The sequence below is a fragment of the Podarcis gaigeae genome (assembly GCF_964106915.1).
Source record: "Podarcis gaigeae genome assembly, chromosome: 3".
NCBI classification, from domain to species: Eukaryota; Metazoa; Chordata; class Lepidosauria; order Squamata; family Lacertidae; genus Podarcis; species Podarcis gaigeae.
In genome coordinates, this window is record NC_139680.1 from 43,555,613 (window position 1) to 43,699,791 (window position 144,179).

Below are 144,179 nucleotides of genomic sequence, written 5' to 3' on the forward strand. Positions count from 1 at the left end.
GTTTGCCTGAACCCTGCCTCTGGTTGCTGTTTTCATCTTGCAACCTCTTCCCTCAAGTCATTTTTCTTCCACTCAGGCTCTGACACACATCTCAAAGTGTAGGGAAAGGCTATCCTTCCTGATTGCAGTTGAACACAGACTGAGGCATCAAATCCTAAAACATCCTAAACATGTCAATGTTTTCCTGTTATCTGTGAGCTGAACTAGTGCAAACTTGATATGATGTCTATTGCATGAATACAATTCATGTGCATTAAAAAAAGAAAATGTAGGAAATAGCAACTACAGGGAGACCAGAACAGCCTTGGGATAATGGGTACTGGAGAGTGTTCCTGTCTTTCTTAAGCTGCTATTTGCAAGCTCCAATTGGCCCCAACAGAGGCTTCTGTTGAAATACCAACAGCAGCTTCAGAGAGGTGATGTTTATTTCTCTTCTGATACTGTGTTACATAGGACCAGATGTTAAAGTCGTTAGCAACCGACCCCAGCCAGCTACATGATTCTTAATCTACCTGACACAGGAATTAAATGAAGGTTTCCAGGAAAATTATAACAACATTTATCTACAAAGTAATTTACAAAATAAAATTTGAAAGTATCATTTGGTGGGGGGAGGAAAATTAAAGCAGAATAAAACTAAATGTAGCAGAACTAAAATGTGCCTTTTTAATTTAGTTTTTTTATGCTGCTTGCTGCAAAAAAATAACATTTAATTTTCTGAGAAGAAATATTCTTTACTTAAAATGAAATGAAACTCGGCTCTGCAAAAACAGTTTAATTAACTTAGGGCTGCATTATGCAACAAGAAGCATTTTCACAGAAAGACAGCAGATTTATCATCTGTAAACCTTTTGCCTCTAATTTATTTGTTACCTCATAGAGTTATAAACTACATTAACACTCATGCGTAGGGCTCAGCAATCTTTCAGAGCTCTTGAGCAGATGCACGACAAGAGATCCTTTTCATTATTATTATTATTATTATTATTTATTTCAACTCAAAGAATAATGACTCTGCAATATCATGTGGTGAATGAGCAATAATTTGATAAACACTGTCGTTCAATTAGATTAGAGCAATTAATCTGATTCCAATTTAGCTGAAACATTACCATACAGGAATCCCTAGAGCCCTGTGAATAATCTCTAAACACATTGACACACTCAGCAGACAGACATTATCTCCACTCTTACTGTTCTTCCATATGGTCTCCTCCCATGGTGATGGAGGGCACCCTGCTGTTTCAATCAAATAAATGTCAATTATCTGAGATGGATTTTTAGTTCACAAGCTGAGGCTTGCTATTCAGCCAGCACATTTCCTGTTTGTGATCCTTTTCTGAAATGATCTCTCTTTCTCTTTCTTGGAATTGTCTCCAAACTCTGCTGCATCATAGAAAGTTGCCTGGGTTAAAATTGCAGGTGCAGGAATCAATTTCTGGCTGAGCACGAAAGAGAAGTAGAATGCAGTGGGAGCAGGGAAATGGTGGCAGACTTCTATATGGATACGCCTCTTCTGGCCTCTTTATATAGGTATTATAGAAGACATGCAACAGGCTATGGACTTGCCAGTTGCATTGGCATGACAGCCCACCAGGGGCTTGATAAAACTTGCTTCTATTGTGTGCCTTGGATTGTACAGACAGGGAGGTTAACAAGTGCCTGGGAAGCCAAAATTTGTGACCGCTGGGCTATAAATTATGCAGCGTGGTGAATGGAATTTTACAAGCATGGCTTCCTCAGTTTACTTAGCAGAGGGGGCATCTTAAATGTGCTTGAAATACATTTGTGTAAACATGTATTTGTACATTTCAGAGCCAGGGAACCTGGGGCCCTCCCAGTATTGATTGACTACAAGAGGTGTGTGGAACTTCTGGTATTCCAGATGCTACTTACTATGACTCTTATCACCTCTGGTCATTAGCCGTGCTTGCTGGGGCTCATGGGAGTTGTAGTTTAGCAACATCTCGAGTTCAAAAGGTTCTCCACACCTCGATTCCCAATAACTTCCACCACCGCTGACCACTGGCCATGTTAGCAGGCCATATTAGCAGAGGCCGATAGGAATGGAGTCCAACAACATCTGGAGGTCAACAGGTTATTGATCCTTGGTGTATATGAGCTCTGAGAATTGCTATCCAATACTATACTTTACTTCCTCATTTTTTCTGTCTGCTAGCAGGCTATATTCATGCAGTGGCACACCAAGGAAGTAATAAGGAATCAGATACTGAATCTGTATTATATTGGTGTGCTATAAATCATGTGTCTGGATCTTAAGAAAGGTATTCCCATGGTGTGGTTTTGCACATTATCAGCTGTGACAATAATTATTGGTTTTTTATTTTTATTAAATAAACCATTGCTTTGAAATATATTTTACTGTTGTGCTGTGTTTTATTTAGTATTGTTGTAAAACTGCCCTGTGATTCAGACTGGGGGAAGGATGGGATATAAAACATTTAATAAATAAATCTGGATTATTTTTTACTGTGGGCCAGATCCGGTGCTCCTGTGTTGCCTTCTCTCCATTCTGATATGGTTGGTGCTCCTTGTGTGCAAGGCAGCTTTCCTGACTCAGCTTGCACTCCCCAAAGCTATTATTGATGGTTGATGGATATGCTGGAACAGTGTGGAATGGGAGGCTGTAGCAGGATGGGATAATAGGATTGGTAAGACTCCCTTGCACAAGCAGAGTTCATACACACATCTTTGGATCCATAATATTCACTACAGTTCATTTAAGGAAGTGTGGTATTTTATTCTCTTTATTTTCCTGATTTGGAAGATTACACACAGAAATTCTATTTGCCACAGCAAGCAAATTTGCATGCAGGAGTTATATGAGCCTTTCAGTGCAAGATGAGCTGCGAGATGAATAATGTGATGTATTTATTGTATTGAAGCTAAAAGTTTTAGTTACTTAGATCTACAGATTTCATAAACAAAAAAGTGCCACTTACCTAATGAATTTGGACACACTTCTCACTATTAATGGAATCACACAGCCTTTGCTCGAGGACATTGGGAACTACACATTCTTGTTGATGTTACTCAATAAAACAATTAATGCAATCAATTTGGTGTGATGTGTGTCTTGTCTTGTAAACCACTGGGTCGTTAACTTTAACAATGTCACTGTGCTCTCACTATCAAATTCAACTAAATTAATGTTCACGGAATAGGTATGAAGAATTCATTTTGCAGAGAGAAAATGTTTAATGCACTGATGACATTAAAGAAACAAGTCACCTAACCTTCAATTTGTTTGGAAGGGTTTTGGCAAGAACTGCATATCAGTAGAAGGCAAATAAGAAGAGCAGAATGCACACCTAATGGCAGGCAGAAATAGCTCTTGAAGAAAAATGGGTTCTAGCAAAAAAAGACTCCTCTTCTACACACTCTTGTAAAGTCTGCAGGGAGGGAGAGAGGGTGGGTGTTGCTGTAGGTCAAGGGTGGCTAGCTTTTGTTCCCCAATACATTGTTGGGCTTCAACTCTCAGCATCCCTGAATCCCATTTGTCATTCTGTTAGGAGTTGATGGGAGTTGGAACCCAGCATCCTCATAGCCACAGGGTAAACAAACCTGCTGTAGCAATCAGGCTTTGTATTGGCAGGTTTTGTGGCAGTTGCCTGTAGTTTCACAATACCAGAGATTTGGCCATGGGCTCCTGTGAGAATTCTAATGAGAGACATGAGTGGGACCTACAAAAATTCTATTTCTACCTTGCCTTAGTACAGTTGGGCAGGCAGAAGTGTAGCATACTCAGCCAACAGCTTTTGTGATGGAGTACTCTGGGCTATGGCCACTTGCTTTTAATGGGGTCTGGAAAGGATTTTTAAAAATCTGTTCCTGATTGCCTGTTGGCACATTTCTGACCTTTGCTTGGGTCTTCTATCTCCTAGGTGGCCTTTATTTTGGGCTATTTGGATAATTTACTTGCTATGGATATGGGAAAAACACCTGCTTAGATGTGTGCATGTGGGAGTATTGGAAAGTATAAGAGTAGAGATGGCCCCTGACTGGGAAAGTCATGGTGGTGAAGCTATGAATTCCCTCAAATAGGAAACCTGGAAAACCCCAAACTCTCTCCATGAGGAAAATGGTTAATTTATCATATGCAATTCCTGGGTGAGCTGAATTGCATTGGAGAAACATCTCATTTGGAGGTTCATACTGCCATGCTTCTCATCACTTAGCATCTTCACTTCGGTCTTGGAAATTGCTTTCTCCTTGAGTATCTTGCCCTTCTCTTCAGCCATATTCAAGTTTATCTATTGTTTCAATTAATTTCCCTGCTATGTGCTTGGGTCCACGTTGTTCAGTCTTCATACCTCAAGCTGTTTTAGTCTTTGTGGAAACATTGTGTGCATTGCAGCATTGCTCCAACTCCAGCTAGTTCCTCCCTCTCATTCCCTTGTCTCTTCTCCATGTTCGCTGTTTTCTTTTGGATAGTTAGGAACCTTAAAGGAACATGAAGCTGTGCTCTCTCTTGCATTTCTGCTTTTTGAACACTTTTGCAGTCAAGTTTGCTGACTAAGAATGCAAATACGTGCAAAAGAAAGATTTGATCTAAGCATAAATGCTCCTCTATCACACTGGCAATACTTTAAGTACGCACTGCTAACATTTTGCTAGCTTTTGTGAAATAATGGCACTGCGTAGTTGATTTCTGTGATACATTTCTTTGGTTCAGCAACCTTGTGCAGAATTCTCTTTTCACACTGTTATTTCCTTTGTCTCCCCAGTCTGATTAATCATTGGTTCAATGTATTTGTATTGACTGGGTCGAAGATTTAATAACTCTCCCATGTCAGAGCTATGTACAAGCCCTTCCCAAGGGCATTCACTGTACCATCTCTGCTCGCACTGTTTACCCACCCAGCTACATGGTTTAATATTAAAGGGCAGACGTAGCTTCCCTTTCCATCTCCTCCAGTGCACGAGAACTTGAAAAACATAGTAAACATTACAAAGAAACTTCTGGATAACTTGGTATACCGTTCAGAATTCTTTCTGACCTTGTTTAATAGATAGCTATGTACTCCAAACTTGCTCAGAAATCAAATTAAGTTTCAGGGGTCTTCTCTACACAACAAGTTTACCGCAAGTAAGTGCTAAGTTAAAAGTGTTATGTAGAGTCCAAATTGTGAAACAGAAACACCTGGGACTTGATGAATACTAAGGCTGAAAGAAAAAAAGGGGAGAAACTGCTCCTCCTAATTCTTCTCAAAACACTCCTTTCTGAAGTTTAACAGTGAAACTTTTCTGGATACACACATTTGGTAGGTACTCTCTCAATATTTAACACTAAGCATTAGCATTTGACACCCAAAGACTTCTTACAATAGGGAGCCAGCCAGACTGACTCTAGAATTTGGAAGTTTCTTGACATCCATCTCATTGTGAAAAGATCCACACAAAATTGTTCTGCAAAATTGTTAATGGCCCCATGTTTCATCTACACATCAGATGAAACTAACTCCCACTCTTCACATTGAAAAAAGGGGCTTCTGGAGGCAATAAGAATGTTGTGCAGTGCATTACAGTGGTGTTGCTTTCAGTGCTGTAAGCTGCAGTGAGGCTTGCTGACTTCATTTTTGCGGGGGGCGGGGGGCGGGGCGGGGCGGGCCTGAGGATATAATAAATGATTCCACTACTACCACCTTCACCACATCTCCTTGTCTAGGAAGTATTATCAGTTACTTGTTGCAGTCTTAAGTATTCAGCTTCTGACTCTCAGTGGCAGCCTTAATGTTCCATTATTAAAATTTTCTTTTGGAATTGTTGTAAAGTAATCTTTCTTTCTCGTATTCAAATATTTGCAGACAATTAGCATGCATCACAGAGATAGCTGGCTCTGCATAAGTAATAGCCACAATGTCGACTATGTCTTTCATGCACCCTGGTTTTTGTGTAAAAACATTGTAGCACTTAGAAGGCTATATTTATAATAAAACTAGTTATTCAAATGTTGGCTCTGTCTTTAGTGGAAGTGATGGACTCTTAGCTGAGGAAGTGTCTTGCCCCAGTGCAAAGCATTAAGGTAACAAGTGAGTTTTTCAGTAGGGCAAGGAGCCAGAAACTCATTAGACAACAACAATACATGTGCAGGTAGAAATGTGGCAGCAGGAATGTGGGAGCTATTCTGCATATTGTGTCCTGCTGGACAGAAGTTGTATGTGTTCAGTGCCGTAAGCTCTTGGCACTAAGGACACAAGTTTGTTTCGTTGAGTCAAGATAAACAGAGAGAGTCAGTGAAGTTGCTGGATGGGACATGAGAGTGCTTTCCCACTCTCAAGTCAGAGTGCTATTACAGAGATTGAGGGTCTTGGGAATGAGCGGACTTTGGTCTTTCAAAATTCAGTGGTGCTCTGTGCAGGGCCAAAATTCGGTGTACACTCCCACCTCTCACCTTCCATTCTGCTCAATTCACTAAGTCATAGTTGTGGCACCTTGTGGTTCCCCCTAGGCTTGGTGCTCAGTGCAGTGGAACCTGTTGTCTTGCCCAAATCCACCTCTTTCTTAGGAAACAAGGTCATCAGTCTGAGGAAGATGGAAATGATCCATTAGGAAAAGGGGACCCAGTGCAGAAGTTCCTTTCTACCCAGGCACCTATTGGGTACAACCCACAACCCTCCAACTCATTCTATTTTATAAGTGGTGGGCTGGGGGGGGATATCATCTCAGTTTTACAGGCCTAGCTGGTATATCAGTATGTAGCAAGAGCATAACAAAAGACCTGCTGCATCAGGACAAAGGGGCATACAGCTCAGTATCCTGTTCCCACAGTGGTCAAGCAGATACTCATCGGAAGCCTGCATGCAGGATCAGTGCAGCAATCTTCCTTGTGAATTAATTTCTTTAACCAAGATTATAATATTGTATACAATTATATACTAGTTACTGAAAAATTGAAACACATCACAGTAAATTGTTGTAATTTCACAGCCTTCTTTCCTGATACTAGGGGTAGGATCCCCTATTTTCCATTTCCTCTCTTTTCTTGCCATGGTTGACAGCTGCCATTGGCTTTCCTGACAAACTGTTGAAACAAAAAAATTGCTTTACATTTCCGTCTGTGAATTAATGTGGAGATCAGGTCAGCGTCTGCTTCAATATTTCTTACTGCCCAAGGGATAGGATAGTACTAATCAAATCTGGAAATATACCATCACCAGAAATCGAACATGGCATGTTGGTCTCATAATGCCACTGTCACATGAGTGCTTACAAATGTTACAAAGTTGCTTTGTGTACTGTAAAAATTGGCAGAGAAAATAATTATCCCAGTAAAAATGGCTTTTAAAAAGCAATGAGTAAATAAATACATATATTTATATGCAGTGGGGTTGCTGTTAGTCAATTAGATTTGGCAAGATGATGACATCACAGATGATAAATAAAGCTAAGGGGGCAATGCCCCTATTCCAAATAGCTTCAGTTGACTGCAGTGACATCATCACTTAACCAAATGTGATTAACCACACCATGGCCTCACTGTTTCCAGAACGAAAAAGGTCACTACAAATGGGACTGAAGCAATAGCTATGCAAATCTGTGACTAGCGGCAAATTGGCTCAAAAATTGTGAGTGTGTCTGTAGCTCTCAGGAAACTTTTAACTTCATCAAAAAGTCCCTTTTTGCACTAAAATTCAAATCCTGAATTCAGCACAGCAATCTTCTGTATTGTATTTTTATGTATCTTATTTAGCATTTTGCCTGCTTAAATGTGTAGAGGTTCTCAGTGCACCTGACCTCTAGCTGTAAGAAGCTCTTTAGCATGAAAGAGCTACTGGTCACAGGTTCACAGTTTTTCTCTGCCATGAACTTAACAGATGGCCTTAGGTGAGATACTCTCAGTCTCCCTCCCCACTGCCTTCCCCATTCTGGATAATGATACTGACCTGATGCAGCTTTTGCAAAGATTGTGGCAATAATTCATGTGAAGGACTTTGAACACTCTAAAATGCTATATAAATGTCAGATATTATTATGCTGAAAACCAAATGTGTTTTACACACACACACACACACACACACACACACACACACACACAAAACAACCTGTATCTTCTTTAGCATATGAAATCCTTTAAAAATTGTTTTCACTTAAAAAGTAAGTGGTATAAGTTTTGTAGCTATCATACAGAACCTATTAATGCAAGAAGTGCTGACAATAACAACAAAACAGGCATAAGCCAAGCTAGTTTACTTCTGATTAGAGGTAAGATTTTATTCCAGAAGTCTTCTAAAGCAGAAAAAGCTGGGGGGGAGGTTATATTTACCTAGGCTATAGTTGTGCAGGCCAACCCTACAAATGTCTACTCAAAGGTAAGAACCTCTGAATCCCACCAAGAGCTTTCGTCAAGCATTTATCCTGATTTACTTTCAAAGCTTATGTTGAGGTTAGATATGCTTGTTCTTTTTAAGGATTCATTCCAATTTGTTTGTAGATAAATTAATGAGTGTCATTCTTTATACACTTGCATGACATCCATACATAGCACCTTATGGTGAAGGGAGGGTAGGTGATAAAATAATAACAGTGCTTCCTGTCAATCATTAATTCACCTCAAACTTTCCAGTGCATTTCCTCATCACTTTCCTAACTGCAAAAAATGGATTTGTTGTGCCTGGGTGACAGAATGCTTTAATCCACTTTAATTGTGCAAACTGTACAACTGTACATTGTATGTACATTTTGCTTCATAATTTTCCTTCCTTCCTTCCTTCCTTCCTTCCTTCCTTCCTTCCTTCCTTCCTTCCAGCTAAGAATATGGGGCCCTCTTATAGACATGGATCATTGTGCAGTTGCTCCAAGTACACCATTATAATCCAGCCATAGAAATACAAAAAGGATTGTGGGACAAAGAAGATCGAAAATGCAATCATATGTTCCTCTTTCTTCATGGGGTAAGCTCTCAGCTTCCTACCTACTTTGAGCGTACCTTGAAATAACAAACAATTTGCTTTCCTAATGGCTATTTGTTTATTGCATTTGTTACTTTAAAAAAGAGGAAGCTAGATTTATAATTACAACACAAAAATACCTTTAAAAGCCCTTCTGATTTAGCTCACTGCAGTCAGTTTAAAGATAGGCATTTGAACAACTCTGGGGTATCTTTTTCCCTTTAGGAATTTCTACACAAGAGAAGAACAGAAGCCACATATTGAGGGAACAATCAGAGCCATTTGGGTGATTGCATTTCTAGATTTGACAGGCAATTTTGGACATGACCATAAACCTCTATATTTTATTAATCCATTCTCTGCAGGATGGGATTTCTTTTTCAGAAAACTGTGATTACAACTGCAGACCTACTTTTTCATATCTTTTTGTCTGTGGCACTTAATATGCTCACAGTAAGACACCATGTGCAGCCAATACACCCATGGGCTCAAATACATTGCTTCATTGAGCTGTAGCTTGGTTCATTCAATGGTTTTTCAATCTCTTGGTGAATTTGTTAAATAAAGCGTGCAATCTTTTCCTTATTTCCTGCTTTCCTCCCATCCCAATATAGCGATAATACAGACAGCTGCTAATACTTTAAATATGGAAGCTTTTCTTTTGAACAGTTATTACCGAGAAAGCCAGCCTCAAATGCCATTTAATTCTTCTGATTGCTTAACATGGCTCTGTAAAACAGGCCATCTTAGATGTTGTGATAGTTATAATTGAGCGTAAAATTCTCTGCAAGGATAATACAGTAGGTTACTGGGATTCGTGAGGAGTTAGCACAAGATAAAGGGGTCAATGAAGGGTGAGTGGAATTTGATAGGATGCCCAGTATAAATATCCAGATGAAACTACAGCTAGTTACTCAGTTCTTGATATCATGCCTTGACTGGTGGGGGTAGGAATCCCCCTCCATCAGGCTGTTCAAGGCTTTAAATAGTCATTCATAATAAGAATTGTGATAGAATGATATGATTTCACCACACAGAAGAAACAAATCTGACAGCTGAAAACAGGCAAGGTATTAATCTCAGAACACCACATAAGGCTTTCTTTTCTTCCCATTCTGCAGTAGGAACAAAACCAGCTTCTCTTGTTTTTATCCCAGCTCAAATGTCATTGCTCAGGGAAAGGGTGATGAAGGAAAAGGAGAGAGAGAGAGGATGAGATGTGACAGGAAAACAGAAAAAAATGGAGCCCGTTTGTCCCTCTCAGTCTGCCTGAGGCCTAACATAGTAGACGGCTTCACAGTGATTACATTCAGCCAAAAGAGCCCAACAGAGCAGCTTGCATACTGCATTTGATCATATATCATGTGGGCATAACTGAGTGGAAAATTTCACAAAGTACAGTCTCATCACTGAGCGAGGCAATTATTATGTTTTTTTGGTGTCGCATTTGGCCTTTGATATTTTCTGACATGAGGAGTAGAAAGGGACAACTCTATTGTCCATAGCAGAATGGGTCTCTGCTCCAGTTTCTTTGAAGAAACCACCTTTTGGCACGTGACACATGGAGTCAGGTTTCATTCTCTTGGAGAACTCTTTTAAATACCACTATAAGGTTACAAGGGCTAATTTCCCATTCTGACATTCCTGGAATGGGAACATTATTGGAAGAGGACTCTCAGCACCCCAATTCATACCTTATGCCAACTGTTACCTTTTTCTTTTGCCGCCGCAGAAACCTATGTACCCTGACTTTGGTGTAACTCCCACTGAACTAAGTAACTTTATTCGTTTTCAACAATAATAGATTAAGTTTATTTTAACATCAGTTAAACGAATATTATAGGGTGGATTAAGCTTCTATTACAGTTAAACCACTGGGTTTATCACAGTATATTTTTCTGAATAAATTCTGTTGGCCTTCATCCCTAGTTCTGATGCCATAGCAGACAATAGAAAATCTCTAATTTCCAAAGGGAAATAAAAACTTCCCAGATGCTATTTAAGAGCCCTAGAGCACCATAAAGTAGCCTTTCCGTTTATGTTGCACAAATTTACCAACCAAGATTATTTGACCTTACTTTTGTAGGGTACTACTAATCATGGATTAGTTTCAGACATTTCACCTGTATGGGCATTTGCCTGAATGCAACTGAACTTAAAGTGGTGCGAGCACATAAGCCACAAGTCCACCAGTTCCACTTCAGACCTTACTGTGTTGAAAAGGAAGTTCTGAGGGGAGATTCTAAGTATGTTCACCTAGATGTCCTTAGAACCCCCTTTCAGAACTTCTCTCTTAATAGATGAAGGTCTGAATTTGCAATGGTGTGCATGGGGAAATTTGGATGAGGACTGTGAACACTGTCCTGCCCCCTTCAATTTTTAGCCTGAACGCATTCACCTCAAATGTCTGAAAACAAAGCCTTTATCCTCTCCCTATCCTTTCAGGATGTCCAAAGCTCAGCTTACATATTTCCCCAGGGAAATATTCGTGCCTATGCTGTCTCTTCATCTAGAGTAGACACATCTTCCCAAAGGAATAGTTTTGGATATTCTTTGCATGCAATCTCAGGTTCCCCTCATTTCACTTTTTTTTTTAAAAAAAAGAATGGAGCTAGTCCTATCAACATTCTGAAGATGGTAGACACTTACAAGCATGTAGGAATTCAATTAAAAATGTCTTCCAATTAGAAATATTTTTCTGTCTTTGGAAGATCATACAATCTGAGCATTAAGCACCACCATTAACCCAATATAGCTCTCCCCCACTTTTCTAGTTAATATATCATTTTCTTTTTGTTATGTGGAGCTTGGATAGCTCATTTCCTATTATTATGTTCTTTTTCACAATGAGTCCTACTGACAATTTGCATAATGTAATTGTAAAGCAGGACCAAAGGTAAAAAGAAAAGAAAAGTCTAGGTGTCTCTGATTATGTGGAAGAAGATATTCACATATATTAAAACAGAATTGAAAGAGCATGGCTTTTTTCTGGTTGCTTAAAAGTTAGGATATAGATGATGGTGAGATCATGGTAGATTCAGATATGACTTTTTATCCTGGGCTAAGTATAACTATCAGTATAAATTGGAAATTTATATTGAATGTCTTTCAGAGAACAGATACAGACGCTAAATCAATAGAAATGTTTTTAAACCTGACTTAGGTTTGATCTTGTTGTCATAATAGATTTCTCCCTAAAATAAAAATACAATTGCACAGTTGTTATTGTTCTTATTTCATTTAAGGTACATTGAGTATTTTGCTTCTCAATGAGCTTTAACTAAAAGGAACTTACAGGCCACTTAGCAAATATGGTGATTCATGGCAAAAGTTCAGATCCAAAGCACCATACACTCTTGCATTAACTTGAATGTAAGTGGTGCACAATAAGCATGCAAATGTGGATCAAAGACTATGCAGCAGGCCAGGTTCTTATCTGCCCTTACTCCATGGGTCAGCTTTGACAGGTGGGCAGGGCCACCCACCTGACCATCATCTGACATCATAATGCTAATGAAGTATTTAGCTGAGTTGGTAGAGCATGTCGGGCAAAAGATTCCTGAATTTCAAGGGTTTGGACTAGATGTTCCTCGTGGGCCCTTCCATGATGTCAGGTGATTGCTAGGTGTGTGTGTGTGTGTGTGTGTGTGTGTGTGTATGGGGGGGGGGTCCCGTCCACTGGACAAAGTTGGCCCATGGGTTGGGAGGATTGAACTCTACATGCATCAGTTGATGTGCAGAGTTCAATCCTGCTTTCTGAGGTTGGGAGAGTTCTCCATGGGGAAGGTGGTCTCAAACAGGACCAAAGGCTAGAGGAAAAGACTTCACCATAAATAAGTAAAATAAGTGTATTGTGGAATCTAGTTGTAGATGACCCTGGAAATCTTGGGCACATATTTAAAACTGTCTGACTCTTCTTGTTTTCAAGTCCAAATTAGGGTTGAGCTTTCACAGTTGTTCTCCCTCTGCTTTGTTTTATAGTGGATATAATATTAATCACCTTAGAACACTGTTACCCTAATAGCGAAAAGGGAACTATGATTTGTTGTAAGGAATGCTTTGCAACTCTATCTATCCCTTTCTCATTCATTTTAATTGCAAGGCAATATTTTACATTATTGGATAAGGAAACTTTAGGATGTTTAATTATTGAGCCTATAAAACTACTTATGTTGTAATAAGGTTTGCCTGGGTATGTATTCAGGTTTGCAGTATTTATGTGTAGGTATTTGGATATAAACTAGGCAGCTCTGCCCCGTTCTGACTAGTCCTGCAATTCTTGTTTCCTCTTGGTGTCTCAGTGCAGCCTCAGACAACCTCCACTGTTGCCATTACCATACTGGAAGTTGTACGGTACATGTGCAGTATGGTTACCCATATAGAAACAATAAATTTCATAAATGTACCAGAAACAAAGGGTGGGACACAATGTGGTACAAAGTAAGAGTGGCTTTGAATTGTCAAAAAATATAAGAATGGGGTTTTTTTTGAGGGTGGTGGTAGTTCTGAGCTTATCTTAATCTGCATCCACAAGGTTTTTTTAATGGTACACAGGTGATATAAAGTACACAAAAGCCCTATTCACACATTTACTCACACGAAGCAGCAGAAGTGGGGTGATGCCTCTGGCTCCACCAGTAACATTTACTGTGGGGGACTTTGTGTGGACAGCTACTGATGCAAAGCTATCCCTTTTCAGACTCCTGTGTTCAGCATGGGAAGGCCATGGGAAGCATGGCAATAGGACATAATTTTGAGGATGGGGCCATTGCTACTATGTGTGAGTGTCCTGCATAAATGCATGAACAGAGCTAGAGTTAAAATGGACTCAAAGCAGGTACATAGATAGGAAGCTGTCATACCAAGTCAGACCATAGGTCTTATCTAGCTCAGGATTGTCTACACTGACTAGTAGTGGCTTTTCAATATTTCCGGCAGGAGATACTGGGGATAGAATCTGGGGCCTTCTGCATGCATAGCAGACACCCTGCCACTGAACTGCAACTTAGTGCATCCATCAAGGTTTTCTCCCAGGGTTTAGCCTTAGGGAGCTGAAATGAATACAATATGGAGTTTCCCTTGGCAGCTTACCTATGCAGGCACAAGAAACCAACTGCTGAAGAACCATAGACAAAAACCTTCCTTTTTGAATCCATTAGTAGCTATTCCTCAGAGTGTGCTCCCTTCCTTCTGTCTGGGGTTATATCATGACACATGGGAGGCAGAAGGAAGTGGGAAGAGCAGCTTCTGGAGGGCAGGAGGCCCTCGTCTTTCAAATCTCAAGTCCCACTGACACGGTGGGAGCTGAAGGTGCCTGGTACCTTGCAGGACCGCAGCCCTTCAGAACGGCATATGATTAATACATGTTATGAATATCTATTAAATGTTACAGCAGGTTGGTGACACTCAGCCGTATCACTCATTTATTACGAGCAGCTCTTCAGTTCTAGGCTGAACAGGGGGTGAGAGAGCAACTGCACTGCAGTCTTAGATTGATGACACTTCTAAAAATTGTCCAAGCATGTGTGCAAAAATCTATCAAAATAAGAGTGTAATAAATGAGAAGGTAACTCTTACTGTGCACAAAAGCTGCAATCATGCCTCATTTCTCCTCCTCTATACATGGGGAATAAACAATAGTCTACATAGGTAAATAACGATCTTGAAAGAAAAGATGGTATAGAGGAGGAATGGCACAGCCGTGTCAAGAGTCGCTTCTTTGTCAGGGTCAAGTTCTCAGCCTGGTGTGAGGAGCTGAACTGTAGCCACATCCAAATTGGGCTGTTAGAGGATTTCTTGCCTCAGGCCCCTCAAATTAATGTGAATAACTTCCATTAATCAGCAGGGAGCTATTCTGAAGAGTTAACACTCTGTAATGAAGGTTGTGGTCCTGCAGGACAACTAGATTGACAATAATGGAGAAGAGGCTGGGTTACTTACACCTGTCAGCAAGATCATTATGAACCAATATTGTCTGCTAGGCTGGGTACATGTCATATATTGAAAGCATATTCTCCTCTCCCCAAGAATCCTGGGAACTGTACTTCACCCCTCATGGAGCTATAATTCCCAGTACCATTAACAAACTACATTTCTGAGGATTCTTGGGGTTGTGCTTTACATGTTTGGTATTTGCACAGCCCTAGTCGTGATGTTTATAGATCATCTCCAGAATCAGAGACAGCATGCCTCTGAATACCAGTTGCTGAGGAAAAACAGAAAGAGAGGGCTATTGCTCTTGTATGCTGCTTGTGAGCTTTCCATAGCCATAGGTCTTTGGTCTGATCCAGCAGAGCTCTTCTTGTGTCTTTAGGGGTGTTTCAATATCAAAGCATCTTACCTATGTTAGATAGCAGCACTGTACTAGTTGGTGCATGAAAGGATTGTGGCACATTTGCAATGAAAACACCCTCCCAAATCATTACCAGCCAGTCTCTTTGAAAACTTGAGATGATCTTTGGAAATGGTAATGGTTTGGAAGAAATGTTGTCTGGATTCCCTGCAATAAATGAATAGTGTCAAAGCCAGTTTGATGGGCTGCTACACAAAGGCTAGTGCAGAAACACTCAATTAACACGTTTAGCATGGAACTGTGCACTGCTTGGTTGCCAGTTTGACAGTGTCATTTAATAGGCAGCATATGTGGCCTTATGCTGTACGCTTTTGCCATGGCTAAAATGGAAGAAATAGATCTTCACAAGCAATTTAGCACAGCAGAAGGAAGGAAATGTAGCTGTCTGGCATTTGTTTTCATTTCTGAATCTAATTGCAATAGATTTTGGACTAACGACACAGACTGACATTCATGTTCTATACGTTTTGCAAAAACCTGACATCATTGGGGAAGAAAAGCTACAATGGTTTTTATGATTACACATGATAATACACACATAATAAAATACCTTTCTAAATAAAGCTGATCTTGCCTTTGACCATTAATGCTGTAGTGCAGGAGTGCAGGGCTGAGAAATCTGTGGCCCTCTATGTAAGGGCCAGCCAGTATGGCCAATGGTCAGGGACAGTGGGAGTTTGGGGTTCAATAATATCTGCAGTCATGTGGGCTTCAGCCTCACTTTATGCTGATGGGAAGAAAAGGTGGGAAAGGGAGTGGCAGAGAGACAGAGAGAGGGAGGAACAGAGGGCAAAGGGGATGACTTTGGACTCAGTTCCTGCCCACCATCTGCATTAGGACCCATCCTCCACTGGCATGCAGACCCTGACAATTATCTCAAGATAATGCAGTCCTTGATGGGCATGGGGGAAGGTTCCCTACCCTGCTCTTAGCAAGAAGCTATGTTTGATACACTTGAAATAGCATACCTGCTTAGTTTTGGCATAGTTTCCCCCACTCAGTTACATTTGTCCCTAGACTGCACCACTGTGCCTAGAATGCATATTATGTCACTGAACCCTCTCTGGCATACAAAGTACCTCTTCCACACATATGTGGAGGAAAAGGGATTTAGCTTATCTGTCTTGGTAAATTTTAGTTTTCTCTTTGCAGATTTTGTCTATCCAACAATCCATAGCTTCAAGTGATAGAGCCCCGAAACAGGTTTGTCACCACAGTGAGAATATGCCTTTATTTCAATACAGGCGCATTTGTTTCCTCTTTAAACAGGGCTTCCCTTCTTTAATGCTGCTATAAGATTGACATTAAAGGAAAAGCAAGAAGTAAAATAATCATTTTCATTCATCTGTTTGGTAAAAAGACAATTAAATAAATGCTCTGGCTGATGAGATCTAAGTACTTACGCTTCTTCATGATGGAAAGTGAACACCCACTTCAGATTAATATTTTGTCGTGCAGAATGAATGTAAAGGTGCATCAATTTGTCTTTACTGTCTGTAATGGAACAAAACTCGTTTGATCAAAAAGTACAAAACCTACATTTACTAAGCATTTTGATCCATTGCCCCTCTGCCTATGATGAACACAGTATTTAATTTTAAATGACTCAAATAGCAGAATAAACACCTCCTGGGTGCAATTTGTAACCATTTCCTGTAAATGCACACGCCAGAAATATAAGCATCCATTTGTATGCTTGAGTCTTGCCCATTGTGGCTAGTAAAATCTAGAAGAGAAGGCATGGCTGGTTGGGCCAAGGAGCTGATTAATATCTCCTTGTGTGAGGGGGCAGTCCCAATCCACGTGAAAAAGGTGCTAATAAGACCATTCTCTGGATCTGAATAATTATAGACCAGTCACAAATGTTCTCTTCCAGGGCATGATTCCCAAACAGGTCCAATCACTCTGAAATAGATGAAATTGATTTTCTAGATCCATTAATCGGGTTTTGGCACTGAAACTGTCTTGGTCACTCTGTATGATGAACTTGTATGATAAGGCACCTGTTGATTCTCCTTGGTCTCCCAGTGACTTTTGATACAATTAATCATGGCATCCTGGAGTGGCTGTCTGACCAGAGTGGATGCTGCTGCTTTGCAAGAACAAGACTTGCTGAAGCAGAACCAACATGGTTTATGCAAGGGTGAGTCCTGTCTCACTAACCTATTAGAATCCTTAGAGATTGTCAACAAGCACATAGACAGATGTGTTCGAGTTGACACTGTGTACTTGTATGAAGTATACTTGAGTTCTGCACCAGATATGGGGTAATCCTGAGTGAATCAGGATTCCTCTTTGTGTGAAGGAGCTTAGCACATGTGTATGACCCCTTCACACAGCTGCTGAATGCACAACAGACAGGGGGTATAGCAGGTGGTTGTATCAGTCATGGAGGATGGGACTAGCTATCATGTTCCTTCAACAACATCACATGTGTTTTCAGAATGTGAAGCAGATCACCTGAAGGCCACTTACCACATCAAAGCGAGCTTCTGTTTTCCATGCTTACCTCGACACTCAAAATATCTCATTGTAGTTGCTCACATTCCAATTAAATAGTTATAACAGCAACAGCAACAACCACACTGATGTGGTGAAAATAATCTAAAAATTCATGGTGAGTTTTACATACCGAAAAATAACTTAAGTAACTGGCCTGAACTGGTTAGTAATTGCAGGAGTTTGCAAAGCTTTTGTTTGAAGCTTGCTGAATAGTCTACTAAGCGTGCAACAATAAGTAGGAGTTTTATTTTTTCTGGGCTTTAGTGAGCCCGTTTCACACCTCCATGTGTAACTCTATGGAGAGTGAAGTTACTTCAGAAACATGGCAACATCATATGATTTTGTTGCAGAAAAAAATGCATTTATGTGGTGAATGCACAGGTCTATTGCACCACAAAATACATGCCAGTATTTTTCCAATGGAATAGTTTACATGGGATACATGGGAATTTTCCTACATTTGTTTATTTGAGTCACGTTTGGCTTCCTCTTCATTACATTCATTCCCAGAATGGGTTGAAACATACATGGAACGCATATATGGCATTGGTGTTTGTATATGGCAGTGATGTCAGGCCTGAGACGTCTCCCTTTCTCTGTCCCTCTTCCTCTTTCTGAGCTCTGGCCTTCAAGTAGCTTGGCCCACAAAAGTTTAGTGGACTTGGTCTAGAAGTTGGCCATCACACCGGTAGAGTAATAAGGACCTTATTTCTATACATAACCTTCACCCCCATCTATTTTTGGAATGCCAGAGAATCAATATGTTCTACCCAGAACCTTCTTATTTAAACCATCTTTAGGACGCTGGTTGTTCAATATCAATTACAGCTCTTTTGCTTCACCTGGGAAGAATAAGAGATGAAAATAGTGTCTAGTTGAGCAATTACTGGGCTATTTTGAAAAGGTATGTTGACGGCCCTTTTAATATTTAATGGAAGTCATCACTGGAATGCAGACTGGTTATCAAGATATCAACCATCTAATAAATCAGTTACCCCCCAGCTGGCATCTTTTAGGTGCATTACTCATCTTCAGCAAGTGTAATTGAGGATAAAAAAACGTAACACCGATGGAGGCCTCTTCTTCATCTTCAGAACTCTTGTTTTAATTCTTGAACCGTCAATGGAAAGAGAATCTTCTCCATTTAATTGCACAACTGTTGGACATCTTAAGAAGAAAAAGCCCTCCAGTTTAGTTGAATTAGGGTTGTGTGTGTATATGTAAATGGAAAAGTCCTGTTAAAATAACTACCAAATTCATTGATTGTATTCCTAAAAACTTAGATCTACCAAACTGTTTTAATAAATTAATTCAAAACTAATGATGTAGGATCAGTGAAGTTTGGAGGTGTCAGCTGAAAAAAGAAGATGTGCTCTACAATAGAGCAAAGCCATACAACCCATATCACCTGCTCTAAGTTTCTGGATACCAGCAGTAGCCCATACAGTAGCCTCCATATATTGTTGGACTACAACTCCCATCGTACCTGGCCACGTTGGCTGAGGCCAATGGAAATAATAACTCAGCAATGTCTGAAGAGCACCATGTTAGCTATGCTAAAAAATATTAAAGCTCCCTAAGCAAACATGCCACTATAATTCCTACTTGAGGCTAATTCATCTTGAAGGTTAGTTTCAAAGTTTGTTGAAATAGTCCCAGCTGCTTCAGTTCTATCTTCTTTTTCAGAAGAGCTTTGACATTTGAGGAAAGCATTGCATTGTCTTTTTTCGTCTTTTCCTCCCTGGGGTTGCCTGTTGCTTCTGGGAACTCTTTCTTCTGTTTAATGAGATATTTCTTGTCAGTTGCAAGGAGTAACCTTGATGATACCTTGATCTCTGTGTCTGTCTCTATATCCTTTTGTTGTTGCTGCTGTTGAATAGTGAAGATTTTTCCCAGAAATCCTTCCCTGTCATAGAACCTTTCTAGAGTGTCAAGGATTGACTTCCAAACATCTGGTGGTCATTGATATTTTTGTTAGCAAGACATCAATGCTTTTTAACCTGACTATAGAGTATGAACTTGGATGCAATCCCTGGAGCTTTGGAGAGAACCCCACTTCCTCCTAAACAGTTTTCTGAGTAATTACATTTGAATATTTTTAAACATATGTGAATCTCAAACCAATGTTTGATTGTTTGACAAATAAACATCAAGGCTTCCAGGGTACTGACATGGAGCTCATAGCACAGGGAGTGCACGTTTATTGACATTGAAGGCTCCTCACTTCCATTTTGTTCAAAGGTTCTGAAGAAAAGTGAGTGCAAATAATAATAATAATAATAATAATAATAATAATAATAATCCATGCTCATTTCGCTCTGTACATTCCACCCTCAAACCTGTGAGTGAATGCATTAATGCATTAATATAATGAACCTGCAGCGTAATGTCTGAATCAAAAGCAGAGTTATCTTTTGGTATATTGCTCAACTCTTTCGTTTGTAAAGCTATTTATTAAAAAGAAGGCACTGATGAAGCTAGTGTCTCGGATTGGCCATCTCCTTATGTTAACTAGCTTTGGATTCAAGCTACTGTATTCTGGTGAAAAATATGCAAGGTTCCTTATCAAAAGAGACACCCAGTTTTTCTTCAAAGGCCATACTGCAGTTTCAGTATCAAACGCGGGGGTTAGTGCTAATAATTAGAACCAGAATTTCTCACCCATTTTCTTTAGACCTTTCTGCAAACAAGGACTTCCATCATTAATTAAAAAAATATAATCACTGGGCTTTGGCACTCAATTATGTCCAGAAACATCTGAATAATGAAAAATTGTTTGCCAGTTCTAAATATGGCTCTAGTTTTGAGCCCTAAAAATTCAGGTGTCACGTTGTAAAATTGTGTTAATGCAAAATCTGAATTTTTCGTGTATTTTTTGTTTTCACAGTCTGAATTCGATTTGCATTAATTTTACATTAGTTTAAGATTGATGGGGCACTACCACAGGATATACCTATTTAACTATGAGAAAGAAAATGTAGTCTATTGTTTCATAGGTAAACAGAATTTTAGCAAGTCTGACTTTTCAAACTCTATAGCACTTTGCCAGAATCCCTGTTATAGCCAGCAGTTAAAGTTACAGGTTCTACAATGTTGAAAAGCTGGCTATCCTGGCATAGAACTATACTTTAAACCTTGGGAAGGGAAACTGTGGCTCTCCAAATGTTGCTGGACTACAACTCCCATCATCCATGCATTGGCCATGCTAATTGGGACTGATGGGAGCTGGGGTAAAAAAAACAACAACCTAGAGTCACAGGTTCCTTACTCCTAACTTAAGCAACAGTTTGAGCCATTTTGAATGATTTATTGTTCTGGGTTAGTACAACATAAATCATTTGGCTGAATCAAAAGCATTATTTCTGGTAGCAGTGCATAGGTTCAGAATAGAACATGATATTTCTTCCTGTACATCATAATTAATTGTACCAGCCACACCTAATGATGCTCACTAGTTTGATTCTTATTGATGTTATCCACCTTGGAGATTTCTAATGAAATGGAAAGGATGGTTTAAACCTCTCAATCAATAAGAAATAAAAAATAAAACACTTATGTAACTTACTGGTCTTTTCTGTGAATAAAATAAAAACACCTGGATTATTCTTCTTGGTAGAAGAATGTAAAGTAGCATCCACTTAGTGACCTGGCCATGCACATCAGCAGATAGTTTCCTGAACATGGTGAAACTGACTGCCTCGAGCATTTCATAGGTGATAGCAGTAATATGTTAAATTGAAATCTGTTACTTTACGGATGTTGTTAGTGTTGTAGAGAAGCTTAAAAGACCCAGTTGAATGTGCAAGGCAGCTTTTAGAATTTAAATTGCAGACATGAGAAATGCAAAGATTACAGCATCATTTGTGCGAATGACCATAGAGGGTGACTGGCAATACATGTAGAACAATTGCTGCGAGAAGAGCTAAAGGGTGTAAGGGGACACAACAATTACATGGAGCCTAAAAACATCTGGCAACTATGATGTGTACATCTATCAGCACAGCAAATTTGCAATTAATTGTCCTAAAGATGGATGTTTGAGGAGGCGGCAAAAATTGGCCTGATATGCTGTGTCAAACATTTCTGCCAAGCTTCTTTTAATGCTAATAAATCATAAAATGTGGCCTAGACAAGCTTTTTCATATTTAAAATGCCTTCCCTCCCCTTTTCTACTTCTATGGGGTATTCTGATTTAATTTCTGTATGATAATGTTACAGTCTAGAAATTGCCATCCGTGACCCCACATACTTGTGGATCATGTGGTAGACAGCAGTACAGGCTTAACAGGAAAGCTAAGATTTAGAAAGGGTGGATGGAAACATTTTTATTCAATATTCCCTCAGGGGCCTCGGTTTAAGAACGGACTTCCAGAACGGATTAAGTTCGTAAACCGAGGTACCACTGTATCTAGAAAATTTTAAATGGATTTTTTTAAAAGAAAAAACCCAACAGAGACTGGGTGAAATGTGGTTCAATACATACTCCAAAGTGAAAGCTTAGTCTGAAAAGCACAGCTTTTCACCTTTAGGCAAGGTTTATAGCTAAGATGCTACAAAAGCAAATATATTCTGTGAGCCTGTTCATATTGCCCTGACAGATTGTAATTTGTATTTACCAGTTCAATATATTAAAATAAAATGCAACCTTCTCCCTTAAAAAAAAAGGTTTTGAACAGAAGAGGTCCTTTAAGTAGGTGGAATATTGAAATGATGAAAAAATGTTTTAAAATTCTTCATAGAATAATCTAAAGGAGTTTTATCAGAAAGAGATAACCCATGGTCTATGCACATATTTTAAGAAGAAACATTTGGAGGAATATTACAATAAATGGCAAAGAGTGCTATGCATTTATTCACTTCCATTGGAATAAGCTTTCTCAATTACCGGAATGAATATGTCCCCAGTTTCACTGTATCTTTCTCAGCCACTAAGTGTATTCCAAAGGTTATTGAATGCATGTAAATGCAAGCTCTGAAACACACAAAAGCTCTAAAGATATTCCCTCTTCATCATTCTAAAGTTCCCCAAAGACTTAGGCATTTTAAGGCAGAGAGACTCAATTTTAGTCAAAAGGATGCAGAACCAAAGCAAAGACCCCGAGCTAAAGCAGAGAGTGGGAAACCTGGGGTGGGGTGTGGGTGTGGCCAGATGCACCCCTCTAGGAATTTCTATCCAGTCCTTGGTACTTTTCCCAGGCCACGTCTCACTTCCCTAGTCCCACTTTCTTTCCCCGGACCAGCCCTCCTTAGCACCCTCCTTAAGAACTCTGGCCTGGCTGGCATTATATCCTTGAGTTGTGAATGTGAGTCTTGCTTGCCTTGATGGAGGGTGCTGAACAGTGTGTGTGTGTGTGTGTGTGTGTGTGTGTGTGTGTGTGTGTGTAAACCTCTAACTTTTGCATGGGTGGAATGTAAAAAAAATCATATCCATTGCTCCTCTCTCTCTCACCTCTGGCCCCCACCCCCCACTGGTGGTTGCAGGAAAGTTGTCCTCAAGGGAACATGGTCTTCACATTGAAAATGGCTCCCCATATCTGTCTAGAAGTCTTTCTGTTTCACTGTGTTACAATGGCAATCACTCAGTTTAGGTAAATGTCGCAAGTTAGCAATCCACAGCAACAAGGATTTTGTAGCTACCGTGTCTAGAATGCTGACACGCTCTTCTCAAGATGGTACTATGAAGTTTTCAGGTTGCAAAATGATTGCCTTTAATCTTTAATATGGTTAAACAGCAGGAGGTAAATAGACATTTGAACATAGCTTTGCTTTTTATAAGTGGCATTTAATATGTTCAGAATCTCCTAGACAACGTCTCTTCTGTCCGATGCTTTTGGCTTTTAGGGTTTTAATTTGTACTGTATGCTAGTGGAAATAATGGAAAGTTCAGAAGATTTCCTTAGAGGGAAGTATGGTGTCTTGAGCCGGACCATCTGCTTACAAAATGCAGAAATAATTAAAGGACACATTTCACCAGGACCTTCTTTCATGAAACGAATGGGAGGTGTGTACGAAGCAGCATCTCTTGTGCAAGTGCTTGCTCAGAAAGTGTTATCACTGGATTGTGGCCAATAACAGATCTTTACGAAAGAGAACTATGACTTAAAAAATGAAAACAAATGTTATTTCCCCCTTCACATTTGCTATACAGCTGCCATAGCTGCACCTGGCAAACTGCTTTAACAATTACTTCCTCTGCTCTGGGAAACCTGGGAACTGTAGTTCTGCGAAGACAACTTGGGAATGCTGGGAATTCTTAGCATCCTCACTAAACTCCCATTTTCAGAATTGGAGCTCTTATACACATTTGCACTGTACATACAACAGGTGATTTAGAACTTCCCCTGTGCTGCTGGAAAATCAGCCTGGGGTAGTATTACAGAAATTTGATCACCTTGTGAAACTAATACTCTGTTCTGAAACATCTGCTTCTAACCATGGCATTTTATATTATTCCATGATTGCTGTGGCCATACAAAAATGCAGTTCTGCAGGTCAGAGCTGGTGGGTAGGAACAGAGCCGTCCCAGCCATTAGGCAGGGTGAAGCCACTGTCTCAGGCCACTTCATTGGTTATTCTTTGACCCTGACTTGTGGCTTACTCCTTACACCTGCTTCCTGGCTTGTCCTTTGGTTCTGGCTTCTTTGCATGTCCTCACAATGAGTGTGTACTATAGTTCCTGGCTCACCTAAGTCAAAAGTAGCACTCATACCTTTAGTATTAACCTTTAGACTCATGCCCTTTAAAACATTGCTCTTTTTATTTGAAAAAAAGCAGGATGAATTTCTAGCCTTACTATTCAGCTGTAAGGCTCCCAAGGAGAAAACTTTTGTTAAATTACTGGTTCCTTCTGAACTGAATGCCCATGGGCTCTTGAAAACAGTGTGTATCTATTTTTTTGTTCCTTTGTTTCTTCATTAAAAGAATCAAGGTCTCTTGCCCCTGAAATGAAAAAGGAAAAATAAAATAAACCCACAACACGATCACAGTCTTTCGCTGCACACCAGTTTTGTGCTGATAGAGAACTTTAGCTATCATGCTGTGTCGTTCTGAACTAATCCTCCTTGCTAAGAAAACTTTGATAGATTTCAGCTTCCTTTTATTTCCCACCCAATAGCGATCATTGTGGCGCAAAATAATTTTGGAGGTTCTCGGGTAAGAAAAAAAGTGCTATTAAAGTAAGCTTTATTGATCTCTGTTGCAGGAGGTCTTATCACAGCTGACACCATCTGCGACTGCAAAAATGGCTTTTAACCAACCATAGAATAGTTAGTGCATTTAAGTGAAGATGGGCTTTTTCCTCCTTTTAAAGAATCAGATACAACAAACCTATCCTGGTGTGAAATTATAGATTCAAACGACTTGAAATTTATTTCTTTAAAGTTCATCCATTATTGTATTCATTTTCTCTCTCATCTTATTTTGATTTCTGAGGCTTCTTTAAAAAGAAAAGAAAAAGAGGATGGGAAGAACTTAAAAAGTTAATTCCAGCTTATTGCAAACACATGGGATGCCTTTGTTAGGACGAGGAGGGTGAGCATATGGGAATTCTTCAAGGCTGCACTATACCATATGGCACATTATGTCTTGTGCACTGCATTATACTTCAATATTCTCCACCTAAATGGAGTACTAAATTTGCAATAAGGACGTCTTTGCTCTTTCAGTTCCTCAAGAAGTTGTCTTGCCTTAACTCTTATATGCATTCAGGCTTTGTGAAAGGGACTGCTGTGGAACACTGCCATGCTCTAGGCACTATGCAGAGCATAGGTGATGTGGCACACATCCATTTTGGAAGTGACTTCTGTCGGACAAGGTTCACAAATCTTTTGGGCCCTGTGCGCACATAGGAAAACCAGAGAAACTGTTGCGGGCACCACACACCCCTCACAATGAAGCACACACTGCAGCCTGTTCCATGGGCTACAGCTAAATACTGCTTTCACTTTGAAGTTCATCTGGAGGGTGTGGTGGGGAGAGGACACTGGGGGTGGCAGGGAGGCCTCTCTTTTCTCATGTGTGCCTGTTGATGCCATGTCAGTTCTGCCTGCTGTAGGCCACTGGCCTGTGAAATGCAGTTTAGAATATTACTGATTCACTCAACCGCATTGCCATGACAAGTCATGTAACTTTTTTCCATTTTCCATGAACCAGAAGGCCGCAGATGTTGTCCGGCAAAACAAATCTCTAGGCAAGCTTAATGAGACAAATGACAAGTCGTTATTGAGGACACTAAAGTTCCCCAATAAAGGTTGGATTTCTGCTCAAAATCTATTAGGGCACTTTATGTCCTTCTCTTTCATAGCCTTCGAATCCTTCCATAAAAAATGTGTTTACTGCTGTCTTAGATGATGAAGTCAGATTTAAAGGTGTTAAAAAAAGTTTTCCAGAGCATTTTTCCTCTGTGTTTTTGTTTCAGATTTTACTGCTTTGAATGCAAACACAGATGAAACTAAGTATGAGTCGTAACCAGAAGGCTTGTCTTAAAAGATGATGCAGTTATACCTTCCCTTAATGAAATAAGATGTTACTTTCTCAAAGATAGATGGCTTACATTAGAACCATAAAATCAATAGGAAGGTCATGAATCCCAGTTCTCTGAATCAAGGTAACTTTCTTTATGTTGAAACATCCCAAAGATTGTAAAAAGAGCCCCGTGCGGGTCAGTACAAAAGCCTACATAATACAGTAGGCAGTAGCCAACAAAAAGGACAAAAGCCTTCTCCCACTGTTCGTTTATTTATTTAATAAACTTATGCCTACTTTTTCAGAAATATTCTTTACAAAGCAGCTTACACTGTGTTTAATTTTTTAAACAAGCATTATGATACATAAAAGACAGATGGAGAGGAAACTTTTATTCCATAAATTAATCAAATGAATAAAACAGCAAAGCAACATTAAAACCCAGAGCCACACAAAATCAGTTTTTCCAGATACCCAGTTACTCCAGTTACCCACTAAAAGCCACTGAGAGGAGCTGGGTCTTCCATGCCCTCTTAAACATTGCAAGAGATGAGGCCTGTCACACTCTGAAAGGGACAGAGTTCCACAAGAGAGGTGCCACAGCGGAGAAGACTTTATTACAGGTGGTCAGCAATCTTAACAGGTGGACACCTAAGCCAAACTTCTGATGTTGATCTCGTGGAATGGGCAGGTTGACATGACAGCACACCTTCAAGTAGCTTGGGCCTTCAAGTAGCTTCTTCAAGTAGCTTGGGCCAAAACCATCTAGGGCAAGGTGGTGTCCATATTTGGTAGACTATCATAAAGAACTATAATTTCCAGAGTTCTCTGGGAAGAGAAATTCATCCACTCTAGGAACTGTAGTTCTGTGAGGGAATTGGGGTTCTTCTGAGAACTCCCAGCATCCTTAATAAACTACAGTTCCCAGGATTCTTTGGAGGAAGCCGCAACTATTTAAAGTGATATGATGCTGCTTTTGATGTCTGGTGCAGATGATGTCCATGTGTCAGCATCTAGCACCTTGCAGTTAGACAAATATCAATATTGTAAAGACATTTGTGATCATTTGCTAGACCAAAATCCAATAACCCAACTGAATCACACAGTTGTCTTTGACATAGTAAAGTCTTCAACACCTTGCCCAGTTTTCAAGCATAAAGCTACTTGTGTGAAATTCAAACTGAAAATTCACTCCAACACAGAAAACAGCTTTCACACAAGCACTTCCACCTCTCATCAGCAAATACCTGTAGAGGTATGACATTTAGCCCTGTGGAAGACAATGGAAGGACCTGGTTGACTTTGCTGGTGCTGGTAACTTAATCAGTGAATTGAGGCAACATATTTCAGAGATAGGGCGGTGCTTGCTTCCGTGCAAGAGACAAATAGCATGGACAATATAGGCATATTTTGCTCACTCAAAAGAGGCCAGCTGAAGAAGAGATCAATATGTATTTGTAGAAGATGCTTGCCAATACAGCACTAGTTCTTCAAGGGATCCCAAGCAACCAGATGCTGGGTGGTCTCAGAGTTGCTAATGTCAGTTTCAAATAAGCAGCCCCACCTCAGACACCCCCCTATGTTAAGGAAGAAGGAAAAGCATGTTGCTAAGCAACCACAGCACCCTGTTCTACTTACTCAGCACCTTGGCGAAATGGATGAGCTTAATATGGTACACATTTTATGAAAATGCTATAGGTGGGAATAGAAATTCCCTTGGGACAGTGATTAATCTGGTGTGTCTGTGTGTCTAGAGCTTCCCTCCCTGTCCTGATAAGGCCATGGAAATTGAAGTGCAATATACACCGCCTAGCTGATTTTCAGTCATTTTGAATTTCAAGTCCTGAACCTCTTGGTTTACCTCATTATGAACTATTATTATTATTTTTTAAAGACTCATCATGCTGGTATTTCCCATGTAAAATTGGCTGCTTAGTTGGGCATACAGCTATGGGAGCAAAATTTCCAATTTCTAATTGCACTGTGCACTCCAATTATGCTTATAATAGTGCATATATATATATATATATATTCATTTGAATGTGAAGTTTTCCCTTTGTGATGAAAACAGAAGCCTTTGGAAAACTAATGTGTTTATTTATGTAGATGCCAGGATGCATTTATGGAAAGTGCTTTAACTCCAGCGATGCCAAGGCACTCTGCCCGAATGAGCCTATAGCAGTCTGTGTTCTGAAGCTGCCATCTCCCAAACAAAATATGTCTCCTAAGAACAGTGAAAATGAAATAATGTTTCACTAACCCCATGTGGAAGAGGGTGGGCAATAGCTCAAAAGAAAGATATTTTGGAATTTTATACAGTTCAAATAGTAAATGAACCTGACACTTCCCCAGAATTCCGCAGATAATGGCTCTTTAAGTACCTTCCTTATGAGGTCCTAGAGCAGCTCTTTCTCTTAATGTAATTTTCTTAAAAGCCATATTTTGAGCAGGAAAAATTATACTATTATTTCATTGTTATGACCATCAGCTTCAGGATAAGCTTTGCTGCCTCCCATAAAACTGCCTAGAATAAAGTATATTAACTCCTGGGGAAAGTGTAAATTTTCTTATAATTACAGATTGATTCTGGTGTTCTCACCTGCTCTAAGGCACTGGGAGTCAGCAGGGGAAAAGAAGAGGACGACGCGGCCAGCGGTGACTTTGCAACAGTGGAAAAGCAGGCAGCCACAACTCTCTTGGCGTTGTCGCCTTTCTCCACAAGCAAGCTGTTGAACTGAAGGTACAAAGAGATTGCTCACCCCCAGTTTCTTGAGGCTGACAAAAGATGATGCATCCTATGATCTTGCCCCCAGTGTAACCCTGGAGGAGGCTAAGTACAATGCTAAGCAGCAGCATAGCTCCTGGTAGTAGTAGAGTAGTAGAGTTATGCAATTCCACATTCGTAGTGGGACTGGTGCCAGAGTTCGTGTTGCTGGGCATCTGCTGTGGTCTGTACTCCTCATTTCCAGGGCCTCCTCTGCCCCTCATCCTCCTTGCTATTGCTTCTTGTTTACCTGCCCTCTACGAAAAGGCAGTAAGGAGAAGGAGTACAGTGGTACCTCGGGTTAAGAACTTAATTCATCTTAACCTGAAACTGTTCTTAACCTGAAGCACCACTTTAGCGGGTGGGGCCTCCTCCTCCTGCTGCTGCGCCACCGGAGCACGATTTCTGTTCTCATCCTAAAGCAAAGTTCTTAACCAGAGGTACTAATTCTGGGTTAGCGGAGTCTGTGACCTGAAGCGTATGTAACCCGAGGTACCACTGTAGTAGGTTTTGCATGCCTTGTCCTCTAGCTCCATGTGCTGGTGCTGAATGGACCCAGAATGGGAGGCAAGCAAAGAGGGCATGGCAATAGTAGGAAGGAAAAGGGGCAAACTCAGGGAGATGGCTCTTAAGAGTATTTTGCTCAAGAATCCGCAAAAAACTGGAACCAGCAATATGCTCTAGCATGCATTCCCCAAATTCACACACTACGCAGTCATTATGTACCATGACGGGGAAGGTAGCCCATCTAGGAGAAGGAAACTCTGATCCTAAACTTCTGCTGCCTTGTGGCTGTACTCATTCATGATAATTTGTAGACTTAGGCTGCATCCAGACAGCACTTTATTCTGTTTTCCTGCTCTCTCTTTACCTGAGCATTTCTGTGTTTTATGTGAAAGTCTTACACCTTGTAAAAGCCACTTCCGGAAATCTAGTGGAATCTAGTGAAAGGCTAGCATTCATTTCTGTTTTGATTATTTCCAGAAAAAAGTCCATTTGCAAATCCATTAACTTGGGAAATTGTAGAAATTTTGCATTGCTGAAACTTGGGACACTATTCTGGCATACAGTTATTTCCCACCATTTAAAATTTAGCATGACACATTGGTATAAGGATCAAAAAGCCACTGTTGCATAATGCAATGCTTGCAACCAAATGGGATTGCATGACAGAGCCAGTTGCACGAACTGGTAGTGCCACAAGAGGATAGGCGTGTTGCAATGAATTTTCATGAACACATAAAAAAATAATAAATTGCAACCTGATTCAGAAATGTGGCAAACTAATTTAATATTTGGAAAATGAGAAATGGAAAGAAACCAAAATGGGCAGATCCATCCATCCCTGATGTGATCATCCTGACAACCTGTGAAAGGACCCACGGCCACCCTGTAATTTGGCAGCAGCTCCACCTGGAGGTGCCAATCCATACACAATCCACACTCCCACAAGCCGCCACGTGAACGCCTAAGAGCATCGGAACCTCAGCATTTAATTCATAACCTACCTCATCAATTTAAATACCAACTTTCCCTGCAGACTTTGCTACTGTGCAGCAACTTCCTGTGCAGAAAATGAGTTTTTGCTGTTCTGAACAAGATTAGCGAATCTTAAATCAGATATGCTTGGCCTATAATGGACTTGGAAAGCTTATAAATACATTTTCATTGCAAACATTGCTGGCTGACAAATGTCAGTTTTGCAGCAGGTTTGTAGGGAAATGAAGAATGTATCATTCAAGGAGGGCTCTGCTGCCGGTATGATCAACTCTTAAAAGCAAGCTGAGACCACCTTATCTGAGCCCTTTTATTTATTTTCTGACTGGGCTCTCCCAATCTGTGATTTTCTTCTGGAATGCTTGGTTTGTATGTTATGAGCTGTAGCAAAGGTTGTGTTTTCCTGAGTATGTTGCAGGTTGATTGGACTGCAGAAAGTGCTACAGATAGAGGGTGCTCTTTTCCTAAATCAAGTTGCATCCAGCAAATGTATACCTCTGACTGTCAAGGAAGTGAGAGAAGCCCAAAGCCAGTGCATTCTTGGGAAATATTGTCAACAAAAAATGTTGCCTTCTGTGTAGGAAGGCAACATAGTAAATTACCTAAGACTTAACCTCAGTTAAGGTAAAGCTGCTGGCTTGGCATGTGTGCAGGAGTTTACTACGTAAGCTGCATGTTTCATTGCAATCCTGCAAATATCTCAAAAGAAAGGCTTCTATACTGAGTGTTGTAATAAAAGGGCTCTACTGCCTAATCTTCCTGCCAACCTAGCAGTTCAAAAGCACGTCAAAGTGCAAGTAGATAAATACGTACTGCTCCAACAGGAAGGTAAATGGCGTTTCCGTGCGCTGCTCTGGTTCGCCAGAAGCGGCTTAGTCATGCTGGCTAAGCTGTACGCTGGCTCCCTCGGCCAATAAAGCGAGAAGAGCGCCGCAACCCCAGAGTCGGTCACGACTGGACCTAATGGTCAGGGGTCCCTTTAGCTTTACTAGTGCCTAATCTAAAGCATCTTAGTGGCCAGTTCATATGAATGAATGAATTAATGTATAGAATTTGAAAATGTTAGCAACACCACTGCCCCAACTAGTATGTCTTTTGAACCTGGTCAGCAAGCATATTTCTAAAGAGGGGCACAAAGACTTCACTTACTCCCATGTGAGCTAAGGGCACTTTCAGACGGTCACTATTTTCCGGTGTGATTCAGTCACCTGAAAACATTATTTCATTACTAGGTTGAACAATTAGAGTCATCTAATTAACTTTTTTTTTTGCAAAGCAGTTTGCCTTAATATGCTTTTTTGGTATGTTACTTTAGCCAATACATGAATTTTTGCACACATTACTTGGCTGGAGAACTGCATTGCAAAATTCAGAGAAGTGTGAATTTCAAAGGATAGCTGTGTTTCAGTCTGCCTTTTGTTTGGAAAAGTGTGTATTACATATATGTGAACTGAGTTCAGTTTCTCGCCTATCCCCTGTCCCCTCCCCAGAACAAATAATAGTTCTTCTCATGTGCAAAGTCAGGCTGTAGTAATCTGTCAGCCTTATGACAAAAGAACCTGAAAGGAACTGATGGAATATCTAATTTTAAAGTTGATAAATGTACGAGTTGATCAGGAAGGTACCTGGATATTTGAGGAGAACTGATAAGATGCATAGGAGTCTTCTGATTACACACAGATTTCATTTAAAACCTTGTTTGTAGCTGGGGCTGTTTATAAAACACAGCGGGATGCCAAGGAACAGCTTTCCAGTCTGAACAAATAGATCAAACAAGCCTAATAGTAAACAACGTGTTGAGTGCGTACACACACACACACACACACACACACACGCACACACACACACACACACACACACATTACTGACAATCTCAGAAGGATTACAGCAGGAAGTTTACATCACTAACCTTTTCAAACATTTATCTTGACAGTACTCCTTTTGTCAAATTTTAGAGGGGGTGAGTGGCCCTACTTTGTAGAAAGCCTTTGCAGCATACTGATAAAAAATGTTATTATTGGAGGATAATGACCATTGTTGGCGCCTCTTTATAACAGCGGTATAATGTTAACAACATAGAGGATTGCTTCAGGATAAATGAGCTCGGGTAAGGTCTGTTCAAATGTTTGCTTTCCTCCTACCTAGCTGCTGGCATTTCCAACAATCCGTCCTGGGTTTCCTTTTTACTTTCTACAAAGTTCTTGTATTCATATGCAAAGTCCTGAAAAAACTGGGCCTAGGATATAAGGACTGCCGGAGGCCTTATATCTCAGCCCAGTTCCTGAGAACATCCAGAAGAGCACTGTTCGGTATCCTCCTGTGTTGCAGAGGTCCAGCTGGCCTGAACTAGAAGACAGGTATTTAGTGGTGCTGCTTCCATTCTGGGGAACTCTCTTCCTGCAGAGATTCAACAGGCATCTTCACCTTTGACTCTCAGGTATCTGTGGAAGACCTTTTCCATTTGGTGGTTTGCATTTTCTTAATGTGAGTTAGTCATTTCTCTGATTATTCAGTGATGTGAGCAGAAGTGACTCAGTTGGTGGAGCAGAGCTAAAGCAATGGCCTTCCTGCAATGGTATTGCTATTGCTTCCAGAAAGGGGAGATGCAGCAATGAGGTTAAAGCTGTGTATGGCTGCACCAGTGGGAGCACCACATTGGCTCTGCTATTGTGTCCAAGAGGCCCTGAAGTCCTTGCTGCCTCTGCCTTCTACCTGATGTCTCCAGAAGACTATTGCTGAAGCTCCACTAGGTTTGGTGAGTGACCCCCCACCATCTCTCAGGGAGCTTCCAGGCTGTTCCTTTTTTCAGGTGGGATTCAATCACATGCTGGTAAATTCAGGTTGTGAAACTCAAACTGAATTGGTGCTGCTATGCAACAAACCCACTACCCCCTCCTTGCAAGCAGACATTTTGCGATCAGAAAAGTGATGGGGAAATGCATTGGAAAGTGCAAGACAACAATCACTTAGCACAACATTGTCTAACCTCCCCACAAACTTTGTGGAAACAAATCATAATGAATGCTCAAGAAACAGCTCATCTGGAAGCAATCTTGTTCTGGAATCTGGAGGATTCTCCCATGTGCTATAGGATATACTGGGATGGTTTCTAAACCTTGGACTGAAAGATTTCTGAATCAAGCAGTAAAATATATTATTGAATAAGAGGCATTTCCATTAAGAACTCTTTAGGAAACTAAAACTTAGTAGAAAAGATAAATTATTCAGTAGATTTTAAATACTGCTTGGAATTGTTTTGAGGTTTTTTTTGTTTTTGTTTTTTAAAAAAACAAGTATTGGCTTCACAGCAATGCATATGCCAACTGTGTACCCATGCAGACATGAGTGAGCATTTAGAGCCACACACCATCTCACAGTGGAAAGAAATGGAAAATTAAACCTCTAATTATTTCACTGGAAATTATAGGATTATATGCAACCACCCATAGCAGATAGCGGATAAAATGCCCAGCTTTGTTTAGTGTGCTTATAAAAGTGTGCCAGAAGAGTGAAAACTCAGGAGTTACTTTAATTGTGCATGTGTGTTTTTAAATAAACAAGACAATTACAGGAAACCATTTTTCCTCCTGAGTTAAATTGTCAGGTACACTTTGCGACCACAGTTTCACAAACACCTGAAAGTTCCACTGAGCACAACAGTATTTACTTCTGAGTAGGAATAGAGTTGCACTGTTTAAAGACAGATAGCAACATGTGCTCAAGGGAAATGATGTTCTTAAAATGATGACTAACAGTCTATGTCCTTTTAAATGTGTTTGTGAAAGGGGTGTTATTAGTTTGCTTTGTTCTTTTTTTTGGTTTATATTATGTATCTTGTGGTTTTATTCTGTATTTTTGTGCTGTGAACTGCCCTGAGATCTTTGGCTGAAGGGCAGTATACAAATTAAATTAAAAACAATGATATCCAATGAACGGTGGATTTAGAAACCAGAAATAGGTCGCTCTCCTTTAGTCAGGATATTTGAGCCATCTTGGTCCAGCTGATAAGCAAATGGAACAGGAATAGTGAACTGGGGTTAGTATGTATGCATGTATGACTATGTATGTATGAATGTTTATTTTCCTCATTTTTTTATATAAATGAATCCACAAAACATCTTACAAAGCTACAGGTGTGCTTTTTGTAACAATCAGCTCAGGGCTTTGTATTGTTATATTTCTAAAGACAGGACCGTTTAAACTGGTAATGCCCAAGATGGCTGGGATTGTTCTCCTCTTAAGATCTTGGGCCTCCAGAAGGGTGGAAGTGAGCTGTAGAAAGGGGAAGAAGCAGATTCCTTAGTATGGGGATGAAGTTGAAGGAACAGACAGGAACCAAAAAGAAGGGGTGGAACAGGGAGAGAATGAGGAGTAGCAGAGCATACTTAGGGCCCGAGCGGCAGGTCCATCTTAGTTGGTCACAGGCTGTGCCTTTAACTTAATGTATAGAAAGATTAACAAGCTGAGTTATGCATATTGATCCTCTGTGAAAAGCACAGGTGCAAGCTGTCTGTTTTTCTGATCAGTTGGCAAGCCTAGTTGGTTGGCTGTTGTGTGGCCCGATGTTTGGGATGTCCCATGGCATCTGCAACCCTTGTTCTGCTCTGACATCATTGCTGGTATGTGTGGGTACCCTGTGTTGTTGCAAGGACGCTGTTACCACGATGGCAGACACTGCTGGCAGACAGCAAGTTGGCTATCCCTGGAATGGCCATAGAGTACAATTAGGCTCAGTTCCCTGAAGATCAGGACCTAATAATGTGAGCTACTGAATCATCTGGGTCAGGTTTTAAGTCCAATTATACAAACATAACTGAAGAGTGAATTGCAAAGGAGTGTAGTTCATCAAGCACTTTCTGCATTCCAGAGCCTTAAGAGATGTCAGCAGTGAATTATTCTCCTGTTGAAATAAACAGAATAAGATAAACCCAATTGACCTTTAATACTTTTGCTGCTCACAGCTTCCCCAGTGGAAATCATCCCCAAGTGAAGCTGGACTAGATCAAGCAAATGACCTAAGCTTACCATTAGGCAGAGTGAGGAAACAAACAGAGAAAAAACAGGAACTGGGATGCCCCCTAAATTGTCCCACCGTTACCATAATTCGGAGCTGGTATCCCAGAAGTGATAACAGCATTTGCCTACTGCTGTTCTGGGCTGCCCTGCCCCGACTCCCAGCATATGATGCACAGCACTGTTGCGAAAGGCCTTAATGAGGCAAGCAGGCAGAGAAGCAGCCACTCTGTGTATGCTTGCTTGAGTCCCACTGCCATTGCAGGAGGAAGCAGAAGGCAGAGAGGTGCCAAGGGAGTGAGAAGTGGTGAGGCCTCTTGACTGGAGTGGAGGATAGTGAGGAGGGTGGGTGCAGAAAAGGTGTGGTGTACCATAAAAACACAGGTGGCGCTGTGGGTTAAAGCCTCAGCGCCTAGGACTTGCCGATTGAAAGGTCGGCGGTTCGAATCCCTGCGGCGGGGTGCGCTCCCGCTGCTCGGTCCCAGCGCCTGCCAACCTAGCAGTTCGAAAGCACCTCCGGGTGCAAGTAGATAAATAGGGACCGCTTACCAGCGGGAAGGTAAACGGCGTTTCCGTGTGCGGCTCTGGCTTGCCAGAGCAGCGATGTCACGCTGGCCACGTGACCCGGAAGTGTCTCCGGACAGCGCTGGCCCCTGGCCTCTTAAGTGAGATGGGCGCACAACCCCAGAGTCTGTCAAGACTGGCCCGTACGGGCAGGGGTACCTTTACCTTTACCTTTTACCATAAAAACAAAAGGTACATTAGTTGCTCTTCCTGTTTTTGCCTTTGGCCCTACCCACTCCTGGCTCTTAGAAGGTTGCCCAGAAGGGAATGGGGCTCTGAGGCTGAAAAGTGTAACCCATGCCTCCTTTACTCACTGCTCTAACATCCTCCAATCACTTCCTCCCAAAGCAACTTTTCAAGCACAAAAAGAGTCCACTTTTACTATGTTGTGTAACTTTTTTGAGTGTGTTTGGGTTCAGTCCTCCCCTTCTTTAATGTAGTCCTTGAATATCAGGGATGGCTGCTATATGGGTGACCTAAGCCAGTTAGGGATGGTAGAATTTATAGCTCAACAACATTTGCAGGGCCACAAGTTAGCCACCTCTGCCTTACATGAACTGGACAGGACCGACAGTAGATATGCGTCCATTCTACTCTAGTTAGGTCGATGCCAGGTTGATTTATGCAGAGAGCCCTTCTTCTCAAAATACTATTCACCAGGCACCTTTTGTTACTCACTAAAAGATAAAACCTCTTCCATTGTACTGAAAGTTTGCTTTAATGTTTTATTCCTAGACTCTTCTTTTTCTACAATGACTGTGAATGCTAAAAATACCCCGTCTAGACATTTATAGTATCCCTTGCAAGCACCATAAACCCTGGTGTGAAGAGCTGGAAAAATAAGTTTTGTCTCATTGAATTCCCCCTGGCCCTCCCTAATGCATTCCAATGTGCTGTCCAACTTTTGCATGTATTATGTTTTCAAAGTTGTGCAAATGCCTTAGAAACTGTTTTAATAATAAACTGATAACAAAGGCTGCATGCACACCAGACAATTAAAGCATCTCCGCAAAAGAATCCTGGGAATTATAGTTTACTCCTCACAGAGCTACAGTTCCCAGCACCTTTGACAAACTACGGTTCTTATGATTCTTTGGTGTGATTTAATTGTACGGTGTGTGTAGAGTCGAAATCTCTGAATTACTTCGTTTATGTAAGGATATAGAGGTAGGGAGCAACTTGATCTAACAGAAAGTCTTGCTTTGTTGTTAAATGAATGACACCTGCTTAGATTTCAGAAGTGTGCCCTCCCTTTTTTATATATAAAAACACACACACATTAAAACAGATGTGGGGGAAGAAAGATTAAAACTAAATTCAGGAACAGCTATGTTTGTTTACTATACCAGTTGCGGATCTTCTGTTGTTTGTAATCCGGCACCTCCGAGAGAACTCATTGATTGTAATAAACCTGCTGTAGAGAAAGTGGTTACTAGGCTAAAACAAAATACAGTGGCTGTTGCCCAATGAATCTACTGCTTAGTGAATCACTGGTATCATATTTTGCTCTAGTCCTTCAGAAGCTTTTGTTGTGATAGGTCCTTATAGCCCATGCCAAGCCCACCTTAATAAAGCAGCAATATAGATCTGAGGCTAACATTAAAGCAACAGTCTCGTTTAAGTGCAGTCTCTAACTCATCGTTTAAGCACAGCATCTGCCAAGGCAAATTCCTTCCAAAATATAACAGGGTTTGCCTGCTTTGTAAAGATAGAGAGGGATGTGTATAGGTAAGCTGGAGTCTTGTGTGGCAAGGGTACTTGCAAAAGTATCCCTTTAGTATCCCAGGGCATGTATGAAAGGAGGTGATCATCAAACCTTTATTGGCATCACTTACAAACATTCAGAATAAATAGGCCAATGCGATCTCGTCGCCATTTCAACAGTACAGTCATTTGCCAAAGGGAAGAAGAGGCGAGCAATCTATTTCACCTCTGTGGGACACCAGCAAGGGCAGGGGTCCTCTAGTGTACTTTGGCGGCAGAAAATCAAATAGAGGAACTTGGCTACTGTCTTGGTGAGCTCCTGGTCTCTCCTCTGTAATAAGAAGCATATAACCTCTGTCTCTGGTTTCCATGTCTAAGAATTGTTGGCGGAGACCATCATATATTTTACAATTAAGGGCCATGTGAGTTTCCACTAGGTGGGCATCACATGGGCAGATCCTATCTATGAAAGGAGGTTTTTCTTCAAGCAAGCAGGACCTAGTATGTGTAAAGAGCTTTGAGAATTCAGGTTAGCACTTGGAATTCTGTCCAGAAAGCAACAAGTAACCTCTACAACTCTTCAAGGAGATATGTAATGTATTTTTTGAACAGTCTTCAAAGGCAGTCCTATGTAGAGGCTATTAGAATAATCTAAACTAGAAGTTGCCAAGGCATGAATCGAAGAGACAAAGTCTCAATTGTCAGTTGCCCAGCTGGATTACTTAGCCCAGTGCATTTGCTGACCTGCCTGTACGTGCCCTTTGCAGTCTATGGAAGCTGGACCCTCAGGGAAACTGCACTATACATTCTTTCTCTCCCTTAACTGGCAATTCACAAACAGTGCTTAAGCCTGAGTTGTTACTTCCAACATTTTTATAATGTTTGTTATCATAGGATGTGTGCATCCCATTCTCCCTGGGTAGGCTGAAGTCGCAATTTAACAGACCTTTCCATGACCTGTCCTGCTTCTCAGATTAAAAAAAAAAACACCCCCGCAACAACTTGCAACCACGGAGAGTTAGAAATTTTGGTTAAATAGTGGAAACTTTAAGGGAAAATTCTCACATGCTCCATTCTGGGTGTGCAGAAGTACTCTGCATGAGTCTTTCTGGTTTCTAACCTATATGGGGTTAGAAGACCTGTAAAAGATCTGATTCTGACAAGAGCTTAGGTCTGACAACAGCTAGATCACCCTTGAACCTGCAAGTAAGTGGTAAAATCCACTGGAATCTTATAGAATCATAGAGTTGGAAGAGACCACAAGGGCCATCGTGTCCAACCCCCTGCCAAGCAGGAAACACCATCAGAGCACTCCTGACATATGGTTGTCAAGCCTCTGCTTAAAGACCTCCAAAGAAGGAGACTCCACCACACTCCTTGGCAGCAAATTCCACTGTCAAACAGCTCTTACTGTCAGGAAGTTCTTCCTAATGTTTAGGTGGAATCTTCTTTCTTGTAGTTTGGAACCATTGCTCCATGTCCGCTTATCTGGAGCAGCAGAAAACAACCTTTCTCCCTCCTCTATGTGACATCCTTTTATATATTTGAACATGGCTATCATATCACCCCTTAACCTTCTCTTCTCCAGGCTAAACATGCCCAGCTCCCTTAGCCGTTCCTCATAAGGCATCGTTTCCAGGCCTTTGACCATTTTGGTTGCCCTCCTCTGGACACGTTCCAGTTTGTCAGTGTCCTTCTTGAACTGTGGTGCCCAGAACTGGACACAGTACTCCAGGTGAGGTCTGACCAGAGCAGAATACAGTAGCACTATTACTTCCCTTGATCTAGATGCTATACTCCTATTGATGCAGCCCAGAATTGCATTGGCTTTTTTAGCTGCCGAGTCACACTGTTGGCTCATGTCAAGTTTGTGGTCAACCAAGACTCCAAGTTTGTGGTCAACCAATCTCAGTCTGTATGTTTGCAATATCAAGTTGCTTGTGGGCCTTCACTTTTATGAAGTTTGAGAATCTCTAATCAAGTTTAATCTGTTCTTAGTCTGTCAACATAACTCTCATTTACCGTACTTGCAAGGATGCAACTTCTGTTTGATCATATATGCATAGAGCTGTAGGGTTTTCGCTGTGTGTATATTTTAAATGCTTGGTTGTATAGCTCACGACAGCACCAGCTTATAAAATGTGCAGATTGTAGACCAAGAAGAAGAAATTTCCATTAACTGCTTATGCATGTGGAATCAAAGCAAGCGAACATATTCCTTTCTCCTGAACAGGGGCAGGCTGCAATAATTTGCAGGAAATTAAAGCCATTTTTCCTTGCTTTTGTATGCTTCATATAATGGTGTGCCAAGTTTCAGCCTGAAACAGATTTTAATGGCTACATTGCAAAACTTTGAAAAAGGTTATAATGAAGACGCAGGCAAACACTGAACCATCTTTGTGTAGCCCACTTAGATAAGACATATGAATCTTTTTGTTTGGCATACAAGGATAGAACAGCTCGATCATCCATGCTGCCTAGCACATGCCTGGCTACACTAGCCTTGCACAGAGCAAAGTAGGAAAGAGGCCACATTCTACAGCCATATCCCCCTCCTAATGTAGGACGTCACAGAGAGGAGAGAGAATTTGACATCCATTATGCAAGCTAGCCTCTTGAAACAGCCTTTCTTGCTCGAATCAGGTTAAATGTCAATGTAAAACCTACATTGGTCTGAATGAGAAATGCCTCTTTTCTCTGCTTTCTATTCTGCATGGGCCATGATCAGGCATTCATATAGCGCAGGAGAGGATCAAAATCAATTTCAGCCTCACGGGTGGAAAATGCTTTCTGACTCCCCTATCCTGCCTTGCAATGATCATTACAGGAAAAATAGGCATGGAGGATTCAGTTCAAGGCCTCTTCCTTTTTCTAGATCACTCTTGCCTGCCACACCCTCTGTGGTAGTGCATATGTTTTTTACAGGGGCAGATATATCATTTCACACATGTACAAATTGGGGAGATCAAGGACAGGGATTTGCAAACCTGTCAGTTTCAGTTGTCTCAATTTTATAATTCCAAGTTCAGTTTTCTACATTTCTGCAGCATTTTCTTTTAAAAACAGTGTGAATTTCTCCCAATAAATACATATTTTGCATTCAGAAAGGATGGGCAAAAATTGGGCAAAAAAATCATACTTGGTCCCCGAAGGTGGCCAGCATATCCCTGCAGCACTGCACTTACAGTGGTAGTTTTGTGGGTACAAAGAAGAGCTAGAGCGGCTGGAGACTAGAAAGGATCCACCACAATGGGCAGCTTAAGGAATGGAGTTCTTTGCAGCTTTCTTAACATTCACAAAGTGGGCAAATCTAGTGAGGAGAAAATTACTCAGCCTGCTTAGCAACAGTTGATGTGAGCCCACACTGCTAAAGCTGAAGAGCAGCAAACCTAACTTTAAGCCCCTGCCCCTCCAAATGTTGCTAAACCATAACTATCATCATTCCTGACCTTGTCTATCCTGGCTGAGACTGATAGGAGTTGGAGTCTAACACTAACTGGTGGCCCACTGACTTCCTACTTCTGTTATAACACAATTATATGATCCTCCTTTGCACTGGGGCACTGTATACATTCACCCCAGATATCACCCCTCAATTATTTATGAATCATTTCCCCCTTCTTCATGTAGCACTGAAGTTAAAAATACGATCCCCCCTGCCATCTGTTAAGAAGATTTTCTTTATAAAGGGAATATACTAAAATGATACCACCGATCATGAATTTATCTTCATGAGATAGGGATGGCTTCATCTTTCATAAGTGTCATTGTGAAGCAAAGTTGAATAATGAAGCCACCTTTATCAAGAATAGATGGATTCAATTTCCTCTGTACCAGAATGTCATACTTGAAGCACATCTACTTCTTAAAACTCGCCTGTGGGTTTTTGCCCTCTCTTGCTCTGATGCAGTTTCTCCACTTTTCGCTCCACCATCCCTGCTTATTTTATTTTTGGTTCCCGCCACATAAAGCAAGTCTCAAAGGTTAGTTGTTCTCTCTCTTTCTCCATGTTCATTCTTACATTTGTACATCACCTTTCGTTTGAGGAGTTCAAGGTGGTGTGTATTTCATTCTCATTTGGTCTTCATTTCATCCTCACAACAACCCTGTGGAGTAGGTTAAATTGTGCAATAGTGTGTGGCCCAAGGTCACCCAATGAACCTCATGGCTCCGTTGGGATTTGAATTCTGGTTTCACAGATCCCAGTCCAACACTCTCACCACTACACCATCTTGGACCAAAGGGAGAATAATGTCACATGGCTTTTCCATGCAAACTGAAATAGAGTTTGAAATGGCAATTGGGAATGGTAATTATACATCTGTGAATATGTTTATAACAATATTCTAGCATGTGTGCATGCTAAAAAAAAGTTCAAATGAGCTAAGGCAAAAAACATTCTTAGCAATAGTCCAGGTGGGGATTGGGTTCAAAAGAGTGCACAGGAGAAACCCCACTTGAGAGTTTGTTTTCAACCATTTCCTCTGATGTCCCAAGGGCTGCCACTATATGGAGAATCTCTGTGCCTTCTGGCTGCTGCCAGAAATGTGGGCTGGAGGCATTGAGAGTGGGGACTGCCATGCGACATTGGTCCTTTACATGGGTTTTGGCAGCATTCCAGGAAATGTATCGTGTGTGGTCTGGTTTTGTGTTATTCATTTCCATGTTCAGGTATAGTCAGTGCTTTTTCTCTCTAGAAAAATAGGTGCCAGTACTCACCATGAAGTTGTTGTAAGTGCCACACTTTTTAACAACAAAAAAAGAGGTGTCGGTACTACATACCCTTTAGTACCCCTGGAAAAAAGCACTGGGTGGAATCCAAAACTTAAGGTTTAGGCATCTGTAAGATGGTGCAGGTGGATGAAAAGAACAAATAGACCATTTTTTAATGAAACAAATTGGGTAGAATAAAAGTATGGAATTAGGATTGGGAGAGTATATCATGGGGAGGCTATGGAAAGACTTTGCTCAAACTGCTCCAGATTCTAGTGCTCTGGACAACAGGACTTTGAGGATACGGTTGCAGGAAATGAATACTTAGGATTGTTCCTGTTTCTCAACTCTTCTGTTTATTTTGAAGTACCTCAGATCTGAAAATGGAAATGCAGAAATAGTGATGAGAGTTGAATCCTTTGTAATATATTTCTTTCTGCACCCATAGATGGAGCTCTTCCTTTTCATCTATGTTTCATTCCACCAAGTACAGCCTTCTTTCTCTGGCTATGTCCCCCACAAGATATAACCTTCATCTAAACACCAGTCAATAGGCATAATTATATGAAAGTTAGAGAGGCAGTCTTTGCCACACCACCTCTGTACATATCCATGTAGCAATGCCACTTAGCTTATTACACATGTGCGGTGGCCTGCTGAAAATATGGGGGTGTCTTCTTGCAACCTGTCTCTCAATCCAAGAGAGACTTAATATAATACCTTGCTGAATTCTCTGCAATATTCATGCCTTTTGCCCATCTACACAACAGTTGTTCCGTCACAGCATATGGAGGTGGATCAATCACATTCTGCACTTTCAGCATTCACTTTAAGAGAAGGAAACACACAGAGACTCAATTTTCAACCCAATTATGTACAAGGAAGGAAATTCTGTGGGAATGACCTTCCAGGTTTTAAACTCCTTAGAGAAACAAGGAAACATTTTCACATTATATTTACCTAATTGAGGAGATTCAGGCTATTAGATGAGATATAAAATAAATTAAATTCCATGGCAGGTGAACACCCTAAGGGTACTTTGGTGCATTACACTATATTAATATTCTTCAAGACCACTGCGTAAGCTTAGGAGAGCTAACTTCAAAATGAGCTGTATAGGCCACCTGCAGCAATTCCCCCCTCTTCTCTCGCTTCCCTAGTCAAGCTACAACGCTAGATAATTTTGCTCCAATTATTGATTAAATAATTGGCTTGGAATATGTCGGGTTTTAAAGAAATCTCATTCTCAGAACACAAAAGCAAGCTATGCAAGCATATGATAGAATGTCCTAACCTTGCAATTCTAGTTCCCATTAATGCACATATTGAAAAAGGTAAATACATTTTTACATATCCCTCTAAAGGCGGAGAAAGAGCAAAATATCTTATATTGGGAAAGGGATATTAATTCACAGGTCTTCTTAGAACCTGGTCAGAAGAAAGATAAAAGGTTTTAATGAGCAGCAAGGTTTTTTCCCTGGATGTGTGTGCGCATCCATATGCATTTGCTGATAGGACTATAAAACCGAGGGATTTCGTAATGCTCTTCCAAAAGGATGACTGGTGAAATGGAGCGCTTACTGAGACGATAAGGGACTAGTAGTTGGCGTTCCTTATTACTGCAGTTTGGGTTAGTGGGGAACTTTTAATTAGGCTCTAGAATTTTAAAACTTGCAAGGTTATCAAGAAGAAATAATCCCAGTCACTAGACAGCGTCTTTAGCGGGGAATAGAAGGCACATTTCTACTTGGAAGAAAGCAAAGCATTTCTTTACAATCCAGTTCTTCTTTCATGCCAAAGTTTGGCAAAGAGATCAAGTGGAATTATTCTCAGATGTCAGAATTTTGGCTGTTTTCAAAAGATCTTAATGATATTTTGGGAGCAGGTCAGTAAGTCCCCCCCTACATGCCTATTTCTTTCCATCCCCCCATTCCTTGATATTTCCAGTTTCCACAGTTTAATCATTATGACTTAAAAGCCTGTGCCTCCTTTCCAATTATAGCATAATATAGGTATAATCTTTGCATAGTTTCAATAGATGCCCTACTTTCTGACTGTTTCTTTATAGTTACAGAGGCAGGCTGTGATTTCACCGTTGTTTAAGAGTTCATCTGCTTTATGCTCCAATCAATATATTTCCCTTTCTTCTCTGCTATATGATGAAATCAAGTTTCAAAAGAAGCAATGAGAAATGGGCTTGGCAAGTGCCACTGAGGTTATGGATTTCATCTTAATTCTTATTGCAAGTGCCTCTTCCGTGGTAGGGCTTATGTTGTTCGTGCCAATTTACATTTAATGCTACAATGGAATGCAATAGTTTTACATCGTCTTTTAAATTGCTGAAAATTTCAATATAAGACTGCTAAGAAATATGTCTTTCCTGGGCTGCCACATCCTATGCTCGTTTTATTTTTTCACATTGCATTTTTACAGGTAAAACACATTACAAGCATACTTTAAAACAGGGGTGGGCAGACTTTGGACTTGACGGCTCTATTTCATTTTTTGGGCAGAACCCCAGGACCTGTCAGCTAGAGCCAGGTGCAAAAGTCATGAGGTTAGAATCAACAAACAGGCTGCCTCTGAGCACATTCTGAGTCTAGGAATTGGGTTTCAGTACAGTCCTTTCACATAAATGTGAGCACACAGTCCTTTCACACAAGTGTGCACTTCTGGCTAGCCAACTTATTTTAGCAGCCTAGCCTAGGTAGAATTAAAAAGTCATTTTGTTGTTGGCATTGTTCAACAACCTATATCTGCAAACATACAATTGATTTAGAATTGGAACGCCTTGTCGATCTACTGCAAATCACCCAGAGCTCCACCAGTAGATCCCTATCTGCCTTCTGCCTTAAATCATTTAACACATGAATCAGATCTGGTCTGTGGCCTTGGGCTGTTTAACATCACTCGGGCTAAGGCTGAAATTACCTCCAAGGTCAGAACAGGGGTGCTGATCCACCCTGCAACTATTCTGTGGCACGTCTGAGCTGGCTGCACATGAAACACATCATTTGCCAAAGTAAACACCAGTCAAAGTGCTGCTGCTTTAAGAAGAGCCAGTATCTCTATTGGAGAGCTTATGCTTTGCCTGGTTCAATCTCTAGCACCTCCAGTTAAAGAAAAGGATCAGGAAGCTGGTGGTGTAAAAGATGTCTGCCTGAGAGGTGCTATCAGCAGAGCAGACAATAATGGGCCAATAGTCTGAGACAGGTTCCTATGAACAGAACTCGTTAACTTACTGCCTCCTGAAAGAAGCATGGCATGGAATGGCGGGTAGGGAATCCTTACTGCCCACTTGATAGGAACTTTGGAAGCTGCCTTATACAGAGTCAGACCATTGCAGTGGCTCTTCAGGGTTTTGAGCAGGGAGTCTTTCCAGCCCTGCCTGGAGATTACAGGGACTGAACCCTGGACCTTCAGCTTCCACGGCAGATACTGTACTGCTGAGCTACAGCCCTTTTGTTTTTTAAGTCCGATTGCTTAGCCCGGTGTGCAGAACACATTTAGACTGATCCTACTTCCATGAATGCTGAATGTTATTTGTATCTCCTGGGTAATTTGTGTTGGCTGATTAGATTTTCACTTGCACAGTTATTATAACTTGCACAGCGTTCTATGTATAGCTGTTCTACTTTGTGGTAGGCTTTAGAACTTGCAGAGCTCAGTTGTTTACTTGCAGTAAGCTAAGATACCTGCTTTATCATACCGAAGCTCCCATCTGGGGAGACATCTGGCAACCTTGAGATGAAAGGGCGCAAAATAAAATTTAAAAAAGAAGAAAGTTTCCACGACCTCGGTGAAACACGTTCCTGACTCCTCAAGGGCCTGGGAGCATCAAATTGAAAACCTTGATACATTGCAATGTCTTTAAAGCACTCTTCCCCCCTCCCCCCACTTACACCTTGGCCATACTGTAAAGCTAGAGAGAGAAAATGTAATAAATGACCAAAATCGAGTGTAGTGACATTGTATGGCGAATAAATTGAAGCATTTAGTCATAAGACTAGTAACAGAAGGAGAAGGAAATTAAGAAGCATAGGCAAGGGAGACAGAGTATCTAGCAGAACAAATGGATGCCATCATTTCTGAATGTGTCATTTTGAATTGAAGTAAACAATTGCTATCGGGATGCATGCTTGGACCTAGCAAGTCCCCCCGTCTCCCCATTTAAACATTACAAGAAATCTAAGTGAATTATAAACATTTGGAAACATAACATCTATTTATCTACTTTTTTTTTTAATCATCACTGACACTGCAGTACTAAAATTAGCATTACTAGTTTCTCCAACCAGCTTCTGAAAGTATAACCACAAATATCTAAGGGTCACACAGAAACTCCAACCTCCAGCCTTGGAGCAGCAGAGCAATGCACCACTGCACCCCAAGTCCCAATGCTTGTGCTGGCCAGCGTGGAAAGGGCATTTTAATGCAGTGTCATCTCTAGGCTGGGGCACCTGAGGGCAAACAGGCCCCTCAGGGGATCTGTGGGACTTTAGATCCCATGGATGCAAAGACTCTGGTGCCACACCCTAAAACACCCTGTTGCGGATGTTTCTCCCAGCTATGACCATCAGCAAAAAACCCAGCAGTAATAACTTCCCATCCACCAGGGCAATGCTTGGGGACTCCACTGTGGAAGACACTGCCCCATCAGCCACTCTCCCTTTCACTCATGGAGACAGGTAGAGAGGCATTTGCACACCATCTTAAACCCTCCTCCTTCTCAGGCATCAACATCAGGGAGTTAGACATGTGCCCTCAGTGTGCTTTCCTAATAGCTTGGAGCAAGTACAGGTCAAATTCATGTGAGATAAACCATGCTTGGATAGAATTTACCCAGATCAGAACTGGGAGTCTCACCTACCTAAGAAATTGGGTTAACTGATGCACATACACAAGATAACTCCGGTTTTCAGCCAAAGAAATAAATAAAAAGCAAATGTTCCTGATTTACTAACTTTTCTCAACAATGATATGAAGCCAGCAAATTATAAGTTTTACAGGTTTGGGAGAAGCTTGGTCATTTCTGAAGTAAGAAATCAATTCTCCTCATTGCTCCTCTGGCAGGTCCATCAGCTTATATCCTACTAACCAAGGACAGCTAGAGTCACCTTTGCACTGTCTTTATACAGAGAGTATTTCTGAGAGTTAGCCCTGGGATTTGGAACCAGTAGCTGGAAAAAGAACAGCAAATATGGCTGGCTAGTAGCCACAAATGTAATTTTTGCATCCAGTAGGGACAGCCTCTGATCTGCTCTGACAGGAAAGCAGAGAATAAGTCTTCCAAAATGGTACCTGGCATCATAGGTCAGGATGTGGCATTAATGTCATAGGTTGGAAGGGAGACATAGGAACATAGGAAACTGCCTTACACTGAATCAGACCTTTGGTCCATCTAGCTCAGCATTGTCTACACTGACTGCTGGTGGTTCTTCAGGGTTTCAGACAGGGTTCCCGTTCCTACTTGGAGATGCTGAACCTAGGACATTCTGCCTGCAAAAAAGATGCTGTACCACCTGAGCTATAGCCTATTTTTATTTTTGGACCCCAGAACTGTAGTGGTAGACCAGAGGATGTCACATGGAGTTGGTATAAGTCTCATAACAAGGAGCAAAAATCACAGCTCATTCTGATAATACTTAGAACCAATGACTACACACAACTCAGAGATGGCGTTGAGGCAATCCCATATGATATATGGGATTGTGTTCCAGAAGAAGACACATTTGGTATTCCTTGCAGGATACAGGGATGATGGGAAGTTGATTTGCTCCCCTTTGACATTTCAACGTCAGCTGATGACAATTGGGAGCAAAAATGCAGGGACTAGACAATACTTGTTCTCTTGGAATTGAGTATGGACACAAGTACAGGTGTAGATATAAAAATCTTAGCCCACAAAACCAGTTCAGGCTTTAAAACTAGTGATTAAAAGTTTGGGATCCTGGTCTACATCCCCTGGTATCTTACTACAGTTTAGGCAATGCTACCTTTATAAGATGGACTTGATAGATAAGGTGTCTGCTAAGTTGATTGGCTATATATCATGTGCTAACCTTTAATCTTTAAGATGACATTTTGTACCACTGAAGCTTTAACTCAGGCAAGGTGGGAAAATGTGCTTCTTGATTTATTCAGTTTTAACTTGCTACTCTTACAGTATTTATAGACAACTTAAATGTCCTGGTTGTGATCTTCAATCATTTTAAGCTGGCACCAATCCAGAAAATGTTACTAGGTCTTATGGAAACCAATGGGACAAGTTAGTTGCAACTAATTTAAAGCCCAGGAATTTTAACAGGATTTAGGTACACCTACCTTTCTTTATATCTGAGTATCTATATCTTACCCATTACCACTGGGTAACTAGAACTTTAACCAGGATCCAGGAGTTCTGTTATCCCCACTAAGAGAAATAATTGGTGGGAGGTAAATGTTTGAGTAGTGAGTTAGTTATATGATTGGTTAATCAAGTATCTAAATAAATGTCTTTTCAAATGTTTTAACTGAATCACATTTTTGAAGACCATGGGCTGGACTTATTTTATTTTCCTTTATGGAAGGAAAAGTTCTAAGTTAGCTTTCCTGTATAGGAAATTTAACCTGTATATTTATATTTAACAAAGGCTGTAATACTGTTATAGATGCTGCCTCATGTTATTGCTTTATGGCGGGGGTGGGGGAACAGGCCCATGCAGAACTCACCTGAGGCCCAGGGTGGAAATCTTGTTAGAATAAATTATAAACACAAACAAAGAAGCAGCCAGTCTATGGCGGAGACCCCTGAGGTCTGGGAAAAGTATACCCGGCTTTCTGCCCCCCTCTTCATGGGTCTGGTAGGGAAGGAAAAGGAAAGGAAAGATCTACAAACTGGGAGAGGCTGACCATAAGTCATAAAGAAGGGATGTTCTCATTCTATTGCAGAGTGAAGACATTTTCCCCAGGGAAGTTCTTTGAAGCATCATAATAAGGAACAGATGAGAGGGGAAAGGCGTACAGCTATGGACAAAGTATGAGTGCATGTTAGAAACCTCAAGCTTGAAACTCATGTCAGAAGGGATGGGGAATCTTCCCAAGCACTGAAAGTATGAGGATTCCATCTCATAATGAGGTGCAGAACAACCCTGGCTACATGGCTATAGTTTCTGCAGTTGTCTAGCTTTCCATCTGCTTACTGTGTTTTCCTACCTAGAGCATTACTACCAAGACACTTCCTGCACAGCAAAACCCATTTCTGCACACCCAGTTGATTTTCTAGAGTGCAGACATTACTGGTAAAGTGGTTAAAGTGGTTTCACATTTCCGTAATGGTTGGTTGTTTCTGCACGAAGGAGTGCGTCTGATATTATTACACATTGAGGTAAGTTGGGCTAGAAAGATTAACGGAGAGGAGAAAGAGTTACAGCTATGGACAAAGTGTGAGAGTGCTAAATGACAGAACTAGAAGCTTGAAATGAGTGTTGGCGGAGATGGGGAATCATTCATGTGCTTAAAAAGAGCTGTGTCATAATCACGACATTGGGAGAGACAGTGATATGACTACCAGGCTTAAAGCAAATCTTTCGCTGGAGCAAATTTGTCCCATTTAGAATGCAGAAGGCCATTAGTGGGAGTAGTTGGCATACATCACTATGGAAGATGCATAGGTGAATGACCCACTGATGCTGTGGATAACATTATTAGGTTATGTAACAGTGCAGCCAGACTAGACATAGGTATATTGCGAATGAAAAAGTATTTTGGCCAGCTTCAGAGATAACAGGGAATCACTATTTACCACTACATGTGCAAGAGCCAACGAGAACTTCAGGGTCAAAGATGCACTTTCTCTGTTTTTCCTCTGCTGTATTCCAGACAAGAAAACTGAAAGCTTCTATTTTTATTTTAAGCTAACCACAGTTCTGGATGCTTCAGAACTTTGGCTTGCTTTAGCTATAGTTAGCAACGAACAAAATAGGATCAACTGTAGATATAGAACATGGGCTATTCTTCAACCATGGTTTAAAATATAAACCTTCATTGAGGAAAAAAAACTATGGTTAGTTTAAGACTGGAAGGGGAAGCTTTCGGTCTCCTCTTCATAGTTACGAAAGCTGAAGGTTTGCCATGGTTGATACATGTAGCAGAAAACCAAGGTTTCCTGCTGCACTTGAACCTGGCCTAAGTGTGAAGAAAAAGGTGAGATTAACAACTGCAAACAATTTTAGATCTGGAAGTTTGTTCTTTAGGATTGTGTATTGTTTCAAGCCTTAATCATGCCTTATTTAAATATATTTTCATACACCCTGGTTTGGCTTTTGGTGACTATTGTCTTTTGATATTGCCCTACATGTGTATTTACAAATTTGTTACAGTGACCTTGCCAATGTGCAAAAATCAAAAGAACTGGCACACTTCTCTACAAAAGAAAAACACATACAAATGAACATACCGTGCAAGATCAGTGCATTCTAAATTGTTCTGCCACTTTTATTTCTAACATAAATCATTTTATCTAGGTCTCACAGTGTGATCCTGGCTAGATAATAGATTTGAGAATGTTTGATGAAGCACAAATTGAAGACTGAAGGGTGTAAAAACTTTTGTATTTCCTTTAAGTTTCTTGGAACAAACCTGGAAGTGTCCACATTATTGGGCATTGCTGTCAATTGGCACAGTAGTGATTTGAGGTTCTGATGACATGTGCCATATCATGAATCTACACAACGTTATGCAGCATTAACAAGAAGTGATATAATTGTTGCTATATGTTGTAGATGGATATAGTACAGGCACCCCCAAACTCGGCCCTCCAGCTGTTTTGGAACTAGAACTCCCATCATCCTTGACCACTGGTCCTGTTAGCTAGGGATGATGGGAGTTGTAGTCCCAAAACAGCTGGAGGGCCGAGTTTGGGGGTGCCTGATATAGTAGGACTAAAGCTCAAGTGATGTAACTACAAATTGCTTATCTGGAGACCTAGTTCCTCATTTCCATGCACACCCAAAAGGACATTCAGATGCCTGTGGGAATCCTGCAAACAGAAAACGATCACAAGAGCAATATTTTCTCCTGCAAATTCTGGTGTTATGACAGAGGGGAAAAGCATTTTCTCTCCACTCTCTCCACGCCATGCTTAATTTTAGAAACTTCTATCACAGTTATTTTGGTTGCTCTTTCCTGAACATTCCCTAACTTTGCAATATCCTTTTTGAAGTGGGATTACAACTGTACACAGTAATCTGAATGTAGTCACATCAAATATTGGTATACCGGCATCATGATATTGGCATCCCCCAGTTCTTTTCCTAATGATTCCTAGCATGGATTTTGCCGTTTTTACAGCTGCCCCACTGTGGATTGAAATCTTCACTAAGCTATCTACTATGACCCCAAGCTTTTGCTTCTCGTTAGTCACTACCTTTTCAGACCCCATGAACGTATATGTGATATTAAGAATTTTGGCCTCAACAAGCATCATTTTATACTTGTTTACATTGAATTGTATTTGCCATTTTATTGCCCATTCACTCAGTTAAGAGAGGGCTATTTGGAGCTCTTTGTAATTTCCCTCTCTCTTTAAGAACCCTGAACAGTTTAGCATCATCAGAAGGCCTGACCACCTCACTGCTCAGTCCTAACTAGATCATTTATGAACACATTAAAAAGCACGGGTCCCAATACCAATCTTTGGGGAACTCCACTTTTTACATCTCTTCATTGCAAAAAGTGCCCATTTATGCTTACTCTCTGGCTCCTGCTACTTAAACAATTCCTGATCTACAAGAGGACCTCTTCTCTTGTTTCTGGACTTCAGGAGTCTATGGTGAGGTACGCTGTGGAAAGCTTTTTGAAAGTCTTTGTACATTATGTCAACAGGATCACTTCTATCTATATACTCTTATCTGGCAAAGCTTTTGCAACACAGTGAAGAGCTTTGGAAGACTGTGAAGATAGTAGGACAAACAAGGGGATGATAAATATTTAAAACATGGGTGGTAGAACACATGATTTTGATCCAATCCCATGATTTCTTCATCTTTTGTGAAATTCTTTAATTGGCATGTGGCTGATTCTGTGGCACTTTGATGCTGAAATGTTTAAAATTCTGCAGCATTCTCTGAGCAGATATACGTTGATACAGAATCCAAACCATTCAGATTGGTTGAAAGATCTTCTCAACTCCTTTTGAACTTTAGTTTCAATATATGGGAAAACTGATGTTTTGAATTGTCTCTGATCCCTGTGGCCCAAGGGCTAGTTACGCATCAACTGCATTAATGAATGTAATCTGAGGGAAACATTTGTCAGAAGGGGGTAGAAAAAGTGATCATGGGGAGGAGGGAAGTATTATGGGAATGGAGTGAAGGGGCAAGCCCTCTGATTATAAATCTAAAATATTTAAATGATGGATTCACAGAATCCCTATTAGACATCAAAGCTGCCTCCTTATTGAGAGTATGGTTTTAATTTATAGGCCTTGATTCAGGCCAAAACTAAGTCTGATAAACTGTGTGGTGAATTCCCAAGATGATTAAAAAAACCTGACTCTGGTTTGTTGCTCTCCACAAATATGTGAAGTTGGGAAAGCAAAACTTAAATGGCTAATTCCTGAGGTAATTCAATGAAACTTAATGGATATGGCCAGCAACTCAAGAAGACACAACACTCCTTTCGATAAACACCAATTAGGCCACCATATCATGGTATTTCGTCTTTATTGTTCAGTTTCGGCATCTCCAGCTTATAGCAAAACAGAAAGCAAGTCTGTCCAAGAGACAAAAGCAGCCTCCTCTTACAACTAATAAACATGACAAGTCCTTTAAAAGAAGGGTAAAAAGGGAACCAGAAAAAGTGTTGCAACTGAGGTTTACAATGTAGCTGAAATACAATTTAGAAACTTCTTTCATATATTAAATTGTTCAAATGATGTGAAACTCTAGGCCATGAAACTCTTTAAGATCTCAGCGCTATTAGTTTAATACGATGGATGACGCTTGTTAAAGGAGCAGTGCTGACCAAAATGGCTGAAAGCTATAGACATCTCTGTTCCTTATTTGGGGTACTTTCTCCTGCCCTAGGTCTTTGGAAAGCAATGAAGCATTCATTATCAATGTGACAAATGATGAATGTTTCATGTATGAAAAAAATTAAGGTAAGCTTCGTGCAGATGATTGATCACTAAGAGGAAGGGTGATGATACATGGGGTTGCCAGATGTTTCTTCTGCTGAAGGATCATCATTTTTTGCTACCACACCACAGCCCCAAAGCACGTATGAGATGCTCCATTTTTCCACACATCACACTTCCATTAGAACATAACAGATTACCTTTATTTCAGATACCACATCATAAAAATATTGCTTGCTTTTATATATATATAAAAGATGAGCCAAAGTTATGGTACTTCTGTCCAACTTCTGACCCACAAACACAGCCTACCCAGTCAAGTTAGTATACCAACCCTCCAAGGATGCTGTAAAACTTGTTTTGGTGTCTGCATAAAAGAGGCAGTCACCAAGTGTCTGGCAAACCACAAATGATTTGGCCAGTCACAAGTCCAGTCTTAAGTCAGAGTGTGAAGTGATTGGCCTCATATGAAACAGCTCCCACAAGGAAGTCTGTTTGGAAGGTGCCATCGGTGGCTGGCTCTGTGGTGCGAACTTTCTTTCTGTTTCTTTTTTGAGAATTTTAGTAGAATGGAGAAGATTCACGAATTTATCTACAGCTTTTATGCAGCTCACACAGATTTATTTGTAGTGAGTCATTCTCACCTAGTTGCTACTTCCTCAGTTAAGTTTTTGTCACCAGCACAGCAGAAACAATCAGAAACACTATTTTTATGTTGTATAATATATGCTTTTATTTTCTGCTGGAACATACTCTGTGATTCTTCTGTAATGAAGGACAGTCAAAGCATTTGGTAAGTAAATCAGTAAGTAACAAAATACACCAACTTTTCCCTCTCTCTAGCACCAGTAAACAATTCAGAAACAAAGGGCAGAGTCTGGTAATGCTCTGATACTATCTGCTTCTTGACAGATTGGTTGTTGTTTAGTCGTTTAGTCGTTTAGTCGTGTCCGACTCTTCGTGACCCCATGGACCAGAGAACGCCAGGCACCTCTGTCCTCCACTGCCTCCCGCAGTTTGCTCAAACTCATGCTGGTAACCTCGAAAACACTATCCAACCATCTCGTCCTCTGCCGTCCCCTTCTCCTTGTGCCCTCCATCTTTCCCAACATCAGGGTCTTCTCCAGGGAGTCTTCTCTTCTCATGAGGTGGCCAAAGTACTGGAGCCTCAGCTTCACAATCTGTCCTTCCAGTGAGCACTCAGGGTTGATTTCCTTCAGTATGGAGAGGTTTGATCTTCTTGCAGTCCATGGGACTCTCAAGAGTCTCCTCCAGCACCATAATTCAAAAGCATCAATTCTTCGGCGATCAGCCTTCTTTATGGTCCAGCTCTCACTTCCATACATCACTACTGGGAAAACCATAGCTTTAACTATACGAACCTTTGTTGGCAAGGTGATGTCTCTACTTCTCAAGATGCTGTCTAGGCCTGTCATTGCCCTTCTCCCAAGAAGCAGGCGTCTTTTAATTTCGTGGCTGCTGTCACCATCTGCAGTGATCATTGAGCCCAAGAAAGTAAAATCTCTCACTACCTCCATTTCTTCCCCTTCTATTTGCCAGGAGGTGATGGGACCAGTGGCCATGATCTTCGTTTTTTTGATGTTGAGCTTCAGGCCATATTTTGCGCTCTCCTCTTTCACCCTCATTAAAAGGTTCTTTAATTCCTCCTCACTTTCTGCCATCAAGGTTGTGTCATCTGCATATCTGAGGTTGTTGATATTTCTTCCGGCAATCTTAATTCCGGCTAGGGATTCATCCAGCCCAGCCTTTCGCATGATGAATTCTGCATATAAGTTAAATAAGCAGGGAGACAAAATACAGCCTTGTCGTACTCCTTTCCCAATTTTGAACCAATCAGTTGTTCCATATCCAGTTCTAACTGTAGCTTCTTGTCCCACATAGAGATTTCTCAGGAGACAGATGAGGTGATCTGGCACTCCCATTTCTTTAAGAACTTGCCATAGTTTGCCGTGGTCGACACAGTCAAAAGCTTTTGCATAGTCAATGAAGCAGAAGTAGATGTCTTTCTGGAACTCTCTAGCTTTCTCCATAATCCAGCGCATGTTTGCAATTTGGTCTCTGGTTCCTCTGCCTCTTCTAAATCCAGCTTGCACTTCTGGGAGTTCTCGGTCCACATACTGCTTGAGCCTTCCTTGTAGAATTTTAAGCATAACCTTGCTAGCGTGTGAAATGAGTGCAATTGTGCGGTAGTTGGAGCATTCTTTGGCACTGCCCTTCTTTGGGATTGGGATGTAGACTGATCTTCTCCAATCCTCTGGCCACTGCTGAGTTTTCCAAACTTGCTGGCATATTGAGTGTAGCACCTTAACAGCATCATCTTTTAAAATTTTAAATAGTTCAGCTGGAATGCCATCACTTCCACTGGCCTTGTTATTTGCAGTGCTTTCTAAGGCCCATTTGACTTCACTTTCCAGGATGTCTGGCTCAAGGTCAGCAACCACACTACCTGGGGTATACGAGACATCCATTTCTTTCTGGTATAATTTCTCTGTGTATTCTTGCCACCTCTTCTTGATGTCTTCTGCTTCTGTTAGGTCCTTTCCACTTTTGTCCTTTATTGTGGAAATCTTTGCACGAAATGTTCCTTTCATATCTCCAATTTTCTTGAACAGATCTCTGGTTCTTCCCATTCTATTGCTTTCCTCTATTTCTTTGCATTGCTCGTTTAAGAAGGTCTTCTTGTCTCTCCTTGCTATTCTTTGGAAATCTGCATTCAATTTCCTGTATCTTTCACCATCTCCCTCGCATTTTGCTTGCCTTCTCTCCCCCGCTATTTGTAAGGCCTCATTGGACAGCCACTTTGCTTTCTTGCATTTCCTTTTCATTGGGATGGTTTTCGTTGCTGCCTCCTGTATAATGTTACGAGCCTCCATCCATAGTTCTTCAGGCATTCTGTCCACCAAATCTAAATCCTTAAACCTGTTCCTCACTTCCACTGTGTATTCATAAGGGATTTGACTTAGATTGTATCTTACCGGCCCAGTGGTTTTTCCTACTTTCTTCAGTTTAAGCTTGAATTTTGCTATAAGAAGCTGATGATCTGAGCCACAGTCAGCTCCAGGTCTTGTTTTTGCTGACTGTATAGAGCTTCTCCATCTTTGGCTGCAGAGAATATAATCAATCTGATTTCGATGCTGCCCATCTGGTGATGTCCATGTGTAGAGTCGTCTCTTGTGTTGCTGGAAAAGCGTGTTTGTGATGACCAGCTTGTTCTCTTGACAGAACTCTATTAGCCTTTGCCCTGCTTCGTTTTGATCTCCAAGGCCAAACTTGCCAGTTGTTCCTTTTATCTCTTGACTCCCTACTTTAGCATTCCAATCCCCTATAATGAGAAGAACATCCTTCTTTGGTGTCACTTCTATAAGGTCTTGTAAGTCTTCATAGAATTGGTCAATTTCAGTTTCTTCAGCACAAGTAGTTGGTGCATAAACTTGGATTACTGTGATGTTAAAAGGTCTGCCTTGGATTCGTATCGAGATCATTCTATCATTTTTGAGATTGCATCCCAGTACAGCTTTCACCACTCTTTTGTTGACTATGAGGGCCACAGATTGGAGACAGGATTTAATGCTAGTCAAGCCAAGCCATGGGGTAGAGGAGGCTGTACCAGGCTTGTTATTCCTGTCTGCAAATTTTATCCAAGAACATTACTCCTGGGTTGGCTTTATCTCCAACTTCAGTTGCCTTCACCTCTTGCACATGTGGCGATTCAAGTTCAATGAGTTATGATGGTGACCATAGGAGGTCTAGCAATATGGTTTGCCAAGGCTGCCAGTCTGTTCATATATCTATTAGCTGCAATAGTTCTGATCTGGCACTCTAAAGATACGAATATGCTGATGACCCAAAACGGAACATATTTCTGCAACCTTACCAACATTAGGCTTCAAACCAAATCAGTTGACCTCAGGTTGCCTTGCATTGAGAGCATCCTGGGAGTGAACAACTGATATGGGACTATTTATATGCAAAAGAGAGGGAGACCACCAGAGATGAAATTAGGCCAAAGCTGATGCTTTTGCCCCAAAGGAACAATTTATCTTTGCTAATGACAACTGCAGCACTGATGGAAAATTCCCCGTTCCTATGTTTTCAGAGTCAGCTCACTAGACTACATGTAGATCTTCTTTTTCTTCCTCCTTCTCTCCTTCTTCTTCCTCTTGATTAGCTTTCCTTTAACCTTCCAATCTGACTGTGCCTGCAGGATCGTGATGTTTTCATCAATTATATATTTTCATTTCATACCGGTAATCAATACTACTTCAGAATACTAATGTCATACAATATCTTTGTCTCGACTCCTAAATGAATTATAGCTAAATAATGCATTTTCAAGCAAGAGAACAAATGTACATTCTCCCCCCGAGCGCACAAAGAAACATGCAAAGAGAAATCACTGAACAATAAGGCATTGATTTTTCTGGTTCCAAAACTTTCATCTTGCTCAAAATAGGTAAAGACAACACACTACTGCAGGCAGTATAAATCAGAGAAATGATGTAGTGTATTATCCTCTTTCAAAAGCTGGCAAAAAACGCAGAGAGGGGAAAACTCCAATAATGTCTCTTGTTTCTTCAGCACCAAAGTCTGCAGTAGCATTTGAAAAAGAAGGCAACAAATAAAAAAGGGAGGCAGAAAATGGAAAGACCCAAAGTGTACAGATTGTTTTGTGGTTGTTTTTTTTTAAAGAAGCTGCTCATTACAATTCTGTTACATTGTGGGAATATTACAAAAGCAAGAACATTCAGATGCCCAAAGTGACACTACATTGAGACTACTCACCCAGTGCAATAGGACTGTGCAACTAGCTACGCACTGAGTGGTGTTGAGGGTGCAAAATCTAGGCATTTGACAAGCCAGTGTTGTGTAGTGGTTAAGAGTGGTAGACTAGTAATCTGGGGAACCGGGTTCGCGTCTCCACTCCTCCACATGCAGCTGCTGGGTGACCTTGGGCCAGTCACACTTCTTTGAAGTCTCTCAGCCCCACTCACCTCACAGAGTGTTTGTTGTGGGGGAGGAAGGGAAAGGAGAATGTTAGCCGCTTTGAGACTCCTTCGGGTAGTGATAAAGCGGGATATCAAATCCAAACACTTCTTCTTCTAAGCATAGGTAGCACACTGTTACTAACATGCACACATAATTTCAATCTGTTTTAAGCAATCTGGTGCAGTATATCACTACACCTTGAATTAATTGTCGTATATATGGGAGTATTTCAATTTGGGGTTGATGCCTGTTGAATCGACAAACAAAAAATAGGATGATAATAGATAGAAATGTATGAGTGCGGATCTGTGAAAATATTCTCGCATATATTTTTTGCTCAAAGGATTGTCCTCACTCACAATTATTTCAGTGCTCCAGGTAAGTGTTCTGTGCATTACCTTCTGGAACCGACATGGAGGGAGCCAAGTAGCTCAGTGAGAGAGCACATACTTTGCTTGCAAAGGTTTCAGGTTCAATTTCTGACATCTCCAGGTAGGCTGGGGAATACTCATCAGGGAAACTCTGGAAAGTCAGTGCTAGACAGTGTAGTCCAGGGATAGTTTAAGATACCGCATGGCATCTTATGGATGTTGCTGAACTACGATTACCACCACTCCTGACCATTGGCCATACTGGCAGGGGCTGATGGGAGCTGGACTCCAACAAAAACTTTGGAGGGTACCACACTGGATACTCCAACATAGACAATACTTACATTGACCATTAGTATAAGGCAGGGATGGGGAATCTGTGGGCCTCCAAATATTGTCCATTCCAGCCACTATGGCTAATACTCATGTATGATGGGAGTTGGTGTCAACAATTAGAGAGTCACACTGCTTCCCCATTCCTGGTATAAGGCATTTTCCTGTGTTCCATCCATACTGACAAACAGGATAGTCAAACAGAAGCAAAGGATGTGGAACATCAAATGAGAACTGTACCTTTTTGAGTCTTGTGGTACTCTGACTTTAGCATAAGGGGAGCTTGCATGTGGAAGACTTTGGCTTTCAGGGTTTTTTTTTTGGGGGGGAGTGGAAGTTGGGAGGCAGTAGAAGTTACCGCAATTACCCATTATATTTTTTGCAAAAATAGGTATTTATAAGAGACTATCCTGCTCTCTCGCCCTCTAAAATTTTATCACCATCCTTAATTGTAGGCAGATGCAACCCTATGCATATCTGTTCAGAAGCAAGCTGAGCATGACAAGACTTAGTCTTGGGTAGATGTGTTGCAGCCAGAAAATGTTTCTATAGATAGGGTAAAAATCATGCATATATCCAGACATATGTTTAGTGGCATCTTCTAGAACAGGGATAGGAAACATATATGGGCCATGGCTGCCAAGATTTTTTACCTTGGACTGTGCAACACCATGAAGCTGCCATATGGAAACTCACCTGCAGGCCAATTGTTCTGAGAAAAAGAAGGGAGGAAAGCTTTTCTGAGAGAAAGACCTTGGCAGGCTCAGCATAGCACATAAGCTGTGTGTTGATTACCTCTCTTCTACTTCAATATGCTTTTCTTTATGAAAACCATACTGACGGTTTTTAGCACAGCCACAGAACGCTTGGGTTTGATTCCTCTTAACACATGCATCTCGTTTTCACTTTGCAAACACCCACACACCCACACCCACACACCCACACCTGCTCCCAAATCAGGATTTTGATAGCGATGGTGTGTTTGCTTACATTTATTCTGTAATCTTATGGAAACAGTGTCTTAAAAGAGAAGTACAGTTAGATTAATTTTCCTGTGGGCTTTCACTAAAATATGATTATGCAGTCAATATGCAGTAAAAGTATAGATGAACAGCTTACCATTATTACATCAAGAAAAGAATATGGGCTCTTGAAAGCAGGACTATTCATTTATTCTTTAGTCTTCTGACACATTCATGCTGTCCCTTATGTGCCTCTTGTCTTCAATTTGCTTGTAGGCCACAAAAGAAATGATGGCCACAAGGTGCTTTCAGATTCTTAAGGAATTGTCTGGGGTTTACAACTCAGCCTTCTTTTCATATGGACCCAATACTTCCCCAGGATATGTGCAAAACTGATGATCCAGTAAGAGTCCTTAGGAATTCACTTAGAAATTTAACTGGATCTTTGGTAGCTAACAACTTGATTCAGGAGTTGTTGAAATGCAACTTGGGTGAGGGACTAGCTAATGTTTGCATAGATTTTCAAGACTCAGTTTTGGAAGTAGAAGATTACATTTAATAGGACTTAGGCACATGACTGAAATCTGGACAGGTATCCCATAAGTACTAATTTATAATCCTTTAACTGTAATGGTGGAATCATACAAGGAGAGGGGATTTTGTAGGCCAGGTGTAGGAACCTTTGGCCTTCCAGATGTTGCCAAACTACAACTCCCATCAGCCCCAGCAAGCATGGCCAATGGCTAAGGTAAATGGGAGTTGTAGTTTGGCAGCTTCTGGAGGGCAGGGCCAAATTTTGCTATCTGAGGTGAAAGACAGGAGGTTTATCCCTCCACAAGTCCATGTACAGAAGCTTTGGGGGCAGAAAGTCAACTGTCATTTGACTTCTAATTCAACACTGGCTGTGTTTTCTACTTGAGGGAAACAGTCTATCTTATAAGGTGGAGCACAGGCTGTGTGAAGTGGTGCCATCAGGACAGGACTTTAGGGCAGATGTTGAGGGTCCTACTCTGGGGAATGAGCAGGGGGGCTCCCAAATGTAGCAGGACTGGCTTACCACATTTTGAAGTATGTATGCTACTATCAATTAAATGCAGAGATTAAAATTCCTTAAATGCACTACTGGCTATGTGGCAAACACAACTCTGTTCTCCAACCCCTTGTGCCACTCACAGTCTCTACCATCTGTTGCCTGAGGTGACTGCTTGACTCTGCCAAATGGTAGGGCCGGCCTTGCCTGAACTCTCCTTTTCCCACCTTGATCAACTATAAGCACCTGCACCCTATTGTTAACTCCCAGATATTCTTTGCACTAGACAGAGTAAGACTAGATAGGCATCAGGTGTGGTGTGCATGATTGCCCTATCTTCATGTGTAACAGAAATGGTTGGTCGTAATTCAAAACTGGCACATCAAGCCTGTGAAAGACCTGGAAACGTTAGAAGCGTTGCCCTCACCTGGAGTGTCCAATTTGGCAAAGAACCTACAGCAGCTAATAGCCAGTGGAAGAATTTGTTTCATATGGTAAGTAATTCACATTGCCTACAAGGTTAACATCGGATTATACTTTCATCTTCAGTTTAAGTGACTTAAATTCTTGAACATATAAAACTATATGGAATACAGACTTTTACTGGAGAAAAGAGATCTCATTGCTGGGGATATGTGGAGCAGCAGCTGGTTTGTTTATGGCTTTTGTGTTTTTATCTCAAAGTGTGAGGTTGGGTTTTATGATTTAAGTGAAATGTTGGATGAGAATAACGGAGCAGAGACAGACCGACCCCCCACCTCAGTGTGTTTAAAGTTTAAAATTCCTAATGTCATTTCCCCAGCAACTATGATGAATATTTTATATAAATTACTCATTATTGGGCAGGGGAGAGACCTTAAGAGGATGGAATGTTATAAGGAACAGCTCTAGAAAACCCTGAGACATTTCTATATGCTTTGGATGGTTCCTTAAATAATTAGCAAATATAGGTTGTGTTTTTCATAATCTGTTGTGTAGCATTTCATGCCTCGTTTACCTACAGGGCCATGCATACAACCGTAGTACACAAAGCATATATTTAGGAATACAAAGCCCCTATGTGCATAGAACTGGAGCAAGGCATCTGTTGTTGGGGTTGCTCTGTTTTGGAAATTGATGCCAGCTCTTGGGTCATTGCCCATAAATATTTGCAAGTGTTTGACGAGCATCCGCTTGCACTTTAATGGATGCTTCTTGTCTTTGCATGATAATGGTAGTAGCACTACTGTGGATCATTGGATGAATAAATGAAAAACAGAGATAAACAAGGGTTGCTTTTCAAGTTGCTATTTAAAAAGAGATCAACCTCCCAGGGCTGCTTCTTTTCATGTCAATGGAACTGATGCTCAAGGAAAGTTTTCATGCCCTTCTCTTCCTCCCTGCAGCCACTGTGATTTCCCCGAAAGCTTCTCCAGAGTGAACTGGGAGGTTCTCCTGAACAATGTGGGATAGGATAGGACACAGATGTGGGGGCTGCTGGGAAGGAAAGGATAGGTGGCTACTTATGCACTGCCAAAAAAGGAGGAAATGCATCATAAATAAAGATGGGGCGGGGAGAGCAAACAGATTTGCATAGAATTTGCATATGCTATTCTATACATATACAATGTAAAAATAATCCAAAGAGAACTAACAACTTCATCCACAGAGGGGGAAAAACTGTGATTAAGTGAACTATAGACCTGCTTTGTCTGCTGTCTGTGTAGATTAACCATTGATGGAGACCTTTCATTCCATTAACTAGAATCCTAAACCTACTTACCCGAGAGGAAGCCTCATTGAACTCAGTGGGGCTTGCTTATGAGTAAGTTAAGACATGTATATGACTTAGTAACAGTAACACTGTTCTTTGTGAACAAACCACACATGTGAGCAGAGGCTCTCAGGGCTCCCGAGAGGCTCAGTCCCTTCCCATAATAAAAATTTTAAAATGACAAAACAAAAAACAAAAAGCTCTTTACTTCAACCTCAAAGTAAGAAATAAAACTGATCCACAGGAGAGTAACTTGTGAGAATTAAACACACAGATTGAATGTTGAGTGTCTTTTACCAAATCACATCCCTTCTTTGCTTGAATTTGCAGCTATGACAGTGTCACGTTTTGGCTAGATGTGCCTAAGAAGACATTGCAAATCTTATCAAATGCCAAAAAATAACAAATGTCTTCATTTGAGCCTCCTTTTGAGATGATGCCCTGTGTCCAAACAGCCCTGTAGTGCCCTACCCCACCCCAAAAGGCCCTGCATATAAGCCTTTGCAGAAGTTGACATGTTATAAGTAACTGAGTTGTTATTTGCTATCCATCTTGCACAGTGTGTGATGACACTGTCACTTTAGGTGGATTCTGCAAGTTATTAATATGTATAAGAATAACACACAATCATAATCATGTAGCAGCCTTGTTTATTTGGACAAGGTTCAGTGGATTCTGTGTGGGAAACCTGCAGATTTTTATGCAAACTAAATACAGTTTAACTATCAAAATCATTATAACTAGGCCAGATGCTATGGCTGCCTGTTTTGGCACTTTGTCCTCTCCCCTTGGCCCAAGTGTATCCATATGAGCTACGTGTTATCAGGTAAATAATTTAAGTAGAAGAATCAGTTATGAGCAGAAGAAATGTATTAACCGTTTTATCCAACAATCCTCCGTCTCAACTCTTGTGCCTGATATATGAAAAGCGTGGGGCGAACCCTTTTACTTCATTCTCATTTCATTAAACTCAATTGCAAAAATCTGTGCTTTAGTCTGATAAATTCCAGTAGATGTTTTCCAAAATTGAATTAGAATAAAAAGCAGATAAATGACATAATGTTTTATTTCCTTTCTTATTTGAAAATTATAGTTGACATAACTGAATCTCATGTGATAGTTTATTAATTTTCACTGGGCTTTCAAGACCAGGAATTGTTTTTAATCTTCTTGGTGTAAAAAGTAGTGTCATTCTTTTTTTGTTCTCCTCTTCACTGGGCTTACAAGACCAGGAATTGTTTTTAATCTTCTTGGTGTAAAAAACAGTGTCATTCTTTTTTTGTTCTCCCGCTAACCACCACAAAAGGTTTGGAGTAGGTCATTGGACTGGGCTGATGCATTCTGATAAGAAAGTCTGTTTGGCACCAGGAAGATTATTTTGTTCTTGATTAGTTGAGTCATCTGGGACACTTGTCTATACAAGTGTATAGGAATGTGGGGTGGTTAAGTGATGATTTGAGTGCTATGTAATGCACATCTGACTTGCATGGTCTGAACTGGAAACATCTGGAAATTAGTGCTGTTATGATGCTCAGAACTGTATCATCTGTGTGGGAAAAGGACAGTTTGACGCACTGTAAAAGAAGAAGAAGAGGGGTATCTAAAAATCCCATTATTGATGGTGCGATCATGACTAATGAATGCAGAACTACACAGTTCTAAAATAATTAAAATAATAAGGTGCAGTAGAATGTTGGAAATAAAGTAACATCCATGCATTCCTATAGCCATAGGTCAGTGGTAAAGCATGAGTTTTACATGCAAAATATAGGGCTAGGAGAGACTTCTGTCTGAACCCTGGATAGCTTCTGTCAGTCAGTGTAGAGCAGGGAGTGTGAGTGTGTTACCTGTGGATGCCTATGAAAGGTCTTGGTAAATATTGCCTCAAAAATTCACAATGCATGATAGACCTTTTGGTCTTCCTGTTCAGATCTTCTGTCTGTAAGCAAGTGCAGCAGTGGCTGATATAGGTGCTTTCCCCTTCCAACTGATAGTGAGTTACATACCTGCACCATTTTGTGGATCTCTTTTTCTACTCTTTTAGACATGGTAACCATTTTGTGTTAGGCCATGTCCCCACAGCAGCTGTGACTGGCACCAATGATACTTTATCAAAATTCCAACTGTGTCTGCTGACTCCAAAAGGTTACAGCAGAGAAAACTGTTCCCTTTCCAGTAAATATATTTTATGATATTTGTGCCAGTAGATAAAAGAGGTACACCTATCAATAGGATACTGATAGGTATGGTCTAGGTCACAACCCAGAGAGTATCTTTAAAAGCTCTGAAACCTCATTTGTTTTTGTGTATTTTCATTCATCGAAGCCTTCTTTGGAATTTAACTTGCTCTCCTCCCTTTGCTGAACTCATTGCAACAGTCTATTGTCAGTATCCACCTCTGCTTCCTTCACTTTTTTATGGTTGGCAAGCTTCTCCCAGACCCTGTTTTAGGAGATCCTTCCCCACCACTACCCAATTATGCTTTAATCTATTTCCAAACAAATATCTTCAGGATCTGAGGCAAGAACTTTGCATGCTTCCTACTCAAAGCAGTGATGGATGTTACATACTTAACATGTTCATTACATTTCAAAACCTTCCCTAATTGAAACAGCTCCTGAAACTTTCTTCCAGGGTATAATAAATGCTAGGATTTATCTGAAGCTTTATATTTTAATCCATTCTTGGTCTCATTGACTGTTTGACCTTCCTGAGAGATGCTGCAATTGCTGCCAAGGTCAAGCAAGCAGGAGGGACTCTCACATGAGACATGCCACAAGATAAACAAAGAGAGGATTACTCTGTAAGACCAGCACATTTCTCTAAAAGGTCATATTTTATGTTGAATAAAAAGACAGCATGGGCACTGCTTGCAAGGAGCGTTCAAAGAGCACTTTAAAGCATTTTTACACTTTTAGAGGGGAAATTCTTATTCACAGACATCACAAACCAGGTTCTAAATCCAAATTCCAGGAACAAGTTCATAATCTAAGATTTCAATTCCATTTGCCAGCTCTTCTTGACACATCACAGCCTTTCCCTAATTTGCCAGCATCCCAACCCTCTGAGTTTCACCTTTGTGTGTATGTCCATAAATTATTTCTACCTACAGTGGTACCTCTGGTTACAAACTTAATTTGTTCCCGAGGTCCATTCTCAACCCGAAACACTGCTGGTAACATGAGGTGCGCTTTCGCTAATGGCGCCTCCTGCTGCTGCCGTGCTGCCGGTGCGTGACTTTCGCTCACATCCTGGGGCAAAGGTCGCAACTGGGAGCATCTACTTTCAGGTTAGCGGAGCTCGTAACCCGCAGCGTTTGCAAGGGGTATGGTATGTAACACAAGGTTCCACAGTATTTTCAAATGACGACATTGCGGTATTTTGAGATTAACACAAATTAAATTGTGTGTGTGTATGCATGCATTTCAGCAAAAAAATAATTCCTTTTTTATAAATTTATTTATTTATTTGGTTTTTCAGATTAAAATTTATAACCACATATCCAACATATAACATACAAACAAGATTCCAAAGAATCTTCTAGACTTCTCTCCTCCCCTTTGTGGGTCCTATTCTTAATAATTTCCTCCTGCATCTTTTATAATAATCCAAATCTTTTAACTCTCAACTGTGTCCAAAATTCACCATTAAACTACAAGTGTTATTCCAATCCTACTAACGATTTTAACTGTTTACAATGGTTTTTAAGATAGATTATAAATTTTTCCCATTCCTTGTTAAAATTTTGGTCTTCCTGATTTCTGATTCTTCCAGTCATTTTAGCCATTTTGGCATAATCCATCAACTTGATCTGCCATTCTTCAGCAAAAATATTTCCAAGAGACGTTTTGTTTGAAGGCATATAGTTTACCCACATGACTACCTTTAGGATCACAGTGCTAGATCAATTTTAGACTTATTTTTAAACGTGGAGTTTTGTGTGTTTTAAGATTCACAATCTGCTTCAAAGTCATTGCCAAGAAGTAGGGCAAGAATGGAGAGCTAGTGTAGAATGGTGGCTAAGAGACTTCTGGTTTGAATGTGTAGTGTGCTTCCAGATGGGTATTTATTGTGAGATCAGTGGCAGACCTTGGAATCTCAAATTTCAGTGGCACCCTGTGTAACACCAAAATCTGGCACCCTATGCCTCTCAATTTCTGTTGGACCTTGTAGTTGTGGCATCTACTGCAGTGCCCCAAAAGCTCCCCTAAATCTGCGTTTGGTAAGATCAGTGCTTCTCATGCATGCAAGGGTGGTTTTTTTCCTGAATCCACATAACATTATTGGCATCAGAATACTACTCCCTCCCCAATTTAATCCAGATCTATCCTTTCCATAGGAAACCCTTTAATTAAAAAAAAACAAACCCTGTTGCCATTGACCCACTTGTGATATATGGATGACCTGGTGACTTCCAGCCACCATCTGAAAGAACTCAAAGTGGTGTTAGGCAATACCCACTCCAAGCAGTATTTGCAAAATGGGAGAATAATAATACTGATGTACCTTATGGGGTTGTTGCAAAAATTACAACTGGATAGGCATACGAAGTGCTTTGAACCCAGGAAAGTACTATGCAGTCATACCTCGGAAGTCAAACAGAATCCGTTCAGGAAGTCCATTCGACTTCCGAAACGTTCTACTTCCAAAGTTCCTGCAGCCAATTGGAAGCCACGGAAGCCCCATCAGACATTTGGCTTCCAAAAGAATGTTCAAAAACAAGAACATTCACTTCCGGTTTTCGATCGTTCGGGAGCCAGAACATTTGACTCCCAAGGCATTCGGGAGCTGAGGTTTGACTGTACAAATACTACCTAGTACAATTCCCTCTACTGTATTTCTAATGTTTAGGCTGTGTGTTCTGTTGCTTATGTAGGCAAAACGTTGCACCCATGCACAAGAGGAAGGTATCAGCAGGCTAGGGGGAACACCAATGCTTACAAAAATACAAAAAATCCTGGTGAACACTCTCTTAAAGTGGAGAACCCCCAAAATTGTCCAATGAGATTGGAGAATGCTCTGCAGCCTTGGAATGCTGATTCAGGATGGACGGAAAACCAGGACAGGGAGACAGACTAGAGCGACTAGAATCCTGAATAGTAGAACTCCACACTGCAACATTTTATTAAGTCTTTGAAATTGAACCATCCATCATTTTGCCATGTTTCTCCTGATGCACTGACCATACTACAGTTCTTCTGCCAGAATCCAGCTTCAGGACCATATGGAATCTAATCAGGCTCACCTATCTCTACCTGGCTTATTCCAGTCACAGTTGTACATAGCTTTGCATTGTTAAGGAAGCTGCGGGGAGGTAGCACCTTTGCTGTCAAGCTTTGAAGCAAAAGTATTACAAAAACCCTGAATGCTGCATACTTAGGCAAGCAGCACATCATTCCTCCCGCTAACCTTTTAAGAGAAGATCCATGATTTAGCATACAAAACGGATTACCTTTCACCCCAATTAATGTTATAATAATGAGTACCAAAGGCAGAAATAATCTTTTGCCACTTATTATAAAGTGTTGCCAGCACAATCCCTTAAATTCAAGGCGTAGGTCATCAGCAGCTCTGACACAGTGGCAATCACACAGCTGAGGTTTACACCCTCCCAAAGTTTTTAAATAAAATGGGTCAATTTAATTTCCGGCGCTATCAGTATGGTGCTTGGAATAGTGAAGCTCAAGAGTTGGAAATAGCTAGAGGTCTCTCAAATCTGTTGAAAGTCGCACACAAAGTTTCAGGCTTAAAATGTTATGGTCCCTCCCTTTAAAAAAAAAGTATTTAGTAAAGAGCATTTAGCCTTGAAACAGAATGGGGGCAGCTTAGGAGGTAAAATTAACAACAGCTTGAGCTTTCGTAAACCCCTTGCAGTGGTTTAAAGGACCCACGGTAAATATTTTTCTCCAATTCCATTTTCAAGCTTGCCAAGTCAATTCCTGTTGTGCTCTCACAAGCACCGGGAAGGATTGTACAGCCATTATCCCCGTTGACACAGTCTTTTTGTCCTGTGCAATTCTAAACAACACACACACACACACAGGCATCATTTTAATTGTTTGGCTTAATCTGATCCCCAGCCTCCTTTGCATTTTTTATCGCTACTGTTATTTATCTAATGAGTAATTATACTTGAGGGGGGAAAATAATGTTGGACGGCAAGCAGACACAGAGGGATACCTTAAATGCATTGACATATTGAAGCAAGGCTTTTAAGGAATGCCCTTGGACTTTCTCATAAAGGAGCAATTAGGCTGCCATTGGAGAGTCAGACTCCAAAGCAGAGGCATATTAGCCTCAAGCAGGAGTTCAGCAGTCAAGCCCGCACTCCCTTTGCTAATAAAAGGAATGCTGCTGCTTCAGAATATCCTGCAGTGAAGTGAATAAATCTATAAAGGACAGCAGCTGCCCCATGCCCACTTGGCATCTCCAACAACTGACATTGTGTGGATTCAAGCCCCGAAGCCTGTCCTCCGTTCCAGGGCTCAGTTTGGGAGCGTATGAAGAAACAATAAAAACACATGTTAATGTGTCACTTATCCCAGCACTTTTCTCTAAGGCAGTGGTTCCTATCTGGTGGTCTGCAGAACCTAGGGGCGCTGCATAAGCCACCGAAGGGGTCCGGGGCACCATTCACATAACAAAAAGCTACCATAGAGATATGGAAAGTTGGGGCTTAGCTTTGGAAAAAGAGGGGGTCTGCAGTACTTAGTTAATTGGGAACCACTGCTCTAAAGTAAGGATGGACCCTATGATGACAATGATGATTTAAAACCCTTCAGCAAGTTGTTTGTGAATGATCTAAACCAGTCTTTCTAACCAGGTGCCCTATAGATGTTTTGGATAGGGGCTATTTTTTCAGCCAGAACTGAGTTCCGGCATCTCTTGGGGAGGCATTCATGGTGAGTTCTGGTACCTCTTTTTCCAGAAAAATAGCACTGTTTGGGACTACAATTCCCACCAGTCCCAGCCAGCATGCAGGAAAAGGCTGGTCTAAACTATTTGAAATGCAACCAATAAGTTGTGGTAACCTTCCTCTTCCACTTGTGTCCAATGTCACAGAGTGCACAAAAATGTCAGGTGAATGCTATTGATGGACTGAAAATGCATCATTTGGCACTTCTATTTTGTCTCTATTTAGTGAAATGTAAAAGCATTCTATCAGTTTCTTGCTTCCAGTTCCCATCTCCTCTGCTGGTTGTAAACCATTGCAGAGGTCATTTTTTAAAAAGCGGGCCTTTTGCTCCCTGGCAGGCCTTTTGAATATTAGCCTTCAAGTTTTATCTTACCCGGTCAGCATTATTAACTACATCAATGACTGCTGCTGTTTTCCTTTGCCATTGCAGTGAAACCTGAGCTACTAATTGCAGTGAGCTAATTTGGCAGTGGTATATGCACTTCCTTGAAGGCATTAGTTAAAGTCTATACCTTTCTGTGCACAAAAGTGCTTAAAAGAGAAAGCATACTGCCAGGGCAGCAAAAAGACCGACTCCTGTACCTTAATACCTAATAACATATCCTATAATTAGCTGGAAATGGGGATGGATACATTGCAGCAAATGGCAGGAGAGTCCGTACCTTCTGCAGTGGCACAGCTCTGTAAAAATTGTAGGTACAATATTTATGTTTAAGGATGTGCATTGGATATACACTGGACTCCTGATGAACAAGGCAATCTGTATCACTTTAGGTTTATTGGTTGGTTTAATTAGATTCTCCTCTGTCTTCAAGGCACCATATAGTCCTGTTGCAGCAATAGTGACTTAGTGTTTCCTTATTAAATAAGCGGACTCATTTCCTCACCCGCCTCCCCAGCTTCTGTTAAGGTGAGAGTAGATAGTTGAGTTTTAACAAACCTCTCAGACCAAATTGTATAACGTGTTAGCCAAAACAATTTCAGGGACAGCTGTTTGCTCAGGTTCTGCTGTGGAATGTACTCAAATGATTTGCACTCAATTGATGAGCAAATTATGTACCCTGTTTCAGTTAGGGCAGTCTGTTGATGGCTCAGCTGTTGGACTGGCTCTTCTCCACTACACCCACCCAATAGGGCTGTGGTCATCTTTGCAGCACACTGCTCTATCCTTAGGGTGTGGGGCAGGGCTCAGCGTTGTTGGGCACCTACTGAGGCCCACACCCCAGGTGCAAGTCCTCTGACTCTGCTCTTCTTTGTCCTTCACATCTCTCTCTTTCCATCTGCGCTGTATGAGTGTATGAGCATTGGGTAGCGCAAGGGAAATGAGTGCAAGCGTCCATTTGGCTTCTTTTTTTAGGTAGAAATGTGGACTGGACACCAGGGGAAATGGCAGTTGAATGGTCAGTGGCAAGAGTGGTGAGAAAGAGGAGGGTCACCCAGGAAGGGGAGTCTTCTGAAAGTTTCTGGCCCACAGCAATGCAAACCCTGCAGCCAGGGGAGAATGATTGAACCAATTCCTGGTATGTAGAGCAACCCTTGGCTTGGTCCAGAAGCTGGTTCAAAATGCTGTGGCTAGACTGTTGGTGGGGATGAACTACCACCAGCACATAATTCCAGCGCTTAAAACCTTGCATTACATGCTCAAATGTTATTGGGCCAAGTTCAAGGTTCTTGAATTAATTTAAAAGGTCCTTAACAACTTGGGTTCAGGATGCCATAAAGACCACCTGTTTCTTTATATGGTTCAGATGCATGGCTTGTAACCACCAGAAGCCATGCATTCATTGTTGTGATTCTGTGGAACTGCCTTCTGGCTGAGATCAGTCAAGTCCCCTGCATTCTGAGCTTCAGATGCCTGAACAATACAGCAGGCATCTTAAGGACAGTTTTCTGCTTTTATGATGATTTTGAATTGATCATATCCTCTGTATGATTTTGGTAATTTTTATGTACACCACTTAGAAACTTTGCCGATTAAGCTGTATATAAAAAGCTGAAATAAATGAAGTAACTGGTTTAAGTAATATTGACCATGAAGACTCTCTATGGATGTGTACACTAGGTAATTTGTGTTTTGTGACTCCAAGTTTCTTAAGTTCAATGCTGATATCTCTCTTCCCTTTCCCCACTATGTCCCATGGCCTTGCAAACCTCTGTAGGCACTTCTGCATATCTGACTTTGTGACTATCTAGATCATTGTTGTGCTCTAAAATTTAAGGAATTGTGATTATACATTAATCTTGCAGCAGTTTGTGTTTTGAAATGGTTAAAACACCTGAAGTCTAATATTTGTGGTATACACATAGGATATGTAAGTATGTTGGGTATGTATTATATGTAATGTATTGTATTTGTTAACTGTTAATTGTATTTCTATGTAAATTGATATATAATAAAGATTATTTAAAAAATCTGAATGTTTATCTAGCTGCAAGAATGGATTCTGCTTATAAGAACAGACCATATATTGATGAATCACATGATTTGTGACATTAGCACATGCTCTGTAAGTTTTTATCATGAGAAGAGAGTCATTGGTACAAGAAAGAAGAGTTCCTTCATGAGCTCCTGTAATATATGTGACACACACAAGGTGGCAGAATGAGCATAGGGCTACCTAAGTAAAAAGAATGGAAATGCCGCAAAAGAAATGTTTCCCCCTTATTTTTGTTCATATTTCTCAAAAGCCAAGTGATTTCTAAATATGTAGAAAGGTGGATATGATTATTTAAGACTTCAGTCTTGCCAATCATCCCATCCTCTCCTAATAATTGGCAATTAAATGCAAATGTTCAGAGCTCACCGGCTACTTCTGGAAATTAATAACCCGGGCAACTACTCACACCCTCATTTTTATTGAAAACACGATTCTATCAACATATTGATTCTCTAAGTGAAGCTGAACTTTTCTCAGCTGAAGGACAGCTGCAAGAACATACCCCTCAATAACATTTCATTTTGCTTTATAGATTTATGGGCAAATTCACCCCTGATGTAAAACCAGAGGGTGTAACCCAAACAATCTTAATAGAGTTGTATTCGTTTACTTTGAGTATGAGTCTCACATTTATGATTAACTTTAATTCATCCATGTTGCAATCTACTTGTTTGGGCACAGCACAGTTGAGATTAAATCCATCCCTTTGTCATGTCCAATAGAGTTACGTTTTATGGAGCCAGCCCTGCTACTGGCCAGATGGACATCTAGCTAGAATAAGCACAGTGTTCTGTGTCCTGCTGCAAGAATACATGCCAGGTTGATGCTCCCTCTTCTACTTTCCCTGTCTAGTTGTTTCAACATTTGGGTAGGAATGGGAGTTAAGGTGTGTCCAACTGCATGGATGTGTTCAAACACTTCTTGCCCTCTAATGCTGTTGGGTCCCTTTTCCCAGAAGATCTCAGCCCCTTCCTTCTTCTACAACTGGTAATTTCAGTTAATAAGGCTATATATTTTTCATGCAAATGTTGGTAGTATATAATGCATGCATACATTATATTTTCATAAAAAAATAAATCTGAAGCGAAAGCTTCATGGGCTAGAGCCTACGTTATTGTATGTGTGAAATACTATCCTTGGGAAATATGTGTGTGTGTATTGCAAAACAAAACAAAACAAAACAAAACAACACAACAGGATGTCATATCCAACATGTAGTTAAAACTAAAAGTAACCAGGGCACACATTTTAGAAACCACAAATCGGCACTTTAATTCTTAGAACCACAGTCTGCCAGAATTATCAATTATTGCTATAGGGATGCCAACATATCCAACAATGTTAGTAAAAAGAGAGAACTTCTGGATGCACACACTGGACACGTTACCAGTGCATGGCCTCAACCTCTTTGAGGATAGTACCTTAGCTTCAATAAGTTAAACCCTTCTGAACTTTCCAGCCTCAAAACTCTATAACCACTACGTTGGAAACAGCATCATTTTTCTCAGAGCAACTGATAAATGTAGAAGCCAAAATGTTATGTTAAAGCCCAGCTCTATTCTAAATATGTTGATGTTTCGAAAGCATTGCAAGGTCCACGATGCCTGCTACCTTGGCCTGTGTTGGGATGGCTCATTAGACTGCAACACTGACCTGTGAAGGAGGGAAAACTTCTTGCTGCAGTTGGTTGCAGTAGTCAAGAAATACTCTCAAGTCCAAGCACAATGGTAATATAGGGAGGTTATTATGCTACATTTTGTTTAGGCCACATGAATGACAAATGGCCCCTGTCTTAAAGGCGAAAGGGTTTTTTTCAAAGCTGGAAGCAACAGTAAAACTTTTATCCACTTACCGAGTCAGCCTTTGAAGGGCAAAATAACTCTCATTAGACAGCGAAAAGTCCTTTGATCACATTGAGTAGTCATTCCTTTCGCTTGCTCTTTCACTGATGGGATTTGGATAAAAATGCCTTAACTAGATATGATAAATGTACTGGGGTTCAGTGGCCAAGATCTTTACTCACTGCTCTGAATTCAAAGTGTTTCTCCATCTGAAATGTGAAATTATGCAGGCCTGACCCTACTCTTACTAGAGAATATGTGGCCCATGGAATGTGCTCCTGAAAATATTAATGGCAAAAATGTCAGGTATGTGTTCCTGGAGCAGCGTCGCTACATGTCGCCTGTTTCTGAGGGCATCTTGGAAATGCATTTACCTGTGCTAATGAGTAGATTATGAAATTCAAATGTGTTCTGTGGATGGTTAAATTCCTGCTGACTGTCATTAGAAAGTAGATGCTGGGTTTTCCCTCCCCCTCCTTTTAGCAGTTCATCCTATGTACAGCCACACAACTGTTCAGGTAGCATGTAAAATAAGGGTTCATCAAATGTATCTCTCCCATTGTACATATTTTACTCCTTTTTCCTAAGGAGCAGGAGGGATGGAGGAAGTATCTGTTTTAAATGGATTCATATATGGATTCTGGTAGTTCTAACACAATCAAGCTTTTTCTGCATTGGACTGCCCCTTGCGTCAAGTGTCTAAGCTGCCCGTGCTTTGTCAGTTTCCCCCTCTTATTTTTTAAAAAGCTTGGCTAATAATATGGAAAATTCTATGCAAAACATACATACATTATACAAGAACCTTGCTGTACTGTACTTATGCAACATACCTCTATCTCGATCTCTATCACAGTTATTTGCATCCTTGTAGGTAATCTGTTCATGTACTGGATTGAATATGTGTATAATATGCATAGACTATTATACATATAACAGCACATATGTAAAATGCAAGAATTGTTCATATTTTAAGCGGAACTGTGGGAGGGAAGTGCTTCCAAGTTCACTGCCACAATGAGGACTATGAACAAGTGAGGCCATTTGGCATCAGACCCAGCTATACTGGAACGAAGCAAAGGTTTGTCCTTGGGGATTCTCTGTTTTATACAAAGGCCTGCCTGCCTGGATGCCTGCCTGCTCTAGCACTCTCTCTCCTGACCTGTTGGCATTTGGTGTTTGATGTACACCAGTGGCTGAGAATCACAAGTGAGGAAGAGTGCCGTTGGGCTCAGGGTCTCTTTGTGGGCTTCACATGGACATCTGGATGTCTACTGCGAGAACAGCATGGTGGACAAGATGGGCCTTTGATTGGATTCAGCAGGGTCTTCTTATGTTCTTATGGGCATCACACTAATAAGGCCCAAATTTAAATAACATTTTAAGAATACAATCTGTTAATTTAACTGTTTCTTATGTTCTCAATCTGAATTCAGTTTGACACATTTCCATATCAGTTTCTGAACAAGTTGTTTTAAACTGTTTTTAATATTGTGTTTTAATTTCAAAACCCACTTTAGGGTGGCGGGAAATAAAGTAAGTAAGTAAGTAAGTAAGTTCTTATGAAAATTTGACAACATTTTAAAACAAAGTTCTCCTAAAATACACCTTTTTGCATGCAATTTTGTCCAATACACATGTTTTTGAAAGCTTTTTTTTGTTAATTTTTAATGCACACTTGGCCCTAATATACTCCCCTTTCACACATTTTTGAAGTTGGAGAACTGCATTGCAACATTTGTACAAGTATGAGCTTTGAAGGCTAGCTGTGTTTCAGTTCACTTATTGTTTTAGGAAGCAAACTGAACCAAATTTCTCCCCCATCCCTACTCAACCTAGTTCTCTGGGAAAGGGCATGATACAAACGTTAAAATAAGTAAATATATTTGTCTAGCTGCATTACAGAATTAAGTAGAAAGATGCGAGCATTTCAAGTGTGACTCAATAATCACAACAAGCACAGAGACCTGGGTAATGGGCATGAAATGAATACTGTATTTTCTCTAAGATTGTACTTGAAGTTGCTTAATTTAACTATGGCAAGCAGTTTATTTTTAGATTATGGATTATTTCTCTTGATGTTCCCCACTCTTTTCTCACTGCATATGTACATGCTAGAGAACAGGCTGGCAGAATTTTTACCTCTGGCTTGATTCCTATCTCAAAACACAAGCTTATTTGATTGGTGTGGTGTATCTTAAGACTCTTTAAAAGATAAAAATAAGTAAGCACTTCATCAGACTTCCTTGTTTGTTTTGCTTCAGAGAAGGGAGGAGAGGATAACCGTGGAAGATATTTCCAAGCCAAGAGGCAATGGCAGTTCTAATTGTTCATGTGAAACTCTGCACATTTGTTGACAATGCTGCATTAATCTTTATCTGCAAACACGTTTTCGTGAAATGCAGGTGAATGCAGTCAGGTAGATACTCCCAAGAGCTTTTGATGTAAAGAGTTGGACCTGAAACAAAGCTAGAATAATCCAACACCGCTTTGCTGTGCTCAGTATTTGTCATACTAATCTATTCCTCTAATTTTATGTGAAAATCTTGGGATGGGGAAAGAGTGTGGTTGGCGCAAAGAGAATGACATTGGATTGAATCTAGTCATCCCTGAGATGGTAAAAGAGACTAGAGGGGAAAGAGGCAATGTTACTGGGAGGTACTGAAATGCTATCTCTCCCTCTCCCTCTCTTTCCCAACTGGAATATATTCTCCAGTGCTGCGCAACAGCTATATTGACATAAAGGGGTGTCATTAATTTACCACATATATGATTTGTAAAAGCCAGCATATGGCCAATCAATTCATCCTTAAGACTGTGCAATGCATGACTGTGGTATGGAATTTTGTTGGGGAGGCAGTGGAAATATGACCAGCAGGATAGGTACTGTTATTGTTGACGCAGAGAAAGAAAAAAGTAAAAAACAAATTCTGGGGGGGAAATCAAAAGATCCCCTCTAGTTCCATTAGAACAGGGACTTCTGGACTATTTGTCTGTCTAAAAAGTTCAGGAGAAGGTACATGCTATAACAGATTATGGCAGATTTTACTTTGAGCAGCAATATGTGATGCATGCATTATGAGTAAATTACTGTGAAAATGTAGTATAAGATGTTAGCCTTTACAGTTTTTGAATGAGCCAGTCACGCTTTGTTTTAGTATTGATAAACCAAATGCTTTGAAATATGGTCCAGAAACCTGAACATCTAACCACCAGGAAAATATCTCTAATACTTGCTCAATGTTGGGTGGGGAAAAAAAAACCTTCAATCAAATCCAAATTAATCTGCTCTTTTCCACCCTGTTTCCTGCCCCTTTGGGAAAAACAGCAACATTTGGAATACACTCCCCCCCCCAATCTAATTTTCAGTTTTTCTGTAAGATGGTCTCATGTAGAATGACTTTGTAGAATTTGGATTTTCATCAGCCAATGTGGCTTCACTGGTGTAATCTCATTGCAGAGGCTATGATAGGGTTGCAGGACTGGCTCAAGACATTGTGCTGCTTCAGGCAAAGGCCGATATGATGCCCCTCTAGCATTCCATGTAAATAGGATGATAGAACTGGTAGTTGAATCTTCCTTGAATACTGGTTTGTTTCCCTGCAACAACTGAGGGAGGCAGGCTACTTCAGAGGCCACAGAGGAGGCTGTGTTGCCCACACAGCTGTGGCCTCCAGCACCTCCAGCATCTGCTTCTTGAGATGGATGCTTAGCTCAGGACTGAGGGGTGGGAGTCAGTAGGAGGCGTGCCAAACCCATAAAATGAGTTCGTTCACAGAAAAGCCTACAGAATGACAGGGCTTTTTCTGCTTGTCATTAAAATGGCTAGATGGGTGCCGGAAGGTAAAAAGCTTTAAATGTTTTAAAGTTAGATGATAATAGTGCCACATCAGTGTGCTTTACAGACCAGTGAGAACAGTATGGGAGTTCGGCGGGGTATGAGTTTGCTGTCCCACTGCTGGGAAAAAGAGATCCCTCTTGATGGAAGATGCCGGGAATGCATGCAACAAACATGCATTTATCACACTGAACACTGAAGCCTTTTCTTCTGGGCAGCAGTGGTCCAGGTGGCAGAGCAATTTGTCTTTGTGCTTGGTTTTGGCCTTTGTGTGCAGATAAGGCACATTTCTTGCTCATTTTCATATCCACGTGTCTTTCTTGGGTGGCTTGAAATGTGGACCTGTTGAACACAAATCTGTTTTAACTGTTTTTAATATTGTATTTTTCAATTGTAACCTGCCCTGTGACCTCATGGAGGGCAGATGATTATTATTAATAATAATAATAATAATAATAATAATAATAATTATTTCAGGGCTCGCCATGCATTTCTTCAGCCCAGCTTCCCTAAACCTGTCTCAGGAAACCAGTGGTGTATGAACTCCTGTAGTTCTACAGGTTACAATTTTCAATAATTGTTAAAGGGAAGTCTTAGAAAAACCTGTGGTTTTCTCAGGGCTTTTTTTTCAGCTGGAACAAACCAGAGTTCAGTTCCAACACCTCTCAGTTGCATGCCATTGCCATTATAAGAGAACCGGGGAGGCGTTCATGGTGAGTTCCAGCACCTCATTTTCTAGAAAAATAGCACTAGCTTTTCAAGCCCTCTTCTCAAAGTAGCTCCAAACAGAGAGGTAAACATGTAGAGCAGGGGTGGGTGGGCTGCATATCCTGCCCCTGCCTCAATATCATATTGGCGCTGCCTCAAAATTTGTGCCTGGGGCGGAACTTTTGCAATGGGGAGGCTATGCACAGCAATGGCATTATACAGTTCACAACTAGGCTAATTCTTCCTGGTCCCTGACAACTCTAGGATCCCTTCACTGATAATGCCGGCTCCCTTCGGTTGGTTTCACCTTAGTCATCTTAAGGGCAGTTTCAAGCAATTGTAATATCTGCTTCAGAGTCTTTCCTGGGATAGTACATTGTTCATTGGTGAGGATCAGGGATGAGTGAATCTATCATTTACTGTTCCTCTTAGTTTCTCATTTTTCCAATCTTTAGTTCCCCCACATTTCCACATCAGTTTAAGGTGTTTTTTTTAAGTCCTCATGAAAAATTGTCACTATTTTAGTGTGAATTTCTCCTAATATATAATGTTTCATATGCATTTTTCCCTAATATACATATTTTTCTAAAGAATTTCCTCTAATACCAGTCCTTTTTGTATGCTAGTTTCATCAACATATGTTTTTATTTATGCGCTGTACCATATTGAACACATTTTTGTAACCATTTTTGGTTGGAGAACTGCATTGCAAAATTTGGAGATGTGTGAACTTTGAAGGAATTCTTTGTTTCAGAAAGTGCAAGTTAGGTAGGTCCACCTTATATGTGAAATGAAATGATTTTTTTCTCTCAAGTTAGGATGCAGCAGCAAAGCCCAGCTCACCCCCCCTGTATTTGCTACTGGAGAGTTTAGCCCTCCATCCTGCCCTATAGTTTGCTGAGCATCATTTATAGTCCACAGCAGGGGCAGAGAACCTTTCTGAGACTGAGGGCCCCATTCATTTGTATTTCTAAGCATGAGTTAGCCTTACATCACAATAACATATTTATCTCAAAATACAATTTGTAAATCTTTTGTATTGTGAAACAAACTTCAGGGGGATTTTGTGTATTAATGCAGATCAAATATGGAAATGGATGCACCCTAGGAAATATTTCTACTGAAGCATATGGGGAATGTTGTAATATTAATCCTGATTAGAGGCAGTTTCTGATACAGATAAGAGAAAAACATGAATTCCGGATTTCCTTTTTCTTTTCAGACCTACTTTTCTCCTTCAGCTCTGATCGAGGAGGACAGAATGAAGGGCAATATTTGCAGTCTATGGGTGGGTTGCATTGTCTGGTGCTATTCCCACTGAAGGATGCTGGAGTGGCACTTTGTGGATCACATTCTGTCCACAACATTCTCTCAAAGCCTAACTCATGTGCCTTGAAATATATCATCTAAGGGTGGAGCTTTTACAGCTATTTTTTACAGCTCATCTACTTATGCAATCTCCTCACACCCTATCTTTAATACCTTAAATGAAATTTCTCCTCAGCAAAGGCAACAACGGAACTAAATAGTGCAGGATGAGCAAGTGACTGATATGCCAGAATAACAAAAACAAGAGCATTAGGAGAAGTGAATGGCTGGGGGGTCTGCAGATATCTGCTCTCTGATTAATGGTGGACAAAGGGAGACCCCAGGTTGATGTCTGTTTGGAACAGAGAGGCAATTTTCTGTGATCCCTCCTCCCCCCTACAGTCCCCCTGCCATCCCTAAATTTGACCCAGAGGTCTGAGGCAACTTCTAGAGCAGACTTTGGGGTGCACAGGCAAATTTCTGGGGTGGGGAGAGGGGGGTGGAGAGAGAGAGAGAGAGAGAGAGAGAGAGAGAATGACCTCTTTCTTTGTTCTGTTGATGGGTGCCTCCCATCAATTGAATGCCAGTCAACTATGGACTGAATTTGATGGCCTCAGACTGTGATGTGGTTTATACCTATGTACAATAAGTAAGTAAGTACAGTAGATAGATAAATAGATAGATGATAGATGATAGATAGATGATAGATATAGATAGATAGATAGATAGATAGATAGATGATAGATAAATAAAGCCAATCTGCATTAAAAAACCCTATGTAGTCTTTTGAAATGATTCTACCAGAATATGGATCATTTGTTGCTGTTGTGGGCATCCGTCTGTGTTGAGAAACAATAGAGTGCACCTCTGAGGATGAAGTCAAACTGCTGGAGAATCACAGTGCCTGCTGTGGCTGTAGAGACTGATAACTTGTAACTGCTGCCTCCCATGTTTTTGCTGCAATAGCAGCAGCTGTTTGATAAAGGTGGTAATTTATTTAATTATTAAATAAATAAATAAATTTATATACTGCCCTTCATCAAGAGATCCCAGTGCAGTTCACAGAATAAAATACAACAACAACAACAACACCAGCAGCAGCAGCCCTTTATCAGGAAGTTCCAATGTGGGTTACAATAACTTAACACTCAGAGTTAAAACAGATTACAGTCACGGGAATAGGTTGGCCCCTGAAAACACACATCATAGGTGTCAGGCAGTAAAGAGTTGCATTTTCATCATTTGTCGAAAGCTGTATAGTGAAGAAGCTAGATGAACCTCTGTGGGGAGGGAATTCCACAACTTAGGTGGTGCCACGGATAAAGCCCTTTTCTGGGCCACCCCTCACAACAGAAATTGTGGAACTACCAAGAGAGCCCCTTCTGCTGATCTTAACACCTGAGAGGGGTGTGTGTGCGCGACTCTCCAATATTTGGGGGCTAACTTGTTTAGGGCTTTAAACGCTAGTGCGGCCCAGAAATGAACTGGCAGCCAATTATAATAATAATAGTACAGTTCCCAGGAATCGTTGAGGTGGGGAAGGAATGTGCTTTAAATGCATGGCGTGCACCCAGTGTAACACAACTACCCATCTGAAATCTTTTTTAAATATCTTTAGCAGATGGGTGTGTTACCCTCCATATTGGGTGGAGGAGGATTTCCTACTGATCTCAGTTTGTCTGACTAGCATGAAAACTGTATAAACGGCACACTTAGCACTGGAGTTCATCTGCATGAACTAGGCAACAGCAGTATAATTTATATTCTAATCCACAAAGTCTCACGTCACGTTGGCATAGTGTCAACCCTTGGTGTGAAACGGCTTGCAACTTGCTCTCTTCCGCCTGGGCCTCATTACCCAGCCTCTTCTAAATAACCGGCATCTTAGCCTGCACATTAAGACATAGAAAGTCACTGACTGTGAATCAGAACTGATGTGACTGTTGCTTTGTGTAAGGCTTTAGATGTTTTCCTAAAGGGATTACCACTCAGCCATTAAACAGTGTTAGAAATGCTGATGTCACTCAGCAAGTTAAGGAGAATACATATCCTTACAATCCCAAAGAAAAAAAGTACACCATTTATTTGGCTCCATTTTTAGCTTTCTCTTCTTGTTAGGTGGGGGGAAATCTACCAGTAGCTTCAACAAGGAAGAAGTAAAGACTGGATCTTTCTTTCTTTCTTTCTTTCTTTCTTTCTTTCTTTCTTTCTTTCTTTCTTTCTTTCTTTCGCAATGAGTTCACTGAAACTTCATTATACTTTTCCTGATTGTTACTGGGGGAAAAACACTTTTGCTTTTGCAAAAAGCAACTGCATGGGTACGGATTGGTGCTATTCTTTAAAAATCCTGACCAAGCAAGAGCCTTGGTCAACTGTAGCATTCCCCAATGGATTGAACTCTTGCCCTTCACTCTATTATCTCCCCCTGCCTGCTGCAGTAAGCATGATTTCAGGTGTGCTGGTCAGCACAACAGAAAGGAGGAGGTGAAAACAGGCTGTAGAATAAACAACAACTGATCTCTCTCTTAATCAGAGAATGTAAAGAAGCCAATTTCTAGGTTGCAGCAGACTAACCTAGGTATGACGCATCAAACCAAAATGTCTGGGTTTGTTGGAAATGCAACACCAGAGATCAGCCAGTTTGTGACTTAAGGGTAATCTGTTATCAGTAAGTCAGCTAACCAAGAGCGGTGGTGGTGGTGGAACTGTTGCCAGGCAGAGTGGCCTGATGTTTGCTGCTGTACTGTATGCCCTGATTGGCTGTACAGTTCTGAGGGAGCGTCTCCTCTGTATTTTTAGTTGAATGCCTACTTGCTATGTTCAAGGCCTCAAGACAAAACTTCTCTGTTTATTTCTTCTCAGATTGTACACTGCTTTTGTTTCATTTCCTCAGAAAAATGTTACTGGGATTTCTTTTCTCTCTGGACTCTATATTATTTAAGCACTTTTGCGAACATGGAGTTCTAGTTGCTGTATACTGCTTACTTGAGAAAAAGTTTCTATGAGCTTCTAAGGTGGACAGATATAGAAGATTCCAGCATCTTCCGTAGGAATGTCTACTGGACCTGGATATATGGTCTTTGTAGCAGTGCATTCCCTTCTGATCTAGTCTCCTGCAAAGGACTATATAGATGGTCCAGTGAGCACTGACTAGCCTCCTATTTTACCTTCCCAATGGCTGCTAAATATGCATGAAACACTTCTAAGGAACATTCTTCCCTGTAAGCGAATGGGGTCATTTCCAGAGAGAGTAAATGATATTGCAAATGGGAATGGGATTTGGCTCACCAATCTGAACTCATGTAGAAATGATTGTGGTGATCACACACAAAATGGGATAGAATTCATTAGACAGTCTTTCTATACAGTCTGTGGTTGTATATAAAAGTGTGACTTGGCTCTGTTTATGGAAAAAAAGAGAGATTTATGTGTTTATGTAGCTGACAGAATCCAATGATGTGCCAATTTCTTTTCTTCTTCATCGTTTCAATTGCCACAAGTGCAGTTTCTTTTTAATTCCATAGGATAGCTTGAAAATGGGGGTAATATACCCAAGGTAACACGAGTACCATTATTTTAATTATGTTTAACTACAAACGAGTGCAATCATGCTCTAATGGGAAGCATTCAAGTATCTCCTCAATAAGAGATTTAGAGACAGTAGATGTGATCATAGTCTTCTGTGGAGTGAAGCGTTCCACCACTGAACATAAGCAAAACTGCAAAAAAGCTCAGTCCCCTTTCAATTAAATAGTCAATGAATATGTTGACTTATAAATATCATTTATTTACCACAGAGTTGATTGCACCTGAAGAGAATTTCCACAATGCAACCAATGCTTTCCTACTTTTTAAGCTTTTCCTCAAAACGTCAATAACACTATTAGAATAATGCAACTTTAAATTGTAGTTTCTTATTGCCACAGAACTCTAATGCAGCTCTTGAAGGGATTTAATGGGGTATTGTGTTAAACAGCTAATGAAACGAGTGAAAATGACTCTATACATTGCATACATATGCATGAGAAGCGTATTCCCTCACACTCGGTGCCTTAGCACAGAATTTCCTGAGCACACAATTCATTCTTAAAACAAGTGTGGAACTTAACTTTAAAAGGCTTCCTAGATTGCCCCAAGAATCTCACCCAGAATCATACCTTTGGCGAATTAAACAATTGATAGCTTTTTATGCTGTGTGTAGGTTTTTGTTTTGTTTGGTTACTATGTTATGCATTTCTGTGTTTTTATATTGTAAACTGCCCTGTGATCCTTGGCTGAAGGACGGTATAGAAATGTAATAAGTAAAAGCTAAATAAAACCTCATAATATGTGCCATTCATTCCAATATAACACTTCAAATTAAGCATAGTATTTGATATTCTGCCTACTTAAGTTTCTGGCCCCACGCGACACTGGTATATGATGCCCCCTAAAATGGTTGCCCAGAAGGAAACATGGCCTTTAGGCTTAAAAGGATTCCCCATCCCTGTTTTACATTGCCTTGGTAAGTTTGTAAGTGAATATGATCTTATGCAGTTGCCTTAACTCACATTCTCCCTTCACCATTTAATATGCCTGTGTGCTTGGAGACAAGCACAGATTTCACCTGCTCCCTGTGTGAAACCCTGATAAGGTATGGGTCTCTTCAGAGTAGTGTCACTGATTTGGAAACATGGGCTTGTGGAAGAGCTGAGGGGATGGGTGACAGTCAAGACCTTATCAGGATTACACAGCAACCTCCTGAAATACGTTCAGCTCAACTCCAGCTGCCATAAAATACTCAACCTACATTTTGACATGCAGTATAGGTGGCCCTCAATAATGGAATCATATGAAACTTGTAATGCTAGAGAAGACATAAGAAACACTGATTTTGTGCAATTTTGTGAGCTGGTTTTTGTTCACGCTTCTTCATCCAGAAAGCCTTCTAAAACCCACCCCCTCCTTTTTCCAGTAGCAGGAGATTGAGAAATGAGAAAAAAATATTTCACTGCTTGCTAACCATGACTGCCAGTCATTGTAATGTGTTGTTGTCTTGTGATTGGCACCCCACTACTTCCTCCCTTAGTTGAAAAGGATTTTGGCTGCCTCATTCCTGAGGGCACCACAGGGTCACTTTAAGAGTCAGGCACATGATAGCTATAGCGTCAGAATTCCTATACTTGGAGAAAAGCAACAACACCAAGCCTTTCAGATAAATGAAGCAGTTGTCTGTGATGAAGATGTCGGTTTCCACAAGGTTAGCACACCACCCCCACACAAACTTTTTCTGTTTCAAACACTCCCCAAAGCATTGGGGGAGCCTACTAACATTTTACAGACCTTGGGAATTCATTTTGTCTTCATATGTTCTTCATTCCCTAGGCATAGGATGGAGCTCTATAAATTAATTGTCTGTTTCTGTAAGCAGCCCCCAGTGCAGATGGAGGTTTGATTAGCATGTGTGTATCCTGCTGACGTCTGTCCGCTGCCCCAGCCACATTGACAAACCCAGCCACAGTGTGGCATAGGCTTCACCATCATTAACATTCTTTAGCTCTCCAGGAAATATACATGAAAGGCTAGCATTTCCATTAGGCGAGGCAATGCTTGCAGGAAATAAAGACTGACATATTCTCACTGGTAACTGAAGCAATCCAATGTCCTCCAAACAGAAAGTCATTTAATGAGGGAAGGCATGACCTGGCTTTAGACAGCTAATGACTGCTCTGTGTACAGAATATCTCCCAATGGAGCAAAAGTTTATTGGTATGAAAAAACAATCCTCCAGGTTGTGTGTATATATATATATTTTTAAGGGTTATTTTGGTGCTTCTCATAATCATGCTTTCATACTTCAGAACCAGAATTTTGTTTGTAAAAGTAATTGAAAAAATGGCTGCCCACAAAGTGCTATTATTTTACAAAAACACAAAAGCATTAAAACATAAACAAGTCCAGCACAATAGTCTTGTACATTGATCACATTTTAACTTCAGTATTGTGTGCTAATATATTGTTGTTTCTCTACCAGATTTGAAAAATGACAATTATTTGTACTCCTGACAACCCTTCCTTCCTTCCTTCTGTCCTTCCTCTTCTCCCCAAATGGCCTGAGTATGTTAGTAATTGTTTTGATTGTTAGTGGTCTTATTGTTTAATTGCCATTTGTTGTGTTTTAAGTTATTGAGCAGTAGAAAGATATAAGTGTTTAAATAAATGTTTGTGGGTATCTATCTAGCTACTGCCTGAAACCTACTCTACGCCAACTGAAAGCAGTTCTGGATTTCAGTCTTCCTCAGCCTTACTTGGAGATGTTGGGGATTGAAACTAGAACCTCTTGTGTGCAAAACGTGTCCTTTAAATGTTATTACCTCAAATGCTTTTGAAGAAACAAAGTCATATTTGGAAGTGCTCTTGTGTGAACTGATGGAGTCTTAAGCCATATTTGGATATTTCCCTTCACATAATTACAGTGCTATTATGGGTGTGTGTGTGTGTGTGAAGGCATGTTTCCTGGCCCCACAGGGGTGGCATGTCCCATTTCACCAGCTGAGGCAAAATGGGCATGTACTACTTCCTGCCCTCCTGCTATGCTGCAGCCCCCACTTACGCTGCATGCCGGAACACCCCCCTCACCAAACTTGGCAAAAGAGGAAACGCTTCACAAGGAGTGAAGAAAATGAGCAGCAACGCTGTGTACTGGAATGCCCCATGGCAAGAGGGGGCTTTCTGCTGGCAGCAGAAGCAGTGGGGCAGGTGGGATGGGGCCTCTTGTTCTTCCACTGCCTGAGGCAGCCGCTTCACCTCGCCTCATGGGCCAGCTCTGTGGCCTCAGCTCCTCTGCCACATGCTTGTTGGCCAGTCCATGCGCCTCTCACTTGTGTGATGGGGGATGCCGTAATAGGGCTTTACTTCTGAGTAAATTTGCATGGGCGGGGGGATGAGATAGAAAATAGCATAGGGCTCCTGCATCTGTAATAGTTATGTAGAAGGGGGAAGTTGAATGGGTGTAGCTTGCCATGTTGGCTATACCAGCTAAAATTCTGTCTTCTACAAAAATATTAAATTTAGTGCCTGGTCTCTTTTACATCTGGCCACTCTAATACATGGGGAGATAGTAACATATATCCTGGTCCTTGGGATGTAACATCTCCCGTTTGTATTCTGTTTGACTACACTATTCATGTTAAATAAATGCAGTATGCTAGTAGAAGCAATGATGGGTTTGCCAAGTACTCTGTTCAAGTGTTGCAGGTTTAACATTTTTTGGGGTTTTTTTTGGGGGGGGAGGTAACTTGAAGTCCTACAACTACCTGCAGCCAGCTTGAATTTGTCCCATCTTACATGTAACTGAGAAATCCCCTTGGTTTTCAGTAGAGGACTAGATTTGCTTGGAAGATTTTGACACTTATTTTGGAAAAAAGCTTTACAAGATATAGTTCCAACATGATGTATCTAATTCCTGGTTCGCCAGCTTGCTCCCTTTTGCTAGGTCTTTAATCTGCTCTATGTGAGTGAACTGTGTTTTACAGATCAAGTGAATTAATGCACTAAGTTCTCTGGTGGTGGATTTCAATGCCTTCATGTACAGAGAACTTGCTCGTAAAGTGTGGCACATAAAGGAAATGTATAACAGACCTCCATAAAGTTAAATCTCCTAGTACAAGTAAACTCTTATCAATGGTAAGCTTTAAAGAGCCATCTCCAGAAGCTGGACTGGATTGAAACTTCAGAATAACTCTTATGTTCTAAGATTTACAGTCCATTAGGAGATCTATTTAATATTTCCTTTCCTTGGCGCCTAATGGCCCTTTAAAAAAATGTGAATGCCTATTAACCACAAAAGTGACTCATAGCACTTTAAAAAGTGGATTATTGCATGCAGTGGGACAATGACAACTCCTCGTTCTGCTTCTCTGTTATAATACCCCTTTGAAGTAGTGTTCTAGCGATTTGTATGTTCACAAAGGAAACCATCACTGACATCTTGTTTGAGATAGACATACCTGTTTAGGGCATGGTTGGGGAAACTTTGGCCTTCATTTTGTTTGTTTGTGCAGCTTTAAGCATAACAACTACATTAGCAATCTGGCCCACTATCTTGCATCTTCCATCCACAGTCATTGTGGGGCAAGGAAACGGTGGAGAATATTCACCAGCGGAGTTAACCAGGGCTATTGACTGTCTGGCTCCGAAGTGCCCTCTCCGATTGCATGGAGCCCGGACAGCCCCGTGGGTTTCCCCGGAGCTGAGGGTGATGAAACAATCGTTGAGACGGCTAGAGCGCTGGTGGCGGAAAACTCATTCTGAATCAGACCGGACACGGGTTAGAGCTCAACGTCGAGCCTACCAAGTGGCAATGGCGACGACGAAGAGGGCCTTCTTCGCCGCCTCCATTGCATCTGCAGAAAACAGCAGCAGGAGACTTTTTCAGGTGGTTCGCAGTTTATCGGAACCACCTGTACCACCGGGGCCTGGTAGGGACCCCAAGATCTCCTGCAATGCTTTTGCAAAGTTTTTTGCAGATAAAATCGCTCAGATTCAGAAGGAGGTAGACTCCACAGTGGGAGCAGGGCCAGGGCGGGAGAGTGCTAGAGTTCTGTCTGGTCCTGTTATATGGGATCAATTCCAATCTGTTACCTCCGAGGATGTGGACAGGCTGCTTGGACGAGTGAAACCGACCACCTGTCTCCTTGATCCTTGCCCATCCTGGCTGATAAAAGCGAGCCGGGAAGGGCTGGGCGATGGGCTTTGCGGGGTGGTGAATGCTTCCCTCTGTGAGGGAGCCTTCCCAGACCCGCTGAAAGAGGCGGTCATTAAACCGCTTCTTAAAAAAACATCTTTAGACCCGGCCAATTTGGCCAACTATCGCCCAGTCTCAAATCTGCCATTCTTGGGCAAGGTGATTGAGCGGGTGGTTGCTGAACAACTCCAAGCACGCCTGGAGGAAACGGACCATTTGGATCCCTTCCAATCGGGATTCAGGCCTCAACATGGGACTGAAACTGCCTTGGTCGCGCTGGTTGATGATCTCCGGCGGGCTAGGGACAAAGGTGAGAGCTGTTTCCTAGTTCTGCTGGATCTCTCAGCGGCCTTTGACACCATCGACCATAACATCCTTCTGGACTGTCTAGAGGGGCTGGGAGCTGGGGGCACTGTCATACAGTGGTTCCGCTCCTTCCTCCTGGCCCGTGTCCAGAAAGTGGTGGTTGGGGGGTGAGTGTTCAGACCCCTGGGCTCTCACTTGTAGGGTGCCTCAGGGTTCTGTCCTCTCCCCCATGCTTTTTAATATCTATATGAAGCCGCTGGGAGAGATCATCAGGGGGTTTGGGCTGGGTGTTCATCAGTATGCAGATGACACCCAGCTCTACCTCTCCTTTAAATCAGAATCAGTGAAGGCGGTGAAGGTCCTGTGTGAGTGCCTGGAGGCGGTTGGAGGTTGGATGGCGGCTAACAGATTGAGGCTGAATCCTGACAAGACAGAAGTGCTGTTTTTGGGGGACAGGAGGTGGGCAGGTGTGGAGGATTCCCTGGTCCTGAATGGGGTAACTGTGCCCCTGAAGGACCAGGTGCGCAGCCTGGGAGTCATTTTGGACTCACAGCTGTCCATGGAGGTGCAGGTTAACTCTGTGTCCAGGGCAGCTGTCTACCAGCTCCACCTGGTATGCAGGCTAAGACCCTACCTCCCCGCGGACTGTCTTGCCAGAGTGGTGCATGCTCTGGTTATCTCACGCTTGGACTACTGCAACGCGCTCTACGTGGGGCTACCTTTGAAGGTGACCCGGAAACTGCAATTAATCCAGAATGCGGCAGCTAGACTGGTGACTGGGAGTGGCTGCCGGGACCACATAACACCGGTTCTGAGAGATCTGCACTGGCTCCCATTACGTTTCCGAGCACGATTCAAAGTGTTGGTGCTGACCTTTAAAGCCCTAAACGGCCTCGGTCCTGTATACCTGAAGGAGCATCTCCACCCCCATCGTTCAGCCCGGACACTGAGATCCAGCGCCGAGGGCCTTCTGGCGGTTCCCTCATTGCGAGAAGTGAGGCCACAGGGAACCAGACAGAGGGCCTTCTCGGTAGTGGCGCCCGCCCTGTGGAACGCCCTCCCATCAGATGTCAAAGAGATAAAGAATTACCTGACATTCAGAAGACATCTTAAGGCAGCCCTGTTCAGGGAAGTTTTTAATATGTAATGCTGTACTGTTTTTAACACTGATTGGGAGCTGCCCAGAGTGGCTGGGGAAACTCAGCCAGATGGGCGGGGTATAAATAATAAATAATTATTATTATTATTATTATTATTATTATTATTATTATTATTCAGGTAAAATTCTGCAAAGTGATCTTCTTGGGGGGCAGGGAGAAAAAGGAAAGGTCAGACATTTTCTCTGAGGAGTATCATCCTGGAAATGTTGACTCGGCTTTAGTAGTACCAGAGAGGAGAGCACAGCAGATCCTGGTTCACAGGTGTGCTTCTTAGGTTGCAGTTCTTAGGTTTTTCCGGCAGTCTCAGCTAGCGAAAAAGAGCATCAGTGGGGGAGTCTTCTGCTTCAAGCCAGCTGAATGCCCTGAAACAGGGTGTTGTAGGGATGGGGCCTCAAAAACCCTCAGGCCTCTCTGCTGTGCCAGCCCTGAAACTGATGCACCCCTTCTGGGGCTATGCATGTAATGGTGGTTCTGTCACTCCAGTTTTCCACAACTGCTGCTAGCTTGCCAAGCTATGCACACCTTCACGTGGGTAAGGTGCATGGATTACAGTGAGACTTGCATTTGAGTTAGCATGCAGTGAAATTGGGCTGTCTTGTCACTACACTGCATTGGCTTCTTAGTGGCCCAGCAGAATCATAAAACTAACTTCTGTCAGTAATGGGGCCATTGCATTGTTTGCCATCACTTTCATTTTTTTTTTACAGCAGCAATGAGGCCTGTAAAGAAGGAAAACTGAGCTTTAACAACAACTTGGGTGAATCATTATGTAGCAATAACTTGTAACATTCCTATTAAGGCTTTTTTCATTTGCCGGGTAAAATATTGTTGCCGAAAACCCGATTTCCAAATGCATACACTTCCATTATTAACACATTGGTTTGTTTCAAACAACTTCCCTATTAAAAAATACCATTTTGCAAGATCAGACTTTGGCAGAAGTTTTGAACCCCCAAATTTGAATTGAGACAAATAAAATGAGCCTTCTCATTTGTTTGCTTGTGTCTGTGGCTATGTATAGTGTGTTTTTGTTGGATCTAAGTGATGTTAGATTAAGGCTTTCGATATTGGCTGAAATTCCAGCTAACTGTAATACACAGACTGAAGTTATTCTTTTTTCTAAGAACTGAGGAAAATAACTCAAATGGTTGCCACCCTTCTTTCATAAGTGAGTTCTGACTAACTCTTGTGTATCTGTATTTGTGAAGCCCTGAAAACATAATGAAGCTATTTCATTAAAATGCATCATTTGAGACTAAAGAGATGTCTGAATCTCTTTGGAAAATGTCTCTTTTGAACATTAATAGGACAACAGGAAGAAATCCTTCAAGATTTCAATAGAAAGAAGATGCTTGAGCCTGAAGGATCAATGTTATACAAAGGTTGGGTGCAAGGTATTTTTTTCCAACTTCATTAGTGACTTGGAAAGATGATATTGTTATAGACACATCTGAAGTTGTTAAGAAATGGCTTGCATTTATGTATGGTTTGTAAGAAGAATAGGAATACATGGATGTGTTTACTTTGTGCACTCCGTAAATAAAAAAAAAGTAAAGTAAAAGAGAAGGAGCAGCTCAGCTGGTGGTAGTTGCTTTGACCTGTTTTTGAAAACATCTGGAGATGCTTCACATTTTCTTCTTTAAAGTATAAGATGAAGGCAGGATCATTGTGATGACTCAAAGAGCTGCCTGCCTTCTCCGGAGTACAAGGAGGAACTTGCCTTTTCTTTCTTTTCCTTTTCTTTTTACAAATAGCAACTTGAAAACATTTGTAGCTATTAAATGCTCTGGGAGCATCTGTCTCCATCCTGCCAACAATGATGACTGGGGAAAGTGGTATCTACAGCAGTTTGATATATGCCCTTCCAAACTCTTATTGGCTTGTTAATAAAATATTCTGTGCTGCGCACTGATATCTCAGGCAGAGGTCACCTAAAATGAACAATGATGGGCCATGTGTGTGTGTGTGTGTGTGTGTGTGTGTGTGCGTGTGTGTGTGTTCCACTTGGAATTTAAGTGGAATACCCTATATTCTACTCAGACTTGGATTTTAATCTCTTTTTTCTGAATTCCTCATTTATTTAAATATACTCTCCCCACTCTCTTAATGCATTTCTACTTATATTTAGACTATTAAACCTTGGAATGTCCTCGCTTTTCTCTTTCTTTCTTAGGGGCTGGATTTGGCTAATTACAAGTTGCTGCTGGGAAGTCCGCAAGCAGGACATGAGTGCAATAGGTCAAGCCCCCTGGAAAGTGACTAGAAACTACAATGTAAGTCTTTCATGCTTCCATTAAGTTTATGATGGCCACTTGAAATTTCTGTACATTTTGGCAACCTACGTATTGACTGCAAGCTGTATGCAGTCACTTCCAGGGATAGGGTTTAGCTTTTTTGCCTGCCATTCAAAAGCTAATTTTTTGGTCAAGAACATAAGAAGAACCTTCTGGATCAGGTCAAAGGCATATTTAGTGCAGCATTCTGTTCTCACAGTAGCCAACAGGTTGCTGATGGGAACGTCGGACTTGCGTTTGACCAAGCGACTCCTCTGGAATCGCCTCTGACAATGTTTAACGACCTGAGCCTCTGATAAGGCTCCAAGCACATTCCCCCATTACGCAGAGTATCCAACACACAGGGAAGGACGAAAAAGGATGAGTTTTATTTCTCTCTACGCAGACAGAAAAGAAACATCCTCTCTCTGTGAGAGCAGAGAGCAACTGGAAAACAAAAGAACAGGAAACCAGTAACATTACATCCGTCTCCTGTCTTCCGTGAGACTGCCAATAGCCTGAAATCTCTGGAAAGGAAAACAGAGTCTTGTGACTCCAAAGCACTGCACAGTGGCAACACACAGAAACCTAACATGGAAATCTATTAGCAGGACATGAGTACGATAGGCCTCTTCCTATTCCACAACAACTGGAATTCAGAGGCAGGAAGACATACCCTTCATGATAAGTAGGCTAAGTTATGGGTGTGTGCAACAGACTTAATCTTACATACAACAGCAGATTGCTTGGCTGTAGGCAGGGAAATGACACACATAACAACTTGAAACGGCCAACATAAGCCCCAAGGTTGTGTGAGTTGGCTGTGGAACAACTGCACAAACACCCAAATGCTTATTTTTTCCAGATATCCTATTTGGGTGGTGTATTGCTAAATTGAGAACAAATTACTTTCTGCTCTGTTTGCTGAGTCCTCTCCATATGTACTTTGTTAGTTGTTTATGTTCTGTGAAAGCTATGAGCCCTTAAAGATGTGAGTGATATGTTTTACCCTCTAGGTTAGTTCACTGTATATAAGGTGTACCTACTAGAGAAGGGAACCCACAGGAAATCCACTACAGGCATGCATTTTCAAAGTTCTTGCAGATTTTTATGGTTAACCATATTTTGGCTGAATAAATATGCTATATTAGTGATGAGGCTAGAAACTATTCATGAGAAACGGAAGATCCTTAAAAGTTTAAAGATCTTTAATAAAAATCTATTTAATCAAAATACTGAACAACAACAACACACCAGAGGCCGAGAAACAACAGATAAAACACAACCTTTAAGTAAAATGTCAATTATTTAGCATTACAAAAGCTTTCTGGAATTAAAATGTCTTCAGCAACCAATAGAAGACAGCTTCATATGAATGGAGGCCTACATATGAGAATATGTCTACTGCAAAAATGATGTAGGTGGTCTCTCCCCTCCCCCGAACATTTCTTCATATTAAACAGAGCATATGCTGTGTCTGTACTGGGCTGATCCAATACATTATGCTCCTTGGAGTAAATACATAATTCAACCACACTGGCTGTTGAATCTTACTAGTGTTGGGACAACATTTGCCAGTGTATATGAGGCCAGCAGGCTAGCTTATGGGACACAGGGCATGCTAGCTTAGGAGGTGCTTGGTGAATAGTGGGAGCTATTGGCACCTTCAGCATCTGCCATCTGAGGCAGCTGCCTCATTCTGCCTTATGGTAGGGCTGGCCCTGTGTGTGCGTATCTATGTGTTGTGGTTCTTTAGCACCAAGGCTCGTTCCCATGTCCTTCAGCACGACTTGGCTGACCTTGCATGTGAAAAATGCACAGTTGCGGAAGATTACATAAATTGGGTTCATGTGCGTACACGCCTCTGTATTTGTTAAATTTCATTTGTTCATTTCACACATTATTATTATTTTATTATTTGTTAAATTTCTACACCGCCCTTTATCTGAGGATTGCACAGTGGTTTATAATATAAAAACACAAAAATACATAACATATTAACAAACAAAAACAACCCCCACCCAGTTTAAAAGGCCATAGATTGTTTAATTAGTTTAATTGGCCTGGGAGAAGAGCAATGTTTTTGCCTGCCAGATAAAGATATGTAACGAAGGCGCCAGGTGGACCTCTACAAGTGGGGAGTCACCACAGAAAAGGCCCATTTTCAAGTTGCCACCCTCCTGACCTCTCACGGAGGAGGCACATGAAGAAGGGCCTCAGATGATGGGTCTGGTTAGGTTCATGTCATGGTTTTCACCCCCACCACCATACACACAGAGGGAATTACCAGCCTTGTAAGAACTGAGCGAAAAATTCACTTCTACTTCTTCTTATTTTTTACAAATAAATTCTAGAAAAGCAATAGAATATAGAATAAGATCAAGACCAAGTATGTTCTGCAAAAGAGAATTTGACTTTGCAGACAACAAATGGGAAGCCAAAGTTTTTTGTGACTTTGAAGCTTTCTGTCTGCCAGTGGGGTGGTAGGGACAGGACTCATTTACAATTCAAATGTGTCTTGGTTAATAAAGGATAATTTGGAGCTGGATGTGCATCAAATATGTCCTCTGGGTTGTAAAGATGGGACCACCCAGGCTTCAGCTAATATTAGTGTTTACATAATGTTAGAAGGAAGCTACTCTCCAATTAAAAACCCACTGTCTAACTAGATGCTAACTGGTTATATACCCTGTAGTCTAAATGTTAATAGCTTTGACCTCGTTCAGCTTTATCTTAATCTGCTTGACAGAGCAAGTGAACTCTTGGTTACACTATCCATGACGATTCCTTTTCCTCTCACAGCATTTTTCTAACAGTGACAGAGCCACCTATTGTAGGCTGAATGAAAGCCTGTCCTGCCCCCACTCCCAGTCCCTGCAGCTATAAGGCTAAGTATATGAATGGCAAAACCCTTGTGATTGACGCTCTTTCAACAAAAGCAGATCCCGTTGACTGATGATAAGAGGCAAAGTTATACAACAGTGTTTACAGAACAGTGCAGGATAGCAAAAAATGAGTGATAAAAGCACTAATCTTATTGTTTCTCTAGATGAGACAGTGACCTTTTGTATTTGCACTTGCACAAGCCCACACATTGTACTCCCCACCCTCTATTTGAGCTTTTGGCTGCAGAAAAAAATTCCAGATTCTGAATGCAAATGTGAGCCAGTACCTTAAGCCACACAGCTTGACTATACTTTAGTTTTGGAAAGCAAATTGCTCATTCTTTAGGATTGTTGTGCTTCTATTTGCTGTAAATCGCCTCTTGCAGAAGATTTACATTAAAAAACAACAACAAACCCCCTACATGTATAGTTGTAAAAGTAATAAAACATATATATCCCTCCTTTCCATCCTCTGATTCCTAAGTTAGACATAATACTGGGCAAGGTGGACTGCCATTAAAGAGGCAATAACATTTTCCTATAGGAAACCAATGGGGTGGGGGTTTGCCTTGCATTGAGTTGTCACCCTGGTTATGGGATGCTGCATTCATTTCTGGACTTATAATATGTTCCACTCATCCTTCAGAAAGACCAAAGTTTTCATCTAATAAAACCATCTACTCACTGATCAGGCTGAGATCCGACATAATTTCTCACCACCATCAGTTATGTTCACCAATACAGTCTTTCCACTGCATCACACAGGCAGAGCAATGTGTGCAGTGCCTGATAAAGTTCATGGACCAGGTTGGTGCTTCCTTGCCTGCTTGTTTGCTGAGGGTCCTTTTCAATGGTGCTGTCTGTGATGCATTGGGAGAAGATGGGAGAAGATGCATTGGGAGAAGATGGCTAAGTAAAACAGCCTGCCTTCTCAAGTCAGCACCAAGCAAACATTGCTAGTGTTAGCTTAGGAGGATGGAAGTAACTGGGGAGAGGATTCAGGGAGTGGCAGTTATCACTATTTCTTCTGCCCCTAGCATTTGCCCTTGAAGTGGCTGCTTCATTCTTCCTAATGGTAGGGTCAGCCCTGCTCCTGATGCAGATGTGAAATCCCATCCAGATTGCAACATATGCCCAAAAGAACCTAGAAGATCATCACTGCGTACATTCAGAAATGCATAATCTGCTGCAATTGTTCTCCTCACCCAATCCTACTTCCACAGGTGGGTTTCCCTTGCTGGTTTAGGGTGACTCTATAGCTCCTTTCAGGGATGCGGGTGGTGCTGTGGGTTAAACCACAGACCCTAGGACTTGCCGATTGGTGGTTCAAATCCCCATGATGGGGTGAGCTCCCATTGCTCGGTCCCTGCTCCTGCCAACCTAGCAGTTCGAAAGCACCTCAAAGTGCAAGTAGATAAATAGGTACCGCTCCGGCAGGAAGGTAAACAGTGTTTTTGTGTGCTGCTTTGGTTTGCCAGAAGCGGCTTAGGCATGCTGGCTACATGACCTGGAAGCTGTACGCCTGCTCCCTCAGCCAATAAAGGGAGATGAGCACCGCAACCCCAGAGTCGGTCACGACTGGACCTAATGGTCAGAGGTCCCTTTACCTTCATAGCTCCTTTCATACAGTGTTCACATGTTCATACTACTTATGGAGCAGGTGCAGAATCACAGCTCTGGCATCACTATGCCCTGCTGTCTTGGCCCAACACCTCCTTGTATGGAGCTGAAGGTCCATATGTACAGCTGTATGCCTGTAGATGTTCCACACAACCTGCTACAATTAGGATTCCCAGTTGCATGGTCCACACATGTGCATACAACTGTATGCCTACAGGTTGCTTCTTTCCAGATCTTCAGTGCTATGTGGGGCAGGGCCAGTGGGACATGGCAGTGTCAGGTCAAGGTCAGTGGTATGATACCACTCCATCAACACGTAAGGTGGATACATGTAAGATAAGGTATGAAGGGGGCTTATATAATTCAGTGGTGTCTCTGGTAGCAAGCATACAATATGGTAACTCTGAAATCAGGCTAAAATGACCACCATTAATTCTGTATTGCGCCCCTTCACCTTTCTGATCTAAAAACTTACAAAATCTCCCCCCCCCATGCTTATACTGGCGATTTCCTCACAGCTCGTTGCTCCAAATGTGTTTGAGCATTGAAGGACAATGCCATGCTGGCAGGCAAATGCTTTGGTCTCAAGGAGAAATGAGTTGGCAACACTCATGCAACAAACTCACATGATCTGTGGCAGGGCAATTCAACTTCAATTGCTGAATGAACAAAGCTGCTTGCCCCTGCTAACTAGAGATAGGAATTAAGCCACAAAACTAATGAACAGTATGGAAACAAGGATACATTGTCCTTCACTGATTTTTTTTTTTTTGGGGGGGAAATTAGCATGTATTCACACTCTTGACGGTCAAAAATGGCCACCACAAACCAGATTTTTTCAGTTACCAAAGGTCTGACTTTCATCACTGGAAAAAATCTATCTTCACAGAGCCGTACAATTTTCATTAGTTAGAGATGTCCTATGCATTCCCATGTGTTGGCCATTTTAGCCTGTACAGGGGGGGTTGGTTGGGAGGAAAAATCTCCCAAGAGTGAAATGCTACATGAAAGAAAGCTTTCCAGTGGGCAACATCTGAGGGACAGAAACAGATGCTTCCATCTGTGGCCAAGTAGTTTTAAGTGTTTAGAAAGTTTCTGTGTTCTGCCTTGTTCCACTATATTTAAGGGTCTAGTTCAGGGGTAGCCAATGTGCCCCCACTAATGTTGCTGGACCAAACTTCCATAGTCTCTTACCAAGTTGGATGAGGCTAACAGAACAACGTTCGAGTACATGGGAATTCCATAAGGAGGTAGGAGCAGACACAGGTCAATCTTTTAAAAATACACTGTGCAAATTAGGCACAATTCAAGTGGTGACTTGGATGTGCACACAGTGATGTACCTGTCGGCATGTGGCAAGCTTTTCACAGAAGCTTTTCAAAGCCCTTGACTATGTGAAACACAGGATTTCTATGCTGGAACTGCTGAGTCACAGCCATTGTGTCAACTTATATACTGTAAGTAACCAACTGGCATGAGTCAACTCACATAGAGATTCCTCTAGCAATAAAGTAAGGCTCAGATGCTACATGAAACAGTACAGGTCCAGAGCAAATCCACCTGGATTTTGGGCTGAAAGACCAAGGAAAATGTAGGTGCATGGAAGTTAAGTTGTAAGCAAGCACAATTTGTGACACTGCACAACATTATTGCTGATCTTGGGAGATGTCTGTCAAGGCATCAGCCTTAGCTTGTTGGAAATTGCATTAACTCTGTTCTTAAACTGGCAAGTGTTCTAAAATAATAATCTAATAAATGTATATCTCAAGGCAATTCATGTTAAAAAGCAATAAAGTACCAAAATGATCAATAGAACAACGATAAAGCTAATGCATTTCAGCTGACACCTGACAGAATTCTACATGGTGTGCCACTTTTTCAAGTTAAAGATGATGAGCCTGCTCCCCCATACCTGTAGGGTCCTAGATGTTCTGGATTACAGGACATGAATGCTTTATGCTGAACTGTATTCTGGAGTCCTGTCTATGGACCACATAGGGCATCTCATCCACATTTACAGAGAGAGATCAAAATTATCACACAAGCACCTTTACTTGCTTTACTGTGCTTGCTGTGTTCCACTTATTATGCAGGTGGCTGCCATTTTAATTAATTGTAACACAGAACTCTGCCATTTAATCAACATGTCTGGAGTTTTAAGATAATGCTTTCGTGATGGCCAAATGCCTTTCAGAACTTTCTGAGGAATTGGCTGAACACAAAGTCTCTTCCTCCTGCCCATGCTGTGTGCTCCCAATTATCACTTACCAGAACCCACAGAGACTCCAGGAGAAGGTCTTTGTATCATAGTCCTTAGGTGGGTGGCAGTGTCTAAATTCAGTGGGATTGAAGGGGCAGCTATTGTGATGACTAGAGATTGATCCTTCCCTGGGAGTGGGGTTGGACACAGGCATAAAAGATCTGAGATTTGGTTCAGGGAGTGTGGTTGAAGTAAACTGCAGTACTAGATAGCCAATTATACAGCCTGTTTAAATAGTTATCACCCTCAGTGGATAAGCTCATGCATTGTGTTTGAGGTCCCATTCTCCAGCATGTTTCCTTCTCCAGTGAGAAGCAATATAGACATATACAAAGATCACATAATCTCCTTTGAGTGGCAAGACAGACAGTTCTACCCTTGATTTACTTAGATTGGCTAGGTGTGTGCTAATTTACACCATCAGAAGTTTAGTTTGCAGTTGTGTGAGTATACACGTGTATTCAAAAGTGTTTTCTTTTTTTAATTGAAGGGGGGGCCTGAATTTTCATAGGGATGATGGGTAGGAACTTGATACAAATGACACTATTATAAAAAGGGATAAAATAAGTTTTGCAATCATGACAATTTCATTAGATTTAGTCTATGTTTTAATTAAAGTTAGCAACATTTGCATCCTCCTCATTTTGCACAACTCTGTTAATGAACTTTTAAATGAAGGAAATTCAGTCTTGACTTGTGCGTCTCAAAGTTCCAGTCCATTAATTGATATGCTTGTTTATTTATTCACTTGATCATTCAGATAGTTTTCAGAGAATAAAAGTATATTTAGTGCTGAAATAGAATTGTGCATGTAGTGTTTGGAAGGAGCAAGAGATTAATTCTGGCTTCATTCCAGGTAACATTGCACCAAAATTTGGTTGAATTCAATGTTTTCAACTCTGGCAACACTGCATTAGAATAGGGGTGGGGGATAGGCCATTCAAAGAATTCATACAGGATTTGATGTGTTGAGAGTTCCCTTAAACCCACAGATCTTCCAGAGATCACTTATGGATACACAGAGAATATGCAAAGATGCTACTGGAATTCAGCTGATTGTGGCCATAATTCAACCATTCCATTGTGCTAGCAGAAGCCAGTGCAAGCATTCCCACAAACACAGTGGGACTCCACTACCATCCTCCCACATGCACACTGTCCCATCACCAGATCTGCTCTGGAAGGTCGGGAGAACCCTGATAACAGATTTAGGGGGTATGCAGGAAGAGGGACAGGAGAGAAGGTTTTGTTGCACAAGCAGAAATCCTTGCACTGATGAAATCTTAGTCTTGGTGCTATGTTGCATGCAACCCTATAAATATTAAGGAACAATTTAGCATCTTGCAGCAGCTGGATATTTTGCATTATTGTCTATCAAGTATATTTCTTTTGTAAAAGTTGCTATTTAAATCCCACACCTGGTATTTTCTGTACTGGGAAGATGTCTTCTGGAATGAGTATGGAAGCGCCTCAAAGGGAAATGAACAGGGATGCATCTTTCTGCTTCCTTTGCAATGTGTGTGTCTGAAGTATAGCCAATGAGTAGTAATTAGAGCTGTAAGCTTTAATCTGTTAATTGGTGCGATTAACTGATTAAAGCTTTAATCACAGATTAGGGGTTCAGCAGGAAGCAGGCAAGCAAAAAGCTCAAATTTTCACACACACCCTTCTTAGGTACTCTCAAGTACATTATTCCTATGTTAACTGAGAGTGTGATTGTCATTGCCACCTGTAGCCACCTGTATTCTAAAAGGGCTCCTCCAGACTGTTGGCTTTAAGGGGGGTGTATTTTGAAACATGTCACTGATGCAGTAGTGGACTGTCCACACACCATCCCAATAGTGGTTCTGCAATGCTTCCCCAGTGCTACCCTGTCACTGCTGTTTGGAGGTGTAGTCTCATGCTATAGTGCAGTGTTTCCCAACCTTGGGCCTCCAGCTGTTTTTGAACTACAATTCCCATCATCCCTGACCACTGGTCTTGCTAGCTAGGGATGATGGGAGTTGTAGTCCAAAAACAGCTGGAGGCCCAAGGTTGGGAAACACTGTTATAGTGCAACGAATGCTGGACAACCCCCACCCACCCAATCCGGAACATTTGTGGTATGAAATATTACCGGATTTCAGCAGGAAGCTCTAGGACATGCACCATTTGGAAACAAAGCATTATGTCCAGCCCAAAACTTTTTGCAGGTACAAACAGTAAGCACTATTGTAAGTTGGATTGTTTATAAGCATACCAATACCATCATGAGCTAAGGGCATCTGGGGCAGGGGAGATCACCCCTGAACCATAATTCCCAGCTTGTTTGTTTGCTTGCTTGCTTGCTTGCTTGCTTAGAATAGAGAGCAAGTTCCAGCATTTGTAGAACTTGAGGTATGAGGAAAAAAGTAGAAGCAGTATTCTTCACAATTTTGGTGAGAAACTGGCCTGCTCCTCCTTTTCCATGTTTTACTTTGCTTGTCCTCCTGGAAAACACCCCATGGAAACCCATGATGTGAACACACATTATTAGGAATGGACACAAGGGAGCAGGCATAACAGTGTTTGAAACTGCCGGGTCAAGTGAGATGGAGGGATGGCATGTGAAATTCTCATGCCAGTACAACTTTTTCCAGGAACGGTGGTGTAAGAATTTCTCATAAGTTCTCTTTTGGCATGCGTTTTGAATTTTTTAATGCTGCTTGAGTAGTGTATTAATTGGGCTGATCTCCCCATTTTTCATGAAATATGGAGTTGGATCCAATTGATGCCCTTACACTCATGGAGGGGCTTTTGATCTAGTGGAGGTATTCACTAATGGAAGAGGAGGGGGAGCAGTTTTTGAATTCTAGACATGTTCTACAATCTCTTTTTTTTTTTTACACCAAAGCAAGAAATTTGATCATCTAACCCTGAAACACTGTCCTCTGCCAATAGTTACAGTGTTTCTGCTGCAGATAAGAAGAAGAAGAAGAAGAGTTTGGATTTGATATCCCGCCTTTCACTCCCCTTCAGGAGTCTCAAAGCGGCTAACAACCTCCTTTCCCTTCCTCCCCCACAACAAACACTCTGTGAGGTGAGTGGGGCTGAGAGACTTCACAGAAGTGTGACTGGCCCAAGGTCACCCAGCAGCTGCATGTGGAGGAGCGGAGACACGAACCCGGTTCCCCAGATTATGTGACTGCCGCTCTTAACCACTACACCACACTGGCTCTCATAAGATGTTGCAATTTTGGGGGGTTGGACTAGAAAGGCCTTTGGAATGATCCAGGAGGACTCTTCTTATGTTTGGACCCAATATTAATATTCCAAGAGCCAAAACAGAGCATGGCTATGAGATGGTAATGATTTCTGATGGACATTTCCCTGCTCATTCCAGTGAATAAGTAGAAGCACATAAAAATGCCGAGACAATTACCTGTGGGGATATGCCATTCAAGTAGAGAAAATGAGTAAGTGTTATTGACAAAGTACAGGGGGTAAATGTGAATTACACCACTTCCAGGTTTCACTGCTCCAGGTTGCTAAACAAATAATATACAGAAAACACTCTGAAAGCAGGCTGTATCATTCTTTGAAAGCCAATTCAGCTGTAAGGCATCTCAAAGTCTCCTGGGGGCCCAGCATCATCCATCAGGAAGAGACCTGGCAAAGTGAGAAATGAAAATGTGGGGAGGCCATTGTGGTAACTGCAAGTGTCATTGCTCTGGTTTATTATGAAAGCACGAATTAGTTTGCTTACTGAAAAGCTTCCTAGCTTCCAAAGAGAATCTAACCATGATGCAGTGTAGCTGACACGCTGATCCTAGCTATTCATGTATTTTATGTCCTTAATGAAGTCCAAGAAAGCTTATAAATTTGCTAGACTTTAAGGTGCCACTTTAAGCAGACTTTAAGGGCTAGAGCAGATGTGGATGATGGAGGTCCCTACTACTTCCACTACACACTGTATGTTCATATGTGTTCTTCTGAATGCATGAGGCAGGTGTTAATGACTACCAAATGGCTTTGTTCCACTACTATCCATTATTGAAACTAGTATAGGTCATTTCCTCAGGGTCATTTGATGAACTTATAGCTGGACATGGACTTGAATCGGTGTCTCTTAGGTCCATGTCCCTCCTTTGGCTATTGGACCACATTGTGACTACCTTATGTCACAGCAAGTGATTTGAGAATTGCAACAATAGTCATAAGTTAACAATTTTATAATTACAAGGTTACCATAATGCCCCCAAAATGTACAACAAACACAAAATTATATACTCTCTATATTAGCTAAAACCCAGACAATGCATATTTTCAGCCAGCATCTGTGGTCTGGCATCACTGCCATCATCAGGCAGTCATGAATATGGTCTGCACCTGTCCAGATTCAGCTGAACTTCTAGTCCATTGTCTTCAATGCCACAAATATAGTTTCACTCAGAAATGGAAATTCCAGTGCTCAGCTAATGACTGAAAACCTGGAGCAGATTATCTTGCCTTAATTGTGCATCTGTTTACAGAGTTATGATTTCCATTCTGTGTCAGCTGTGTGTATATTAGCAATTGTGCTTATTCACCAATGATGAAAGGGTTAGTGAGAAAATTGACTGCTGGCTTGATATGTGTGTAGTCCAAAATCCTCTTTCAAAGTTCTTACAATCTTGTCAAGCTATTCAGCAAAGTGTTATCAACATTTACGGCTTCTTTAACTTTCTTTTGAAGATGGGAAATGATGAAAAGAATTTTTTTTGATAGCGTGGAGGATCATCCACAGCTGTGGTTCTATTTTCAAGATCCTTACTGATCCAATCATTTTGTGTGACAATTTCCCCTTTTGCCTTGAAGTTTAAAATTATAGTCATTAATTTTGTATGTCAGTTTAGTGATGCAAGCCGAATCAGCCAAACACTGTGGATCACTAATTTCCACGCAGTCGTCACCTCTGAATTTCAAACGCTAACATATTTCTCAATGAAAGGTTTGGAATCTTTTCAACGTTCTATTTTGGCTGACCTTTGCGGAACTCGATGTGAAAGATAAGAGAAACTGTACTTTGGAACGGCTTCGTGTAAACACATTTGAAAAGGTGCGAAAGGATTTGTTATGTTTCTGAATCTTGTGCCATCGGAAATGCATTCATAGCAAACTGGATAGTGTCTATAGCAAATGGATAAATTATCAACACAAATGAAATTCCACTGTCATTTCTCTCTTTTCTTTTATTTTCTTTTTTAAAAAAGTGGGCCTGTTCTATTCACACATGAAAAAATATTTCTTTTCTTCTTCTTCTTTTGAATAAAAAAATCAGGTAACTCAATCAGGGTATATAGGTGAAGGAATTTATATGAGTTTTGCCTTCAGTTTTTAAAAAGTTTTATTCCAGATATTTTTCATTTATATACAACATTAACAAGAAAGGAAATATATTAGAAAACTAAATCCTAGAGAGACCCATAAAAAGGTGTATAATCAAGGTTAAAGATGGGTAGACTGCAGTTAAATCAAAGGGGTGTGTGAAAGGGATTGAGAAATTGTGAGTGATATCCAAGTCAACAGTTCTGTTAGTGCAAGGACTTCAGCCCTCCCCAGCGCTCCCGGCACTCCCTGTACATCTGCTGGGGAAGGTTGGGAAGAAACCTAGAGCAGATGTAGGGGTGGGGTGGGGTGGAAGGTAGGGTGGGGTGGGAGGCAGTGGAAAGGATGAGGAAGTTCCATTGTGGAGCTAAAAGTCCGTGCACTAGCCAAACTGTTGAACTGAATACCATCCAGTGTCAGGAAAGGGAAAGAGATGTTTCAAAAGAGGAGAAGGAAAGGCAAAGGGCTGACAGGAAGGAAAGGAATTCGAGTTGGATGTACACAGTTCCTATGGTGTAGTCACTCTCAGTTCCTCAGTTCTTGTTTTGATGGTCATATTGTTTGGAGAATTGTTTCTGTTTGGGTAGGTTTATTTCAGGTTTCCTTATGACTGTGTTTTTGCAAAGAGACTCTTATTGCAAGGCTAGTAGATTGTGGTCCATTTTTTGCTTTCATTATCCTCCCCTTTGTTTGCTAATTAGATGCTATTAGGTCTTCCTTTCATTGCTCAATCCTGGATGGGAACATCTTATGATATTGCAGTCTTAAGTGCTTTGCAACTAGGCCCGCTCATCATAGTAATTATATCTATTGTTTATCGCTAACATTATCAAACACATTTCCTCAGATTGAAGAAACTGATGGAAGCAATGGAAGGAAGAATTCAAATTCCTTTTGTGCCTTTGCTAACCCCTCTGTTTTATAGACCACAAGGTATGAATAAACTTATCAATTATTACCAGTATTTATTAATCACATTTTTAATCTACTTGTCCACTAAGGAGCTCAGAATAGCATACATGGGATCTCGTTCCTATTATTCCCACAACAACTCTAGAAGATGGCTTATGCTGAGAGATAGCGATGGGTCTGAGATCACCCATGAGTTTTATTCCCAAGCAAGAATTTGAACCAGTGTCTCTTTGGTCCAAGTTTGCCGCTATATCAGCTGGGCAACTGAAATGAATGCAGAATGTGGATATGTTTCAGTGACCTGAATGAGTCATTGGAAACATATAGTCTAAACTGAAGAACTAAACTGAAGAATTGGTTCAACTCAGGAAGCTAGCAACTAAGTCCAAATTAACATGAGCAAATGCTGATAGATACACCAAATATTGATGATCAAATGAAAATGGGCTATTTGCAGGAAATCAGATGTTGTCCTTGGCATTTCATGATTTGTATGATGTAAACTTGTAGGGAATTGTTCTCCAAACATAAGAAGAACCTGATGGATCAAACCAATGGTCCATTCTGTTGTCACAGTGGCCAACCAGATGCCCGTGGGAAACCTACAAGAAGGAAACAAACACAGGAACTACACCTATGCTTTCAAGCAACTGGTATTCAGAAGCACTACCAGTCGTGGATGCAGAGCAGAACCATCATGGGCAGCAGCCACTGGTAGCCTTGTCCTCCATGAGTTCATTTCATTCTCTTTTAAAGCCATCCAAGTTGGTGGCCATCACCACTTCCTGTGGGAGTGAGTGTCATAGTTTATGCACTGCATGAAGAAGTACTTCCTTTTATCTGTCCTGGTATTCCTGGAGTAGATGTGGTCAAAGCGTCATGAAGTACTTGGCCAACTTTTCCATGTTCTCAGGCAATTTTCATCTGGAGTGGAACAGGTTTATGGTATATCTGTTATTCCGAAAGTCTGTAATGCCAGCTGGGTCTAGGGTGCCACAATGCCATAACAAAAGCTTTGATGTACGTCAGCATAACGTTTAAAAATTGCTGTGAAATTTGGAACCGTCACTTACTGCTAGCGAAACATAACAATGCAGAAAGGTTAAGCACTTGAATGCAAAACCAAACAATGAAACAAGCAAACAAACAAAAAAGCAAGCAAGCAAGCAAGCAAGCAAGCAAGCAACCAACTGGGGGGAGTGTCCTCAATCTCTGTTCTAGTGAAATACATGACTACTATAATTTGTACCTGCTTATAATAATTTTAGGCTCATGGGGCGTTTGACCAGTAACACACATTTATGCTTCTTGAACCAAAGACGCCACAAAGAGCCAGACTTGATTTGAAAGGCTAATAGAGAATTTGGCTTCTTTCCCGTACAAGAGGCAGGTATTTTATCCACTGGGTGCTAATGAAAAATTACAAGGTACTGTGTCACAAGCCTACAAATGGATTAGAAATTAAGAAAGGAAACAAACTCCATAGCACAGGAGGGGAGAAATTGGACTCTGGCAGCAAATGTGATCTAGTAAATGGAGAAATGGGATTAGATCCTGGACAGTAGCATTTAAGTCTTGCCCTCAATAATTCAGTGTGTGACCTTGATAAACTTGTCTCTCAGAGTATTGTTGTTGTTGTTTTTAATAATCATTATAACTACTGGTTGGTTAATTTACATGGCTTATGTATTGCCCTTTGCATGGGATAGAGAGCAGTTTACAATAAAAACAAGCAGGTAAGAATACATAAAATCAATAAAACCAGAATCCATTTAAAATGTAGAACAACAAATCACCGAAGGACAGCAATCAGGTCTCTCCTCATCTAAATGCCCATTGAAACAGATGTGTCTTCGTCAGTCATATACCATCAGTGTGCATTGTGCTCTGGGAGGTTACAATCTCACATTTGACACAGAGGAAACAACAGAGAAAGGGGAGGGATGTTCAGGCTGTGGGCAAAACAAGGAAGCAATGTGCAGATTTTTGGTTGGTTGCATGTTATTAGGCTTATTTACAGGCTGAATTACAGTAGGGCATGGGGATTAGGGAGTTTGCCCAAAGGCTTCACACGGGGGCAGGGGGAGATTTTGAGGAGTTGGGCGAAGTTTAACTTGCACAATTTCAACTTCATGTGTATCACTGAAAATAAAAGGGGTGGCGGTGGGTGGTTTTTTTGGGGGGTGGGGTGGAGGGGAGATGCCAGCAATTCTACCTGCCATTGCACTCACCTTGGGAGAGCATTTGAAGGTGCAGGAAGAGTGTTCAGCAGAATTGGGAGAGTCTCCAGAAGGTTGTTTCGACTATATGTGATTTTGGCTTTATGCACTATCCTTGGAATGTAATCCCTGTGTACGTTGAGAGTCAACTGGACCAGAATTGTTCCAAGAAAAACTTTGTGGCATAGGAGAACCCCACACAAACATTGTACGTTTGGATCAGAAAGAGTGCCTGCAATTAGTCCTATCCTCTTTGCAACTGGGATGGGTATGACTCTGTTGATGTGACTCAGCACCTCTGCAGACTGTTTTCAGGCAGTGTGAGATATTTCACCAGGGTGAGGAGGAAGCACTCCATGAAAAGCTAAGTAAAGAGGCAGTGGAGGATGCCAGACAGTTGAAGAAGTAATGGGAGGAAGAGAACTATCAAGAATGGAAAGCAAACTAATAGTTCATTTTATGCTGCCTGAAGAAAGAAATCTTGCTGGCAGCACAAAGGCTGTTTTTTTACAAACTGGGTCTGTGTTTGGATGATAGCTGGGAGATAAATATAATGTGGAACTTGGCACAAAGGAATCAAAGCCTGCCCAGCTTCTGGAATCACATCTCTTTTAGTCTTCATTGTAGAGAAACAAAAGAAGCCTTTAAAAGACCTGGTAAATGTGTCCATAAATTTTGCTAGCTTAGACGGAACAAGTAATGGTTTGAACTAAATTAAGCAAAACAAGCAGAGAATTCTGTTCTGTTTCCTTGGACTGCCTTTGAAATGAAATACAATTCAAGCCCCCCATCTCTAGGAATATGTTTGTCAGGTGCATTGCAGATTATTTAGGCAAAGTCAACTGACAAAAGTCTCTGAGATGCTAGGAAACCTGTATATTAAACAGAAGAAAAAGCCAGCTCCAAGGCAGCAATCATAAACATACTGGAGTCAGATTATCTCCAAGTGTGCTCCATAAAGGCCACATACCTCCTAGCAGTTAGCCTCCAGAAACATCCATGGTCATTAAAGGTGCCCACAGGTGCTCCCCAGTTTTCCTTATCCCCATGTAATTTCCCACATCTTCCTGACAAAATGGCTTAGCCTTGCATGGACTTAAATGACCTAAGGACCTTCCTGGCATCAACATGTGCATGCTGTATTGTTTTTAACACTTGATTGGGAGCCGCCCAGTGTGGCTGGGGAAACTCAGCCAGATGGGTGGGGTATAAATAATAAATTATTATTATTACTATATGTACATGTCAGACCAACCAGTGTCTGTCCTGGCCCAGCCACAAAGGATGCTTGCCAGCTGCATCTTTGCACTGACCAGGGGACCAGCATTCTTGTTCAGTTCCAGTGCTCTGACCGGCCTCTTCTATCCTAACAATGCTGCCTGAAAGGGATACGGAAGGAGCTTTTGGTACATTTTTACTGGGCCGGTGGCCATGTGGCCTGAGAATTTCTGTACGAATTCTCATTTATCAAAGGGCTTTCTAGATAATCCAGCTCAAGTAATATCCAACACAGGGATCCTTAGTGATACTCCCCATCATATTCTTGAAGCATCTTTTCCTTAATGTTTGCAGTACTGAAAACTAATATGAAGCTAAAATTCCCCTGTAATTTCATTATCTTGGAAGTGATTTGATATACCCTGCTGAGAATTAAACACTGAAATACAGCACGGTGTACAAAATAATTCCTGTCTTAATACATTTTATGGCCCTCAAAGGAGTTACCACACAGTTCAGATCATCATTAGCTTCTGTCTTATTCAGATTTCTGAGTCTTTAATTTGAAAAGAAAATTAAACAATTTTCATTTGACCCACGACAAGGTAAGAGAGCTTTAACTCCCCCCTCCAAACACCACAGATTTCAAAAGGCTCCTACTCAGATTATTTCAGGACTCCTACCCCCATCCCATCCCAGCTGTTTAACCACAAAATTGAACCCACAGAACACACTTGAAAGTGAAGAAATTGGGTCTCTTTTGCATTAATTACACAGCTGAATCACTGTTTCGGTTTCATGCATGCTGGTTAACCTACTACTATGTTCTCATGCATCAAGAACAACACTGGAGTGGGGAAATCAATTTGATACCACACGCCATTGAATAATTCAAGAGGTTTTGCTGGATCCCGACACTTCTTTGTACAAAATGTTAGCATTAGAAAATTGCTCTGAAAAATGCTATTGTTGAACCCAAGCGAGTATTATTTTGAAAAATTCAGGTTGGTTCTTTAGGGATTTGATCATGATTCTGCAAGCGGCTAGTGTGCCAAAGGATTCAAACTGAATAGGTTTCTTCTGCTGATCTATATGTTGTGAACAAAATGGAAGACTTAAGCAGAAGGTGGTCTATAAAGACAGAAATGGCAATCTCTATAATTTTGCTTGCAATCCTGGGGTTCACTTAAGGAGGCAACAGTCTCTGAAAAATGTAGAGTTTTGAGGCAGTCTCTCATACATGATGGAACAATTGAAACCCTCCTGGATGGTGGTGGATTGAGCAGAGGGGTCTTGGCTGTTTCACTGCTCACTGTATATCACTAGATAAAAAACAGTAAAAACAAAACCCATGGGTCCCAATATGGATATTTTATTGGAAGGTTACTTCTTACATCACTGCATTGTAAAAACTTCCTGTTCTTAAACCAGTTACTGATACATAAGAGGACTCGTCTTCTTACATCATGACTGCTAAAGGTAAAGGTAAAGGTACCCCTGCCCATACGGGCCAGTCGTGTCCGACTCTAGGGTTGTGCGCCCATCTCACTTAAGAGGCCGGGGGCCAGCGCTGTTCGAAGACACTTCCGGGTCACGTGGCCAGCGTGACAAGCTGCATCTGGCGAGCCAGCGCAGCACACGGAAACACTGTTTACCTTCCCGCTAGTAAGCGGTCCCTATTTATCTACTTGCACCCGGGGGTGCTTTCGAACTGCTAGGTTGGCAGGCGCTGGGACTGAACGACTGGAGCGCACCCCGCCACGGGGATTCGAACCGCCAACCATGCGATCGGCAAGTCCTAGGCGCTGAGGTTTTACCCACAGCACCACCCGTGTCCCCATGACTGCTAAGCTTACTCAAAAGTCTTTGGTGAGGATGGTATCAAAAGCTTCTTGAAAGTCCACATACCTTGGAAAACATCATTGCCATTTCCAGACCTTCTTCTCCCAAAACAGGTAGCATCACTTGCTCCATGACATCACAACATCATGTATTTCCTTGCCCCTGTTCACAACGGTGGCTTATCATGGTGAAGAAATGGTCAGCATTGTGATGGAATGGTACAGGGCAAAATGTTATTACTTGTTAGAGTGCTGCTGTAAATTCACTCTCCTCATTTGTTACCCATTTCACAAGTAGCATTATTATTATTATTTGGGGGCGGGCGGGCGGTAACTTAGGTGGAGCTTTAATATATATTTTTACACCACAAGAAAAAGTGGTTGCAGCATATTTTCCTTTCACGAGCACTCACCATTTTCTCTTTCCCAGAATGCACATGATAAAGCTTTGCTTTGGGACATTCTGAGGGAAAAGCAAAAGGGAAGCCTGCAGTCAAAAGGAGCTTTGGTGCCACCAGCGCCTCAGGAAGTGGCAAGAAAACATTTAAAAAATGACTCACTGTAACCATTACTGCCACCAATGGTAAGCCAAAAAACCTGTTATGAAATGTTGGTCTCCCTCTAGATTCATCTTTTCTGTGAAGGCTCCCCCATGAATCCCCCCCCCCCATTTTCAAGCTGGAAGTTCCTGTTTGAAAATTTTTGAGTCAACTAAATCTATGAACTGGAAAACCGTTTTCAGCAACATTCCTGCCTCTTCCAGACGTACAGTTCCACCCTTACACTAGATTTCCCTTTACAAAAGTTTAGATGCAAATGCCTTGGTTAGAAATGATGGGAGTTTCTGCATACTATGCTTTACAAGGGCTCTAGGAAGATAGCATTGCTTTCAGGAAGCTTTGGCAAAAATCCAAAGAAGTTGTAGAGCAGAATACTCTAAATGATGAAGAAAGGTTAAGGACCTTGAGTTTATCCTCATTAAAAATAGAAGACTTTGATGTGTAAAAATTACCAGAGAATTATAGCAATGAGAAATAAGAAAGAAAAGGCCAATTATTCTAGGGTAGTCCTTCTTTCCACCAATGTAGCCTTATTCCCTATTGTACAGTTAGTGGTGCTTTGCCTAGACCGAATGTAAATGCTGACGGATTGGGGCTTTTACCACTTCCTATGGGAAACTGTTGCACAGTCTAATAGAAACTTAACTTTCATCGAGCTTTTACACCCCTGAATTTCATGGTCCTTTGCCTTTTCTTAATTTCATCCCATCAGACCTAGTTTTAACACTTTGAATAACTCTTAAGTAATTCCGCTCCCTGGGGTGTACGCCTTCAAATACATTATACCATTTCATTTGTCATTTCTTAGTCAAGCTCTCTCATACATATTTAATTCCTTCACTTCAAATTAATTTTTCCATCCCCTTAATAATATTTCCATTTGTCTATATCCTTTGGATTATAGAGTACCTAGGCAGAAACTTAATTTCATAGAAAGAAGTGCTTCAGAATAAATAAATAAATAAATAAATAAAGGAACAAAGAAATTGGTTAGGATGGCTGCTTCGTTATATCATGATATAATAGGGGCCGAGCAAGCGAAAAATATTTCAAGGACCAGCCCTCAAAGCACTTAAAGAAATTTAATTGCTCCCATATGAAGGAGTCCTGGTATAAGTGTGCTGAGAATCTTCTGTTTATTCTGATTCTCAGTTTGTGCTCAGTTTTCCAAGTAGTCCAACTGGAAACTGAAAAATGCTTGAAGGTTTTCGCAGGTAGTGGTTGGCCACATTTAACAAGAACAGAAAGCTAAACTGGATGAGCTTTTGGCCTGGTCAGGCAAGACTCTTATTAGGTTCTTAAGAATATAAAGATATGGTATATGTGTGTGCGTGCGCGCTTTACATCCTTTCTCAACACAATGAGCCGACCAAATGAAATGTGAAACTTCACCTAGATTTAAAGGCGTGAGCTTCCTATAATTACAGTCTAGGATTGTTTCACAATATGACAAGTGTGTTAGTTCTGGGTCATATGTAGCTGGGCTGGACATGAGCTTAATGCAGCGTGTGGATCAGAGCTGTGCCTTCTTTCCTATGGTGTGAGTCGAGCCAGGGCTTCTGCCATCCACTCTGCCCACTGCCCACGCCGTCGCTGCATCTGCCTCCTACTCCCGCCATCGCTGTAAGGCTCTTGACAGTAGTGGCTGTGGTGACCATAGTTTGGGTTGGTCCACAAGTGGCCAGCCATCCTGTGGCTGGGAAGCCATGCCACAACACTCCGCTGTCGCCAACCACGGCTGCTGTGGTCAGTGCACTGGGCTAGACACAGGGTCTCCTCCTGGCATCATGCAATGTTGGGTCCAAGCCGGTGCCTCTGGTAGCACATTATGACAGCAGCAGTAACACCCTTGCCTATAGCTCATAGTCTTTCTCCACTTCCAGCTTGCTGCTTTCTGTTTACATAATGTCCTTGCCATGTCACTGCCGTTTTTTATGTTGTCTAGGTGCCAAGGCTGGTATAGTCTATCAAAAGCACATCTCAAATTAGGACCATGACAGTATTTTCTTATATAAAGTTTATATAAATAAGGCATGCTCTGCTTCCAATTACATGGCTTTCTGATAAAATATATCGGCTAAATTGGCCTTTCCCCTGTTTCTAAAGCCTCTACTTACTGTAGCTAAGCTATCAAGAAGTAAACAAAGGTTATCAATGCCCCAAGGCATTTCTATGTGATTCCGTTGTAACCCCATTTAATCTTGTTTCTTATCCTAAATTCTAAGCAGATGGGTGGTTGTGTCTTTTATCTGTCAGGTGCAAGAGTGTTGGAATTAGCTTGGAAATAAGCCTCTGTGAATTCATATTTTATCCAAGTTGTAGCCTCATTGGCACACCAGACTGGCATTTACCAGCGATACCATGACACCCTGCAAGAGCATAGACAGTTTCTGCCTGGAGTTGCTTCATCATTATATAAGTAAAACTCTGTAATGAGTTCAGATTGTTATGAACTGCTTTTGTCTTGCCAGAGAAATGCAACCTTTGGTTATCAACAGACTAAAAGCTGTTTAATTGTGGTGATGTTTCCTTACAGCCTGGGACAGGAGTTCCCAATGACTCTCTGCCAGTTGCACAGAGGAAGGAGGAGCAAATTGGCCTTAGAGACTAGGCTTCTTCTTCTTCTGCAGCCCTTCACACAAAGTCCCCTTACCAATGTAAATATTCAGAAAGAGGGCAACTGGCAGGAACGCCCAGTGATGGTTGTTGGTTTCCCAAGACTTGTACTTCTGAGCTTTTCCAGAAAGTTTGTGTACTTTCCCCAAGAACAATGGTGAAGTGAAATAGGAAAGTGAGGAGTGCAGCTCTGGTGCATTTTCTTTTATGATTTGGTGGCCTTTTATTTCATATACTAATGGCAATCATGGAACAGATCTATTGTCATCCATTCAATGGCAGATATGGCTATAATAACATCAGTGCTTCTGATTATTCTAAGTCTTGACTGAGGACTAGGGAGGTGGAAGGGCAGGGAATAGAGAATGATTATTATTATTTTCTTATTATGCCTTACTTATTGTTTTCAATTTTAGTTTTGTAAACTTATCAAATGCATTTTTTTAAGCAGCTGATTTTATTTAGCCTCTAGTGCAGTTTTCTGCCCACAGATTCAGATGACAAGAAGAGAAAAACCTCAAACACCACAAGTCCTCTTGGAGGCTGCTACTGCCATTGTCTCTGCAACTGCATATCCCTATATTTCTAATATGTTGTGGAAACAGGGTTAAATTTGCCTCAGGGCTGGACACAATATGCAGTAGGTCTCCAAATCACCACATGGAATTGAGTTTATACGCTAGAACTGAACCAAACCAGTCATATAAATCCTTCACAAATTTCTTCTCTGTGACTTTTGATATCAAATATTCACTGACTATTAGAATGTCTGCCACCTGCCAAATATTTGTGGCTCGAGGTTAGTTTGTGATATCTGATTTCAATATGCCATATTTGACAGCTAAGAAGTCAATTTTATTCAATATTTGGCAACATTTGACTGTTGACAAGCATGAGTATTTACTGTTTGAGGGGGGAAAGGCATGTAATTGGTGTTTGACAGTATTTGACTTGACAGGGAATAATATGAACAGGAATAAATGTTGACATTTCTTTGTATTTAGCATTTGCCTTTATTGATTGTTTCTACCTTTGTGGTGGCAATAGCTATTTGATACCTAACATCAGCACCCCAACATTACTGGCCTTTCTGCACTTACCTTTTATAGTTACTTGGTGTTTTTTCTTTGTTATTACATGCTGCCACGTGATGTTATTCAGCTGTCGTTCCAAAATAATGTTCTAGAGTAATTCTTTTTTCTCCTACCATAAAAGTCTGACATTTGGGCCTTTCTGTAGTTACTTTTTATTGTACTATAGTTGTTGTGGATCCGAAAATTCAAAGAGTGAATTTGTAAGTGACTGTGTAAGCTTTGGGCACATGCTGCTGTTATTAGAGAGTGAGTGTGGGGTTTTCCTTTTCACACTAATGGTGGGTTGTGCCTGAATTGAGAAAGGTTCTATGGCTGTAGTCACACCCCTAATGTACCATTGCATTCCTCCAGCCTATAAATGTCATAAATTTTCCATGAAAATTTAACAAAATAGATTGCACCACTTTTCTCCAAAGTTGATGTTGTGGGACAGTGTCTCTGTGCATGATACCATCAGTTGCTAATGAGCCATTAAAGGGTTCCCTTAAGTGAGGGCTCATCCTCAGTGTTGGGGAATAAATCCATATGCGTATTCCTCTGTTCATAGGGACCATGTCCCTTCACTGCAGTAAATACAGACCTCCCACATGTACAAGTTATCTAGTGTGAGTGCAAAGGGAGAGGGTGGACTGAGAACTTATTCATCATCCCAAGTTGGGTCACACAGAAGTGTTTTGCAGATATATTCTAGGTGGACATTTCTCATAACTGGCCTCCATGTGCATTATTCTGTTGCACAATGCACAAGTTGATGCTGTGTGGATCATCCTGGAGACAGACTCTGATTTTTTTTTTTTGCTTCCCACCAAGCAGCTGATTGGCAATATGCAGTATTTTAACCATAGGTTATTTTCTGTGAAGTCTTGGATATGAGCCTCCAAAAATATCAGTAAATTGTATGGTTTGAGAAGGACAACCAATGTTGTGCCAAATAATGATAAAAGAAATTGCATTCAGAAATTACCAAAGGGGCAAGAAAATGTTGCTGAAATTGTAAAGCGTGGGGTGCAAGATTTTTGTTGCTGTTACCTGACTTTCAATGTAGCTGAGGGGTCCTGTGAATGTGCTTTCTTTTCTTTTACAAATTGTCCCTCCGGTGGTCCGTATTCAGCAGCATAAAAAACCTCCTGAAAGTTCAGTTCTGTTAATATACACATTTTTGTATGCTGCTTTCACTAATATTGACATTTTTGTAAGTAATTTTTCCTAACATAATGATTTTTTTTGGAAGGTTATTTTCATGCACATATGCCTCCCCCCACAACTTCCCCTTAATGTACCCATTTTGGCACACATTGTTTGACTAGCAAACTGCATTGCAAAATTCAGGCAATTGTAGATTTTGAAGGATGGCTGTGTTTCGATTCACATATTGGTTCCATAAATGCCTGTTGGACCATTTCTCATTACAATGCAAGCAAAAGCAAATTTCTTCCCCATCCCTACCTGTGTGTGCTTTATTTTATTCCAGAAATCATCTCTCCAGTGGTCTACATTCTGCAGGGCTCCTCGGTGCCCCTGTGCTTTTTCCCATGGATAGATTTTTCTGTGAGTGAAGTTCGGAAGGCTGTAGACCATGGTCATGACAGCTGTTCATTCTTATCTTTTAAGTGAAGTCCTTTTGCTTTTAAATAAATCAGTGCAAAATGATTGTTTTCAAAGGTAAAAGGAAAGACTTCCCTTGAGAACAAAGTCAATGAACACACAAATCTCAGGCCCTTGGTATCCAACCTCCCTGGCTTCCCACGTGTCAGCTGAAGCCTGGGGAATGACATCACAAGGTAACTCCTTCTACTGGACTTTTGCAGATCAGAAAACATTATCAGTGGGGAGCGGCAGAGATCACTGGAGAAACATATAATTTAAATAAAAAACGCACACAACTTCACCTTGCAAAAGTACAGGAAGCTCCAGCCTGAATCACAGAATTGTAGAGTTGGAAGTGAGTTGGAAATATGCAACCATTGAATATGGGGATCGAAATTCTTATGTGCCCTGGGAATGAGTCAGAAAAAAGAAAAAAATCTCTTGGATGGCAGGTTTCAGCATAGCACAAAAGAAGACAAATCAACAAGTTAATTTAAAACAACAACAACAACAACAACAACAACTCCTTTTGTCTATATTTTTAGCGGCATGATTGTGCCTGCAGTCTGTGCTGCAAACATCAGGGAACTGTTTCCTCTCTGATTCCCTTCTTGGATGTTATGCGATGTGTCAGCAAGACACAATTTGCTGTACTAGAAATATCATTTACCTTAAACACTGGAACCATGTTCCTCTAAAATAAAGTAAATAGAGTTAGAGAAGAAATTAATTTGGCTCCCTGCACATTATCTAAAATGGGTTTGGGATTGCCGACTCGTGTGTGTGTGTGTGTGTGTGTGTGTAAGCTGATATGATTGATTGCTGTGATTTCTTCAGCTCTGGCATCGCACAGAATGTGATTTCTGAAGGCAGTTCTACATTCTTTCATAGTGCCTCAGTACAAGGGTGAAATGTGATGGAGTCAGTACCGTGAAAAATGCAAACCATGTTGTAAAGCAGGGTTGGGATCAGGGTCTCTTCCTAGTCCAGAGCCTTCACCATTATTGCTCCATCTTCTTCTTAAGTGTTTCTGCCAGGCTAAACAGTCATGGTAAATGTTGTGTGTGTGTGTGTGTGTGTGTGTGTGAATATGTGTAGAAAATCTGGCTTTTGTATGGTTAGAATATAACCTACTGGGGTAAAGGGTAGTTGCTTCAAATAAAGTAATATACAGTGCTATTTAAACACATTTGGGGAGCTTTACTGTACCAGACCAGAGATCTGTCTACCGGTAGTCCACATACTGTTCCCCACAATGGTAGGTGCTTCCAGGAGATGCTAAACTAGGCATGAACATTAGTGAGTCTCCATGAGCATGATGTTCCACAACCAGGGGGAAAGGCTGTTTCCTTTCTGTTATCTCAGATTGAAAGGACATCTGATATTCTCAGGGCTGGAGAAGGTACATATGGGAAGAAGTGATTCTTCATGTATTGAGATTCCAAGCCATGCAGAGCATGGAAAGTCAAAACCAGCTCTCTTGAAATGAGCCTTGAAACGAGACAGGGAAAGAAGGTTTTAGCCTTTCCTCTTAGCGATTGTGCTCCAATCTCTTGATCAAATCACTTTACACTGAATGTGCAGTGTGTAGCTAGCTTCATATCTTGTTTTTCTTAAACTAATTACAGTCATGAACAGGATTGTTGCTTTGGTGACAGCAGTTCTAGGGGAGTGGAGCTTTACCATTCCCTTCCCAGCTCTGTCCCCATGAAGGCCCCCTCCTCCTGCATAGCTACAGGTTTAGGTAGAAGAAAAGAAAAGAAAAACCCGGCTGATGTCCAGCTAAGTCATACTCTAGAGCAGGCACATCCCAGTCCCAAGAGACTGCAATCTATTCCCAGTATAAAATGACTGGCAGTGATCTACCCATTGTCACTGGAAGGGCCAGAGTTTGGCCAGAGTTGTGGAGCTTCTTTGGGAGGGGTGTTGTATAGCTATTTTGGGGAGGGGGTGGCCAGAGTTGTGGAGCTTTTTGGGGGGTGGGAATACCCTTGCTAGGAAGTTCCTTAAGACCATTGCTTTCAATGGGCCTATTGTGAGTATGGCTAATGCTGCATATCAGCCACACAGCCAGTGTGGTGTAGTGGTTAAGAGCGGTAGATTCGTAATCTGGTGAACTGGGTTCGCGTCTCCGCTCCTCCACAGGCAGCTGCTGGGTGACCTTGGGCTAGTCATACTTCTTTGAAGTCTCTCAGCCCCACTCACCTCACAGAGTGTTTGTTGTGGGGGAGGAAGGGAAAGGAGATTGTTAGCCACTTTGAGACTCCTTAGGGTAGTGATAAAGTGGGATATCAAATCCAAACTCTTCTTCTTCACTCAAAATTGCCATAGTGTTTACTGCTTCATAAGTAACTTAACTTTTCTTCCCCCCATTCCCCCCCCCCAATTTCTCATTTTAGCTGGAATTGAGCTTTTCATGCCATGAATACACTGAGGTTTTGTTATCCAGGGTCTTAACTGATTGTAATCTTGGTTAAGTCCCTGTTTACCACTCAAATAATAGATATTTAGATTGCATTTTTGTTACCTAATCCTTATCCCTTTTCCCTCTTAGCAAAGCAAATTAATCTAACACTTTGCTTTGGTACTACACTTGTCATTAATTTCTGAAAAGCAGGTCTGGTATTCATGATTTCCTTCTGTCATGCGAAACTAATAGTCTACTTCTCAATTGTATTTTTTAAAAGTTAAAAATAGGCTTTTGGTTGTGGGGAGGGTTCTAGTGGGAATACTAACAGGAACTACTGATAGTATGACCCATACTTTTAAACAGTAATAAAAACAGGCTAACAGCTGGTTCAAACATTGCAAGGAAACAGAAGTTAGAGGAGACATGCACATCTTACTTGTCCTTTAACCTACATTTCTGGGTCTGATACATCAGTGAACAAGGTCCATCTGCCCTGTGGTGATCTGCAAACAATTAATAATCATGTTGGAAAGCTGTAGCACAAAATGGGTATTAAAATAGGTGTTAGAATACAAAACTCAACTTCTAGGCTGGAAAGAAGGCCTTCAGCTTTTGGAGTGTTACAGAGAAGGGCTATCAGGACTAAGAATACCTCCGGACTGTGAGGATTTTGTAAGAAGGATTCAAGGGCATACTGGAACTTCAGCTTTGCACTGAGCTCTTTAATAATAAAATCACTTTAAAAATAACAACAAATGGGACTTCTTGCAGTTTTGAAAGTGATGGGATGAATAAATGTTTAAAGGGAAGCATGTAAACTCCCTGCAAGCAAATCAGGATGAATCATTATAGTGGTATAATTGCTGCATAAACAAATCAGAGCAAATGCACAATAAAGACTGGACATAGTTTGACCAGTTTGACCATAAGGGACGCGGGTGGCATTGTGGGTAAAACTTCAGCGCCTAGGACTTGCCAATCACATGGTCGGTGGTTCGAATCCCCGCGGCGGGGTGCACTCCCGTCGTTTGGTCCCAGCGCCTGCCAACCTAGCAGTTCGAAAGCACCTCCGGGTGCAAGTAGATAAATAGGGACCGCTTACCAGCGGGAAGGTAAACGGCGTTTCCGTGTGCTGCGCTGGCTCGCCAGATGCAGCTTGTCACGCTGGCCACGTGACCCGGAAGAGTCTGAGGACAGCGCTGGCTCCTGGCCTATAGAGTGAGATGAGCGCACAACCCTAGAGTCTGTCAAGGCTGGCCCGTACGGGCAGGGGTACCTTTACCTTTACCTATAGTTTGACCACCCTGTAAACTATGTGCAGCAAATCAGAATGAATGCTGGAGAAATAGATAATCTGGAAGAACTCTGGAAGACCATTGGTTCATCAATCTTCATGTTATCAATTGTTTTGTTTGTTTATTTATTTAAGATAGTTATATACTGCCTACTTATTCACATACTTAGTTGGTCTCTAAGGTGCTACTGGAAGGAACTTTTTTTAAAAAATTGTTTCGACTACGGCAGACCAACACGGCTACCAACCTGTAACATATCTAATTAACATACATAAAAACAATCTACAGAAAATGGGACAACAAGACATTAAAGAGTTATCATAAAATCAAACACTACCTTAAAATGCCTGTGGAAACAATAAAGTCATGTGCAAGGAGGGTGCTTGTTTAATCTCATTTGGGAGGGAGTTCCACAGGCTTGGGAACGCTACACTGAATGCATGGCTTCTAGTAGTTATGAGCTTGGCATCTGAGCTATGAGGACCAACAGCCAAGACTCCCACAAAGAGGTTAATGATCAGGTCAGAATATTAGGCATCAGGTGGTCCTTAAGATATCCTGGATCTATGTTGTGAAGGGCCTTGTAAATTAATACACGAAGCTTGAACCTGGACAAGTAGTGTATAGACAGGCAGCCAGTGCAAGCATGTGGTTGACTGATTGCATTTATATCCCACCTTTTCCTCCAAGGAACTCAAGGTGGTGTACATAGTTTCCCCCCTCCGTAAACAATCCCTGTAATAACCCTGTGAGGCAGATAAAACTGAGAGGCAGTGACTGGCTCAAGGTCACCCATGTAGCTTTATGGCCAAGTGGGGATTTGAACCCTGGTCTCCTTGGTCCTAATCCAATGCTGTAACTGCTATACCACACAACTCTCTTTTAAGGACTGGAGTTTTGTGCAGGCAGAAGTCTGTCCTCATCAACAGTGTAACTGCAGCATTTTGTAGCAGCCGGAGCTTCCAGTCCTGTTGTTTCAGAGGGAGACCTAGGAACCAGTCACCCACAGATCCTTTGCCTTCCTTGAATTAAAAATCAGTCTAACTGTGTCCAAGCACTGGTTCAGTTACTGCACAACTACACAATCCAGATATTATAGAGAAATAGAGTTCGTATCTGCAGTGTACTGATGACACTGTGCTCCAAAACCATTCAAAGCAAAGCACCTTGGGATTCCAACAAGATTTGACTTCCAGCTGACTGGCTTCTGTATGTGGAATTGTGGGGTGGGGAGCCTCATCTTGTCCTTTGCTCCAGGCAGCAAAACATCTTGGGCCAGTCTTCCTCAACAATAGACAAGGTAGCATGACAAATATAGAGCAATCATGATCCACATTTAATTCTCAGAGTAATTGAAGTGTCAGGCAGAAGAAAACGAGGTTTTTTTTTTTTTTTAAACCACATGGATACGACTAGACTATAGAGAGGAACACAATAAGGCACTGAAGTAATTTCCCCCAAATAGTCTCTATCACGTTTCAAAGAAACACTTTTACAGACTTTCAGTGGAGTCTGCCTTTAGTAGCAGATTTCCATTTTGCTTGTAGTTGAGCCCCATAATTCACTGAGATGAGTATTTGTGTAGTCTGTATTATTTGGGTGATGCTAAAGAACATGAGCCAACTTCTGACATTTAAATGTCTTGGTTCTTTTTTATGTATGTATGTATTTTAATAGCACAAAGGTTAGCCGGGCCAGTGTTAGACTTGATGAAACTCCAAGAAGAGCGGCGAAAACTCTGCCCATAAGAAATATCTCTTTTCCAGCTTATTATCATCCTATCTTATATTTCATATCGCTGTCATCACAGAGTTTCTGGTTAAAGAAGACTGCAGAACTAGATATATGAGGGAAGATCAATGTAATACAAAATGTCTCCTCTGCATAAAACCCAAAGACCTTTTATAGTCAGTGGTAGATATGGGGATTGTGAACTTCAAATCCAGAGAAGGTAATGGAAATATGTCCATTGACTTCAATCAGGCACAGAACATGGGGTTACACGACTCCAATCCAGAATGTTTACAATAGATGGGGCAGGGCATCTTCAGTCATCAGTGGAGTCACAGATAAGATGGGGCTTTTGATAATTCTGGCAAGACTTCCCTAAAGAAATGGGTTGTGCAGCACAGATTGGGGGCCTGGCATATAGTTATGGGGGCATCCCTGAAAAACCTTTGCATTCGGATAATAACTTGAGTTTGGTGGGAAGAGAAATCACAAGTTTTATTGTAAGGACAATTTACAATATGCCATAAAGTTAAGCAATTGTCAATCCCATTTTTTAAAAAAATTGCGTACATATATTTCCCAAAGGAAATGGAATAGGTTTGTAAGCTTAAGAGTTACAAACTTTTCAAGCATTCATTAAAGAGTTTATTTAAGAACAACCTAGCTGACCTGCCATTCACACAATTAGCAATTTTAAAAGAAGTAAATATCAGGCATGGGGTACCAATCTAGATCAGGACCCTAATGTTACTTCTACTGTTCCAGAAGGTAGGACCTGAACCAATGACTTCAAGTTACAAGAAAGGAGATTCTGACTAAACATCAGGAAGAACTTTCTGACAGTAAGAGCCTGTTGACATGGAACAGACTCCCTCAGAAGGTGGTGGACTCATCTTTGGAGATTTTTGAGCAGAGGCTAGATGGTCATCTGCCAGGGATGCTTTAGTTAAGATTCCTGCATTGCAGTAGGTTGGACTAGATGGTCCCAGGAGTCCGTTCCAACTCCACAATTCAATAATTCAATAATTCTATTATCATCTCGGCTGTCCTCTAAGTTGGCTACTATTTTGTTACTAGTATATAAAAGAAAGCATAGGAAGGTGCCATATGCTGAGCCAGACTATTGGTCCATCTGCCTCAGTATGAGGCAGCTTTCTCTGTTCCTTTATTGGCCACTAAAGTTATTTTCTGTGATAGTTTCTATGTGGTTAGGCTGAATCCTCACCTCTGCAATGGGATCAGTGGTGGAGCTTCATGCTCTGGGACTGGGAGCGGAGAGAAGGTGGGGGTGGGGCTGGCGCGCGTCCCGGGGGTGGGGTGTGCCACCTGCGGGGTCAGGGTGCCCAGCGCGGGCAGGAGGGGGCAGCCACGATGGAACCACACCGGGATTGCGCTGCTGGGGGTGGTGCGCTCCCCCTGCCCACCTCTTTCTCCGCCAGTGAATGGGATCACAGTGCTGCATTGGACAAGTTGCTTTATCTTCACCTCAGTTATTTGTCTATAAAATCAGAAATGGGGAACTACCTGACAAGGTTGTTGTAAGAGGACTGTTGTAAGAAGACTGCACACAAATCTTCCCATACAGATGATAAATAGCAGTTGGGAAATTTCTGACAAGAAAGGCAGTAAGTTCTGGTCAGTAACTGTTGCTCAGGTGTGTTCACGTAGCTTTCCTTAAGCTTTTTGTAAATACGGAGGGTGTGTGTGTCAGTTTGCCTGGTTTATACAGCAGACCTGACAAACCCAAGCTCTTCTATGACATTTTGAAGGAACAGACAATTTTCACTTGGTTTTGTGTCTGGACTAATCTGTAAAACAAACCTTGATGTGCTGCATTTGAAAAGCAAACTTATTTTGTGGAATTTGTGCATTGTCATTTCCACAGTAACAAAAATAAGAACCAATTTAGCACTAGAAGAACCAATTTAAAGTGGAGTTATGAGGCTGTATTTGTTTTGGTTGCTCTATGTCATTCAGACTCCAGATGGAAAGCTTTGTGTATTTAAAACAAAACAAAAGCAAGGAAACAAAATCAGTTATTTCTGCTATCTTGGGTTATCCAAAGTAAACAGGAAGTTAAATATAATGTGCCCCCCCCAGCAAATTCCACCTTTAAAATGCGTCAGGGAAATTCTGGGTCACTTCCATCACAGAACATGCTATGTATAGGCTTCCCACAATGAACATCACAAGGTTTCAGACTGAGACTCAAAATAGACTATGACTTTATTCAGAGACTAAGGGGTATATAAAAGCAAGAAAGCAGCAGGATGAACAAACATACAAAGCCTGCATTCTCCCTTAGATGAAGAATCACACAGAGCTTATATCATCATGGGCTTCTCTTTTAAAAGTACAGCAGCCACACTCAAGCTATAGTCCCACCCACCCATTGTTTTACAGTTTTAGCTAATGGTTTTGTTTTAGTTTTGTCTGAGGACAACACAGATCTCAGCAGAAATAGGTATATCTGTTGAATCTTGTTCTTTTTCACTCAGTTCTGCGCTAACACTATTAGAGAGTCAGTAATGGTGTAATGGTTAGAGTGTCAGATTAGGACCTGGGAGATTGTGGTTCAAAACCCAACATTGCCATGAACTTCACTGGGTGGCCTGGGCTAGTCTCTGCCTCTCAGCCTAACCTTCCTCACAGTGTTGTTGCAGGGATTACACGATAAGCCGGAGAACCATGTAGACCACCTTGAGCTCCTTGGAGGAAAAGGTGGGATATAAATATGATAACAAACGAACAGATGATAATTAATATATTCCACCTTTTAGTCCAAGAAGGAATACCACTTGGTTTATAAACAAATAAAAGGCAAAGGCAAAATAACAAAAATAAAACCAATTTAAAAAAACATAGCTACCTGTCACTGAAATATACTGTAAAACAATATCCATTATTAAAACGTATAACAAACAAGCCCATTGAAACAGCATAACAGTTAAAACAACAGTCTGGAACCCTGAACAATTAGGCTGCTAATGTGTAGATACTGGGAAACAGGACCAAGGAATGGCATGATCTTGGGAGTGGGGACAGTTCCATGCCCCCAGGGTCTCATTCTGTATGCGATGCATGCACAAAGGAGGCTAAGATTCCTCAGTACAAGAATAGCTTGTTTCTGGGTCCTCACATAGCTCAGTTGGTAACTTCTGCTTGTGGTTGTTGGCATATTCTTTTCTGGATGTCCTTAAGTATCTCATATAACAGGGGTGGGGAACCTCGGGCCTGAAGGCAGAATGTGGCCCCCCAGGTCTCACCTTTGGGGCCTCAGGAGTATCTCAGGCATGTACCCTTCCCGTTCTCCTCAGGCCACACCCCTCACCATCCCTGCTGTGTTCCGTGTCCTACTCAAATGCTTTTATCTGGATGGAATGTGTCCTTGAACTGTATAATGCCTCTTGCTTGCCTAAATGAAGGATGGAGAGGTGTGTGCTTGTAGAACATAGCCTTCTGTACAGATTTGTTGTTACAACCACTTTTTCATCTGACCCTTTTCAATTTTTGCAGGTTCATGGTTATAGGTGCATAACTGCTTTTTGCACTGTTTGTTGCGATACCACAATCCTCTTTCAGCAAGCCTGTTGGCAGCTGCTTGCTCTCTAACAGCAGACTGTTAATTTTCAAGCATTTTGCAACTGTAAAAAAGTAAAGGTAAAGGGACCCCTGACAATTAGGTCCAGTCATGTCCGACTCTGGGGTTGTGGCGCACTCATCTCACTTTCTTGGCCGAGGGAGCCGGCATACAGCTTCCGGGTCATGTGGCCAGCATGACTAAGCTGCTTCTGGCGAACCAGAGCAGTGCATGGAAATGCCATTTACCTTCCCGCCGGAGTGGTACCTATTTATCTACTTGCACTTTGACGTGCTTTTGAACTGCTAGGTTGGCAGGAGCAGGGACCGAGCAACAGGAGCTGCCCCCATCATGGGGATTCGAACCGCCGACCTTATGATCAGCAATCCTAGGCTCTGTGGTTTAACCCACAACCCACAGAGCTCTCCTCAATACCCTTTCCATTGGCTAAACCTAAATTTGACACATGTCTAAGGGCCATGATAGGCACAATGTGCAAAATCCATAATCAGCTGCTCCAATGTCCTTAAAGCTTAAAAACAGCTGAGGAGTTGCTGAAATTCTGACAGGAGCTATGGCAAGGGGCAAAGGTTTCTACACCTAAAACAGAAAAATCCACAACCAGTATTTCCTTACTTGGTGGATTGCGGGGGGGGGGGGGGAGTTACAAACACAAATAACATAACAATTTGCTTCCCTTTTGTGGCACCCAAAATCAGCTGCCTGAGGTGGCTGCCCTAATAGTAGGGGCAGCCCTGCATATACTTTGGCCCTCTCAGGTCTCTTCTCTGGTTTGAAAATTCATCCAGTTAGGACTGGGCAACAGGGAACCTTGCCCAGTTAAGAAGATGACCAAGAACTAGCCAATCATAGCTACATAGGTGAATAAGCTAATAAACTTTCTAACCATCATACAGATAAATGGTTTTTTGGGTGTGCAAGTTTGAAAACATGGAATCCACAAAAGGAAATTCAACACAAATATTAGAATATGCTTTGCTTGAGAAAATGGTTGTTGGCCTTAAAAATAAGGAGGTGGTTGGGCTAATGTGATCAAGCCTTAGAAAGCCAGACAATTAAAGGCTATTTTCACAGGGCCAGTCCTACCATTAGGCAGATTGAGGCAGCCACCTCGAGTGGCTGATTTTGGGTGTCAATAAGGGGTAGGAAAGGATGGGGAATGGTGAGTTACTGAATTGCATATGTACTCAAGGGAGAGATACTTCTGATTTGTTGATTACCTTTTGGTCTGGGGTGCCAAAATAAGTTGTCCAGCCTTGGCTACAATGTACCTTGACTTGCAAGCAATGCCACTTGCAATGTCTTGGGTGAGTCCTGCATTTTCACCACATACCCACACTATCCCCTTTGCTCTAATGGCAAAGTGGCAAATAGGGGAGCATGGTATCAGTGTACATGAGCAAAGGAGCTCACATGAATGCTAGAAGCACAATGACTGCTCTCAGTTCCCTGCCTATTAAAAACAACAACTCTGGAATATTAACATTGCCTCTTCTTTCATAGCTTCTCCCTATCTTTAATTAATAGTTAGTGCCTAAACCCTGGGACTGCTTAATGCTGTGCCTCTCTATACTGCTGAGCACAAAGGGGCCTTGATCTTAGCTGAGAACTATAGATAGTGCTGTCATATGGTGAAAGGATAATGGCAGTATTCTAATGCTAATAGATGTTTTTCCTGCATGCAAATGCAAAATGCAGTGCTTCTTCATGCGCCCGCAAACAAAATCTTTTTTTAAAAACTCACATCAAAATCTAGCAAACAACTACTACACTATAAATAATAGATCCGAGTACAGATTTAGATCAGAAGTGAACAATATATTTAAAATTAAACTCTGACCTTATGAAAAGGAGAACAGCTCAAAAAAGATGGTCATTATTTCGTAAGTTTGTGCTGTAATCATGCAGATAATGTCTTGGTCACTGTGGAATGTTTAACTGGTTAGAATAGAAGTAAGCCCCCCCCATCATTTTTTTAAAAAATAGCCTTATGCGCTACAGGTACTGAGATTGCTATATGGCTATTATCAATTATTATTATTGAATCACTTCCCATGAGGTATCCCAAAGCATTTTACTATATATTAAAAACAAATGTAAAAATTACAAAGACAAAAATACTTAAAATGTATATATAAAAACAATTAAACAATTACACATATAAAAGGAGTTTGGTAGCCCATACATGAAATCAGTTCATATCCAAGACAAGTAACAAGTGAGATAAGGATTTTAGAAGGCTTGTTTAAAGAGGAAAATTCCTTCCAGTAGCACCTTAAAGACCAACTAAGTTAGTTCTTGGTATGAGCTTTCGTGTGCATGCACACTTCTTCAGATATACTTCTTCAGATGCACACGAAAGCTCATACCAAGAACTAACTTAGTTGGTCTTTAAGGTGCTACTGGAAGGAATTTTTTTGTTTTGACTATGGCAGACCAACATGGCTACCTATCTGTAACTGTTTAAAGAGGAGTATCTTTAAAGGTAAAGGACCCCTGACAATTAAGTCCAGTCGCAAGTGACTCTGGAATTGCGGTGCTCATTTCACTTTCCTGGCCAAGGGAGCCGACGTTTGTCCGCAGACAGTTCTTCTGGGTCATGTGGCCAGCATGACTAAAACCAGGGCAGCGCACGGAAACACCATTTACTTTCCCGCCGGAGCGGTACCTATTTATTTACTTGCACTTTTTGTGTGTGTGTGCATTTGAACTGCTAGGTTGGCAAGAGCTGGGACAGAGCAACGGGAGCTCACCCATCATGGGGATTTGAACCACCGACCTTCTGATCAGCAAGCCCAAGAGGCTCAGTGGTTTAGACCACAGTGCCACCCGCGTAAAGGAATATCTTTAGCAGGTACCAAAAAGTCAATAGAGAAAGCGCTTGTCTGATTTGGAATAGGAGAGTCTATGTGCCAACACACTACAGGCCTGATTCTGACATTGTGCAGAATAGACCTCGTGACAGGATGCTATCTACAGGAAGCCCTCTTCTGAAGAACACAGTAATGGTTTGGTATGGAGGTCAGCCGATTAGGGCAAATAGGGCACTGCCCCCCAACCTGTCTGCCTTCAGCCAGCCATCACCTTACTTACTTACAGGAGCTGACACTGGCTGTCAGTTTTTTCCTCCTCTTCCTTATTATTGAATTCCATGCCTTCTGCCACAACAGTCATAATTTCCACCAGCCACTGGTAGAATGTGAGATGATCTTTTAGCCAGCAGGCCTGTGCAGCTCCCTAAGAGAGTCACATGAAGACACAGAGCCTTAGATACCTGACCATACAAGGTGTAACTCAGTTGCCATAGTGATGGGCACGCAGGTAGGTTCAGCATGTTCACAGGTATTTAGCAGCTTTCATGTTTCATTTTAAGCAAGCCTACATATTATACTTAGATTTCTCAAAAAAATGCAACTGCAAGGGCCCAATTCTTCCCTAATCACTGCTTTCATGTACTTTGCAGAGAACAGGAGCAATTCAAGCACCCACCTGCACAATGTGCAATTGAAGGGAAAAAAGAGACTGTATTCTGTGTTCAGGCATCTGTACTCGAGTGCAGCACTGCATCTTATAAGAAGTGGCCCCCAGGCATCCTTAACTTTGTGTAAGATATGCTCATTCACCTTGGCTGAGAAATTGCTCTTCGCCTCAGAAAAACCTTTTCACAGGTGGATCATTGGTACAGCTGTAGATTAACTCCGAAGTTAATATTAACACCTGCACCCGATACTGAAGTAAGACTCTCCACAGGACCACAACAGTATGTGTGTAACTTGGATGCCTACTTCTAATATAATTAAAAACAGTTTGAGCAAAGTTCTCTTCTGTGCTGACTGATTTACAAAGACTGAAAGGTGAGAATAAGTGTTCATTTTAACATTTGTATGTCACCATTCCTCCATTCTAAATAAATAAATCACAGAACTATGAATAAGACTCCAAAATAAATGCAACTAAATTCCAAAAGATTAGTAGGATACATTAAAAGTGGCAGCTTGTTGAACAATATTTGGGGCAGTTAAATCCATTGGACAGACTGGAGAAGGATGTAAAATACTCCAGTCTTTTGATTGACGGCCCATTCCCAAGTTCACTAGCAAGCCAGCCAAACACTCTGCATGAGGAACAACCAACTGGAGAATTTTGCTCAAGCTGTGGAAGCTGTTTTTCAAGGAAAAATAAATATCAAATGCAATGTCTCTTCTTAGGAAGGTGGAAGAATCTGCAGAAATAATTAAGGATTCTCCCCTACCCTTTTTCTTTCTGCATATCTCTTCTAAGCATGCCAACAGCACATAACCCTTCAGAGGTCAGAGGAGTTTGCAGGAAGAAACCTCAACTTCAACTGTTATGGTGGATAGATTTTCCTTTTTCTTTTGCCGCTTTCTGACAAGAAGGTTCACATCCTTGAATCAGAAAGGGAGCTACTTCAGACTCATAAATCAGTATTACTAAAGTGTATCAGCAGATCTGAAACACTTTTACTGCAAATATTAGTGATAATATGGGCCTCTGGATTGCAGTGGAATATGGATGAGCACAAACCATTTAGGAACAAATATTCTTGCTGATAACTGACAGCCAGCCAAAAGCAGGCCCTGATAAAGATAAATAACCTGTACTCAGGGAAATTTTTTGCATCATTAAACATGGTGAGCATATTAGCTAGCAGGGGGTGGAGCTGAATCCCTAAAGAGATAAATCTAAATTATGTGCACTGCAGTGATCATAACGGTAATGCACCATCTTGGCTAACTAGCTGACATCAACGGGGAAGGGAATTTCAGATTTAAATGAACCAAACTAAAGAGCATTGCAGTGCATGCATACAGATTAATTGGAACATATTCATGAACTTTGTAGCCCTTGGTCTACCTTTTATTTCACTCAGTGTCAAACTCAAGGAGCTTAGAATTTCCCTGTCCGTTCCTCTGCCCTCCCCACCATGCAGGTTGATTAATGACTCTTCAATTTGCTTTCTATTAATCACCCTTCATTACATTTGAATCAGTTTCTGCTGAAAGAGCCATTTGGGTGTGGGTAAGATGGAATTCTCTCAGAATTAACGGAACTTTCAAAAACAGGTAAGCTTTGTGTCTTGATGATTCCTCTCTCGTCTTATATATACACATTAAACTTTTGGGGACTGGAATAATTACACTGTATGGTATTTTTGCTCGTAGTGCCATCTAAACTGCAAAATCAATAGTGTTTGACTATAGCCATGCACCGTAGCATTTATTAGTGGCAGTAGCAATAGCAGCAGTGTTTTATGACTATCCTGGCAGGTCAATAGAGATACCCATTGAATAGGGAAATGGGATTTCCCTGTGTACCTGACAGCAATCAGCTCTCAGGCTGATGGCTGAGAGTGTGCGCATCATTTGGTTCTGATATTCAACAGGGAACTCAGAGAAGAAATGAGTATAGGAACCAACATGGATCTGTAGCGAAAATTGAGGGGTCAATGTGGTACAGGCAAACTATTACGTTTCAAGGGGATGTATGGAATTCAGTGAGTCTGCTTGGGCAAGCCTCTTTCTCTATGGGCAATAGGACTTTGAGGCAGATGTTGAGAGCCCCAGTTGGCAGATGAAGCTGGAGAGTCCACAGACTCAACCCAGTCATGTTCTCCCTCCATGCATTTAGCCCTATGCTTACGAGCAACTATTGAAGAGAGCATAGGAAAGCCCAGCATCTCAAAAAAACCTTTAGCCTCTCCCTCCAAAGAGGACAAACAGTGGGACTGTTTCTGAAGGAAATAAAGATAAGAATGATAAAATTCTGGCCATACAATTGCATTCCAGCTCACACTTCCCCAACACGTTTGCTCTACATTCTAAATAATCTTCAGTTGGTGTTAATAAATCACATTGACCTTTGAGGTCCACAGAAAGTTTGAAATAAGCACACAGAGATTAACCATCTTGTTGCTTCTGCTGCTACAATATGCAAACTATTATGTGCTAGGTCATGCCAGGGCAGGATTGATATTGCTTGCCAGCCAATTTATTAAGGAAACCTTTGGACCTTTGGTTTACTGTGTATCTGCACAGAAAAATCCCACAAGAGCCTCTTATCTATAATCAGTAGCAACCTGGTGCAGTTGTATTTCCCTTTCCTATCTGTTGGATGTCTGGAAATTCTTTAGATCCATTGTTAAATAGTGCTGGAAAGCAAATCTACCACACACTAATTTCCATTTGAAAAAATCAATCATATATTAATTTCCTTTTAATTACGAATCTGCATATTATGCAAATACAAAGACAGGAATCTGCATCAAGCAATCCATACGTAATTATGGGGATACAAAAAAAGGACAAGTTTAACCAGTGATGTCAGCGGCATACGTTTGGGTGCATCCTTAATGGTGCGCATATATTATCCATCATGCACCTTTCCCCATAGAACAACCTGTCCCAGGTTCATGGAAGAGGAATACTTGGGTCTGGTTCATCAATGCTATTGAAAGGATGTAGCTCACCACATGCTTTGCATGCAAAGGTCCAAGTTTAATCCCTGTCCTCCAGTATCTTCAGATGGGGTGAGGAATGTTGTTGTTGTTTAGTCATTTAGTCGTGTCCGACTCTTCGTGACCCCATGGACCAGAGCACGCCAGGCACTTCTGTCTTCCGCTGTCTCCCGCAGTTTGGTCAGACTCATGTTTGTAGCTTCAAGAACACTGTCCTACCATCTCGTCCTCTGTCATCCCCTTCTCCTTGTGCCCTCAATTTTTCCCAACATCAGAGTCTTTTCCAGGGAGTCTTCTCTTCTCATGAGGTGGCCAAAGTATTGGAGCCTCAGCTTCACGATCTGTCCTTCCAGTGAGCACTCAGGGCAGGAAGCAGGAACCGGCAAGCCACTTCAGTATCCCTGCCAAGAAAACTCCATGGACAAAGACAAAAGGGGTGGGGAATACTCCTGCCTGAAACCCTGGGGACCCACTGCTAGACCTGTATGCAGCCTTCCTTGTCAGGTGGGGCAGCCACATTTCTTAGTGGGGCATTTGTGTATAGCACAAGCCAATCCTCCTGTCACTCACTGGTGGGTGGAATGTGAGGGCCAGGATGAGGGAAGGGAAAGGCCCTGGCCTTCCTCTTCACTCCTCCTCCATGCAGAGGTTGTGTTGACTTACACAATCAGCTATGTTAAGATAAAAATTAGTATGAACACCATGAATTAAACAACTTGCATATTTAAAAAAAGGATATTAAGGATGCAGTGAACAAAGGGATACTAAAATATATAAAACAGACAACCAGCTAACTGTAGTGTGTACAGCAGTGTTTGTATTCCTCTAGGGCTGTTTTCATCAAGCACTCAAGAAAAAGAATAGAAGATAGCCACTATGTGAGTATAGTGAGTTCTTTAAAAAAGTAAAGGGTAACTTAGGGTAGATATTTTTTCCAATCACTTTAAGTTATCTCTTTATTTCACCCTTTAGCAATAAGTACTCAATCCTGCTCTACTAATAATAATGACTGCAAAATAAACAAACTCTTACTTCTTACTGCAGGCAAACATACTTCTTTATTGCACACAACTGAAACTGAAAAGCAGAGCAAAGGAAACTCCATGCCCATAATGCAAAGTTCTAATATCAAACTCAAGGGTCATGTACTGTACGGATTGTTTCTTTCCAGGATCACTTAAGAAACCATAGGGTAATTGTGATCATGAAAAATGACCCACAGTCAGGGGAAGTCTTGAGTATGCAGTTCTTTGGGGGCTCCTTATATGTGGCTTTTGTTGCACACTAGACCTGCCTTGTTTGCTGCATTTTTCAGAGGGTCTTATTTTTAAATTGCTCCTGTTCTTAAAGCAAGTTGTGACATAAAAGACAATGTCAGATTCCATTTAATTATTATTATTATTATTATTATTATTATTATTATTTTGTTCCCTGCCCATCTGGCTGGGTTTCCCCAGCCACTCTGGGCGGCTTCCACAAAGACCAAAAATACACCAAGATGTCACACATTAAAAACTTCCCTGAACAGGGCTGCCTTAAGATGTCTTCTGAATGTCAGGTAGTTGTATATCTCTTTGACATTTGATGGGAGGGCGTTCCACAGGGCGGGTGCCACTACCAAGAATGCCCTCTGCCTGGTTCCCTGTAGCTTTAAAAAGGATACACACACACACACACACACACACACACACACACACACACACAGACAGAATCTCCTATGGATGGATGAAGCACAGCCCTTGTTCAGTGCATCCTGGCTACATGACTGCCCAACATTGTTGAGCAGGAGAGACCAATGACCTGACTAAGTATATATTCCACCTCCATCCCTATGTTTGTGCTCACTGCTGGAGCAGGTTGTTGTAGCCAAGGTTGCTTGAGAAATTCAGTCTTTGTGCACTCAAATATGAATGAGTCTGATCCACATCTCATAGATTAATGTGTGGATTGGAAGTTAACATGACTCTCAGGTATGACACCAATGTCTTGGCATAGTTCTGTCAATGAAAGAACTTCTCTGACAAGTTCTTAGCATATCAAAACAGCTTGCAAATATGGATTTCAAGAGACCACACATTGAGAAATGTGTACCTAGGGACCAGCATATGAACCCTCCACTAGAGGCATGATAGTAAGCTCTAGCCCAGAGTGTCAAAGGAATAGGGTGGGGAAAACCCAGTTCACCCCTCTCTTCCATGTACTCCTATAGGGCCAAAATCCTAGAAAAGGAACAGGCACTGAGCCATTCACACATCTCCCTCATGCTCTTTTTGTTGGGCTCTTCACCCAGATAAGTCACCTCCCTCCCTCTCTGCAAGGAGCATCTCAACACAGGACCAGGAAGGTTCAAGCTGAAAGCAAACAAATTCTTAAAACACAGAATCTTCGGCCTAGACACCTAGTGCTGGTATTAACATACACATACACCTGCAGACAAACACCCAAACCCACAAACACACCCACCCACCATTGCTTCTCATTCACAGCTGCAATAGCTCCTCTGAGCACTGGCTAGGTGATCTATTACCCCATTTCCTGTCTTTCACAGTACCATGTCCGCTGTAATGATCTCTGGCAGGCAAGCAAGCCCCAATAAGAAGTAATGACTCCCGGGAAGTTTATGTACATTTATTTACAAAAAGACATATCCAGAGCCTGGCTTCTCGCCAGCTCACATTTACATTTGTTGGTCAGTCTGAAGTTTCACCCCTCCCACAGCAGGAAGGACGTCAGACTCCTGCCTTTCTCCTCTTGCCCTTCCGTTGCCATCTGATTTTATCCCAGTTTTTAGATCAGGGACTGAGAGGCTGACATCCCATCTCCCCACTCTCACTCGACACAGCCTCAGATCCCTGTTCATCTGATGATTGCCTAGCAATGCTCTGGCTGCCTTCCAACTCTTCCTCTTCTTGAGAGATAAAAGAGTCTTCGCCGTGAAGGGTGTGTGTGTCACACAGTCCTTTCTCACAGTCCTTTCTGTCAGCCAATTCTCATCCATAGAGTAGATCCCTTGTTCACTTAGTTCAATCTCTGAGTCTAACTCATTCCCTGTGCTCTGGGGGGGGGGCACATTCCTGACACCCAATTGCCTTGCTTCTACCTCTTTTCAGCTCTCTCTTTTCTCCACTTTAGGAGTGTGAATGCAGTGGGTATTAGGCACAAGTGGATTTATGTTTCATATATTGTACCAATTAGTGCATTGTATTAAATAATAATATGGGGGGAGTTATTGTTATTGTTTGTTATTATGGTAAGTATTTCTGTGTTTTTCTATTGTAAACCGCCCTGTTAAAGTAGTAAGTATCCCTTCCCCATCCCACTTTAATAAATCTGGAGCTTTGGCAATCAATGTAAGACCTTGGTATGGGTGTGAATTTCTGGATCCTGAAGTCTCTTAGACACATGCCTATGGTGATATGGAATCGACCCACAAAAAGATTCCCCTTCTTGCAAGCATATTTAAGGGTCATTTGTGAAATGCACACACGCACACACAAGTTCCCAGAGACACATGTGACAATTGGATTTCATAGGTAGCTACGTTTTTTTAAGTGTCAAAATAAGTCAGTCCAAGCATCTTGGCGCAATAGAGACAGTTCTGTTGGTGCCTCTTCTACATAACCTATTGATACGTAGTGTAAAAGAGTGGGGAGGGAACAACAGTGTTAAAGGTGAATGGAAAGCAGACAGCATAAATCATGGCAAAAGTTTAATCTAACATGCTTTAAAACCAATTATATTTTTAATGCACTCCATCCTCAGTGAGCTCTCAGGAGGCATACACATATTGCTAGTGCTTTCGTTAGGATTCAATAAGTGACTTTAAATCTTTCAGCAGCAAATATTTCTAATCATTTGTAAATTTAATTAGCAAGAACCTGGGTTTTATTAGCATAGTTTTGACTTGTAGACTACAAAAGGGTATGCCAGCCATTTGCCAGATATATTCTACCCTCTCTTTAGTTTTCTGCAAAGCTCGGCTCTGATTTTCAACCTATTTATGAAATACCAGTATGAAAATTACAAAGGTATATTCTTTGTACATATATTCTCTCCTGACCTCCTGCTTTCATGTGTTATGAAGGATGAATAAGTCTTTCTGAATCTCAATTAACATAAGAACCCTATTCAAAGCCCACAGTTAAGTAAAACCTTCAGTGGGGCTAACTCAAAAGGCATAAAAATGTGGCAAACGTTTCAGTTCTAGAGAATATCAGGTATGATGTTACACAAGGTAGGGACTGGTTTGGTGAGGAAAGATAATAAACAAACAAACTCTGAAAAAGGCTGAACGCCATAGCCATGATACCTGTTTACAAACTAAATCCAAGATGGATATCGTAAAGTAATTCTGAGCTTCCAAATTCAGAGAGAAATTTAGATGGGGAAAATTTCACAAGTGTCCTTAGTGCCAAGGAGTGTGGAGAAACACAGGAAACTGGTATGCAATGAACTGTATTTGAGCAGAGTATGGTGGTGCCTGCAATTTGCTCTTACTTGTGGCTGAGGAAGAAGAGCTGCAGAATGGGAGATGTGGTCTTTGTCCAATCCAGACTATGTTCAGCTTTCGGTGTTTGGGGTGGGGAGTTGTTTTGACAGGTGAAAAGATTTGGAAGGCAATCGGAGCCTTGTGGGAAGGGGATTAAGAAAGGGAGGGAGATGGGATGTACACAGATCTAGAATGGGGGAGCTTGCAGCTAGTGATTTGGGGAAGCTGTCATGTGACAATGGAACTGGATGATGGCACACTTTAACAAAAATAGTACTGTGACTTTAGGATGAAACGTTTTGATGCAACCTCTGAACACCTGGTGGGTGGGATGTTTGGCCCCCTACCATGTGGCCATTGGAACACCAGGACCTGCAGAAGTTTATGAAGGATTTCCCATTCCCTTCAATGGCGAGACAAGTTTTCATGCAGAAAGGGCACAGGTGTTCTCTCCTGTGCATGGGGAATTGCATGGGGAATCCCATTCACTGGTGCAGGAGGACTGACACATAAGTGCTGATGTGCATGGGTGGCAGTTAATCAGATCACCAACCTAACAAGATACCACTGTCCTTCCATGCTTACTGAATGTATCAAGCTGCTACATCACATGTAGTGTTGTCTTGAAACTGATTTGAACCCTGTCAGATTACTTACCAGGTTCCTTTGCTTTAAAACTAAAGGTAAATAGATTTAACAAGTAAAGTCAGGAAAATTGAGCATATCTAAATATCTGCAAACTTTTCATCTTTTTAAATCACATAGTATGTTCAATATTCAGCAACATTCCTTTCCAAATTTAATATTCTAAAGAGAAGATGAAGATTGAGGTCCAGAAAATGCTAATGTTCACCTCCGATGAACCAGTCAAAACCCAAGTACTTGAGCATAATATTTAGCTGGCTAATCGGAAATAAATAATAGTTTTCTATGATTAGCTGCACTGGCATGAGTACAGATTTTAAATGATATTTACTATTTTTGTATTAATCTTGTATTATTCATATGAGAATATATATAAACATTTCCCAAATTGGATGTTTTGAATAATAAAAGTCATAATAATATGAGAAGAAATTATTTTAAAAGACACAAATGAAGATTGTTATTATTTTAATGTGCTCCAGTAATCTGTGTGGTGCTGCTATGCACCCATAAGGCCATTCCCATTAACAGCTCGTATAAATATTAGCTTTGTGATTGGCTCAAAAAGAAAAAGAAGGAACCTTTTATTTTGGTATGTCTTCTCATCAGCTGCCTATTCTTCACAAAACTGGAAAGAGTCACTCTCGCTTTTAGTTTTAATTTGATCAAGAAAGAGGAGCAAATATAAAAAGGAAATTATAATTAAGCAGCTGCTATGTCGTGTATCTGAGCAAAGTTCTCTTGGCTCCACAATCAATTTTGTAAATGTAGAATCATCATAACCAAATCAACACTCAATATGTGAGCTTTTTCTGTGAGAAGGATGTTCTGGGTATATGACATAGAGATGTCTACAGAATTTGATTTCTCTGCATTGCAACACAAACTGACCTTATCTGCAGCTCCCAAATGAAGCTGCAAATCCTTGGATTTTACACATCTTTTTAGTGATACAGTTCTTGGCTCAAAGACATGCCCAAAATGCATTTTAAAATATGTATTTAATGATAAAATACATTGAGATAAAAAGATATATATTTATGTATGTATTTAAATCACTATTTTGCAACAAGTATTTAAAATATGAATTTTAAAACTTTTCTGCAAATTAATACAGAGTAGGATGGGATGGATTATGAATGAGTGAATGTGAAGGTGGCACAGACTGGAAATAATCTGGCAAATAAGTCACATTTGGCACTTGCTAGCACTTCCCACCTTAAGGTTGGATCCAAATCAGCATACTCAGGGTAGACCCATTGATATCAATAGACAAGCTAGTATAATATAAGATGATTTCACTGGGTTTCCAATGAGTCTAATATATCTGAATTCAATAATAATAATAAAAACGTATTATTTATACATCTTATCTTCTTTGAATAATGTAGTATGCCTATGTCGGGCATAGCCAATGCAGTGTTCTAGATATTTTTACTCCCATAATCCCTGACCACTGACCACACTGGCTGAGGCTGATGGGAACTGTAGTCCAAAAACATCTGGATGGCACCACATTGGCTCCCACTGACCTATACCAACCCTGCATAAATCCCCTGTTTCTTGCAATTTTCCTCCCTCGCTTTCTTCAACAAAGTTGCTAATTTGTCTTACTGACTTGTAGGCATGTAAGGAGCCTATGATGTGCCTTGCACTTCCTTTGTATCTCAGGACTTCTCATATGTCCTTTCTAGCAAAGTCAAGGAGATTAATTGTGTCTGGTCAACTAGTTTAGAGCTTTACATCTCTCTGAAATCAACTCCCATGCAGATGGTATATTTTACAAAACAAGATGAGCAGCTCCTTAGTGGCTTGCACAATAGACTGATGTCACCTTCAAATTTATTACCAAGTTGTTCTCAACTTTATTATGCCTTTATAATTAAAGCAAGTAGTGGTATCAGACATAGAAAAGAGAGCCTTCTGTCTTAGTTAATTGACAGTCCTTTGGCTGTTCTGATGGAAAAAAAATAGCTTTTATGCTAGCCATTCTTTTTAACAGCTGTTTCCTCATTTTTCACATGTAGTCTAAAAACACTACTACAAGATTGTGCAATTTAAAAAGTAATGAAAATTTCGTAGCCGGCATGTATTATATTTGAAGACAGTCCCACTCTATTCTTTGAACTAGTTAATTTCACCAAAAAGAACCTGTAATGTGATATTTTGTAGATGTATTAAAATTATTAAGGAAAAGAAGGCAGCATCATAACTTTTGTAATACTTTTGCATATATTCCTGGAAAGAGTATAGTAAACTCTATGACTTTGACCTATTCAGTATTTTACAATTTGGTATGCTAGCCATTTTCAATTTACTTCTTTTATAGCTTCGGTAGTCTATGAGGGGGATGTAAAGTGTTGCTCGTGTAACAGAACAATGAAAAGGTAAGCACATATAGTTAGGTGTACAACAAGTTGTGAGGGAGTTGGTGGTGCTGAAACTTCCACTTCTGAAAAAAGACTTTGCAAAATAAGAAAGCAGTCCTTTACGCTCAGAATTTTACTATGCTTCACATCCACACTTGTGTCATAGTCAATATGGACACATTGGAATCAACAGTATTTAGCTAGTCCTAACTTAAAAAAGGTAAAGGACCCCTGACTGTTAAGTCCAGTCACAAACGACTCTGGGGTTGCAGCGCTCATCACGCTTTACTAGCCAAGGGAGCCAACGTTTGTCCGCAGACAGTTTTTCCGGGTCATGTGGCCAGCATGACTAAGCTGCTTCTAGTGAAACCAGGGCAGCACATGGAAACGCTGTTTACCTTCCCGCTGGAGCGGTATCTATTTATCTACTTGCACTTTGACGTGCTTTCGAACTGCTAGGTTGGCAGGAGCTGGGGCCGAACAACGGGAGCTCACCCCGTCATGGGGATTCAAACCACTGACCTTCCGATTAGCAAGCCCAAGGCTCAGTGGTTTACACCACAGCTCCACCTGTGTCATAACTTACATCCCACTAATTTCAAGGCCTCTACTTCAAGTATTACTAAGTCTGGGTCTAACTCTATAACTGTACATGATTTTTTTTATTGTATCAGCTATTCTCAGAACAAACATCACTGGGCATTTTTCAGCCAATGATGACTTTAACATCCTATTGAATTTAATTGGATAGATTTAAGAACATCTCACTCTTTCCCAAAGTAGATAATTAGTTTGACATAGTCATATCCTATGTATATATTTTTTTAAAGTTGACATGGAAATGTGAGTCATGGTGTGTTCTTTCTAGCATTGACATTTTTTTAAAAAGAGGCAGGATCCAGCCAAAGTTAAACATTTTTTGGAAGCACGTTTCTAGAATGTCTACTCAGATGTAAATTCCATTGATTCAATGGTGCTTACTCCAAGGTAAGTAGGAATAGGATGACAGCCTAATTTCAAAAGTGCAGTTAAAACACAATCAAGTTCCGTCAATGGGATTTAGCAGTATACTCTGGATGTATATTGCTTGATTGTCAAGTTGGCAATAAGGCTGTATTACACATCTCTTCAGGGCACAATACAATGTTTTAAACTTCCATAAACTAGAGGGCTACTGTAGCACAAATGGCTCTGCTTATGGGGTTGGGGACTTCCCAGAGTGCTGGTATCTAGATTTCTCTCAGTGTTACTGGGAAAATGGGGCAAACTAAATCACTGCTTAGCTAATAAAAACATTACTGCAGTTTGGTAATAGTTTTTGAGTTGTATGGCCTTATTTTAAGTTAGGCACAATAAAAAAGCACCTGAAACCATATGGTAAAGGTAAGCATCCATTCAAATCTGGTGGAGACATGTGGTCTTTTCATTGACATACCTCAAAATAAGGAGAGTGATATGGAAGAGCTACATCTGTGGCAATGGGCCTCAGCATCGGGACATTTTGGGAGAATCGCCCCTCTCTGTTGTCAGTATAGTCTGGTAGAAAGACAAGTTGCTGGCCTTGGTGCTGTTGGCTTGCCTTGCTAAAATGCAAAATGCTCCTGTCAATCAGTGAGCTGTTTATCAGTGCACATTTGCTAAGGGCCAAACAAGATACAACGCAAAAGATCTTGATGCAGGGTTACTACCATTTTTTAAAAGTGTCAGCATCCTTTGCTCCTCTATCCATCCTGCTTGGATGCTCTGGACACTACAAACATTTCACTCAGTAACACAAATAATGGTAACATCAGAACGGTCCCACCACAACATGCTGAGAAATGCTTCTGTGGAGCTGATGTTGCATGCAAAATGTTACTTAAGTTTTATGCACCTACAATCTGCAGTGTGACAATATCTGACTTCCTTATGAAAACCTTGGAAGCTATTGTGTTTCAGTGGTTCCATGTCATCCTGCACAAAAACATTCTGCCTTTCTCTTCCCACCTTACTGCAGACAAATCCACCTGTGGTGTGTCTTTCACATGGCAGAGACTGTTCCAAGTAACTTCACAGGGACTCTTTTTCCATGCCAAGCATTTTATTTAGCTCAGAAACATAAAACTGTACCTGTTGCACCTGTACTGACCTTGCATCCCCTCTCTGGATAACTTCTTTTGGACTGCTCTTCTGACAAGTTGCTTAACCCACAGTTTGATCAAAGTCATCAAAGATCCCATTACAAAGGATTGGTGTCTGTTAAAGATGCAGTAACAGGACAGAGACCAGAGAGGAAATTAGAAGGATCTCTTTGATTAGGGTGAGATGCTAAATTCTGAGGTGGAAATGAGAACTTTACTTTTATCTTGGTGGGGTGGGAAGTGTATGAGGGACAAAACATGTTTTCTTCTCCAGAAAGGAAGTAAGCAGCAACCTTTAGCACACCTAATACCAGGAGATTGTGATGAATAGTATCATTCTTGCACTTGGTGCCAGTGACATCTGTTTCATCTTGTCCTGTTGCTCCCTTGCTGTTAGCATTAAGAGCAATTTTTGTTAGGAGATCTGTTATCCTGATAATGCTTTCTTTGATTTAAGGGCTATAACAGTCTCTCCTGTTCCACAGAAGTGACTTCTAAATTTTATAATGAGAAAAATTGTCTATTCCATGTCTCCAATACTGGTGTAGCATGATTAGAATTTTTCATAATAATACTGCTAGCAAAGTACCAGTGTTTTAAAAATATTATTATTAATAATAACATTTTGTTATTATTATTTAAATAATAATAATTTATTATTTATACCCCACCTATCTTGTAAATATTTCCACTGCTTCTTATTGTGAGACTACTTGATCTCCAGTCTACAAGTATCTCTTTTTTTACCCACAATCTCCTTTGTTGCAGCTTTCTTGTGTGGTGAGTTTTCTTCTTCTTATTGACCTGCTGGTGGTATGGTTAAACTCAGATAAGAACGTAAGAAGATTATGCTGGCTCAGGCCAGGACCACCTAGTTCAGCACCCTGTTTTCTCTGTGGCCAACTAGAAGCCTGTGAGAAACCCACAAACAGGATTCACACATAAGAGCACTCTCTCCTCAATGTGGCTTTCCATATAGGTTCAAAAGGTGTGACTTGGGTGGTTTATATAAAAAAATGCAATCTGAATTGAACTTTCCCCCCATCCCTACCTCGAGCTGCTATTTCATTAGTAGTCACACAAGTTCTCACTTAATTTGGGTGGCATATGTTTGAACATTGTTTGCATGACATAGAGTTAAGCCAGTTCAGCACTTCCTAAGGATGCTCCACCAGCTGGGATGCTGATAAAAGGATAATAATAATATGCTGCTTTAGGTACTGTGCTACATAACTTTATGTTGCTATTAGCTTTGTTACTTAGAAGCAGACCTCTATTCCTTTTCTATTTGGCATACTTAAACTGCCTAATTGTTCCTGATTCCTCCTTAAGTGCTCTTAAGTACCTTCATGAATCTCCAGGGAATCTAGGAAATAGATTTGCTTTGTTGGCTGCTATCCCCAAGGAAATAATATCTGGGTCATTTAACCAACTCCCTATGAAACCCCCATTTGTATGAGGAATGGGGTATGTAGCATAGAATACGGCACTCAGATTTGGCTTTAATATACGTGGCCTCCTACAATCACTGTGATTTGAAAGGTGACTATGGCACAGGGGCCGGGAGATTATTATAGTGGTACCTCGGGTTAAGTACTTAATTCGTTCCGGAGGTCTGTTCTTAACCTGAAACTGTTCTTAACCTGAAGCACCACTTTAGCTAATGGTGCCTCCTGCTGCCGCCGCGCTGCCAGAGCACGATTTCTGTTCTTATCCTGAAACAAAGTTCTTAATCTGAAGCACTATTTCTGGGTTAGCGGAGTCTGTAACCTGAAGCGTATGTAACCCGAGGTACCACTGTATTTATTCAATTGAAGCTTCCCCACTCCCCAAAATGTGGGATAGAAATTACTTGAGGAAAACATCCTTTGATGTCCTGAGCAATGGATAGAACTTCCCCGAACCCATGCAGCTATCAATCACCTAACATAACTGTGATGTAAGGGGGATTGTTTTCCTTTGCCCACACAATTTGAAATCAAATCATGCAGGCAAAAGGTCACAGGTTTTCAGGTGCATCAATGAGCTGTTCAGCAACACCTGAAACCCCCACTTCTTTCGCTCAGGGGGTTTGAAATTAAGCCATGTAGAGAAAGGCTCGCGAGTTCGTTGTAGAGGCACCAGCTTCTCAAGATGATTAAGTGGGCCCAATGCAACATCCTGAGGTCATGCACACAACAATGCATGACATTGTGATGCATGCAATCCCATTAGGAGCCAGGGGGTGAAACTTGATGCCCTCTGAACATTGAGGGGGCCGGTCTCCTAAAAAAACTTAGGCCCCCAGGTGCTGGTGCCTATGGTTTCTTGGCACCACCAATCAGATGGTTTAGGGTAGGGG

General features: G+C 41.2%; 1 long non-coding RNA gene across 1 annotated transcript; it reads left to right on the forward strand.

Moving 5' to 3' along the window:
- The first annotated feature begins 9,135 nt into the window (after nt 1-9,135).
- Nucleotides 9,136-96,006, forward strand: LOC310840745. Its single transcript, XR_014562081.1, has 4 exons — nt 9,136-9,223; nt 28,809-28,969; nt 92,467-92,566; nt 95,369-96,006. It is a non-coding gene; the product is annotated as an uncharacterized lncRNA (long non-coding RNA).
- The last annotated feature ends 48,173 nt before the right edge of the window (nt 96,007-144,179 follow it).